Raw genomic sequence first — 144,179 nt, 5'->3', positions numbered from 1 at the left:
GTTCCCTCTCTGGCCTTCAGTATCCTTATTGGTAAAATGGACATAATCTCTCTTCTCTGATTACCTTGTGTTTATGGAGTGACATAAATGATGTGAAAAGGCTTTGGAAAATGTAGTAAGTTAAATAGATGGGGGTAATGATTTCTCCACATTTTGGCCATTCCTGTTTCAGACCTGTTCTCCTAGGTCCCAACCTCCAACTCTATCCTAACCCTTTGATCAATCTTTGCTTACCAAGGGGCAAAACTACATGTTATCCCAAGGAATAGGGACTACTATTAGACTCAATTTACTCTCTTTGCCACTTCCCCTGACTGTTCTTCAACCTAGAAACTGGGACCACTTCCATGGTTAGTGGAGCCTACTCACCGGCCCCAAAGGAAGTGGTATGTACCCTTCATAGAGGGCATTTCCATTATGAATGGGGTGATACATGCAGTAGTGTGATATAACTGCTGAAGCAGGTCTGAGCTTCCGCCAGTTACCGAATTTCACAAGATGAGTAAGCACAGAATGTCAGTTGAAAAAATGACAAGGAAGCTACCTGCAAGTTCCCCATCTCAGTCCCAGCCTCCACCTCCTCTTCCTGTTCCTTCTTGCCCTCATTGTCGAAGTCACCTTCCTCCCCTGTCTCCTCCATCTTTTAGCCCTGAGCCTACCCCCCAGCACCATCCACCTCTTTCAGCTTTGGGCCCTACCTGTTTCCCTCCTCTGACTAGTGCCATCCGTTCCTGCCACCCTACCTTAAGGATTTTTGTGCCCAGCTCTTCCCTTGGTCCCTCTGGACCATCCACTTGCCACCCTGTTCGTATTGTCCCCTTTCCCGTTACTCCTTTGTCTTTGCCCCTCCTCCTCCTCCTAGCCCTTCTTCTAGTTCCTTGGACTCTGGTTCTCACCAACACTCCAGCTACGCCCAACCTAGTAATTCACAAGTCTCATCCTGCAGAGATGGGTTCTCTACTAGTGGGACAGATCTGGTGAAGTTCAGTTCAGAATTGCCAGCATTGTGGATTTCCAGAAGCCTGACCTGATGGACATAGGGAATTCAAGATGAAGGCCAAACAACATTCAGCGTGAAAGGTAAGCTTGGTTCCTTACAGGACCTCTTTTCCATCCTGGTTATCTTACTGCTATCTCTATTTTGCCTTCATCTTCATCTTATCAATCCTCTTCGGATGCCAGAGACACCTTTAAGAAGCTCCTTTCTTCTGTTCTTTTCCTCTCCTGCCTGATCAGCCAGTCTGCATGATTCTCTACATCTGTAATTGGCTTCTCCATGAAACTTGGTCTGCGGCCACAGAGCAAATAGCAAGACCAGTGACAGAGAAGGTAGAGAAGAGTGAGGAGTAGAAAGCATCTTATCTGATCTCTAGGCAGGTAACTTCTATTGATCTACCTTGGGTTAAAGTGAGCCCAAGAATGAGTGACCCCTGAAAATTCACACACGGGGCACAAGGTCCCTACCCAAGGATATTTGGTCTGGTTCCTCCAAGATTTCAATTTTTTCTGCATCCTAGGATTCTAGAACCTTGCCAGGGACTTTCTGCCCCTGAGAAGAGGGAGGGGCCCTTCACTGTGTTCTCATCAAAGATCTAAAGGTTGAGCATTTTTCTCAGTTGGCTGCTTATACCCCAGAATGTGGAAGGTAGCAGAGTCTGGAAGGCAAGGACAGGTCCAGATCCTACCAAGATGGTAGCATCAGGTGAACAGATGATATTTTTTAAGTGTTCTCCTCAAACTGATATATAGATTCAGTGTAATCTCAATCAAAATCCTAACAGGTATTTTGGGGGAATGTGACAAGTAATTTATATGGAAAGGCAAAGAGCCAATAATAGACAAGACTCTCTTAAGAACTGGTAGGAACAATTTCCCTACCAGATATCAGGACTTATTACAAAAATTATAGTAATTAAGATACTGTAGTACTGGTGCAAGCACAGACAAATAAACAGATGGCATAGAATAGAATCCAGAAACAGATTCGCACATATGTGGATACTTGATTTAAGACAAAAGTTTCATAGGAATAGGACTATCTTTTCAATAAATTGGTTCTGGGTCAATTGCATACTCATATGGAAAAAAATTAAGCTAGATTACTACCTCACACTACACTCAAAAATCCATTTCAGGTAGAACATAGATCTAAATGTAAAAAGGTAAAAACAATAAATCTTTTAGAACTGCTCTAGTCATGCTTGGCTACTGAGCACTTGAGACGTGTTGTTAAGTGTAAAATTCACACTAGACTTTAAACACTTAGTATGAAAAAACAATAAAAATCTCAATTTCTATACTGAAATGTTGAAATGAAAATAATCCAAATATATTGGTTAAGTTAAACATTTTTTAAATTTAAAAAAAAAGCCCAAATTCAGACCTTTCAACCTCCACAATTCCACTAGATTGTCCAGACATCTATTTACGAAACTGTTATCAACAGCTACTTGGCAGAAATAAAATATTTTTCAAAATCACTCTGGGGCTTCACTGGTGGTGCAGTGGTTAGGAGTCCGCCTGCCAATGCAGGGGACACGGGTTTGATCCCTGGTCCGGGAAGATCCCACACGCTGCGGAGCAACTAAGCCCGTATGCCACAACTACTGAGCCTGCGCTCCAGAGCCTGCAAGCCACAACTACTGAAGCCTGCCTGCCACAACTATTGAAGCCTGCATGCCTAGAGCCTGTGCTCTGCAACAAGAGAAGCCACCACAATGAGAAGCCCACGCACCACGACGAAGAGTAGCCCCCACTCGCCACAACTAGAGAAAGCCTGCATGCAGCAACAAAGACGCAACAAAGCCAAAAATAAAAAATAAATAAAATAAATAAATTTATTTTTTTAAAAAATCACGCTGAAATCCACAGCAGACTTGTATTCTCCAAGCCTGGAACAGAAGAAAGGTTTCCCTGTGGTTAAAAGGATTTACCAACCATGGAATGTTTTAATCCATCTCACACAATTCACTTATAGAGCCCTGAAGCTCCTCTCAACAGCGATCCCCTAATATGTTGGTTGTTCCCTTGCCCATGCCACTTTACAGGTCATGTTACCTGGAGCAAATTACTTCACCTCTCTGAGACTCACGACCCTCATCTCTCATGGTAGTAATAATGGAACCTAAATCCTGCAGCTGTTGTGAGGATTAAGTGAGATCGTATACATGAAGAACTTAGAACATGATAAGAAGTCAATAATTCATGGTTATTAATGTGGCTGGTCTCTTTGTAGTCCCCAAATGTGGCCTGTTCTTTCCTAAATCGAAGTCTTCAGTCAAATTGTTCTCTCCTAAAAATTGTGTTCCAATCCCTCATTATTTCATCCATTCTACAAACCCCAGTGCAAACAGGGATCACAATTGTAGACTGGGAAGGAAATGTAACCCTAGTAGATTACTTGATTCTGTCAAAACCTAAAATCTACATTCTCTATGACCCATAAATTTTACTTTTATGATTACACTTCATAAAGATATACTCATATGGGTACATAAATAAATACATGCTCGAGGATACTTATAGCAGCACTGTTTTCAGTAGCTGGAAACTAGAAACAACCCAAATGTCCATAAAGAGGTAACTGGACAATCATTTATGATACTTGCATGCAGTGACTGTTCTGTGGATGTTAAATTGAGTGGGGTAACTCTTCCTCTATGGAAAGGTAACCAGCAGTCAAACATTAAGTGGGAAAAAAATAGATGATGAATAGTAAATGTAGTATAGTAACATTTGTGTTTCAAAAAGAAAAAGAAGAAGAAATCCTTCACATATACACTTGTGTTAACATAGAACACCTCTGGAAGGGCATATAAAAAACTAGCTACCTCTGGGAAAGAAAACTGGGATACTGGGGTCCAAGAAAGGAGAGAAATTTATTTTTCACTGAGTATCTGTTTGTAGTATTTAAATTTTTACCCTGTGCATGTACTAATTTTTTTTAATTGTTGAAGGTCATTAAAATTAATTGTTCAGATCAAGTCTCTCCTCCCAGATGAAGCAGTCCCAGTTTGCAGCCACTGGTGGTCTCTCCTCTGGGCTTTCAGAGCCTTGGATTCTTCCTGTTCTCCTCTCCTGCTGCCTTGACCAACTCTCTGTGGATCTCACAGTCACTCCCACTAGGAGTGACTATGAGCCTAGTACAGCTCATAAAAGCATAGCCCAAAACTACAATGCCATATGGAAACTACTGTAACAGAGGTCTGTGAATTGTGAAATGAGGTTTCTGACAAAATGAGTAGACTTTGGATTTAAATTGTTGAGCTCCCAAGCTCAAATATTTGACAGATGCTCTAAGACTTTACAAAGCACAGAATACATAGTGCTTCTCAAGATATCCAGTTCCTCTACCTTCCTCTATGGGCCACTAACCGCAAAGGCACTGGGGTGATCCCTCTCCTGCTTTACCTATTGACTCAGAATACATCCCTGAAGTGAGAAGAGAGTTACTAGTTTTACAACAGTAAGATGCACAAGAGTTCAAGCCTGAAATCTGGAAAATAAAAAACATCCCCCCTTGACAAGGTCTCTCTTGGAGGTGATCAGAATGAACAAGAATCCTTTTCCTGGATTATCAAGCTCTTTCCTGCTGCCACCATATGACAGACAACCTCCAAAGGGAGCTTTCCTGGACCATGAGAAAGTGACATCCGACCTGCCAGATTTTTTTTCTACCTAAAGAGCCTATTTGTCTCTCAAACTATTCTGAGTTTCTTTTCTTTCTTTTTTTTTTTTTTTTTTTGGCCACACATCTTGTGGGATCTTAGTTCCCCAACGAGGGATTGAATCCAGGGCCCCAGCAGTGAAAGCGCCAAGTTCTAACCACTGGACCGCCAGGGAATTCCCTCCTTTATTTTTAAAGGAGAAACTTTCATTATTCCATTTTCATAGCTTTTTACCTTAGTTTTCACCTCCATCCAAACTTTCTCTCACCACCCAGCCACACACTCTCTGGCTGATTCAGATGACCAAATTCTCCAGGCCCAGGTGTGGGGAGTACAGGAAAGTACAAGATGAAGCCCACTTCATTTAGGTCCTCTTGGCTGACATTCACCAATCAACCTACATGGGCAGATGGTTCCTCCTCCTCTGTAAAAAAAAAAAAAAAATCCCTGGGGTCCCATGGGATTTTTTTTTTTCTCCTAGAAAGCCCTTGCTGTTTAGAGCTTGATGAGAATCTTCATGTCTCAGGTAAGTTGAGGGACTCCAGGTGCTGCTGTGGGGAGAGGGGGATGCAGAGATTGTGGGGAAGGGGCAGTGGGCTGAGGAGTAAGGATCCTGTCTAATTGTCTCTCAGCTCAGGTCAGAAGAGGCCTCACGGTTGCTGTGATCTCTGCTTCTGGGAATTGAAACTGAGTCCCCCTAAAATTGAGTTACCCTGCCAAGTTTATGATTAACCTCTCTATCTAAAATTTTATTCCCTTTCTTGTCCCACCCTTGTTTCCCTCAGTATTGAGGAGTATCTAAGGAAAGGAGGGAATTGAAACCAAGCAGCGCCCTGTGAGGCTGCCCCAGCAGCAAGACCCCTCTTGTTTGTAGGAAAAAAGGCTTTAGTCTCCTAGGCCTTTCCTGAGTTCCAAAGAGCAGACTCAAGCAGTTACTAATTAGAGAAGTGATGGAATGCAGAAGTGATGATCTTAAGCAAGATACCTTGAACAATAGTACAGTGATAAAAGAGTCCTAGTTCCTCCTCAAGGGATATATATAACAATCTGATACATATCTTTGAGTTGTTCTGCAGAACTTGGGAGGACCCCTCCCCCACCCAGGTGAAAGATGGTGACAATCTCCTGACCACAAGCACATAGACCCCAGACTAGTTGGAACCAGAAGGTTGATGATTAAGAGTCCCAAAACACCACCCTGTTACCTCACCACCAGCCCTCAAAAGAAAGTCCAGGAGCTGCAACCCTCACCCCAAACGTTGCCTTTAAAAATCCTCCCCTGAAAGCCTTTGGGGAGTTGAGGTCTTTTGAGCACAAGCTGCCCGTTTGTTATCATTTCTTGGCACCCCCAAGTAAATGCTGCACTTTCCTTCCACAACCAGCTCTCAGTAGATTGGCTTTGCTGCACGGTGGGTGAGCAGACCCAAGTTTGGTCCAGTAACAGAATTGTCTCAAGAAACCAAGCCTCAGTTTCAAATCTGGGCTCCTTTAGCTAAAGTAGGATTTCCCAAGGATGTTCCAAAGAACACACATTCTACAGGATGTTAATAAACCTTATAGACAAAAGATTCTCTAGTCAAGGTCAGTGGAATTTGCTATAATAAAAAGAGACTGGCAGATTTCTTTATTATGGGACCCATCAGAGCCTTTATTGGGCAAACGGTCTGTACATCTACAAGAAGGAGATCCAATATGCAATATTTCTTGGTTATTGGACCAAGAAGTCTTTCTTTGAGCAAATCATTGCATGGTTACTATTCCTCAAAACACCCTCAGAAATGTGCAGCAACAAGAAATCCCTTTAAGGGTCTTCTTTTCAAATGTTTCTGTCCAGTTACATCAAGGGATTGGCAGAAATGTTCCCTAAAGTCCTCCCCATCCCTCTCATTCCATGGTGAGCTGAAGGCAGCAAAATAGCAGGACCCACCGTTTTGTGTTTCATTTTAACTGAGGCAGGATTTCTTTGTTCAATTCAATACAAACAAGAGGAAGAACAAAAGCAGCAACAACCAGCTATTTACTATTGTTCTGAGCAGTATCTGCCAGGTCCCCTACAATGTTTCCTAAAATCTTCCTAAGTGCCCTAGAAAGTGGGTTTCCCACTTCACAGATATGGAAAGTAGACCTTGCAGAAGTTAAGCAGCTTGCTCCAGGTCACACAACCAAAGGGTTGCAGAGCCAAGAGCTCCTGAATGGCACATTATGCAGAGCCATCACATGATCAGTGGAAGACAAGTCCCTCAAAAAAGTCCTGGGGGCAAAGGGGAGGGGATGCTCTTCATAGAAGTGGCACCAGAGACATTAGCATAATATTGTCTTCCAGAAGTCTGTCCATATTCCATGCAGTGACTAGCACAGGTCTGGGCACTCAGCAGGCTAGCAATAAAAAGCTCTGAATAGAGGATTGGTTCAAGATGGCAGAGTAGAAGGACGTGCTCTCACTCCCTCTTGTGAGAGCACCGGAATCACAACTAACTACTGAACAATCATTGACAGGAAGACACTGGAACTCACCAAAATGATACCCCACATCCAAAGACAAAGGAGAACCCACAATGAGATGGTAGGAGGGGCACAATCACAATTAAATCAAATCCCATAACTGCTGGGTGGGTGACTCACAAACTGGAGAACACTTATACCACAGAAGTCCACCCCCTGGAGTGAAGGTTCTGAGCCCCACGTCAGGCTTCCCAACCTGGGGGTCCGGCAATGGGAGGAGGAATTCCTAGAGAATCAGACTTTGAAGGCTAGCGGGATTTGATGTCAGGACTTCGACAGGACTGGGGGAAACAGAGACTCCACTCTTGGAGGGCACACACAAAGTAGTGTGCGCACTGAGACCCAGGGGAAGGAGCAGTGACCCCAGAGAAGACTGAACCAGACCTACCTGCTAGTGTTGGAGGGTCTCCAGCAGAGGCGAGGGGTGGCTGTGTCTCACCGTGAGGACAAGGACACTGGCAGCAGAAGTTCTGGGAAGTACTCCTTGGTGTGAGCCCTCCCAGAGTCCGCCATTAGCCCCACCAAAGAGCTGGGTAGTCTCCAGTGTTGGGTTGCCTCAGGCCAAACAACCAACAGAGAGGGAACCCAGCCCCACCTATCAGCAGACAAGTGGATTAAAGTTTTACTGAGCTCTACCCACCAGAACAACAGCCAGTTCTACACACCACCAGTCCCTCCCATCAGGAAACTTGCACAAGCCTCTTGGATAGCCTCATCCACCAGAGGGAAGACAGCAGAAGCAAGAAGAACTACAGTCCTGCAGCCTGTGGAACAAAAACCACATTCACAGAAAGATAGACAAGATGAAAAGGCAGAGGGTTATGTACCAGATGAAGGAACAAGGTAAAATCCCAGAAAAACAACTTAATGAAGTGGAGATAGGCAAACTTCCAGAAAAAGAATTCAGAATAATAATAGTGAAGATGATCCAGGTCCTCAGAAAAAGAATGGAGGCAAAGATAGAGAAGATGCAAGAAATGTTTAATACAGACCTAAAAGAATTAAAGAACAAACAAACAGAGATAAGCAGTACAATAACTGAAATGAAAAATACACTAGAAGGAATCAATAGCAGAATAACTGAGGTAGAAGAACAGATAAGTGACCTGGAAGACAGAATGGTGGAATTCACTGCTGCAGAAGAGAATAAAGAAAAAGGAATGAAAAGAAATGAAGACAGCCTAAGAGACCTCTGGGACAACACTAAATGCAAAAACATTCGCATTACAGGGTTCCCAGAAGGAGAAGAGAGAGAGAAAGGGCCAGAGAAAATATTTGAAGAGATTATAGTCGAAAACTTCCCTAACATGGGTAAGGAAAGAGCCACCCAAGTCCAGGAAGCCCAGAGAGTCCCATACAGGATAAACCCAAGGAGAAACACGCCGAGACACATAGTAATCAAATTGGCAAAACTTAAAGACAAAGAAAAATTATTGAAAGCAGCAAGGGAAAAATGACAAATAACATACAAGGGAACTCCCATAAGGTTAACAGCTGATTTCTCGGCAGAAACTCTACAAGCCAGAAGGGAGTAGCATCACATATTTAAAGTGATGAAAGGGAAGAACCTACAACCAGGCTTACTCTATCTGGCAAGGATCTCATTCAGATTCGATGGAGAAATCAAAAACTTTACAGACAAGCAAAAGCTAAGAGAATTCAGCAGCACCACAAAACCAGCTCTACAACAAATGCTAAAGGAACTTCTCTATGTGGGAAACACAAGAGGAGAAAAGGACCTACAAAAACAAACCCAAGGGGCTTCCCTGGTGGCGCAGTGGTTGAGAATCTGCCTGCCAATGCAGGGGACACGGGTTCGAGCCCTGGTCTGGGAAGATCTCACATGCCGCAGAGCAACTAGGCCCGTGAGCCACAACTACTGAGCCTGCACGTCTGGAGCCTGTGCTCCACAACAAGAGAAGCCGCAAAAGTGAGAGGCCCGCGCACTATGATGAAGAGTGGCCCCCGCTTGCCCCAACTAGAGAAAGCCCTAGCACAGAAACGAAGACCCAACACAGCCAAAAATAAAATTAATTAATTAATTAATTAAAAAAAATTTTTTTTAAACCAAACCCAAAACAATTAAGGAAATGGTAATAGGAACCTACATATCGATAATTACCTTAAACGTGAATGGATTAAATGCTCCAACCAAAAGACACAGGCTCGCTGAATGGATACAAAAACAAGATCCATATATATGCTATCTACAAGAGACCCACTTCAGAACTAGGGACACATACAGACTGAAAGTGAGGGGATGGAAAAAGATATTCCATGCAAATGGAAATCAAAAGAAAGCTGGAGTAGCTATACTCATATCAGATAAAATAGACTTTAAAATAAAGAATGTTACAAGAGACAGGAAGGACACTACATAATGATCAAGGGACGAATCCAAGAAGAAGATATAACAATTATAAATATATATACACCCAACATAGGAGCACCTCAAAACATAAGGCAACTGCTAACAGCTATAAAAGAGGAAATAACAGTAACACAATAATAGTGGGGGACTTTAACATCTCACTTACACCAATGGACAGATCATCCAAACAGAAAATTAATAAGGAAAAACAAGCTTTAAATGACACAATAGATCAGATAGATTTAATTGATATTTATAGGACATTCCATCCAAAAACAGCGGATTACACTTTCTTCTCAAGTGCACATGGAACATTCTCCACAATAGATCACATCTTGGGTCACAAATCAAGCCTCAGTAAATTTAAGAAAATTGAAATTATATCAAGCATCTTTTCTGACCACAATGCTGTGAGATTAGAAATCAGTTACAGGGAAAAAAACGTAAAAAACACAAACACATGGAGGTTAAACAATACCTTACTAAATAACCAAGAGATCACTGAAGAAATCAAACAGGAAATCAAAACATACCTAGTGACAAATGACATTGAAAACACGATGATCCAAAACCTATGGGATGCAGCAAAAGCAGTTCTAAGAGGGAAGTTTATAGCAATACAATCGTACCTCAAGAAACAACAAACATCTCAAATAAATGACCTAATCTTACATCTAAAGGAACTAGAGAAAGGAGAACAAACAAAACCCAAAGTTAGTAGAAGGAAAGAAATCATAAAGATCAGAGCAGAAATAAATGATATAGAAACAAAGAAGGCAATAGCAAAAATCAATAAAACTAAAACCTGGTTCTCTGAGAAGATAAACAAAATTGATAAAGCATTAGCCAGACTGATCAAGAAAAAGAGGGAGAGGACTCAAATCAATAAAATTAGAAATGAAAAATGAGAAGTTACAACAGACACTGCAGACATACAAAACATCCTAAGAGACTACTACAAGCAACTCTATGCCAGTAAAATGGACAACCTGGAAGAAGTGGACAAATTCTTAGAAAGGTATAATCTTCTAAGACTGAACCAGGAAGAAATAGAAAATATGAACAGACCAATCACAAGTAATGAAATTGAAACTGTGATTAAAAATCTTCCAACAAACAAAAGTCCAGGATCAGATGGCTTCACAGGTGAATTCTATCAAACATTTAGAGAAGAGCTAACACCCATCATTCTCAAAGTCTTCCAAAAAATTGCAGAGGAAGGAACACTCCCAAACTCATTCTATGAGGCCACCATCACCCTGATATCAAAACCAGACAAGGATAGTACAAAAAAAAGAAGATTACAGACCATTATCACTGATGAATATAGATGCAAAAATCCTCAACAAAATACTAGCAAACATAATCCAACAACACATTAAAAGGATCATACACCATGATCAAGTGGGATTTATCCCAGGGATGCAAGGATTCTTCAACATACACAAATCAATCAATGTGATACACCATGTTAACAAATCGAAGAAGAAAAACTATATGATCATCTCAATAGATGCAGAAAAAGCTTTTGACAAAATTCAACACCCATTTATGATAAAAACTCTCCAGAAAGTGGGCATACAGGGAACCTACCTCAACACAATAAAGGCCGTATATGACAAACCCACAGCAAACATCATTCTCAATGGTGAAAAACTGAAACCATTTCCTCTAAGATCAGGAACATGACAAGGATGTCCACTCTCGCCACTATCATTCAACATAGTTTTGGAAGTCCTAGCCACGGCAAACAGAGAAGAAAAAGAAATGAAAGGAATACAAATTGGAAAAGAAAAAGTAAAACTGTCACTGTTTTCAGATGACATGATACTATACATAGAGAATCCTAAAGATACCACCAGAAAACTAGTAGAGCTAATCAATGAATTTGGTAAAGTTGCAGGGTACAAAATTAATGCACAGAATCTTTTGCATTCCTATACACTAACAAAGAAAGATCAGAAAGAGAAATTAAGGAAACACTCCCATTCACCATTGCAACAAAAAGAATAAAATACCTAGGAATAAACCTACATAAGGAGGTAAAATACCTGCACTCAGAAAACTATAAGACACTGATGAAAGAAATCAAAGATGACACAAACAGATGGAGACATATACCATGTTCTTATATTGGAAGAATCAATATTGTGAAAATGACTATACTAACCAAAGCAAGCTACAGATTCAATGCAATCCTTATCAAATTACCAATGGCATTATTTTACAGAACTAGAAGAAAAAATCTTAAAATTTGTATGGAGACACAAAAGACCCCGAATAGCCAAAGCAATCTTGAGGGGAAAAAACGGAGCTGGAGGAATCAGACTCCCTGACTTCAAACTATACCACAAAGCTACAGTAATCAAGACAATATGGTACTGGCACAAAAACAGAAATATAGATCAATGGAACAGGATAGAAAGCCCAGAGGTAAACCCATGCACCTATGGTCAACTAATCTATGACAAAGGAGGCAAGGATATACAATGGAGAAAAGACAGTCTCTTCAATAAGTGATGCTGGGAAAACTGGACAGCTACATGTAAAAGAATAAAATTAGAACACTCCCTAACGCCATACACAAAAATAAACTCAAAATGGATTAGAGACCTAAATGTAAGACTGGACACTATAAAACTCTTAGAGGAAAACATAGGAAGAACACTCTTTGACATAAATCACTGCAAGATCTTTTTTGATCCACCTTCTAGAGTAATGGAAATAAAAACAAAAATAAACAAATGGGATCTAATGAAACTTAAAAGCTTTTGCAAAGCAAAGGAAACTACAAACAAGACGAAAAGACAACCCTCAGAATGGGAGAAAATATTTGCAAATGAATCAACGGACAAAGGATTAATCTCCAAAATATATACACAGCTCATGCAGCTCAATATTAAAAAAACAAACACCCCAATCCAAAAATGGGCAGAAGACCTAAATAGACATTTCTCCAAAGAAGACATACAGATGGCCAAGAAGAACATGAAAAGCTGCTCAACATCACTAATTATTAGAGAAATGCAAATCAAAACTACAATGAGATATCACCTCACACCAGTTAGAATGGGCATCATCAGAGAATCTACAAACAACAAATGCTGGAGAGGGTGTGGAGAAAAGGGAACACTCTTGCACTGTTGGTGGGAATGTAAATTGATACAGCCCCTATGGAGAACAGTATGGAGGTTCCTTTAAAAACTAAAAATAGAACTACCATATGACCTAGCAATCCCTTTACTGAGCATATGCCCAGAGAAAACCGTAATTCAAAAAGACACATGCACCCCAATGTTCATTGCAGCACTATTTACAATAGCCAGGACATGGAAGCAACCTAAATGCCCATCGACAGACAAATGGATAAAGAAGATATGATACATATATACTATGGAATATTAGCCATAAAAAAGGGATGAAACTGAGTCATTTGTAGAGATATGGATGGATCTAGAGACTCTCATACAGAATGAAGTAAGTCAGAAAGAGAAAAACAAATATCGTATATTAACGCATACATGTGGAACCTAGAAAAATTGTACAGATGAACCGGTTTGCAGGGCAGAAATTGAGACACAGATGTAGAGAACAAACGTATGGACACCAAGGGGGGAAAGTGGTGGGGGGGGGGGGGGGTGTGATGAATTGGAAGATTGGGATTGACATGTATACACTAATATGGATAACTAATAAGAACCAGCTGTTTAAAAAAATAAATAAAATTAAAAAAAAAAAAAAAAGCTCTGAATAATGTCACCCTCTGCTTAAAAATATTCAGCCCTCAGAACAGAGCACACACAGAAGAGGAGAAAGCCATGGAAAACAGACAGAGGCGGCAGGAGACCAGAGCCCATGGAGATGCATAGCCAGTGAGAAAATTCCCAGGGCAGGGAAAAACTGATACATTTCGTGAGCCACATTTGCCCTCTTTTTCTAGATTTGGGGGTAGCCAAAGCTTACAAAATACCTAGGAGCCATCTTCTCTTTCCCTCGCTCCACCCTCGCCCACATCCAATCCATTGGTAGATTCTCTCAGTACACAGGAATTAGCACCGAATTCCAAAGCTTCCAGAATAGCTCCTGAGCCCTGCCATTTATTTACATCTTTCCACTGATACTACCCTAGTCCTAGTCATCATCAGCTTGGACTTAACAACCGCAGAACCTCTAACTGCTCTTCCCACTCCCATTCCTCCCCCCACCACCTATTCTATCCAAGACAGCTAAAGCGATCTCCCCACCTGAACCACGAATCAAAAAGTGTCATGCATCTGCTGAAAATCGTCCAGTTGTACAAGAATACAATCCAGATTCCTTATTATGGCCTCTCAAATTCTGCCTATCCCTTTGATCATCTCAGACCACACTTTCCTGTCATGTTGTTCTCCTTTCTGCTACTAAAATGACCTCATCTCCGCCCATATCAGACTCGAACTTGCAGCTCCCTTTGCCTGGAACACTCTTTCTTGAGGTCTTCACATAACTGGTCCCCTCCTACACTTCAGGTGATGGCTTCATTGTCATCTCTTGAAAATGCCTTCCCTGACCTCAAACTCTGCATTGCATCACCCGGTATTATCACCTTCAAAGCACCCGTTACCACCTGAATTGGCTGGTGCACCTGCTGTGGACTCATTTTTGGTCATTCAGACTGGAATATAGGCTCCTAGAGAGGGGGACCTTTCATCTTGTTCAAAACTGCTGTTCCATAGCACATAGTAGGAGCTCAAGAGGCAGTTACCACGTGAATGGATAGATAGATGGTCCCTGTATTGGTGTTTCTTTGACGGAATGAAATAAGAGTCACATTTAGTTGTGAAAAGGAGGCTGGGGAGGGAGAATAGTGTCTGCAGGACCAGCCGTCCACGAGAAGACGTCACAACACTGAAGACACCTAAGCTTCACCATGGGAACCTTCAGAGACTCTGAAGAACAACTTGGTGGCCCTCCCACAAAGTGTGGTATAAAGTAATAGCAGCTCCATAAGGTTGGGGGACTCAGAATTATGTGATTTAGGTTACCTAATTTAATCCTCACAACCACCCACTGGAATTGGCAGGATCCCTAAACTCACAGGATGAGGAAATGCAGGTTTAGAAAGGTTGAGTCATTGCCTGGTGGCAGAGTTCTTACACTCCCACTCTCTCTCTGTCAACAACTCTGTATGCTGGGTTGAGTTATATTTACATTGTGGCATTTTCCATCTTCTCAGACACTCATTTTTGGTATCATCTAGCCCTGCAGAAAATGCTTCCATGAGTCAACTGAGAGAAAATTGTATTTTTTAGACAGCCAACTGGAGGTGATGTCAGAATTCAAAGGAGACTTAGGAGCATTGTGTTTACAGATTTATCAGCTCTTTTTCACTTCTGGATAGCTTGATTCTCTGCTTGGTGGAAGGAAAGACAGGAGAGAAAACATTTCTAAAAGAAGGTCTGAGACTCCTGCATTCCAACGAGACCACAAAGGAGCTGGCACTGAATTCCAGAGCTGCCAGTGACTATGCCGGGGTTAGAATTTATAACCTCTAGTTTCCCTGGCTCCTTTTAATGTGATTTTTTCCCCTGCAATGATATCTCTGAGTGATGAATAATTGACATAATATTCAACACGTATGAAGATCAATGTGATCCCAAGGCTATCAATCTATCCATATTAATGCTCCCTTTGCCCACATCCCTGATGGGCCCAGAAATGAATGGGGGTGGGGGTCCTGCAGAGCCTGAGGGTGAAGGTGATAGAACAGCCTCAAATTATAGTGTCCCTGGGATTCTGTGGGCATGGGGAGAAGAATTTGGACTCAGCAGTACCTTGTTAAGACTCCCTGGGGAGCTACTAGTCAGGCTGAGAGGCAGACCCCAGTGATGAACAGTCTTCTCATACCTTTATTTCTCAGTGTTTTTTCTCTTCTCAGTCATAAGATGACTGGGAAACAATATAGATGCAGAAACATACACATACACAGATACATACATACATACAGAGAGATACACAGATACGTACATACACACAGATACACACATACACACTGGATACATGTACACAGAAATACATATACACACACACACAGAGACACACACAACCTGAGTTTGGCAAAAACTTGCTTAGTTTTCAGATGCCCTGCTAGGATGCTCCCTGCTTAGGTTTAAAAAAAATAAGTAAATAATTGACTGCAGGGTGAGTTTTGTCTTTGGAATTAAGAAAGATAGGGAGAATCTCCCAAATTTGGGAAACCTGGTATTTTCAATAAACCTTCTGTGAATATGAATAAATTCCTTCAAACTAGGTTTTGAGAAATATTCGTAAGCCTCCTTTTAATTCTCAAGAATCATGGGACCAATTCAAGGACAAACATATGTTGTAATTTTAAGAAGTTTCTCAGCTTGCTTTTTTGAATGGGATCCCATTTAACCTACTTGTTTAACAGTGATGATAATAAAAGTCTTCCTAGCAGTGAGAAGACCAATATGTATGAATACAAGATATTGAAGTTACTGTTACAATAATTATTCTGTTCCTAAAATTTTATTTAACATTTCTAGCATCCCTATAAAACCCATTTCTCCAAGAGCCCAAAAGTACTCCAACCATATGTTTTAACTACAATTTTGCCACTTGGCAATCCATGGTCTTGAACTTCTCAACTAGTCTCAAGGTGATTAGATAACTTAAAATAATGATGAAGATGATATAGATCCATCTGATACAATTCCAAAATATTAAGAATCTCAAACATCAGGGAAGAATTGACAGATATTATTAACTGAATTCTTATTCATGCCAGACACTACAGTAAGTTCCCTACATATGAATGAGTTCCTTTCTGAGAGTGTGTTCATAAGTCCAATTTGTTCGTAAGTCCAACAAAGTTAGCCTAGGTACCCAAATAACACCATCGGCTATATAGTACTGTAATACGTTTATAATACTTTTCACACAAGTAATACATAAAAAGCAAACAAACACAAAAAATAAAATATTTTTAATCTACAGTACAGTACCTTGAAAAGTACAGTAGCACATACAGTACAAGAGCTGGCATACAGGGGCTGGCATCAAGTGAACAGGCAAGAGGAGTTACTGACTGCAGGAGGGAGAGGAGGTGGGAAATGGTAGAACTGAAGGATCGTCAGCAATAGGAGATGGAGGGCAAGCTGCAATTTCACTCACACCTGATGTTGATGGCACAGGTTGTGGTTCCTTGCTGGAACCAGATGCACGTTCGCATCTTTGAAAGTTCGCAGCTTGAAGGTTTGTATGTAGGGGACTTACTGTATACATATAGCTTTTCATTCATTATCTCATGTAATCCTCACCCCACGCCATAAAATTCACTGTTAACCCTACTTTACAGATGAAAGAAAGTGAGGCTAGGAAAGATTCAACTGTCCTGTGCTAGGTAAGTGGCAGAACAAAGTTTGGATCTTGCTCCCCATCCTCAAGATCTGACTTATACAAAGCCCACTCTCTTAACAACTACGTTATTGTATGTATACTATTTCTAAGTGGCCAAATTCAAACACATTATTTTGGGGGGAAATGGTGGAAGGAAATCATTTGGAAGAATACACATGGGCCCCTCAAAAAGTTGCAATCATCTTTTTTATTTACTACAGTTCCTGAAATCATAAAAATGATAGGTTCCATGCTAATAATCCCAAGATACCATCAACCAACAGACCACAAACTACATTTGTTTGTGTACCTATTCCCCAGGCAGATCAGAACTGACTTTTGCTTAAAGGTATTTGCCACCAATGTCTTCAGGTAATCTGTGAACCCTCTAAAGTTAAAGTTAAATTTATCTGTATCTACATGGATTTTTCTGGGATGAAATTTCACAGCTTTGACCAGTTTTTCAAAGGGCTACAGGACCACTACACTAGAGACAGACAATATTTAGATACCACACCAAAAGAAAAATTCCTAGAAATTTCATTTTCCTCGAAATGATGGAGGTGCCCACCAACAAAATACCAACATTTCAAGGAATTAAAAAATAAATTCTATTAAAGATACATGATTTTTAACTTCACTAATAACTGTATACCCTTACGCATATAACAACATAACTCTTTCTTCCTGAGTCCTCTCAAGCAGTATCTGAGACAGCCTTCAGAATGCAAAGATTCTTCTGAATTGCTTTTGGCCTTGGGCAGTCTTGTTGGCATTGTAGCAATGCTTAGCTTTCCCTAACTCACATTTGTGATCTTGACCTTTATGACACTACTTCAGGAGTAGGAGTAAAATTTCGAAGTAAATCAAAGCATATTGTTAAATGAAAAAAGCTGAGTATTGAACAGCATGCTTTGTATGTGTCTCTTTGTTTTGTTTGTTTTGCTTTGGAAGTTTTTTGTTTGGTTTTTTAAAAAGAGGAAGAGGATGAGGTAGCAGCAAGATAAGATAATCATATTTGCTTACTTTCATATAAATTTCACACAAGAAACTAACACTGGCTGCTTCCAGGGAGGAGAACAGGGTAAGAGGGAGACACTTAACTGTTTACTTTTATAACCCTTGAATTTGCAATCATGTAAAGGTATAACTTTTTAAATACTTTCAAGACAACTCAAAGTATAACAAGGCTTCACCTTCATTTCCTGTTTGGTTAAACTCATCATTTCTGTTTTCCTTAACTGAAATATATGCAACTGGAAGTTAAATAGCTTCTTTCTAAAGTCAATCATAGGAAGTTCAAGCACATGAATTGTCATACCAGCCTCTTAGAGCTTAGAAAACTCTATCAACCATTCTAAGACATTTAGAAAACATTACTGCATTTAGTTGCAATTGTGGCAATGTATATTTACAATAATTTTGTTTCTATGTTGCATGACAGTATGATCTTTTTGAAGACACTTTAACCAGCAATGAGATATCCACATTTAATTTTAGATTTACTTTGAAAGGTGCTACCAAAAAAATCTCTCAGGCAAGGTGATAATCAGTGGACAGAGTCCTTCTATGAACTCTAAGTTTGAATTTGAACAGTCAAAGACAACCTCTGACCTGTCACTACTTATTCCTCTGCCTGGTAAATTTCTTTTGATATTAACTCAAAAAACGTCTTAACTTCAAAAGTGTTAAAAAATTTTTTTTGATGTTAAAATGAAGAGCAGGGAGGAGAAGAACACATCCACTAGCATGGCTAAATTTTAAAAGACAATACTAAGTGTGGACAAGGATACAGAGCACTTGGAACAGTCACATAGTTCTGACAGAAATGAAAAAGGGTACAATGACTTTCAAAAACCATTTGGCACTTTTCTACCATATGACCCATAAATTTCACTCCTATATTCCTAAGAGAAGTGAGTGCATATGTCCACAAAAATGCATCTACGTCAATGTCCATAACATCATTATTTATACTAGCATAAGACAGAAATGATCTAAATATTCATTATCAGGAGAATGGATGAACTGTGGTATATCCATACCATTAAATACTTCTCAGCAGTTAGAATGGACTACTACAAGCAACAACTTGGATGAATGTCAAAAACATTATGCTGAATGAAAGAAATCAGTCACCAAAAAAAAGAATGAACACCAAATGATTCCATTTACATGAAATTCAAAACTAGTCCAAATAACCTCCAGTGGTAGAAATTGTAATAGTGATTGCCTCTGGTGGCAAGGAAGGGTTGACTGCAACAGGGAGCAAAGGAAGATTCAGAGGTGGTGGAAAACTTCCGTATCCTAATCTGGGTGATGGCTACACACATGTATGTGTTTGTCAAAACTCATCAAGTTGCGTGTTTAAAATCTGTGCATTTTACTCTATGTAAACTACTCCTTAAGAAAGTATTGTTAGCATTTAAAAATGTGAAAAATCTACCTTACAATTGAGGGTATGCGTTATACAGTTTTGTTTGTGAATACCTAATTCCCCAAAATGAGACTGAAACAGAAATCTCTGCAATCCTAAAAGCAATGAATAGGAACTCAGTAAATGCAAATCCCATCTCAGTACTGAATTTACTGCCTTCACCCTGGCAATTTGCTCTCTCTTCCGTCTTGTGGACCAGCTGGACTAGATTAGTGTGTTTGTCTTTAGATTTTAATCTTTGAGAATCTGATTCAAGCAATGAACCAAACCTACAGAAAAATGACTATAAATACACCATTTTGCATAGGATTCCATGGGGATGAAAATGATCTGAAGACCATCCATAGGAGCCAGGGTAGGTAGCCCTGGAGAGATGTTTACTGAGACTCTTTGTTCAAAGCTCAGAGGTTTTTTATTTTCTAAACCAAACCAAAGGCCTGTAAAATGCAAATTGGTCCACTAAAGTATGGAAATATTTATTGTTTTAATCAAAAAAAAAGCATTTATACTTTACTAATATTTAACCTATGTTGAATCAATAACAGACATAATGTATAAATAAATATATATAAGCTAAGATTTCCTGCTCAAAATTTTGTATAAAAAGAGATATATAACTTAAAAAATGCAGAGCCCCCTCTCCTATTTTAGACCTTCAAATTTCATGAAATTTACCCACCTACCCCCAAAATGGAGACACACATTTTGGGGGTTTTGGTTTTTTGCCTTTTTGCCTTAAAAGAAGAAAGTATTGTTCCCTACCTTTACTATAGTATATGAAAGAAAGATAAAAGGCAGGAAGAACATAGTCTCAGGATTTTTTTTTAAAATCCTTTAAAACACACACACACAAAAATCCTTTAAAACAATAAATTCAGCTTTATGAATAACTCAAGATAGTATCTTGATTTTTTCAAACTTTACTAGAAAAGGAAAAACATTGCAAAGCAGTTCTAGTGCATAGTCTTAAATGCTGGTATCCTTGAAATCTCAACCCTATTTTACTTTGCCTCCACCAAGCTCACATATGAGGAAGAGAAAGAGCTCAGATGTTTTTTTAATGTAAAAGACTGATGGCCCCTTGCAGAAAAAGAAAAGGAGAAGGAGGATGGGATACAGTCCCATTCTCACCTGCATTCCTGGCAGCACCCAGCCTCACAGCATTAACATGAGGGCTCTATGTCAATGCTCACGCATTGGGATGACAGAAGAATTTAGAGCCAGGAAGAGGAAGCCCAGAGGGAAATAAATACAAAGAATGTATAGCCCTCAGAGGCAAAATAAGTTAAAAAGTAAGAAGAAGAGCAATATCAACGACCATCAATTGTCAAACGTGTCCTACACTAACTATGTCATATATTGGTGCGATCTTATGTCTTTTGATAACTAACTAATAAAACTCCATGTAACAAACAGAGAAACGGACGCTCAGAGAGGTTATTTGTCAGATGTCATACAGGTAGTTAGAGAAAGAGGTTTGAAACCAGGTCGGCCCAATATCAAAGACCATCCTTTGACTATTGGAGATCCTCTACCTCAGAAACAGGTCCTGTGAGATAAACCAACTGCCAAGGTCATAAGATAGAGCTCTGGAGTAAAAATTGGGTCCAAGTCCTACTTATTCTTCCCTATGTGACCTTCAGCAACTGACCTTTCTGAATCCCCAATTTCTTCCCCTTTTAAATGGGGTTAATGTTGCCTGTACCCCAAAGTTACCTTGAGGATTAAATGACGAAAATAAATAAATAATTAAAGCTCCTAGTATAGTAATTGACACATCCCAAGAGCTTGACAAGTGCTGGTCTGAGGTTCCCCTGCCTTGGCTGGCTCAGCGTGGTTGTGTTTTCCTGGAAGTCTCCACTCAATCCCAGCCCCTTCACAACTATAGCTCTGCAGAATTCATCCCAAAGGTAAATGCACAAGCCCAGCTGCTCTTGTGGGACTTGCAACAGGCACTAACCACTGCAAGCCTTATCCTTCACTGGCTCCTGGTAATGAATTGTGCTTTTAACTAGTCTGATGCAGCCAGGCCTCCAGTCCCCAAGCCGAAACCCATCAGCATACACAACCCCACTGACCGGACCGATAAATGCATGTAATTTGTTTCCAGCGTGTCACTGTTTTATGGCTGTTTCCTGTCTTGGGGCTCAAGTGATAAAGTTTTATGCAGTTGTGGGGTTTTGTTTTGTTTTTTTTCTTTTAATTGGAGCTTTAGATTTCAGGAAACAAAAAAATAGTGTTTAATTTAAAATCACTCATGGGTTTGCGATCCTTTGGTGCATTAAAAGGGAGAAAAGAGGGGTGAACAAATTGGTTGGGGGGGTTGGGAATTGAAGACATCAACTGGGTAACGAAAATCAAGGCGGCTCTTATCTTGTCAAAGGGAGGAAATACCTAGTCATGTGTCTTTTCTGAAGAATAGGTCATTCTGTTGTTTTTCTCAGATGCTGCAACCCCATCTAACGGACCAGGCAAGCAGAGGTAAGGGTCCCTTTAATCAGCCAATGGAAGGAACGATTCTAGTATCTGATGTCTGTGAGATTGAGTCCCAGCCCTGCAACATGCTCACACATGACCTTGGTCAAGTTATTTATCTTATATGAGTTTCAGTCTCCTCTCCCGGAAAGTAGGAAGAATAACAGCACTCGATTCGTAGATGTGACAGGGTACTTGGTTGCAAGCAAGAAGAATGTATTAGAATCCACAGAAGTAAAGACGTGCACATGTGCAGAAACAGCAGCAGCCCTGAACGCTCTGGCCGCTGGGCAGTGCATCGTCCAGAACACTGCTACAGCAGCACAGATTCTGCCATCCTGTCTCTGCCCTCACGCCTCTTGGCTCAGGCTCACATTCAAAGAATTCAACATGAGTGTCTGCTGGCTGACCTGTCGGCTGGCGGCAGGGAGAGGAAAGATGAGGAGACATCCATGGAGGTAGAGCCCTGCCTGGATTCCCCCACACAAGGGAGAGTCACATAAAGACATGCACAAGGGCAACTCTCCCCCAGAAGAAATGCCTACGACCATAGGATGGCTGTGGAGAATAAACAAGATAATGCACAGAAAGCCCTTAGCAACTTACTAGAACCTAGCAGATGGCCAATAAATGGCAGCTATTATTATTAGTGCTATAATTAGCATTATTTTCAGCAACTACTGCTCTGGCCACTGGGGGTGATCCAGGCAGATGATAGAAATAAACCCATTTTAGATGAATTCATGATGAGAGTCATGGGGAAAGGGTAGAACTATAGACATTCAACATATAGATAGGCCAGTGCCTCTGACACCTGAGAACATCAAGGCCACTTGTGTACTACCCTTGATATCACTGTCAGCCTGGCCACCCAGGGACCATCGTCTGCCCTGCAGCTAAACTGGCGCTGTGATGCCAGGGCCTCCCTTGCATTTTCCAGATTCCACCGTGCCACAAGCCGGCTCCTCAGCTTGGCACATGAGGGTTCTTCCATTTTAATGACTTGCCTCAAGTCCCGTGTGTAGGAAAGAGAAATCTGAGGTCCTCGTGGGGTTCACAAGTAGGCTCCAACCTTGCCATTTAAAAAGGACACGGGTATGCTTGCACACTTGGCTGAAGTCTAAAGATTAGCCCAGTGTAACTATGCAGAAAATGAAGCCTGATGTGGCAATTAATTCTTTGCATCCCTCTGCTGTCTACAATGGGGATTTTTTTTTCCTAAGGGCAGAGTTCTCACCATAGATTCAAGTCCTATTTGTCAATGGCTTAGAGCTAAAATTCAAAGTGAAGTGCTACCTCGGAAACCATGGTCCTGAAGTCATTCTGATACTGCAGAAGAAGAGAATTGTTCTCTTAAATATGTGTGGTTTGAGTTACCTCTGACAGTCTTAAGCTGACCCTGTATTTCTTGGTCCTTCCTCACAGCCAAGGTATATGATGGTATGTACATGATGAATCTGAGTCCTTGAAAGGCTCAGAAGGGCCATCACAGTTTTTAAAAAGAAGAAAAAAGAATATGTATATGTATAACTGATTCACTTTGCTGTACACCTGAAACTAACACAACATTGTAAATCAACTATACTCCAATAAAAATTAAAAAAAAAAAAAAAAGGAAGAGAAAAGAAAAAAAGCAAGAAACCATGTTCAGTATCGGGTAAAATTTAGTGAAGTTAAAGGAAAATTTAGTATTGGGTGTAAGGTTACTGTAATCTAGAATGTGTAATTATTTAGAGAAACCGTACTCCACCTCCCCACCATGCCAAATCTTTCACCCATCCTAATATATTAAAGTTGTAATTCAAGTTGTGATAGTGATAATGCTAAATGATGGTAATTAATCAAAATTCAATTAAAAGTTAACTTACTGGGTAGTCATTCCTTCATCCAAACAATCTCGACACAACGTCTGCTATCTTCCAGGAATCATACAGAGTTTGGGACCACAATGAAGAGCAAAGGTAGTCAGGGACCTCAGGGAGTTCCCAGGCTAGTGGACAAAAAAGCTAGTGATTGTATAAAGATGCAGATGTAGAGAATGGACTTGAGGACACGGGGAAGGGGAAGGGTAAGCTGGGACGAAGTGAGAGAGTGGCATGGAGATATATACACTACCAAATGTAAAATAGATAGCTAGTGGGAAGCAGCTGCATAGCACAGGGAGATCAGCTTGGTGCTCTGTGACCACCTAGAGGGGTGGGATAGGGAGGTTGGGAGGGAGACGCAAGAGGGAGGGGATATAGGGATATATGTATACGTATAGCTGACTCGCTTTGTTATACAGCAGAAACTAACACACCATTGTAAAGCAATTATAGCGTCCAATAAAGATGTTATAATTATAACATCCAATAAAGATGTAAAAAAAAAAAAGCTAGTGATTGTATAAAGAAACACAAAGCAGTAAAAGTTGCCAATACTATCAGAGGGATAAGCTACCCAGATAAGACAAGGACTTCTCTGAGGGAGCGTGGCCAGTAAGTTGATACCCAAAGGATATGAGCTGGTACCAAGGTAAAGAGTGGATAGGGGTAGGTGGAGAGGAGGATATTTGGTCAGGTAGTCATCCACCTTGCCTTATCCTCACCCCTCTCTTGGAAATTCAAAGGTCCCTGAACATCATCATTTACAGGCTGGAAAGTATATGCCCCTAGACCCAGCCGTGGAATGCCAACAACCTGAAGGACAAAACTCTCAAATCAAACACTATTGTTTAAGTCTCTATGAACAGGTCAATGAAGATTACACAAATGAGAATAAGGTCTGGTTCATTCCTGCCCCCCATAGTACCCATTCTAGTTTTGAAGCCAATAGAAATTCACAAATAGTTAAGAAAAAACGTGTAGGTTGTTCAATGCAACAACAGAAGGTGTAGTCTTTTATTCATTCAGCAAGTATTTATTCAGCAACTATTATGGACTCAACATTGTGTAGAAAACAAAAAATGACTGAGACTCATTATCTGGGTCAAGAAAGATAGGATTCACCACATACCTATCAAAATAGCCAACATCCAGAACACCGACAACACCAAATGCTGATGAGGATGTGGAGCAACAGGAACTCTCATACATTGTTGGAGAGAATGCAAAATAGTACAGCTACCGTGGAAGACAGTTTCCAAAGAAAACAGTTTCTTACAAAACTAAACATACTCTTACCATATGACCCAGTTATCATGCAACTTGGTATTTACCCAAAGAAGTTGAAAACTTATATCCACACAAAATCTGCACATGGATATTTACAGCAGCTTTATTCATAATTGCCAACACTTGGAAGCAACCAAGATATCCTTCAGCAGGTGAATGGATAAATAAACTGTGGGTTATCCACACAATGAAATATTATTTGGCACTAAAAGGAATGAGTCACCAGGCCATGAAAAGATGTGGAGAAATCTTAAATGCATATTGCTAAATGAAAGAAGCCAATCTGAAAAGGCTACTTCTTTGAAAATCAGACTATATAATTCTAACTACATAAAAAAGGCAAAGCTCTGAAAAAAAAGCAAAACTATGGAGACAATAAAAATAACAGTGGTTGTGGGGAAGGCGGGGTGTGTGAATAGGCAGAGCACAGAGGATTTTTAGTGCAGTGAAAATACTCTGCATGATATAATGACAGATACATGGCATTATACATTTGTACATTTGTAAACCTAAAACAGCTCTAAAAAACAGTCTTTATGGAAGAAAGAAAATAGGGTTTTCACTGCATCTTCAAAGAGAGGACAAATTGGATTGGTGGGAAAATGAAGAAATATAGCCCAGGGAGAACCCTCTTGCACTATTGGTGGGAATGTAAATTGATACAGTCACTATGGAGAACAGTATGGAGGTTCCTCAAAAAACTAAAAATAGGGCTTCCCTGGTGGCGCAGTGGTTGAGAATCTGCCTGCCAATACAGGGGACACGGGTTCGAGCCCTGGTCTGGGAATATCCCACATGCCGCGGAGCAACTGGGCCCGTGAGCCACAATTGCTGAGCCTGCACGTCTGTAGCCTGTGCTCCGCAACAAGAGAGGCCGCGATGGTGAGAGGCCTGCGCACCGCGATGAAGAGTGGTCCCCACTTGCCGCAACTAGAGAAAGCCCTCGCACAGAAACGAAGACTCAACACAGTCATAAATAAATAAATAAAAGAACGTGAATTTCTTTTAAAAAAAAAAAAAAATCCTGCTCCCCCACTGCAGACCAGTTGAAATCAGATCACTGGGGTAGGGCCCAGGCATCAGGGATTTAAAAAAAAAAAAAAAAAAAAAAAAAAACTAAAAATAGAACTACCATACGACCCAGCAATCCCACTACTGGGCATATACCCTGAGAAAACCATAATTCAAAAAGAGTCATGTACCACAATGTTCATTGCAGCACTATTTACTAATAGCCAGGACATGGAAGCAACCTAAGTGTCCATCAACAGATGAATGGATAAAGAAGATGTGGCACATATATACAATGGAATATTACTCAGCCATAAAAAGAAACGAAATTGAGTTATTTGTAGTGAGGTGGATGGACCTAGAGTCTGTCATACAGAGTGAAGTAAGTCAGAAAGAGAAAAACAAATACTGTATGCTAACACATATATATGGAATCTTAAAAAAAATGGTTCTGAAGAACCTAGGGACAGGACAGGAATAAAGATGCAGACATAGGGCTTCCCTGGTGGCGCAGTGGTTGGGAGTCTGCCTGCCAATGCAGGGGACACGGGTTCGAGCCCTGGTCGGGGAAAATCCCACATGCCGTGGAGCAACTGGGCCCGTGGGCCACGGCTGCTGAGCCTGTGTGTCTGGAGCCTGTGCTCCGCAGCAAGAGAGGCCGCGATGGTGAGAGGCCCGCGCACCGCGATGAAGAGTGGCCCCCGCTTGCCGCAACTGGAGAAAGCCCTCACACAGAAATGAAGACCCAACACAGCCATAAATAAATAAATAAATAAATAAAAATTTAAAAAAGAACAGCCTTTGTTTAAAAAAAAAAAAAAAAGATGCAGACATAGAGAATGGACTTGAGGACACGGGGAGGGGGAGGGGTAAGCTGGGACGAAGTGAGAGAGTGGCATGGACATATATACACTACCAAATGTAAAATAGATAGCTAGTGGGAAGCAGCCGCATAGCACAGGGAGATCAGCTTGGTGCTTTGTGACCACCTAGAGGGGTGGGGTAGAGAGGGTGGGAGGGAGATGCAAGAGGGAGGGGATATGGGGATGTATGTATATGTATAGCTGATCCACTTTGTTATACAGCAGAAACTAACACACCATTGTAAAGCAGTTATACTCCAATAAAGATGTTAAAAAAAAAAAGAAATATAGCCCAGGGAGATGTAACGGAGGAAATAAAGTCAGAGAAAAGGGACAAAATGCGCAGTTTAGTTGTAGCTGAGTAGTTGATCAAGTTGGCCAACTCTGCCCACTCTGTACCCAAGGCAGAAAATAATAACTGATGTCCATTCCACTCTTCTTTGATTTCAGGAATCTTTCTTTCCAGGCAGCCACTCCTGGTAAGTTGAAATATGAAACTTATCCAGCAAAATGGTGGCACCATTAACAGAAACAGGGGAGAGAGGAAAGAGAGCTGAGTTTGGAGGGAAATGCAAAGGGCTAATTTAATTTGTTGGTAAGGCTGTGTCTAGGAGCAAACTAGTAAAATTCAGCAAGACCTATTAACCTGGGAATCAGCCTCAGAAAGATGCTTCTTGATCAATATTCACTCTCTTGAGCCCTTTTTGCTAGAGAAAACCACAGTCAGGCTACTTTGGATAGGTATGAGTAAGCTCTGCATTTAAGAGGCTACATAATCATGGAAACCGTGTAGCGAAATGAGTGAATGCAGAAGTCTGCTAATGGACTGGATCAGGGTTTTTCAAACTTCATTCATTTATATCATTCCTGTTAGTGAGTGTAAAAGAGGTGGTAATAGACATACTAGCAACTAACCAAGAAGTTGTCCTTGAAAGATGAAAGAAGAATTCAAAGAGAGGGACTTCCCTGGTGGTCCAGTTACCTTCCAATGCAGGGGGTGCGGGTTCAATCCCTGGTCGGGGAGCTATGATCCCACATGCCCCAAGGCCAAAAAACCAAAACATAAAACAGGAGCAGTATTGTGACAAATTCAAAAAAGACTTTAAAAATGGTCCACATCAAAAAAGTCTTTAAAAAAGAATTGAAAGAACGTATACCTGTGTGAGTTAAACGTTACCTATGTTAGGTCTGTGTGCCCCCCAAAACCCATCTATCAGACCATGTAAGTTTCAAGTCTTTGAAACACTGGACAATGCATAATTGGCTAAATTTTACTGAACCTGGACCGGTCACCATATTAAAAGCTTTATATTCCAAACAACTCCAGTTTATATATGAGGGAAAAAATGGGATGTGAGGTTAAGAAATTTTCCTGGGTCATACTACCAGGAAATGGTTGAGCTGGGATTCAAACCCAGTCAGCCTAGCTCCAGAGGCCATCCTCTAACTAGAATACTATGCTGGCTGGTCAGAGACTGAAGCATCTCTGTAGAGTGATGGGGGAAGGTTGACCTCACAGTTGCTGAAGGTGTCAGGGACAGAGAGGAGGGCCTCTGGAAATGCAGAGTTTTGATGTATTGCATATACCCCACAGCTGTAAGAACACAGAGAATAGCATTTAACTAATAGAGAAAGTTAAGGTAGGGCCTCCATGGGTAAGAACACCATACGAATAGACACTTTCAAAGAACATAATTTAATATAGTGTATTAAATACAAATTCAAGATTGTGTGATTGACTATATATATATCACACATACATACATACATACACACAGGGTGGGGAAGGAGGGAGAACGTCTAAGGTAATATCTATTTACTGGTCGGAGTTTAGTGCAGGAAGCAAAAACCACTCTAGATATCTTGAGAAGAATGAGATTTAAATCAGGAATTAGATGCTTGCAAAATTGGCGGAAGAGTTAGCTGAATGGAATTCAAAAGGTTGCCTCTAGGTTCCTGTAGGAGTATAAGAACTGTTCACCAAGTCTTTCCAGCTTTCCACCTTCTGGGAACACTTCCTAGCCCCTCTGTGGTTAGGTGGGACTTGTGACTAGTTATGACCATTGGATTTTGAGAGTAAGTGACATGTACTGCTTCTAGGTCAGAGCATTTAATTGCCAGCAGAATATCCCTACACCTCACCACCCCTCTGCCACGGTACCCAGCAAAGATGGAGCTGATGGTTGCTGCGTCAGTGTGGATCCTAGCGTGAGGAGACACGAAGCACAGCCCCTCAGCAATCCACAGCCAGCACATAGCAGAAACAAGAAATAAAGCTTGACTGTAAGAAAAAAAAAAAAAACCCACAAGATTTCGAGGTTGTTTGTTACCACAGCAGCACCACACCTGCGCTGACTGAAACGGGTTCTGACTTCAAATTATAACTCCCATAGCCATGATCCAGAGGGCAGGGACTATTACTGCCGGTGAGGTGTCAGGCTATTGCCGTTTCCACGGCTATCACCACTGCTGAAGCCACAGCTTCTCTAGACGGTGAAGCTAAGTAAACAGTGACTGTGAAGTCCAGCTACTGCCAACATTCACATATATCAGCAGCACAAAATCTCAAGGGGAAAGAAAAAAAAGGAAAAGGACGGTCTTTGCCTCTCTTCTACCTTCAAGATCTCAAGGGCATCTCCTTACCAAAATCTAAACTGCATCCAGAATCCTAGTGGCCAAAGAGTCAGGAGAATGTGGTTCTTAGCCTTCTAGCCCTTGTGATGAGGGGTATGGGGACACAGAAGGTGATGGAAACAGATGCTGAGTGCCAAGACACAATATCTAGCACAAATTCTCAAAGTGTGCTCCAGGGAGCCTCTGCCTCAGAACTGTTGGGGGTGCCTATGCCTACCACCAGATGCCAAACATATACAGTCAGAATCTCTGGGCATCTGCATTTTGACAAGGGCCTCAAGAATCCTTCAACACACACTAAAGATTGAGATCCTCTGGATTATAGCAAAAGGAATTTACCTATAAAAGTGATGGGAGAGGTGGGAAGAAAAAGATTCAAAGCAAAATGGCTCCTATGTGAAAATTGTTTTAATATTTTAATGCCCTCTATAAGGCTCGTGTTTCTTGCATAGTTTTAAATCACATTAAAGTTGCAAATCATAAAAGTTAGATTTAGACTTCACAGAAAATAAAACCCAACACCTTCATTTTAAAAACTAGGAAAATGAAGCACAGACAGGTTAAGAATTTTCCTTAAAATACTTTTAGTGAGAGAGAATTTTGTGGACCAAAGAAATGATTGAAAACCAAATAAATTAGATTTAACCTCAGAAGGCAAGTCTATTCACCAGCCACCTGAGTATTACCCACAGATCCCAGGAAACCCTTAATGCAGAAGTTACAAATGGGTAGCTCTCAAGCCACAGCGGTATTCTTTTATTGATATTATACACTGTGTATTCTTTTAACATTTGAGCTAACATCTAAAATTTGGGAGATTTCATGTAAAAATCTATCTATCTGGTTTCTTTTGAAAAAGTAGAAGAACTAACCATTTGGGGACCACATCCCCAACTGACAGCTTGCTCCTCTGGGAAGCAGATGTCAACCCCTCTACTTTACTACAATCTCCACCCTTCCTTACTGTCTCCTGGAATTTCAGGCTGAGGGTCAATGGCCCTTATCACCATGCTTGAAATAGTCTTTCTTACCATAAAGAAAGATTTCTTGAGCAGAACCAGACTCACAGACATAGAGAACAGACTTGTGGTTGCCAAGGGAGAGGGGGCTGGGCGAGGGATAGACTGGGAGTTTGGGGTCAGCAGATGCAAACTATCACATAGAGAATGGATGCACAACAAGGTCCTGCTGTATAGCACGGGGAACTATATTCAGTGTCCTGGGATAAACCATAATGGAAAAGAATATGAAGAAGAATATATCTAGATAGAGAGAGAGAGAAGAAAAAAGAAAGTTTTCTAGTAGCTCTACGTTGATCAAAAGCACAGAAACAAATATAGACCAGTGAGGCTGTGTGAGGTCTTAGACCTTCCCATTTCATCATTTTTATGGGCAACCTCCCACCGCCCCTCCCCACCCCCCAATAATTTGCTTCTCTGGCCTTAGACCAGGCGGTAGCATTTAGGCCCTGAGGACAGCACTGCGGCATAAGCTCTGAACTCCAATTGAGGAGAGCCCTCACCTGGCCACCTGAAGAACAACACCCTGGAGAGCTCGCTATTTTTATATTCTGGCGCGCAGGGCAGTTAGAGCACGTCTCCATACAGGATACCACAGCGCTGTGTGTTTGAGGTAATTATCTCGGCTCTAAAATTAGCAGTTAAATAAATGTTAATGAACAGCTGTTCCCAATAAACAGGATAAATTGAAATTAATAATTGCTGTATTCATTTAACAAATGAATTACCCACTTTTTAAATACAACGACATCACATGTGTGATCTCCCGCCAACCCAGCCTAGGAAAATTTATTTAGTGGTGAAATGGGACAGACTGGAAGCTGAGCAGGGCAGATGCTGTGCCGCCCAGTCTGACAATACCAAGAAAACATGTGACTGCTTTGCTTGCTTTGACTTTAAAAGGTAAAAATAGCTGAGAGACTTAATTGCTTATGGATCTTTAAAGAACCCAACTGTGTTATGTCCCAGGAGAAAAAAAACACAAACCTGCTAGCAACATTGAGTTCTTGGGCAGTGAGAAGGGCATGAGCTTTGGAGGGACAGATCTAGATCATGTAAGTCAAATAGTTAGCACGATGTGTGCCACATAACATTTGCTTATTACATATTCATTTCCCTCTACATGGTAAAGGAAAAGGCAGATTCCAAAAAGGAACCAACTTACAGGTAAACTAAACATTGATCTGCCGGAGCCCCAGCTTTCATCGTTCACGAAATGGCCATCTATTGTGCCAGATGCTGTTCCAGGCGGGGATGCAGTGTGACAAGGGCTTTGCCAGGTGGAGGTCCCACCCGGGCTCCTCGTGAGGCATGAGAACTTTCCAGGAAGTGCCCTTAGAGACTAGAGGACAGCGGGGGAGGGACTGAGTGGCTCCCGCCGGGACCACAGAGCAAGTGAGGGAGAGCTTCCCTGAGAGGACATTTAAGCCAACACCTGCAGGAGAACCGAAGCCTGCCAGGAGAAGATCTCCAGGAAAAGCATTCCAGAGAAAAAGCAAAGTGTCAAGATGTTAAAGTGGGAAAATGTTCTGGCATATTCCAGCAGGAAGATCAGTGTGGTTAGAGCACAGTGATACTATCTGATTTTCGTTTCTAAAAGATCACTCTGCGTGCCATGTGGGACAAAGGCAGAAGCGGGGAGATGAGAAGAAAGGTCTGGAAGACAGTGGCTTCAACTAGGGTTTGCCATAGATTGCCCAACCTACCTCTTCCTATGCAAAGGCATCTTCCCCACCCCAGAAACTCACATAGCACATAGTGTTCATCACAAAATACAAGGTCATGACTGACAGAAGGGTTACAGCAACAACTAATGGAGTCCTACACGCTTTCCCTCTGGCTTGGAGCTGGGCCTTGAAGGTGATGATGGGGCTGTACGTAAGATCTTCTCAAGCTTTCTCCATTCACTCTCCTGTCCCTCTCCCTACTCCCAACATCCACACTGCTCGTTATCAGAATGCTTTGCATGTGGAGCGACTCAATAACAATCATGTGTTTAAAATATTAATCTACCACGGGCATGTGCAATATTTCAGAATGATTAAGAGATCTTAGCCTGGTCTGAATCCCAACTCTACCACCTTCTGTGTGTACAATCCTGGACAATTTACTTAACCTTCTTCATGTGTCAGGAGAAGATCAATAATGGGAAGATCTTTGGACATAAGTGTGTCAAGCAAGTCAGTCAGTGCTCAGTCAATGTCAGTTCTTAGTAATAGGCCCCTAATACACAAAGGTCTTCTCTCTGATTGACACAAATCCTGTTCCACTGATGGCCAACATGTGGCTGTAAAATAGTTCCATTCAAAATGAGAAACAAAGTTGGTGGTAAAATTACTTAATAGACAGGATATTTGAAGTTTTAGATAAAAACTAATTTATGAATCAAATTAGTGGCAAACTCATTAGTCTCAGCAGGCATCTCTTTGGATCCAATAGAAGGTGCTCAAAACTTTACAGTAATAGAACGTCAATATGGGCAAAGTTAGGTGAGACAGAACCCTCATCCACAGATGGAAAGGGTATAAAATCATAGAGCCAGTTTAGAGGCAAATTTGGCCGTATCTGAAACATTTTGAATGAGCATAAACTTCAACCCACCAGTTTCACTTCTCGAATATCTCTTCTGGAATATGACACCTGCTATGGTCTGAAGGTTTAAGTACTCCCCCAAAAAATTCACGTTGGAATCCTAACATTCCATGTGATGGTATTAACTGGTGGGGCCTTTGGGGTGACTAGGTCATGAGGGTGGAGTCCTCATGAATGGGATTAGTGGTCTTATAATATAGACCCATGGAGCTCCCTAGCCCCCTTCCAGCCTGTGAGGACACAGCAAGAAGTTATCAGTCTGCAAACCTGGAAGAGAGCCCTCACATGGCCATGCTGGCACCAAGATCTTGGACTTCCAGAATCCAGAACTGTGAGAGATACATTTCTGTTGTTTATAAGCCACCCAGTCTGTGGTATTTTATTACAGTAGCCTGAACAGACTAAGATAGCAGCAAAGTGTGCACAAGAAACACTGTCCAAGGGTATCCATCACGGTACTGTTTGTAATAGTGAAAAGCTGGAAGTAACTTAAATGATTACCCGTGGAGAAGTAGCTGAACAAATTACAATATTTTCACAATATGGAATACTATGCAGCAGTGAGTGAAATGCAGTAGATATGTACTAACATGCTAAGATCTCTAAAACATATTATACTGGGGAAAAAAACAAGTTGAAATATTATATGTGGGGAAGATGTAAAAATAATGCTATGTAATTTTATATACACATTTGCACGACAGAGATTGCTAGTTGCCCAGTCTACTTGTTATTTAATAATAGAACCATGATTTTATTGGTTTGTAGCAATTAATTCAGCCAAAAGACTACAGTTCCCAGGATCTCTTGCAGCTAAGCATAGCATTATGACTAAATTCTGGTCAATGAGATGTACTCAGAAGTGAAAGACCTCCTTCCTTCTATGTCTGGCCTGGGATGTGGATAGAATGGTTAGTGCTTTGCCACCAACATGGACCAGGAGGTGACCTTGAGGATGGAGACAATGGAAAGAGGATGGCGGACTGGCGCCTGGATCCCTGACAACATCCTGGAGCCACCATGCCAACCCTGGCATGTGAAAAAGAAACTTCTGTTTTATTTTAAGCTATTCTTATTTGAGGTTTCCCTATCATACACAGCCAAATCTAATCCTAAGTAAGAGAGTAGGCAAATCCAACTGTCTGCAAAGATACGCACTAAACTAATTTCAGTTATCATCTCTGGGGAGAGGAGGAAAGGAGTGCAGTTACAGAGAGAAGTCCAAGGAAAATAGGGCTCTTTCATACTTGATTCTTTAGAATTCATTCATGTGTTTGTACATCTAAAAACTGATTTTAAAATAAAGGGGAAACATCCATGTTAAATTAAAAAGAGAAAGAGTCTGAGGAAGCAACAGCTGGCAGAGCCCAGGGCCTCAGCAGCTCCAGAGCTGCTTTTTACCAAGCTCGCCTGCTGCAGCCCCAGAAGGGCTGGGCCATCATAGCAACCACCCCTCCAGAGGACTCTTACCTGGGCACCCCCATCAGAGACATTTCACCTGTGGAATGACCGCTTAAAACCATCCAGCAGGCAATAAGCCTGGTTCCCTCCCAATAAAAACAAATACCAGATGAGATATTTGTGGGGCTCTGTAGTCACTGAATCATCAGACTCCAGAGGCAAGAGTTAGGTTCAATGACTTTCCCTGTCGGAGAATTGTTTTTTCTTTCGAGATCAGTATTTATAAGGTGGGAGGGAGCTGTACGGAAGTGACAGAGATGATGCTGTTTCGGCATTCTTCCGTGTGATAAGACTGACGCCATACAACTCCATCCTGTGTCAGCAAAGAGCCCAGGATAAAAGCCTGACTTACAAGTTCTGCTGGTCTCCAAATAACAGAGTGACAGGAAGCTAATTAGTCAGGTGTAGGAGGACATGGGACATGTCACTAAGATTTTAAGTCCATATTCAACTCACATTCACCAGCTTCACATTTTTTAGCAAGATCAGCAAGAACTCCCAGATGTATCACAATGGGGCACAAATGGAGAGAGAGCAACCCTTCCTGATTTCGACAGATCTGTCCTCATTTACCTGCAGACTTGGCCAAAGCACAACCCTGAATAGCCCAACCATCAGCTTCCTCTATGCCCACACCTGTGAAGCCTGGCCTGGGTAGGTGGGTATCATTATAAATCAGCATCCTTAATTTCAAATAAGCCTTCGGCCAGACCCACCAATTCTGCTCTTTCCAGAGTAACAGGTCTTAATTTGTCCTAATTCTCAAACCTCCCACACTCTGTCCCCTGTTACTTACTGGCTGCTATCAAGCAAACAGGAGTGGCCACCTCCAAACAGCAAACGCTCCCTGTGTCTGCACCCATCTGCCACCTGCCCTCTTCCACAGCAGAGAACTAACTGCCCTCCTCCTATTTAAGGCCAGTCCCCAACATGGGATCTGGATCCCCTGCCTCCCGACTTCCCAAAGCAGTTGCCACTCCTTAGGCTGTTTCTGTGTGTCTGGAGTGATCAGCCTCTCTTTCACCTCTGCATCATTCTCTCCAACACACACGTTGGCTCTAGTGAAGAAGAGGGACCAGTGCTGTTAAAAGGAGACATAAGAAATATCAGGAAGGTTTCCCAGAGGAAGCAGTTGTTGAACAAGATCTGAAGAATGAGAAGGAGTTAACTGGGAAAAAAGGGAAAAAATAATATCCCAGGCAGTGGGACCCTGCTTGTTCATAGATCCTATGAAAAAACAGAGTTCACATGGTACTTTGAAATTCAACTGTTAGAATCACCTATGTATTTTTATTTGCAAACACAAATTCTGAAGGAGGATAGTCTTCCAGATACATAACAACCAAGTAATCTATATCTGTTAGCTGTCTTGATCCATTCCGGCTGCTATAACAAAATCCCACAGACTGGGTGGCTTAAAAAAAACAGAAATGTGCTTCTCACTGTTCTGGAGGCTAGAAGTCCAAGATCAGGGTGCCAGCATTGTCAAGTGAGAGCCCTCTTCCTGGTCACAAACTTCTCATTCAATTCCCACATGGTAGATGGGGCTAGGGAGCTCCGTGGGGTCTCCTTGAGAAGGGTGCTAATTCCATGCATGAGGGCTCTGCCCTCATGACCTAATCACCTCCCAAATGCTCCACTTCCTAACACTGTCACCTTGGGGGTTAGGATTTCAACATATGAATTTTGGAGGGACACGAACACTCAGACCATAGCAGTAGCCAATATCCACATGTGGCAATTTTAACTAAAATTAAATAAAATGAACTATCCAGTTCCTCAGTTGCACCAGCCACATTTCGTATTGGACAGTACAAACAGAGAACATTTCTATCATCATACAAAGGGCTATTGGACCTTGCTGATCTAAACCACTGGAAGCAGGGAGGTGAATATGAGTTTGGGGTTCTGTTTGATTTCATTTGTAAATACGTTTTTTGGATTAATTATAGAAGATCAGTAAACTAATGATCTGTGGTTAATATTACAATTTTGGTGAACAATATTCTTCAACAAACATGTCAACAAATGCTGTTTTACTTATAAGCAGCTTCAAAGTTACAGGTCTACAATTCTTGGAAGATAACTATTCAACCCAACCACTGAATATTACTAGAAGGTTCTTTGCTCTTTTTAAGTAAACACTTAGAAACGCAACTTTTTACTGATAAGATAATCAGTACATATTTAACTCAAATTTTATGGTTCCCAGTTTGTCAATATTCCCTATCCTTTTCCCTTATGTCTCTAAATAAAAGATAAAGAATAACCCTAACTCGAAACCCTTGTGTCTACACCACCTTTACTCAGTGCTTCTCATCCGGTTCCACAAAACTTGTTGCCTGTGTTACCACAGGCAAAGCTCTCTTGGGAGGTTTAAAATAGTTTTGTTCCAAAGCTGTGAGGTGAAGGAACATGGTAATTGCAAGGCCAGGGTGGCTGGAGTGCAAAGAAGAGGAGATGCTTGAGATAAATCAGGAGAAACAGGCATGGAAGGGTCTATCTTTAACCTAAGGAACACTAAGAGGCCCCTGGAGGATTATAAGAGTACAAAGAAGACCTCCTAGAGAAATGGAAATAAAAACAAAAATAAACAAATGGGACCTAACGAAACTTAAAAGCTTTTGCACAGCAAAGGAAAACAAAAGCAAGATGAAAAGACAACCCTCAGGATGGGAGAAAATATCTGCAAATGAAGCAACTGACAAAGGATTAATCTCCAAAATTTACAAGCTGCTCATGCAGCTCAATATCAAAAAAACAAACAACCCAATCCAAAAATGGACAGAAGACCTAAATAGACATTTCTCCAAAGAAGATATGCAGATAGCCAACAAACACATGAAAGGATGCTCAACATCACTAATCATTAGGGAAATGCAAATCAAAACTACAGTGAGGTATCACCTCATACCAGTCAGAATGGCCATCATCAAAAATTCTACAAACAATAAATGCTGGAGAGGGTGTGGAGAAAAGGGAACCCTCTTGCACTGTTGGTGGGAATGTAAATTGATACAGCTACTATGGAGAACAGTATGGAGGTTCCTTAAAAAACTAAAACTAGAACTACCATACGACCCAGCAATCCCAAAACAGTACGGAGATTCCTCAACAAACTAAAAATAGGGCCTCCCTGGTGGCACAGTGGTTGAGAATCTGCCTGCCAATGCAGGGGACACGGGTTCGAGCCCTGGTCTGGGAAGATCCCACATGCCGTGGAGCAACTAGGCCCGTGAGCCACAATTACTGAGCCTGCGCGTCTGAAGCCTGTGCTCCGCAACAAGAGAGGCCATGATAATGAGAGGCCCGCACACCGCGATGAAGAGTGGCCCCCGCCTTGCTGCAACTAGAGAAAGCCCTCGCACAGAAACGAAGACCTGGGCATATACCCTGAGAAAACCATAACTCAAAAAGAGTCAGGTACCACAATGTTCATTGCAGCTCTAGTTACAATAGCCAGGACATGGAAGCAACCTAAGTGTCCATCGACAGATGAATGGATAAAGAAGATGTGGCGACTGCTGGATAGGAGCTAATCAGAGAGAAAGAGGAAGAAGATGGAGAAGGAGGGCGTCCAGGGCTTTCCGGATCACAAATCTCACCTCCACTCCAACTCTCTTTATACTTTTCTTGCAAAAATACTAATAGAAATGAGGACGTGGTAGGGTTTCCAAAAACAAAACTCGTAACCTTCAACCATCTGGGGAAGGCAAAAATCCCATCCACCGCACCTCTCAGTTCGAAAGTAAAGATTTCTCAACAGTGATGTCACAAGATTGACCATATTGATCACAAGCCATGTGGATGACAGGCTCTTGGTGCTCCAGCCAGGCATCAGGGCTGTGCCTCTGAGGTGGGAGAGCCAACTTCAGGACACTGGTCCACAAGAGACCTCCCAGCTCCACGTAATATCAAACGGCAAAAATCTCCCAGAGATCTCCATCTCAACGCCAACACCCAGCTCCACTCAATGACCAGCAAGCTACAGTGCTGAACACCCTATGCCAAACAACCAGCAACACAGGAACACAACCTCATCCATTAGCAGAGAGGCTGCCTAAAATCATAATAAGGCCACAGACACCTCAAAACACACCACAAGAAGTGGACCTGCCCACCAGAAACAAAACATCCAGCCTCATCCAACAGAACACAGGCACTAGTCTCCTCCACCAGGAAGCCTACACAACCCACTGAATCAACCTTAGCCACTGGGGGCAGACACCAAAAACAATGGGAACTACAAACCTGCAGCCTGAGAAAAGGAGACCCCAAACACAGTAAGTTAAGCAAAATGAGAAGACAGAGAAACACACAGCAGATGAAGGAGCAAGGCAAAAACCCACCACACCTAACAAATGAAGAGGAAATAGGCAGTCTACCTGAAAAATAATTCAGAATAATGATAGTAAAGATGATCCAAAATCTTCGAAATAGAATGGAGAAAATACAAGAAACGTTTAACAAGGACCTAGAACGAAAGAGCAAACAAACAGTGATGAACAACACAATGAATGAAATTAAAAATTCTCTAGAAAGGATCAATAGCAGAATAACTGAGGCAGAAGAATGGGTAAGTGACCTGGAAGATAAAATAGTGGCAATAACTACTGCAGAGCAGAATAAAGAAAAAATAATGAAAAGAACTGAAGACAGTCTCAGAGACCTCTGGGACAACATTAAATGCACCAACATTCGAATTATAGGGGTCCCAGAAGAGGAAGAGAAAAAGAAAGGGACTGAGAAAATATTTGAAGAGATTATAGTTGAAAACTTCCCTAATATGGGAAAGGAAATAGTTAATCAAGTCCAGGAAGCACAGAGAGTCCTATACAGGATAAATTCAAGGAGAAACATGCCAAGACACATATTAATCAAACTATCAAAAACTAAATACAAAGAAAAAATGTTAAGAGCAGCAAGGGAGAAACAACAAATAAAACACAAGGGAATCCCCATAAGGTTAACAGCTGATCTTTCAGCAGAAACTCTGCAAGTCAGAAGGGAGTGGCAGGACATATTTAAAGTGATGAAGGAGAAAAACCTACAACCAAGATTACTCTACCCAGCAAGGATCTCATTCAGATGTGATGGAGAAATTAAAACCTTTACAGACAAGCAAAAGCTAAGAGAATTCAGCACCACCAAGCCAGCTTTACAGCAAATGCTAAAGGAACTTCCCTATGCAGGAAACACAAGAGAAGGAAAAGACCTACAATAACAAATCCAAAACAATTAAGAAAATGCTAATAGGAACATACATATCAATAATTACCTTAAATGTAAATGGATTAAATGCTCCAACCAAAAGACATAGATTAGTTGAATGGATACAAAAACAAGACCCAGTTATATGCTGTCTACAAGAGACCCACTTCAGACCTAGGGACACATACAGACTGAAAGTGAGGGGATGGAAAAAGATAGTCCATGCAAATGGAAATCAAAAGAAAGCTGGAGTAGCAATTCTCATATCAGACAAAATAGACTTTAAAACAAAGACTATGACAAGAGACTAAGGACACTACATAATGATCCAGGGATTGATCCAACAAGAAGATATAACAATTGTAAATATTTACGCGCCCAACAGGGGAGCACCTCAATACATAAGGCAAATGCTAACAGCCATAAAAGGGGAAATAAACAGTAACACAATCGTAGTATGGGACTTTAACACCCCACTTTCACCAATGGACAGATCATCCAAAATGAAAATAAATAAGGAAACACAAGCTTTAAATGACACATTAAACAAGATGGATTTAATTGATATTTATAGGACATTCCAACCAAAAACAACAGAATACACTTTCTTCTCAAGTGCTCATGGAACATTCTGTAGGATAGATCATACCTTGGGTGACAAATCAAGCCTTGGTACATTTAAGAAAATTGAAATCATATCAAGTATCTTTTACAACCACAACATTATGAGACTAGATATCAATTACAGGAAAAGATCTGTAAAATAATACAAACAGGGGGCTTCCCTGGTGGCGCAGTGGTTGAGAGTCTGCCTGCCAATGCACGGGACACGGGTTCGAGCCCTGGTCTGGGAAGATCCCACATGCCACAGAGCAACTGAGCCCGTGAGCCACAATTACTGAGCCTGCGCGTCTGGAGCCTGTGCTCCGCAACAAGAGAGGCCGCGATGGTGAGAGGCCCGCGCACCGTGATGAAGAGTGGTCCCCACTTGCCGCAACTAGAGAAAGCCCTCGCACAGAAACGAAGACTCAACACAGTCATAAATAAATAAATAAATAAATAAATAAATAAATAAATAAATAAATAAAAGAACGTGAATTTCTTAAAAAAAAAAAAATACAAACACATGGAGGCTAAACAACACACTACTTAATAACCAAGAGATCACTGAAGAAATCAAAGAGGAAATCAAAAAATACCTAGAAACAAATGACACTGAAAACACGACAACCCAAAACCTATGGGATGCAGCAAAAGCAGTTCTACGAGGGAAGTTTATAGAAATACAATCCTACCTTAAGAAACAAGAAACATCTCAAATAAACAACCTAACCTTACACCTAAAGCAATTAGAGAAAGAAGAACAAAAAAACCCCAAAGTTAGCAGAAGGAAAGAAATCATAAAGATCAGATCAGAAATAAATGAAAAAGAAATGAGGAAATGATAGCAAAGATCAATAAAACTAAAAACAGGTTCTTTGAGAAGATAAACAAAATTGACAAACCATTAGCCAGACTCATCAAGAAAAAAAGGGAGAAGACTCAAATCAATAGAATTAGAAATGAAAAAGGAGAAGTAACAACTGACACTGCAGAAATACAAAGGATCATGAGAGATTACTACAAGCAACTATATGCCAATAAAATGGACAACCTGGAAGAAATGGACAAATTCTTAGAAAAGCACAACTTTCTGAGACTGAACCAGGAAGAAATAAAAAATATGAACAGACCAATCACAAGCACTGAAATTGAAACTGTGATTAAAAATCTTCCAACAAACAAAAGCCCAGGACCAGATGGCTTCACAGGCGAATTCTATCAAACACTTAGAGAAGAGCTAACACCTATCCTTCTCAAACTCTTCCAAAATATAGCAGAGGAAGGAACACTCCCAAACTCATTCTACGAGGCCACCATCACCCTGATACCAAAACCAGACAAAGATGTCACAAAGAAAGAAAACTACAGGCAAATATCACTGATGAACATAGATGCAAAAATCCTCAACAAAATACTAGCAAACAGAATCCAACAACACATTAAAAGGATCATACACCATGATCAAGTGGGGTTTATCCCAGGAATGCAAGGATTCTTCAATATAAGCAAATCAATCAATGTGATACACCATATTAACAAATAGAAGGAGAAAAACCATATGATCATCTCAATAGATGCAGAGAAAGCTTTCAACAAAATTCAACACCCATTTATGATAAAAACCCTCCAGAAGTAGGCATAGAGGGAACTTTCCTCAATATAATAAAGGCCATATATGACAAACCCACAGCCAACATCGTCCTGAATGGTGAAAAACTGAAACCATTTCCACTAAGATCAGGAACAAGACAAGGTTGCCCACTCTCACCACTATTATTCAACATAGTTTTGGAAGTTCTAGCCACAACAATCAGAGAAGAAAAAGAAATAAAAGGAATCCAAATCAGAAAAGAAGAAGTAAAGCTGTTCACTCTTTGCAGATGACATGATACTATACATAGAGAATCCTAAAGATGCTACCAGAAAACTACTAGAGCTAATCAATGAATTTGGTAAAGTAGCAGGATACAAAATTAATGCACAGGAATCTCTTGCATTCCTATACACTAATGATGAAAAATCTGAAAGTGAAATTAAGAAAACACTCCCATTTACCATTGCAACAAAAAGAATAAAATATCTAGGAATAAACCTACCTAAGGAGACAAAAGACCTATATGCAGAAAATTATAAGACACTGATGAAAGAAATTAAAGATGATACAAATAGATGGAGAGATATACCATGTTCTTGGATTGGAAGAATCAACATTGTGAAAATGACTCTACTACCCAAAGCAATCTACAGATTCAATGCAATCTCTATCAAACTACCACTGGCATTTTTCACAGAACTAGAACAAAAAATTGCACAATTTGTATGGAAACACAAAAAACCCCAAATAGCCAAAGCAATCTTGAAAAAGAAAAACGGAGCTGGAGGAATCAGGCTCCTGGACTTCAGACTATACTACAAAGCTACAGTAATCAAGAGAGTATGGTACTGGCACAAAGACAGAAATATAGATCAATGGAATAGGATAGAAAACCCAGAGATAAACCCACACACATCTGGTCACCTTATCTTTGATAAAGGAGGCAAGAATATACAGTGGAGAAAAGACAGCCTCTTCAATAAGTGGTGCTGGGAAAACTGGACAGCTACATGTAAAAGAATGAAATTAGAACACTCCATAACACCATACACAAAAATAAACTCAAAATGGATTAAAGACCTAAATGTAAGGCCAGACACTATAAAACTCTTAGAGGAAAACATAGGCAGAACACTCTATGACATAAATCACAGCAAGATCCTTTTTGACCCAGCTCCTAGAGAAATGGAAATAAAAACAAAAATTAACAAATGGCACCTAATGAAACTTAAAAGCTTTTGCACAGCAAAGGAAACCAGAAACAAGATGAAAAGACAACCCTCAGAATGGGAGAAAATATTTGCAAATGAAGCAACTGATAAAGGATTAATCTCCAAGATTTACAAGCAGCTCATGCAGCTCAATAACAAAAAAACAAACAACCCAATCCAAAAATGGGCAGAAGACCCTAAATAGACATTTCTCCAAAGAAGATATACAGATTGCCAACAAACACATGAAAGAATGCTCAACATCATTAATCACTAGAGAAATGCAAATCAAAACTACAATGAGATATCATCTCACACCGGTCAGAATGGCCATCATCAAAAAATCTAGAAACAATAAATGCTGGAGAGGGTGTGGAGAAAAGGGAACCCTCTTGCACTGTTGGTGGGAATGTAAATTGATACAGCCACTATGGAGAACAGTATGGAGGTTCCTTAAAAAACTAAAAATAGAATTACCATGTGATCCAGCAATCCCATTACTGGGGATATACCCTGAGAAAACCATAATTCAAAAAGAGTCATGTACCAAAATGTTCACTGCAGCTCTATTTACAATAGCCAGGACATGGAAGCAACCTAAGTGTCCATCATCGGATGAATGGATAAAGAAGATGTGGCACATGTATATACAATGGAATATTACTCAGCTATAAAAAGAAACGAAATGGAGTTATTTGTAGTGAGGTGGATGGAGTTAGAGTCTGTCATACAGAGTGAAGTAAGTCAGAAAGAGAAAAACAAATTCAGTATGCTAACACATATATATGGAATCTAAGGAAAAAAAAAAAAAAGGTCATGAAGAACCTAGTGGCAAGACGGGAATAAAGTCACAGACCTACTAGAGAATGGACTTGAGGATATGGGGAGGGGGAAGGGTAAGCTGTGACAAAGTGAGAGAGTGGCATGGACATATACACACTGCCAAACGTAAGACAGATAGCTAGTGGGAAGCAGCCACACAGCACAGGGAGGTCAGCTCTGTGCTTTGTGACCACCTAGAGGGGTGGGATAGGGAGGGTGGGAGGGAGGGAGACGCAAGAGGGAAGAGATATGGAGATATATGTATATGTATAACGGATTCACCTTGTTATACAGCAGAAACTAACACAACATTTTAAAGCAATTATACTCCAATAAAGATGTTAAAAAAAAAAATAAAGAGTACAAGGAAGAATGCGGAAGCAGGAAAAACTTAATCAAATTGGAGTTTTCAAAAGATGACTCTGGTTGCTGTGCCGAGAAAAATTACGAGAAGAACCTGGATGAAGACCAGAAAAATTCAGACAGACCTCTTAGGAGCCTATCTCTCAGAGTAGAACTTGAGGGCGGGCTGTGGGTCACCAGCCAGAGGGTCACTCCGTCTCCCAAATTAAAAGTAGACACCATCCTCACAAGTGTGGAAATAGTTATAGGGAATCAAGGCAGAATATTTAGAAGTCCAACAATCCCACAAAACCTGGAGTGTGTGGTCATTCCTACAGCAGTAGGCTTACTGTAAATACTTATTAAAAATATTTTTATTATAGATACTCAGAGTAATTTATTACTTGAAGGAGAATTCTTGTCTAACAAGCAGGTCAACTCCTATCAGGATTCCAAAACAAAAGCTTCTTGTCATCTTGAAATTTTTTTTTTTTTTAGAGATTTATTGATTGATTGATTGCTATGTTGGGTCTTCGTTTCTGTGCGAGGGCTTTCTCTAGTTGCGGCAAGCGGGGGCCACTCTTCATTGCGGTGCGCGGGCCTCTCACTATCGCGGCCTCTCTTGTTGCAGAGCACAGGCTGCAGATGCGCAGGCTCAGTAGTTGTGGCTCACGGGCCCAGTTGCTCCGTGGCATGTGGGATCTTCCGAGACCAGGGCTCGAACCCATGTCCCCTGCATTAGCAGGCAGATTCTCAACCACTGTGCCACCAGGGAAGCCCTCATCTTGAAATTTTAATCCAGTGGAGACTGCACAACTTCCCCCTGAAATATTAAAGCCACTCTACCTTTGTTGTCTAGACTTCACTCTCCCCCCTTTTAAAGAAATACTATGGAAATGTCCTTTTAGAAAAAGAGACAAATAAGACTGGGCCATTTATAATCCTGGGATCCTACAGATTTTTTTTTTTTTTTTTTTTTTGCCCTGAATGATGCTTTAAAAGAAATTAAGCAATCTTTTTAAATCAGAAAATTTCGGAGAAATCTGGAATGTTTTCTCTCCTGAAAAATCAGACCTGGCAACACGAGGGCTTTCTTTCACAAGACAACCATCAGAGAACTGAGTGCAAGTTTGTGCTTTCAGACCTGGAACCCCTCTCCAGCTCACTAACGTCTCCACCACCCGTACCATCTAGGCGTCTGAATTCATACACGCTACACCTCCTTGGTTTTAGCATCAGCAAGGTATGTTAGTCTCTCGCCCTCTGCTGACAATTCCATGCAACTGCACAAAACTACCAAATTATTCCAGCCTGTTGATTGGAATAATTTGGTAGGTCAGCCGCCCAAAAAAACAAAATTCTTTACCAAAACCAAAACAAAAATTCCTGACCTCCTCCCAACATCAGATGATATGTATTCAAAAAATGCAAACTGGGCTTCCCTGGTGGCGCAGTGGTTGAGAATCTGCCTGCTAATGCAGGGGACAGGGGTTTGAGCCCTGGTCTGGGAAGATCCCACATGCCACGGAGCAACTAGGCCCGTGAGCCACAACTACTGAGCCTGCGCGTCTGGAGCCTGTGCTCCGTAACAAAAGAGGCCACGATAGTGAGAGGCCCGCGCACCACGATGAAGAGCGGCCCCCACTTGCCGCAACTGGAGAAAGCCCTCGCACAGAAACGAAGACCCAACACAGCCAAAAAATAAATTTAAAAAAAAATTAAAAAAAAAAAAAAATGCAAACTGAATTTGGTTTTCACAGAGCACCATTTGAAAGGTGCACAGGAATGCCAAACATCAAATACAAATCGTTTATTTCAGTTTAGATTTATTTGTGAAGAGAATTCAGAATTACTTCATTTACATAACAAAGCTTTAATTTTTTCCAAAAATAGCGTATGCAATCATTTCCCACCATATTCCTGAATATGATTAAGGCACATTAATTTCATCCCGAAGTTTCCGTGAGCTACACTGCACTTAATCATCCCAAAGATTGTGATGCTAAACTAATGTCACAACTCAGTGCTCACAGTAGCCATCACAGGGGTCAAAACAAAACAAGAGGCTCTTTGTCACTGAGTTGCTGCCAAATGCAACCCTCCAAGCAGGGGAAATCACCGCCTCACAGGGCATCCCCAATCTACGTGCAGAGATTTTATAGCCCATTGCAACTTGATGTACTTCAACAGCTCTATTTGGAAAGTCATATATTCAATTAAAGAGATCCCTACTCTATTTTTTTCCACCATTCTCTTCTCTCTAAAAGATAAAATATGACAAGAAAGCAATGCTTTTTTTGATCATACCCTGTAAGTTAATCACCAATTCCCAACTAGCAGCAGGAACAGCCAAAGAATACAAAATGTTACAATTTTTGCAGCTGAATTGGAAGTCTAGGGGTAATTGCCAAGGACACCTAATCAAAGACTCCCATGGAAATATGATAAAACCCACAGGTGTGTATGACCAATCCGAATTAGCAAAAACGGAGAATTATCAAACGGAGAATTATCATTCTTACAGAAATTCTGTTTCATGCATTTCAAGTACAGTGTGGGATCCCAGCAGAGCTTTGCCCTATTAAGCAATTAATTAATGTAGAAAATAAATACTTCAACTACATATATTTGCTTGCAATGAATGTACTTTCATCTTTTAAATCCCCAGTTTCCTGGGAGTCCCTGAGACATTTTCAGGGGGTCTACAAGATCAAACCCAATTCTTAGTAATACTAAAATATTATGTGCCTTTTTCACTCTCATTTGCTCCTGAGTATACAGTGGACTTTTCTAGAGGCCACATGATGAGTGATACGTCCACAGACTGAATGCAGAAGCAGACCAAGAGAATCCAGCTCTATTCTATGAAGCCAGGCTTTAAGGAGATTTGCAAAAACGTGGAAAAATACCACTCTTCTCACTAATTTTTTTTTTCTCTTTTTGGCCACGCCACGCGGCTTGCAGGATCTCAGTTCCCATTGAACCCAGGCCCAGGCAGTGAAAGCCCAGAATCCTAACAACTACTCCATCAGGGAACTACATTTTTTTTGTTTTAGAAAGTATAGTTATTTCTTATAAAAGTATTGCTTAACATTAACATGTAGTGGGTTATTATTTCTTTTAAATTAATTAATATTTTTAAATGTTCTCAGCTTTAGTTTCGAATAAGGTCAATTTCCATAGATATAACCACATAAACAAAAAGCTCTGTGGGGTCCTCAATAATGGTAAAGGGGTCCCCTCAGACCAGAAAGTTTGAGAACCACTGTTTTAAAGTTTTCCTGCTGCTTCCTAGATTAAGCAAACTCTCAGAAAACTGGTTTTACCTTAAATAATCCTTCTTGCATCACTGATGAAAAGTGTGGGTCAAGTGTTCAGAGTTCAGCGCTCAAGGCTCCAGCCGGCCCAGGATCCACCTCCACTCACCAAACCTACAGTCTTCACTTCTTTAGCTGAGAAATTCCATTCCATCCCACTTGCTAAAGGCCATGCTTTAGAGTGATTATAATAATCACAGCTCATCATTTTTTAAGATTTGATGAGACTTACCATTTGCCAGGCATGTACCTTCCCCATCCCATTCATGAATTCTTAAAAAATTGCTTAGAACAGTGCCTGGAGTGTGGTGAGCCCTCATTAAACATTAGCGATGATGGTGGTGATGGTGGTGATGTTGGTGGTGACAGCTGCCTAACAATAATCCTGTGAGGGATGTACTGGTATTATTCCTCATTTACAGATGAGGAAACTGAGGCACAGAAATGTTACCTGCTCAAGTTCACCCAGGTAGTAAGTGGCAGAATTGGGATTCCAACCCAATTCTACCTAAGTCTTAAGTCCACGGGCCAAACACTTCTGCCATGCTGTACACCAGCGTTTCTCACACTTTACCATGCAGATGAATCATCTGCAGTCCTTGTTAAACGCAGATTCCGATTCGAGGGTCTGGAGTGGGACCTGGGATTCTGCATTTCTAACAAGCTCCCAAACAGTACACACACTGTTGGTCCTCCAACCACAGTTTAGAAGAAGATTGTACAGCTCCTCTCATGGGCATCTTTAACCATTTCTTATTTCCGTGTTCATTTTCCTCTGTCTATACTCAAACATGCTTATCCTAAAAGTATTTTTCATCCACGTCCCATTCAACAATCGTCCCTGACCTTCATTCAACTTTTATTTTGTATGTTAGTCACTGATGCCCACAAACTAACTTTTTTGTTGTTGTTGTTGAAGTATAGTTGATTTACAATGTTGTGTTAGTTTCAGCAAAGTGATTCAGATATATATCTATTCTTTTTCAGATTCTTTTCCCTTATAGGTTTTTACAAAATGTTGAGTAGAGTTCCCTGTGCTATACAGTAGGTCCTTGTTGGTTATCTATTTTATATATATATAGTGGTGTGTATATGTTAATCCCAAACTCCTCATTTATCCCTCCCCTCCTTTCCCCTTTGGTAATCGTGTTTGTATTCTATGTCTGTGGGTCTATTTCTGTTTTGTAAATAAGTTCATTTGTATCTTTTTTTTTTTTTTTTTTAGATTCCACATATAAGCGATATCATATGATATTTGTCTTTGGCCTACTTCAGTTAGTATGATAATCTCTAGGTCCATCCATGTTGCTGCAAGTGGGAAAAAACAAAAACAAAAAAACCCAAAACACTACCTTTAGAACAAACACCACAATCATTCTTTTCTCCATCAGCTGAACTAGTGTTTTGAGCTGTCCACAAGGGGCACTGCCTGCGCATCAGTAGTTCAGGTTAGGCAGCAGGCTTGGTAGAGTTGTGGAACTGCATGATTACATGAACATATTATTAAAAATGGATGGGAATTGGAAAAATTAAATTGCAGGTGGTGACCAGAAGCATAAGTCTCAAACAGAGCACAACTGATACAGCAATAGCCTTGATTAAGTAGGCCAAAATGAAATTAAAATGAAAACTCTTTGGCCTTAGTAGAGGCTTCATGACAATCAGCTGTGTTTGTTTATGAAAAACAAAAAAATTAAGACCTTGTCTGATTCCAAGAAACAGATTGAATATTAATTCTAGAGCCAAGTTATTATTGGGTAATTTATAATATTTATTAATTGCACCTTGAACAGAGCTCTGTCTCATCGTCCCCATAGGTCATCTCCACACACACCTCTGGCAAAAAAAGTCTCTTAAGCAATGGTATTGTACATAGCACACAGTAAGAAAGAGTGAATTCCTGTATGATGGAATCTAGTAGGATCCCATTTTAAATCACATACATGTATATAATTTATTTGTAAATTTGGATAAAGACATATATGGAAGGGTGTTCACCAAACCACTGAGTTATTTTTACAGTAAAGCAGGGCTGCTGTTGAGAGGGGACCCCAAGGAGGAGATATCTAGGTTCTGGTCAATATGATGGGAGAAATAACCACTTCAAATGAGAAAGAGAGACAGTGTTTATTACATTTGTCCTATTCACCAGGGGCCTCCCTTTGATAACTCATTACCTACTGTTACCATTATTGGAAAGAAAGCCTATTTTGGAGATAGGTTAATGAGTTGGAGTTCAAATGCCAAAGCCAGAGTACCTGGGTTCAAATTTTAGGCCTATCACTCACTAGCCATGTAAACTTGAATCCATTACTTCATGCAGTGGAATGCTCAAGATTGGGTGGGACAAGACCTTGAAATAGAAGACATGAAGAACTCAAAGCCTCAACGTGATTCAATTATTCATGTAATTCCTGTGCCCACATAACACAGGTAATGCAAACGACAGTAGCAAGATTTAAAGCCAATTCACTGATCTCCAGTGTCATTTGGCATTTATGCACAGGAATAGTTCTTTCTAAAAAATAATTGGCTGGTTCTGAGTAAAGAATATACCCAAGGATGTTGGGAAGGGCCTGGCTTAGATCAGTGACATGAGATTCTAAGGATGCCCCTTTCTCCCCAACCTATGCCCTGTCCCATACAACAATAAAAGAGAACACTCAAGCACCATTTTAAAGATGCAGATCAGGTGATAACACAGAGAGTTACTTATGACATAATAGAAAAAGAAAAAGCAAATTTACAATGGCATCTAGTGGTATCCTTTCAAAATTATATATGTGTATAAAATGTATTTGAAAGTATGCATATAGAGATATCTGGGAAGTATCATGTCTCTCCTTTCCATGCAGCCTTCCCTCAGAAACCCAGGAACACTCCTGCCTCTTAGCTTTTAAACCCTTTTCTGGACCTTGTCAGTGACTTATACCCCCTAGAGTTTCAGGGAGGTACCTCAACGGCCACAGCAGTAAAAGAGGGGGCCTCGGAAAATAGGACCATGATTCCACCCAACACTTGCTTCACACAGGACAGCTCCCCTTTTATCTGTCCAGTTATTGGACTTCTACCTACGATTTCATCTGAAAAAATATTTTCAACAGCTAAAGTAAGTGTGAACAACATTGGCCGTAACATTAACGTGGTACTTTCTTTACAACGTTTCCGATGATATAGTCTTATATAACATTACAGATGATCTTTTCACCAAAGTGCATGCTGTTTCCCCAGAGTTTCTTCAAAGACTTGACAGGCCCTTCCTACTTCCTTGATTCTCCCACAATTTCTAGACTATCTTCATACCTTGTGTTGAATGATTGAAGAGTTCTTTCACTAGGACATCCATCTTTAGGGGAGACTGTCAACTAACCAACACCCCACAAAATTCCATCAAAGACTAGGACTCAGTGGTCTACAAATCTCCATTGGCTCTGCCCATGACACCTGAAATCCTGTCTTACTATTATCTCCCACCCCAAAGACACCTCCTTTTCAGAAGCATTTCTTGAAGCTATCAACAACCATTCTTCAAATGACATTTGATACCAAGGAATTACCAAATACAATATTATGCTCAAAAGTAAAGTAACTACATGGGCCTGGGCTAAACTTAAACATCAGATACAGAAGAATAAAGAACTGGGCTGTCCAATTTGGAAACCATTAGCCACATGTGATTATTTCTACTTAAATAATTTAAATCAAATAAAATTTAAAATTCAGTCCCTAAGTTGTCCTAACCGCATTTCAAGTGTTGAATAGCCACATGTGGCTAGCGGCTCCCATATTGGACAACGCGGATACAGAACATTTCCATCGTCATACAAAGTTCTATACGACAACATTGATATAAAGGTCACCAAGTTTAACGTTTCATAAAGTGTTCTGAAGAACACTAGCCTGGTAAGATGCCATGGCTCTGGGTAAATTAATCTGGAAATTTCTGCATCCTAAACCCCCTGCTTTCCATATTACAATATTAATATTATAAAACTCCAAGACTGGGGTGCTCCAGGATTGTGACGAGTTACAGCGGGGATAAGGGAGGATGGGGGCGTCGGCTGCTTCTTCTAGATGCTAGGGAAGGCAGCTGAACCTGGATCCAAAACAGGTTCTTCATATCGACCAGGCGCAGAGGACAACGTCCGGCTGGAGGACTGCTCAGAGCACAGAAGGCCGGCCACCCTGTGCCTTTGGATTGCAGAATTTAACCCATTTACATGTAAGCTGTGTGGCTGACAGGGTCTTGGTGCTCTGGCCGGGTGTCAGGCCTGAGCCTCTGAGGTGGGAGAGCCGAGTTCAGGACACTGGAGCACCAGAGACTTCCCAGCCCCACATAATATCAATCGGTGAGAGCTCTCCCAGAGAACTCTGTCTCAGCACTAAGACCCAGCTCCACTCAACGACCAGCAACGTCCAGTGCTGGACACCCCATGCCAAACAACTAGCAAGACAGGAACACAACCCCACTCATTAGCAGAGAGGCTGCCTAAGATCATAATAAGTTCACAGACAACCCAAAACACACCACCAGACGCAGTCCTACCACTAGAAACACAAGATCCAGCCTCATCCACCAGAACACAGACACCAGTCCCCTCCACCAGGAAGCCTACACAACCCACTGAACCAACCTTACCCACTGGGGGCAGACACCAAAAACAACGGGAACTACAAACCTGCAGCCTGCGAAAAGGAGACCCCCAAAACAGTAAGTTAAGCAAAATGAGAAGACAGAGAAAAACACAGCAGATGAAGGAGCAAAGTAAAAACCCACCACACCAAACAAATGAAGAGGAAATAGGCAGTCTACCTGAAAAAGAATTCAGAGTAATGATAGTAAAGATGATCCAAAATCTTCAAAATAGAATGGAGAAAATACAAGAAATGTTTAACAAGGACCTAGAAGAACTAAAGAGCAAACAAACAATGATGAACAACACAACAAACGAAATTAAAAATTCTCTAGAAGGAATCAATAGCAGAATAACTGAGGCAGAAGAATGGATAAGTGATCTGGAAGATAAAATACTGGAAATAACTACCACAGAGCAGAATAAAGAAAAAAGAATGAAAAGAATTGAGGACAGCCTCAGAGACCTCTGGGACAACATTAAACACACCAACGTTCAAATTATAGAGGTCCCAGAAGAAGAGAAAAAGAAAGGAACTGAGAAAATATTTGAAGAGATTATAGTTGAAAACTTCCCTAATATGGGAAAGGAAATAGTCAGTCAAATCCAGGAAGCACAGAGAGTACCATACAGGATAAAACTAAGGAGAAACATGCCAAGACACATATTAATCAAACTATCAAAAATTAGATACAAAGAAAAAATATTAAAAGCAACAAGGGAAAAGCAACAAATAACATACAAGGAAATCCCCATAAGGTTAACAGCTGATCTTGCGGCAGAAATTGTGCAAGCCAAAAGGCAGTGGCAGGACTTATTTAAAGTGATGAAAGGGAAAAACCTACAACCAAGATTACTCTACCCAGCAAGGATCTCATTCAGATTCGACAGAGAAATTAATATCTTTAAAGAGAAGCAAAAGCTAAGAGAAGTTAACACCACCAAACCAGCTTTACAACAAATGCTAAAGGAACTTCTCTAGGCAGGAAACACAAGAGAAGGGAAAGACCTACAATAACAAACCCAAAACAATTAAGAAAATGGTAATAGGGCATACATATTAATAATTACCTTATATGTAAATGGATTAAATGCTCCAACCAGAAGACATAGACTGGCTGAATGGATACAAAAACAAGACCCTTATATATGTTGTCCACAAGACACCCACTTCAGACCTAGGGACACATACAGACTGAAAGTGAGGGGATGGAAAAAGATATTCCATGCAAATGGAAATCAAAAGAAAGCTGGAGTAGCAATTCTTATATCAAACAAAATAGGCTTTCAAATAAAGACTATTACAAGAGACAAAGAAGGACACTACATAATGATCCAGGGATCAATCCAAGAAGAAGATATAACAATTGTAAATGTTTGTATTTATAAATATTTATAAACATAAGGCAAATGCTAACAGCCATAGAAGGGGAAATAGACAGTAACACAATCATAGTAGGGGACTTTACCACCCCACTTTCACCAATGGACAGATCACCCAAAATGAAAATAAATAAAGAAACACAAACTTTAAATGACACACATTAAACAAGATGGATTTAATTGATATTTATAGGACATTCCAACCAAAAACAACAGAATACACTTTATTCGCAAGTGCTCGTGGAACCTTCTCCAGGATAGATCATATCTTGGGTCACAAATCAAGCCTTGGTACATTTAAGAAAATTGAAATCATATCAAGTATCTTTTACGACCACAACATTATGAGACTAGATATCAATTACAGGAAAAGATCTGTAAAAAATACAAACACATGGAGGCTAAACAACACACTACTTAATAACCAAGAGGTCACTGAAGAAATCAAAGAGGAAATCAAAAAATACCTAGAAACAAATGACATTGAAAACACGACAACCCAAAACCTATGGGATGCAGCAAAAGCAGTTCTAAGAGGGAAGTTTATAGAAATACAATCCTACCTTAAGAAACAAGAAACATCTCAAATAAACAACCTAACCTTACACCTAAAGCAATTAGAGAAAGAAGAACAAAAACACCCCAAAGGTAGCAGAAGGAAAGAAATCATAAAGATCAGATCAGAAATAAATGAAAAAGAAATGAAGGAAACGATAGCAAAGATCAATAAAACTAAAAGCTGGTTCGTTGAGAAGATAAACAAAATTGATAAAACATTAGCCAGACTCATCAAGAAAAAAAGGGAGAAGACTCAAATCAATAGAATTAGAAATGAAAAGGGAGAAGTGACAACTGACACTGCAGAAATACAGAGGATCATGAGAGATTACTACAAGCAACTATATGTCAATAAAATGGACAACCTGGAAGAAATGGACAAATTCTTAGAAAAGCACAACCTTCCAAGACTGAGCCAGGAAGAAATAGAAAATATGAACATACCAATCACAAGCATTGAAATTGAAACTGTGATTAAAAATCTTCCAACAAACAAAAGCCCAGGACCAGATGGCTTCACAGGCAAATTCTATCAAACATGTAGAGAAGAGCTTAACACCTATCCTTCTCAAACTCTTCCAAAATATAGCAGAGGGAAGAACACTCCCAAACTCATTCTACGAGGCCACCATAACCCTGATACCAAAACCAGACAAAGATGTCACAAAGAAAGAAAACTACAGGCCAATATCACTGATGAAGATAAATGCAAAAATCCTCAACAAAATACTAGCAAACAGAATCCAACAGCACATTAAAAGGCTCATACACCATGATCAAGTGGGGTTTATGCCAGGAATGCAAGGATTCTTCAATATACACAAATCAATCAATGTGATACACCATATTAACAAATAGAAGGAGAAAAACCATATGATCATCTCAATAGATGCATAAAAATCTTTTGACAAAATTCAACACCCATGTATGATAAAAACCCCCCAGAAAGTAGGCATACAGGGAATTTACCTCAACATAATAAAGGCCATATATGACAAATCCATAGCCAACATCGTTCTCAAGGGTGAAAAACTGAAACCATTTCCACTAAGATCAGGAACAAGACAAGGTTGCCCACTCTCACCACTATTATTCAACATAGTTTTGGAAGTTTTAGCCACAGCAAACAGAGAAGAAAAAAAAGGAATCCAAATCGGAAAAGAAGTAAAGCTGTCACTGTTTGCAGATGACATGATACTATACATAGGGAATCGTAAAGATGCTACCAGAAAACTACTAGAGCTAATCAATGAATTTGGTAAAGTAGCAGGATACAAAATTAATACACAGAAATCTCTTGCATTGCTATACACTAATGTTGAAAAATCTGAAAGAGAAATTAAGGAAACACTTTCGTTTACCACTGCAACAAAAAGAATAAAATACCTAGGAATAAACCTACCTAAGAAGAGAAAAGACCTATATGCAGAAAACTATAAGACACTGATGAAAGAAAGTAAAGATGATACAAATAGATGGAGAGATATACCATGTTCTTGGATTGGAAGAATCAACACCGTGAAAATGACTAAACTACCCAAAGCTATCTCTACAGATCCAGTGCAATCCTTATCAAACTACCAGTGGCATTTTTCACAAAACTAGAACAAAAAATTTCACAGTTTGTGTGGAAACACAACAGACCCTGAATAGCCAAAGCAATCTTGAGAAAGAAAAATGGAACTGGAGGAGTCTGGCCCCCTGACTTCAGACTACACTACAAAGCTACAGTAAGCAAGACAGTATAGTACTGTCACCAAAACAGAAATATAGATCAATGGAACAGGATAGAAAGCCCAGAGATAAACCCACAAACATATGGTCACCTTATCTTGATAAAGGAGGCAAGAATATACAGTGGAGAAAAGATAGCCCCTTCAATAAGTGGTGCTGGGAAAACTGGACAGCTACATGTAAAAGAATGCAATTAGAACACTCCCTAACACCATACACAAAAACAAACTAAAAATGGATTAAAGACCTAAATGTAAGGCCAGGCACTATAAAACTCTTAGAGGAAAACATAGGCACGACACTCTATGACATAAATCACAGCAAGATCTTTTTTGACCCACCTCCTAGAGAAATGGAAATAAAAACAAAAATAAACAAATGGAACCTAATGAAACTTAAAAGCTTTTGCACAGCAAAGGAAAACATAAACAAGACGAAAAGACAACCTTCAGAATAGGAGAAAATATTTGCAAATGAAGCAACTGACAAAGGATTAATCTCCAAAATTTACAAGCAGCTCATGCAGCTCAACATCAAAATAACAAACCCAATCCAAAAAATGGGCAGAAGACCTAAACTGTCATTTCTCCAGAGAAGATATGCAGATTGCCAACAAACACCTGAAAGGATGCTCAACATCACTAGTCATAAGAGAAATGCAAATCACAACTACAATGGGGAATCACCTCACACCAGTCAGAATGGCCATTGTCAAAAAATCTACAAACAATAAATGCTGGAGAGGGTGTGGAGAAAAGGGAACCCTCTTGCACTGTTGGTGGGAATGTAAGTTGATACAGCCACTATGGAGAACAGTATGGAGGTTCCCTAAAAAACTAAAAGTAGAATGGCCATACGACCCAGCAATCCCACTACTGGGCATATACCCTGAGAAAACCATAATTCAAAAAGAGTCATGTACCAAAATGTTCACTGCAGCACTGTTTACTAATAGCCAGGACATGGAAGCAACCTAAGTGTTGATCAACAGATGAATGGATAAAGAAGATGTGGCACATATATACAATGGAATATTACTCAGCCATAAAAAGAAAGGAAATTGAGTTATTTGTAGTGAGGTGGATGGACCTAGAGTCTGTCATACAGAGTGAAGTAAGTCAGAAAGAGAAAAACAAATACTGTATGCTAACACATATATATGGAATCTAAAAAAAAAAAAAGTTCTGAAGAACCTAGGGGCAGGACAGGAATAAAGACACAGACATAGAGAATGGACTTGAGGACACGGGAGGGGGAAGGATAAGCTGCGACAAAGTGAGAGAGTGGCATGGACATATATATACTACCAAATGTAAAATAGAGAGCTAGTGGGAAGCAGCTGCATAGCACAGGGTGATCAGCTCCGTGCTTTGTGACCACCTAGAGGGGTGGGATAGGGAGGGTGGGAGGGAGACGCAAGAGGGAGGAGATATAGGGATATATGTATATGTACAGCTGATTCACTTTGTTGTAAAGCAGAAACTAACACACCATTGTAAAGAAATTATACTGCAATAAAGATGTTAAAAAAAAAAAAAGCTAGAAACAGTAAATGCTGGAAAGGGTGTGGTGAAAAGGGAACCCTCTTGCACTGTTGGTGGGAATGTAAATTGATACAGCCACTATGGAGAACAGTAAGGAAGTTCCTTAAAAAACTAAAAATAGAACTACCATACGACCCAGCAATCCCACTACTGGGCATATACCCTGAGAAAACCATAATTCAAAAAGAGTCATGTGCCACAATGTTCATTGCAACACTATTTACTAATAGCCAGGACATGGAAGCAACCTAAGTGTCGATCAACAGATGAATGGATAAAGAAGATGTGGCACATATATACAATGGAATATTACTCAGCCATAAAAAGAAAGGAAATTGAGTTATTTGTAGTGAGGTGGATAGACCTAGAGTCTGTCATACAGAGTGAAGCAAGTCAGAAAGAGAAAAACAAATACTGTATGCTAACGCATATATATGGAATCTAAAGGAAAAAAAAGGTTCTGAAGATCCTAGGGCCGGGACAGGAATAAAGACACAGATGTAGAGAATGGACTTGAGGACACGGGGAGGGGGAAATGTAAGCTGGGACAAAGTGAGAGAGTGGCATGGACATATATACACTACCAAATGTAAAATAGATAGCTAGTGGGAAGCAGCTGCATAACACAGGGAGATCAGCTCCGTGCTTTGTGACCACCTAGAGGGGTGGGATAGGGAAGGTGGGAGGGAGACACAAGAGGGAGAGGATATGGGATATATGTATACGTATAGCTGAAACCGTTGTTATACCGCAGAAACTAACACACCATTGTAAAGCAATTATACTCCAATAAAGATGTTAAAAAAAAAAAAACAAAACTCCAAGACTCATGCTCTAGCATGAAACAGATCTGAGTTTGAATCCCAGCTCTGCCACTGATTTAACAATGTGAACTTGAGCAAGTTCCTTCACTTTGTTTGTTTGTTTGTTTGTTTGTTTTATTGGAGTATATCTGCTTTATAATGCTGTGTTAATATCTGCTGTACAACGAAGTGAATCAGCTATATGTATACATATATCTCCTCCCCCTTGAACCTCCCTCCCATCCCCCCATCCCACCCATCTAGGTCATCACAGAGCACCCAGCTGAGCTCCCTGTGCTATACAGCAGGTTCCCACTAGCTATCTATTTTGCACAGGGTAGTGTATATGTGTCAATCCTAATCTCCCAATTCATCCCACCCTAGTTTCTTCATTTGATAAATGGGAACAGAACTCCTTAGTATTGTCATGAGAATGAAATGAGATAATACATGTAAAACTTAACAAAGTGCTTCACAAATAGTAAAGTCTCAACAAATGTAAGCTTTGGTTATTATTTTTTATTTGATTATATATTTTTTAAAGTGCGAGAAGTCCTATTTAACACAGCATATACCAAATTTACTACCACCAAACTTTTTTAGACTACATGGAGGAGAGAATAATAACTTCCCCAAAGACGTCTATTCCTAATCCCAGGAACCTGTGAATATTTACCTTACATGACCAAAGGAACTTTGCAGATATGATTAAGGTAAGGATTTGGAGATGGAGAAATTATCCTGGATTATTCGGTGGGCCCAGTGTGATCACAAAGGTCCTTTATATAAGGAGGAAGTGGTAGGGTCACAAGCCAGAGGCAGAGAAGGATATGCGATGAAAACAGAAGTTAGAGAAAGAGAGAGAGAAAGATGAAGATGATATGCTGCTGGCTTTGCAGATGAAGGAAAGGGGCCAGGAGCCAAGAACTGTGGGTGGCCTCTAGAAGCTGGAAAAGACAAGGAAATGGAGTCTCCCCTAAAGCCTCCAGAAAGAATGCAGCCCAGCTGTGACCTTTATTTGAGGACTCTCAATCTCCAGGACTATTGCATGTGTTGTTTCAAGCTGGTAAATTCATGATAATTTCAATAGCAGCAACAAGAAACTAAAACAGAATACCTGAAAACATCTTTCAATATACTGATGTCCCACTGGGAGCCTGATCTGGTGGGAAGAAATGGAACCAGCATCAGGAATCCAGGGTCTCTCTCAGTTCAGTAACTAACAAGTTTTGTAACTACCAGAAAGTCAAAACCTCTGGGGTGCTTCAGTTTCTTCTACAAAATGATGACATTATCACCTCTTTTACCTAATATTAAAATTTTTTATGAAGGTAAACATTATAGACATTACAAGAATAAATCAAACTTCCATATTTCAACTTCTCAATTACAACTACTGAATAAGGGGTAAAATAATGCATACAGTGGAAAGTTTTAAACTTTTAGAAGAATTTCCTGAACTTTCAACAAGGATTTGTGAGGGATCGAAAAGTGTGAAAAGGTTTTGTTTTAATGTACTCGGCAGAAAAGCTGATTGACAATGTTTTGTACCCAGGTTGAAACATTTGCAATCAAATTCAACCCCTCCTTCCCCTCCATCCAAACATCTTTTCTTTCCAGGATTTGGAATATGATATTATTGAGGATTTAAAACAATTTTTTTTAAACTTTTTTCCCTCCCAAGAGTAAACATGAAGGGCAAGACCTACAGACACAAGAGCTGCCTCTCCCATTTTAAAAAGGAGGGCAAAGTCGGGGACTTGGGGATGGTGGTGTACTCTCGTTTCTAATAGGCCCCCGGGAAACTGCGTTAGCGTGAGATCTCCGAACACAGCGCATTCCCTCCCCAGCCCGTCTAGTCCTGGGATGTCTGAGACATGTGCAATGATGCCACACCACCTGCTGGATTCAGTAGTCATGGAAACAACTCTAGGCAGTGCTGAAGAGAGCATCACATCTACAGTAGCTACTTAGGATGGGCAAGAATGTGAAAAGAGTAAAATACCAAAAACCACTGAATTGTACATTCAGTGGGTGAAGCGTATGGTATGTGAATTATATCTCAATAAAGCTCTTTTTTAAAAAAAAAAAAGTGTGAAAAAAATTCACTGTACAAGGTGGATATAGCAATAAATTTTTGATTTTTTTTTAACAACTAGATTTTCCTCTAAATGATGGGACATATCATTCAGTAAGAACCCACAGCAAACTGTACCCTGCAAAAACATGCATCCAAAGCATGATTTTAACCATTCTGGGCCCATATATATATGTTAGTCCTTTACTTGCTGTTCTCCTAGGACTATGGCCTCTACAAAAAGCAGACTGTCATCTTCACTGTGGTGAAATCAACCCTGAGACAGTTCTCTCTAGGGTCATTTTGGACAATCAGCGCCTCTCATTACATTACAACAAAAATCAGAGCTTCAATTACAATTTGCATTCTAACAATGTAAAAAGCAAACAAACTCTTGCAATGAAAAAAACAACAGAAAAGAAAATACATCATCATATTAACCACAGCTGTGTTTTGATTGGACAAGAAATTTGTTTTTTTCAAGAAAAGAAAGTTTAAGTTCTACATAAGCTGGTGCAATGCAGCTACCTTATGTTCTCACCAACCTCTTGCTTTCCAAAGAGGCTTCGCATCTACATCCAAATTTTATCCTCCATAAAGTCAAAACACAAGTTATTAACAAAGGCAAAAAACCCAGCAGGAAAAAGTCCAAAACAGTATGAAGAACAAAAAGCATCCACCTAGCAGCTGAGATTCCTGGATCCCATCTGGTGCCCAGCTACCGAGGAACCAAGTGACCTAGAACAGGTCACTTACACTTTCTGAGCATCTGTCTCCCAATCTGGAAAATGAAGTTGTGACACAGACAATCCAAAAGGGTCCCTTGCAGATCTAACGGTCTCATTTTGTAAGGAAGGGTTCAGATCTCCTGACTCCCAGTCTGTGGAATGTGAAATAGACAGGATGGCCATCCAGTGTGGAAACGTGTGCTAACACATAATAAATGGTTATTGATGTTAAATAACACGGCAAGATAATGATCTATGTTTCCAGACCTGATGCCCGCTTTGTAACTAACAGCACAATCCATCTACTTCCATCATCTTCCCCACGGTGGACTTAAGAGCTACCTAACCAACAGCAGAAGCAGGAGGGAGAGGGAAGGGGCTGTCTTGTAGGAGCGGCCACTCAGACCCAGCCAGACCTACCCAACACTTTCCTTAGAGATGGAGCTTCACTCAGCTTTGCACCCGCAGCCTGGAACGACACTCCAAGACACCGGACACGAAATACTGGGACAGGTCTCTCAGGAAGGCCGCACAGCAAAAGATGCTCCACAAAAACAAGGAACTGTGGTCCAAAAAGCAGCACCGTCAGAGGACTGGAGAAAGGAAGCTTCAGCAAAGCAAGACGGTTGTCAAAGAAGGAACCGCCAACTGTGTATTACTGACCTTGGGAGTGGGAGCGCAGGGTGGTAAAGCGCGTGCACATCTGAGAGCTGCGTTCTCTACTGCCCTCAGAGACGGAACTGAGCATGCTCTATAAGCCAACAAAGTGCAGCTGGTCAAGAAGCCCCACCTGACCCACTCTGCTCCTCCTTGAGCTTCGCCTGCAACCTTCAGAACCTGAACACCCACAGGTGGAAGGAGGTTACTCTCAGAACCCGAAAGCCAGCCATGCTAACTTCTCTGATGAGAAGCAGCTGTTTACTGGTGTGTTCGCTCCAGGCGCCCCTCGTGCAGGCATCATTAGCTGATATCTTGCAGCACAGTCATTGCAACTTCTTGTTTGTTCACCTCTCCAACTACATGGTAACTCCTCTAGAAAAGGGGCCCTTCTACCACAGTGGGTTCCCAGGGGTTGGCATTGTGTTTGGCCCAGGGGAAGTGGCTCAGCAAATATTCACTGAAAGAAAAATACACGAGATCTGGGTTAGTGCCCCGGGAGCCTGGGTGGGTGAGCCAGGCACATGCCTGTTTGAGGCGTTGGAGACAGGTACTTCCAGGGGTGGGGTGGCCCGAGAGCGAGAGGAAACCGAGGGATCCCCTTCTTCTCTCTCCACTGACGGATTTAGAGCCCCTACTTCTCTTCCAGGACTCATGGAACATCTCCCCTCCAGAAATCAAGGGTCTAGGGCCTTTGGTTGCCTCCTAGGACCAAGGAATCCCAGACTCTAATTCCACACCCCACACCTGCTTCACATAAGGTCCAAGCTCTGATCTTAGGCCCTCAGCTTCTCTCCTGGACCCAGGCATCATCCAGGCTTCCAATTCCCATTCAGGACTGGGGGACCCAAGGTACCCATTTCACCTCCAGGACTGAGGGATCCCAGACAGCCAGCTCACACTCTAGACCCAGGAATCCCATATACCTATATAGCTGGGATCCTCTCTTGGACTCAGGTGTCAGAAGCACCCAGCTCCTCTTAGACCCAGGGTGTTCCAGGTTCCCAACTTACCGCCTAGACCAAGGTATATCAGATCCCCAGCTCCTGTCCTACACTCACAATGCCAGGTCCCCAGAAAAGAAGAAAAGAAAAAAGAAAAATACACGGGCTTTATATTCCCAGTGCCAAAGGGCTCAATACATGCTTGTTGAAGTGACCAATTTCATAATCACAATGCTTAGAGAACAGTGAGTATCCCACAACGTCCTTAATGGGGCAGGACAGCACACAGCTTATGAACACCAGCTCTGGAACCCCGACTTGGGGCTCAGACCCATGGGGGTCTCTATACCAACTCTCTCATCTACTAGCTGTGTGATCTACATTCTCTCATCTACTAGCTGTGTGATCTATAGCACAGAAGTTGGCACTGAGGACTCACTCAATAAATGATTGTTTTCATTATCTCCCCTTCCCTGTAACTGAGCTATAGGATAAACTTTACCTAGTTAACTCTAGTTTAAGAGCTCACACCTAGTTCCGCTTTTATCAGAAGCCACTTAACAATCTTGGCCACTAATTTGCTTTGCCTGGGTTCTTTTGAGGATTAAGTTGTCTGAGGTCCCTTGTAAATTAAAAAAAAAAAAAAAAAAGGAGGTCTATGGCTCAGATTTTCCATTGTTTTGTTACTGTTTGTCAGTTTCCGAGGGTTACCTCTTGGCATCATCACTGTGGGTGGCGTCCCTGTCAGGGAAAGGAAAAGTAGCCTGGAACCCAGCTGAGGTATTTGGGTGTGACGGCTGCCCTGTTGCTAGTGTCTTAGCAGGAGTGTGGAAGCAGAGGGGGAAGGCTCTGATGAAAGCCCATTTCCAAGCTGGGGAAGCCAGGCAACAGGGGCAGCAAGTTCTGAACCCCAGCATTCTGGGTCTCCCTTCTCCCCACTGCCCTTTCCCACCTAGTTCTGTCCTTTGGCTTCATCCTTCTAGGTCACAATCTCTCCCTGGTTCCATATACATATTTTAATCACAGTTTCAGAATGGAATATCCCCTCATACTGGAGGTTACTCAGCATTCTAAGAGCAAAAACATCTGCGCTTTACCTTTTCTCCATCCCAAATAACTCTTAAAAAAAAAACAAAACAGTTTTATTGAGGTATGATTTACGTACCATAAAAATCACTCGTTTTCAGTGTACAATTCAAGGTTTTCAGTACATTTACAGAGCTCTATAACCATCCCCACGATCCCAATTGAGAACATTTTCCTCACCCCAAAAAAGGTCCTTTGTGCCCATTTGCAGTCACTCCCATTTCCCACCCCTAGCTCCAGGGAACCACTATTCTACTTTCCATCTCTATAGATTTGCCTTTTCTGGACGTTTCATATAAATGGAATCTCACAATACATCATCTTTGCGTCTGGCTTCTTTCAACTGGCATAGTATTTGTGAGGTTCCTCCATGTTGTAGTATTTATTCCTTTATATTGCTAAATAGTAGTCCATTGTATGAATACATCCGTTTCTTTATCCATTCACCAACTGGTGGATAGTTGAGTTCTTTCCAGCATTTTGGGGTGAGGGTAAGGGGTTGTTTCCAGTTTTCATCCCAAACACTCTCAGTCTTTTTTCTGTATTGTCCTTCTCCATCCACCTCACCTGTATCATCTTCCCCCAGGATCCCTTCTATCAAGTAAGAAAGGGGGGGCTTCCTTGGTGGCACAGTGGTTGAGAATCTGCCTGCCAGTGCAGGGGACACGGGTTCGAGCCCTGGTCTGGGAAGATCCCACATGCCGCGGAGCAACTAGGCCCGTGAGCCACAACTACTGAGCCTGCGCGTCTGGAGCCTGTGCTCCGCAACAAGAGAGGCCGTGACAGTGAGAGGCCCGCGCACCGCAATGAAGAGTGGCCCCCGCTTGCCGCAACTAGAGAAAGCCCTCGCACAGAAACGAAGACCCAACACAGCCAAAAATAAAAAATATAAAAATAAATAAATAAATAAAAGATTACTATAAAAAAAAAAAATCTCAGTGTGTAGACACTTACTACATACAAGTTCATTTCATCTGATGCAATATTGTGGGAATTTATAGAAAAAAATAAAAAATAAAAAATAAGAAAGGGTCAACTCCCCAAAATAAATAAAAATAAGGAAACCTAACAAATGTCCACCGCGCATATAATTTAATCCTGTATTTTAAATGAATATGCTATCAAGAAAGATCAAAATAACTTGAATTCATAATGTAAATAAGAAAAATTCATATGATGTAATTCTTCTTTTAGGTTGGCTAAGTTACACTTATCCTTTAAATGGAAATGATGTTAAAACAAAGAGCAGATACAAGCTACATATTACATTTGTCAAATACCTAGATGCACAAGGGCTGATATATCAAAAGATAAACGGAAACTTGGATTGGGTAATGAGGGTTGCCAAAGGAGAGAATTCCTTTTTGCTACAAGCACATAGTCTCATTTTGATTTTTATATCTAATGATAATCCAGGAAGAAAACTCAAAAATTCATTTCCAATTCTCAAATCGTTCAGAAAACAATACGTATGTTTATGTGTGTATATATATACAAGTAAGTGTGTGTGTGTGTAGAGAGAGTGTGCGCACAAACTGTTAATAATTAGAAAATCAGAATGAAGTGTATAGGATAATTCTTTGTACTATTCTTGCTTTTTTTTTTCCTATAAGTTTGCAATTATTTCAAAACAAAAAGTTAGAATCAAACTTTCATGCTGTTAAAACCTCCTTGAATCATTTAGCTTTTTGTCTTCTGTATCTTCAGGAGCTTTGAGCATGCCAAGTTTATAAGCCCTAATGTAAAGTAGCATTTGTTTTCTGGTCCTGAACTCATCTCTTCCACATACATCAGGTAGGACTGGCTCTGCTGTAGCCTATAATTCACAAAACATTCATTTGCTCTAAGTAGCACTTAACGTGTTTCTCTGCATACTGCCCCCCACCACTGTTTGCCTTCCTAGAAGATGGTGTGGGCCTCTTCACCCTCAAAAGTGGTTCTATTGAGGCTTAAGGATATTTCATTGTCCACAGCACTAACTCGGGGTTACTGTGAATTGCTGGGACAAGACATTACCCCCGTTTACTGTTTCATAGATACAGCTACTTCCTGCAGGGAAAGGGAAAGAAAACAGAAAAGGTAACCCAGCACCACAGACAGCTTTCCTAATATTCACTACGTTTTTATTGAGTCAATACTTATTTGTTGAGTTCTGGGTCTTTGGGGAGATTTTAAATGTCATCCTTAGTTTCCAGAGAAAAACTGGTGAAAGCAGAGTTAGAACCAGAACCCAGTCGTCGGACTCTGAGCTCAGCACACTTTCCATTATATGACACTACGCATTTCTGATTCAGCACAGAGTAGGACACAAAATCCTTTCAATTCCACAAACCCTTTTCCCTGAACAATTCCAGCTCCTCTGACCTCCTCCAGAGTATCCTTCCACTGCCCATTATAAAATTTCAAGACTGGTTCTAGAATCATTTTATCCAAGAATTTTCTCTTTTCCCAACTTTAAAATGTCATTTTCTTTAAAATCTCGTAAATGTCTTCTGCATAGAAATTATTTTCCTTTTATTTCACTTGTCAGTAAATCCTTTAGGAATTCTCTCTGAAAAGAAGCCTAATTCATCATTTGGTTGCTTTAATCACCATCACTTGTTTAAAAGTCTTATTAGTATGTAAACTCGTTCTAATGCAGTGCTCCAAAATACGTCTAAAAAATTCGCAATAGACTAAACTTAGAGTAACCCATAATTAGATTTTTTTAATAGGACTTCTTACCAGCAGCTTTTTTTCATTATCTAGCTCTGTGTGATTGACCTCAGCCAGCCGTTGATGGGGCTGAAGTGGTGGTGAGGGTTTAGTAAAAGAAGAGGAAGCTCATCCCTGCAGAGGGGAGGGGAGAGCAGTGTTGGTTCTTCCTTTAAAACAGTGTGGTTCCCCCAACCCACATCATCATCATCCCCTGGGAACTTGTTAGAAATGCAAATTTTAGGGCCCTACCCCAGACCTGCTGGATCAAGCCATGCAGGTGATTCTGACATGTGCCTAAGTGCAAAGGACTCGGTTATTCAGATGTGGTGTTTGCTGTATTACAGACGGAGGTCTAGCTTTAGAAACAGCTAGTTGAAAGTAATTGCCTTGACTGGCTCTAGTGACCCCCCCCCCCGCAGGAACATCACTCACGTACATGTACGTTCTCCTCATTTATCACTGATGGGTATATTGGGGAGTTTTTTACTCCAAAGAGCTGACAATCTGATTAGACTTGCTGATGAGCAGCAGCTATACTCTCCTGCTGCTTGTCACTCAGTGCAGGCAAGAAACAGCACACGCAGCAGACAAGAGCTTAGCAGTCAAACTTCTTCCACAGTCTGCAAGGGGAGGGTCCAGAGGTGTCATTTGACACTGACGATGACGTATTTACCTCTTACACAAAAGAGCCAAGGCAGAAAGACAAATAGAAGCTAACTTCTGCAAGTAGAAGCTGGATGGAAAGGGGAATGCTGACAGCTGCCTTGGCAGACTCCAACTCCAGCACCATGAACGGGTCCTTTGCTCACCTCCACTTTGCCGGCGGGTACCTGCCCTCTGACTCCAAGGACTGGAGGACCATAGTCCCAGCTCTCTTGGTGGCTGTCTGCCTGGTGGGCTTCGTGGGGAATCTGTGTGTGATTGGCATCCTCCTCCACAGTGCTTGGAAAGGAAAGCCATCCATGATCCACTCCCTGATTCTGAATCTCAGCCTGGCTGATCTCTCTCTCCTGATGTTTTCTGCACCTGTCCGAGCTACAGCATACTCCAGAGGTGTTTGGGATCTAGGCTGGTTTGTCTGCAAATCCTCTGACTGGTTCATCCACACGTGCATGGCAGCCAAGAGCCTGACGATCATTGCAGTGGCCAAAGTATGCTTCATGTACGCATGTGACCCAGCCAAGCAAGAAAATATCCACAACTGCACCATCTGGTCGGTGCTGGCAGCCATCTGGGCTGTGGCTAGCCTGCTACCCCTGCCAGAATGGTTCTTTAGCACCACCAGGCATCACGCAGGTGTGGAAATGTGCCTCATGGATGTACCCGCTATGGCCGAAGAGTTCATGTCCATGTTTGGTAAGCTCTACCCTCTCCTGGTATTTTGCCTTCCGTTATTCTTTGCCGGCTTTTATTTCTGGAGAGCTTATGGGCGATGTCAGAAACGAGGAACTAAGACTCAAAATCTCAGGAGCCAGATGCGCTCAAAGCAACTCACAGTGATGTTGCTGAGCATTGCCATCACCTCCGCTATTCTGTGGCTCCCTGAATGGATAGCGTGGCTGTGGATGTGGCACCTGAAGGCTGGAGGCCCGGCCCCACCGCAAGGTTTTATAGCCCTGTCTCAAGTCCTAATGTTTTCCATCTCTTCAGCAAATCCTCTCATTTTTCTAGTGATGTCAGAGGAGTTCAAGGAAGGCTTAAAAGGCTTATGGAAATGGATGATAACCAAAAAACATCCAACTGCTTCAGAGTCTCAGGAAACACCCGCTGGTAACTCACAGGTCCTTCGTGACAATGTTCCATCTCCAGAATCCCCATCATCCATCCCAGAGAAAGAGAAAACTGGCTCTCCCTCATCCAGCAAAGAGAAAACCGAGCAGGCAGAGATTCCCATCCTCCCTGATGTAGAGCAGTTTTGGCATGAGAGAGACACAGTCCCTTGTGTACAGGACAATGACCCTATCCCCTGGGAACACGAAGATCAAGAGACAGGAGGTGGTGATAAATAGTTTCAAAGCAAAACAAATTGCGATTACTGTTATTTATTTGTAATGCTGCTTATCAATATTGTTGACTTTGCCATATGAAACGTAATAAAATTACCATTAGGAATTACAAAAATGCTTCGCAGTCTGCATTTCCAAAATGTGCAATTTGGTAAGTAGGACACCATATTAGAAGTAATAACTATGTTATAACCTGGTTATCCAGAGAATTAACTGTGTTGTTTGAAGATGTTTCTGTCACAAGTGATTAGAAAGGCCAGCTGTTTTGTCACATGTCCACAATGGCTGTTTTACTGGGTAGTCCTTAGGACCAGCCGTGTACTGGCTGGAGTGGAGCTTATCTGTCAAAGGTTCAATCTCTTTACATTTAGTTTCTTCCTGAACCTGCTAACTCTAACTTCACTTATCAAACCTTATTGCACATAACCAGAGCTCAAAATCTACTTCTACTTGAGATTTTTAACACATAAATTTTAATGAGTTATCTTCATTTGCTTAAGAAATGTTCATTTACTTGATGAAAATCCATACAGAATTTCCATGACTGAAGGTTGAAGAATAAGGAACATCACCTTATTCCAACTCTGGGCTAATTTCAAACCATGGCTTATTTTGGCTAAGTTTAAGTAAATTCAGACTTTGCCTTATACTAAAATCTGCTTCACTGATCTCTTTAAAGCACCTCTGTGAGTCTTCAGTTTCTAAGTCTGGGGATTTTAGCAGCCTATCATGATATTCTATATTCTGATTTTGAGAAAGAACTTAAAAACCACCCTTAATTCTCTTCCAATTAACTCCTCTTCCAAAGAGTAGCAGGAGACAATCTTCTACAAGCTGAAATCAATGTTTCTCCCAACATCTTCTTTCTCTCAAGATAAACTATAAGCTATGTTAACCATATCATTATGGTTAATGATAAAGGTATTAACTGGTGAATGTAACCCTCAAATATTAAGATGGTGATCTTTCTTGTTAAATGAGCATTAAACATAGCCCTAACAATGAACCCTGCCCAACTTTTAAAATACCTCAGGGTTTTTAAGTTACAAAGACTATCAAGAGTAACTAAAGGGGGGGGGGAGTGGGGAAAAAGAGAGAGAGGAAGAAAGGGAGGGAGGAAGAGAGAAAGAGAGAGAGAGTTAGCATGGAAAAGAGAAAATTCAATGGACACAAGACAGAGAATCTGGCTAATAGAAGACAAGGCAATGCAGAAAAAGCAATAAAGTTAAATTTTGTGTTCCCAAACATATTACCAGTATAATTTGAATAACAAGCAATAACTTCAATTTACAGCATGGTAAAGCATACCCAATAAAACAATGATGATGATAACATTTCTTCCCCTATTAAATATAATAAAGACAATTATCCATGATTCTTGGTTACTCTAATGGAATTCTGGGATATTTTCACTGAGGGGTTCTCTCTGAAAACACAAACAAACAAAAAACTGCATTTAGGGCAAGCAGTGGAGAAAATATAAAAATATGCTGTGGATGGAATTTTTTTTTAATGTATAGTCTGTGGGTTTTTTGGTTTGTCCTTTATAAATGGTCATAATTTGCTTTTTTAACACAGAAGGTAAGGCTTTTTGCCTTGGTTCATAACATATTTCATTTTAAGGCTCACAAGAGCACATAAAGTACAGTTAACCCAAGTACCTAAAATACTGTCTTGTGAGACAATAGCTATATAATTGGATTACCTTTAAAACTGTGATGAACTATTTGAATTAAAGATTTTTATGTTCATTATCTATAGTAAATGTAGGATGTAAGCTTTCACTGTGTGACATTTTAACTTGTAATCAAATAAAAACAATTGTTTTACTTCAGATAGTTTTGGAGACTTAAAGCTTTGTCTTGAATGCTGCTTTCGAAATCATCATTGCACAAGGGGGCTTTACAGGGAGGTCAGACCTTAACACTTGCACAGGTATCAGAGCACAACGAACCATGTATTTTTAAAGAGCTTGCTGATAAGCTCCATATCAAAATGAAAATATTGAAACACAATGTAATTAAAATGACCCTGTCATTAAGAACCTCATGGGGGGTAGGGGGGTAAATTAGGAGTTTGGGATTAATATACACACACTACTATATATAAAACAGATAAACAACAAGGGCCTACTGTATAGCACAGGAAACTATACTCAATATCTTGTAATAACCTATAAGGGAAAAGAACCTGAAAAAGTATATACATATGTATAACTGAATCACTCTGCTGTAACCTGAAACTAACATGACACTGTAAATCAACTATACTTCAATTAAAAAAAAAAAGAACCTAATATACAAAGTCCTCGCTCCCTTAAAGAAATCTGCATAGAAAAGTTTGATTTACACCTTACGTGAAAAATCAATCCCAAATACTTTACAGCAAAAGTAGGAAACTAAAATAGGTATCACCAAACCATTTTCTTCACACTTTTCTATGGTGAGAAACGGAACATAGTGAGTAGGCAAACAATACTATGTGGAATTCAGAATAACAAAATAAAGCATTCTAGAAACTTCACCTTTGTAGGACAGTCCTATTCTATAATAATTGTGTTCCTTTGGGCATGCATTTTGTTTCACTTCTGACAAGCTTCAAAATCACTCAATGGATTTATTAAAGAAAAAAATCCTGTTAATTACCAATTTTATAGGTTAGACTTTAGTCAGATAACCCACTCCAGGTTGCTATATAAAGAACTCACATCATTTCTGTGGCGCTTCATGTATTTAAGCTAAGCACTAAGTCACAGAGATGTGACTGTAGTTTTGTATGTGTGTGATGCGTGTCTGGGTCTGTATGCATACAACAAATACAAATACCGTAGTCCCTTTTTTTAGGTTTTGTTGCAATCACAGCAGGTGTGAGTTAACAGGGAAAACAATTTATCCTGTTAACATATATTTTTCTTAAACATTTTATTTATGTGGTAACTCAAACTAGCAATCTATGAAGTAATGAAATAGAGGGATCTTTTTAAACTGGGGAGGTAAAGCTAGAAAGAGCAATTGGGAATCAAAGGTAAGTTTCACAGTATGATGTGTATGACACATTGAAAGGAGTCCAAAAAGGCATTCATCATCAATATGTTAATATAAAAGACAAAAACAAGAAAACAGACAAAAATCAGCATCTTCTTGCTATGAAGCACTAAGGCACCGCTAAGAGACTGAGCACCAAAATGGTTCTTCACAAATTCCTTCCCTTTTATGATGCAAGTGATTTATTATATTCAAGCCTTTTAAAATGATGCGATATTCAAAATTTAAACTTTCTTTGTGCCAAATTACATTTGCTGCTGCTTTTAAGAACAGGTTTAAAAGAAGTATTTATAAATTATATAACAATAATCATATACAATCCATGTATATAAAAAGGGTTGGTTTATTGTAGTTCAAATACATAAACTGAACATTCAAACATCTTAAAATTAAACTTTAGAAACAAAAATTTAACATTCAAATAGGAGTACAGTTTACAGGGAACACCCAAGAAAGGTAATTTGTTGTCTAATCCAGAATATTGATAAAGATCGCTTAATGGTGAATAAAATGTGTTTAACAGCAGTCCTAGTCTGGTCAACATGTTAGTTATGACCGTGGTTCCATACCTGAGAAGAAATTACTAAATAAATCTTCTCTTAGGCTAAACAACAAGACTTGGCCTATAATTCAAAGGGGATAATCAAAGCACATAAGTGAACAAATAAAACTAAAGTGTTCTTTAGAGACAAAGGTAAAAGTATGTCCATTATAATAATCTTAGCCTCTGGAAGATAAGAATTCAATTTTCAGTGTTTTGTCTTTTACCCGCTTTAAAAAACAAAATCAAAACAAAACAAACCCCAACTTAGGTTTTTCTGGAGTCTGTGGTATCTGCATCTTGCAAGTTCAAACCACAAATGCTCTTACGTCTTGCATGTATTATAACACTGCTAGAAAGAACGTCACCAAAAGTCACTGACTTCCACACCTCATAAAAGGATAATTTTTTAGCTTCAAGATTTTAGATTTACTAGAGACAGCCTATATTTGAGTATGCAAGTCAGTCATGCCACACAAAGAAAAGCATAAATATTTCCAAAGTGTCCTCTGTTCAGAAACTGTTCACGGATGCTTCTCCTTCTGTTCATCAGATGGTTTTGCAATAGTTTGACTAACGCACATACATGTAAAAACCTGAAAATTGGCTCATGCAAGCGTTTTGAATTAACAGACACCCCTGTGGAAGAGTATTCAGAATTATTTTGTTGATCGTCTTGTGGGCTCTGATGCTGTGGGAGGTGGGGGTGGACCCCGGCGATCCAGGTCATCCACATATGCCACAATCAGTTTGCGCCTCTCCTCTGGCACACAGTCTAGTACTAGATACCGTTTGTCATTCTGCAAAATTTTTTCTACATCTTTCAGGTGCTGATCAGATTCCTGGATTAGCTTTTTGGATCTGAAATAAGAAAAGAAGTCCAAGAATTACTGACTGCTGTTCATAGGTCTTTCAGAAATGAGCTGGAAATGTCCATCTAGTTCCTAATTGTGTTTCCATTTTTTTTTTTTTTTTTTTTAAGAAAAATTTCACTGCAGTGGTCACCTTTGTAAGTCGCCTCAGCAAAGACTCCAAGGAGTGAAAGGGCCTCAGAAGCTGAATTACCCTCCCACCCCTACTGGTGGTCCCTCCAGATCAGGGCTGAGGGTGGGTGGGTAAATCTTGCCCGTGCTGTACCTGTTCTGTGGATGAACAGAGGACTTCAGTCTGCGGGGCTGCCAATCCCAGCATCTTTCACAAGCTTTCACTTTCACATCTTTCACTAAATTAACTATAAAAATGTAGAAAGAAGTCTTACTTCACATCTAATTTAAATGCCCAAGCTGATGCAAAACATTAAGGATCCTGACCAAAAAATCCAATCACAAAATACCTAAAAACCACACCCTCAGCACTATCTATCCTCCCGTGCACATACCCTTCATTAAGATGTTTCAAATTTTTCTCTTAAAAGAAGAAAAGCTGGAGCATGAAACAAAAATGGTTTCCTGCATACTGATTGCTAAGCAATGTAAAATTGTTCTCCCGATGACAACTTGCTGGGGTTGGGGAACTACTGGGTATGTTACAGAGAAAATTTGTTTTAAAGCTCTGATTTTATAATTTAAAGTTTTAATTTAAAAGTATCCAGCAAACTGCTTTCCTCTGAGAAAAAATGTTTCTGCTGAGCTCAAATAAGATGATTTCAAGCTTTAGAATGAACACTGAATAGTCTTCAGAGGAGGCAAAGATAACTGATAGTGAAAGTTTTTTTTTTTTAAGTCTCTTCATGAAATACAATTCTTATATATTTGGAAATACTTCTAAAAAAGCAGTGAAGTGAAAACAAAAGTATGTTTAAAAACTGGATGGGTGGGTAACACAAAATAAGAATTAACATCTGGGCCCTTTCTTTGAAAAAAAAAAGAGAAAAAAGAAAGAAAAAAGGTAAGGGTAGATATGGGCTGTATTCAATCTTTGATAAAGTTGCCTTCTTCTTACTCCTAAAAATTAATAATGTCAACATGTGTGTGAATGCAAAGTATGCTTTGGCCATCAGAGTAAGGACTAGTAAAGACAATGACTGCTGATATGAAACATTTCATTGCACACACCTATATGTTATAAATTTGGTCTCTTTCAAAAGCGTCCTGAAGTCAGCTTTGGCTGTGATGTATTTGTCTCTGATGTATTCTTCAAACTCTCTTTGTTTTTTCTGCAAAAGGACAATAAGATTAGGGGGGAAAATTCTACTAATTCCAAAATTAGTTTCAATTATTTATTAAACAAGTAACCTGTAAGTCACGACATAAAAAAATTCAAAAGAAAAAGGCAATAAGGTATGTTTTGTCCATGTAACATTCATTAAAAAGGAAAATCTGCAGTGTACATTTTTAAGGGAAAAAGCAAGAATGAGGAACCATATATTAGTAGTAGCTAAAACTTCAGGGCTTGCTATGTGCTACATTGTGCTGAGGGTTTTATAAGATATCTCCTTTACCCTTCATAACAACCTCAAGAGGTAGACACTCTTAAAAATAAGGAAATTAAGGGTTAAATGTGCATTCCTAAAGACTATTTATATCTTCAAGCACAAAAATAATGTGGTATAATTTATAAGATAATGCTCAGAACTTTAATAAGTTCAACTGAGCGTTTAGCTCAGTAAGGGAGCTTGGTAAGGGAATAGCAAAAATAAGTATAAACTCTGAGCTTTAAAAAAAAAAAAAAAAAAAAAAAAAAAAGACCTTATTATCAATTCTAAAAATCAGAAAAGTTAGAGACTGAGACTGGATCTCTCAGCTATCTGTCTACCACTCTTTTCCAACCACGTATATTTTGTGGTCCACACATCTAAAATTCCACCTAATGGAGTAAGAGGGGGAAGAATATTAGATCATGGGCTTTCTGGACTCTAGACCTAGAGAAACCAACCAGGACAGAATGATGGGAAGAAGGAACATATGAAGGCTGAGGGACAAAATGGACTGGAATGAGCTACACTTTCCTTGACATCATTCACTATTTCAGACCCTTGGTGAGTTCTTCTCCTACACAGGAGCCAGAGTGCACCAGAAGAGAGCTCAGCTTCTACAAACCTCACACATCTGAGGTTCCCCTACTCCAAAGTCTCTGGAGCATATAAGAACTAGAGATCATGTTATGTTTTTCTGCTAGCGTGGCTGTAAGAGTCAAGCACTTTGATAGCCTGGTACCAACTGCCAGGCTGAATATATCTATCTAGTGGGACCTGACTATACAATAAATAAAAACTATAGCTTCATTAGTCTCTTAGAAGATCCCAAAACACAGGCTTAACCCCAAGGATTAAATTTTTAAAGTTCCTCTTGTGCTGTCTTGTTAATATACTGTACAAGAAAGAAAATATAAACTTGAAATTCAGATTTATTTCTCATACACTTAAAAGTTATTCACTTAAAACCATCAACTTCATTTCAGTCAAGATACTAGTGCTGCTGATTAAGCACCCAATTAATATTTATAAACTGAAAGTAAATCTCAGACAAAATTTTCTTACCCTGTCACTGGAGGAGAACTTAATGCACCGAGGATCTTCCTTAATGATTTTTTTTACTTCTTTCCACGTGGATGTTAAGGTGATCTTTGAAAGACAAGTGAATAAAAAACATAAATAGAACTCACTTTTACTGAGGGGATCAAACTGCAGCACATACGGTACATAATATTACACTGACCTGCAATCTCTTATAATGCCCAAGCATAACTGGACTAAGTTAGGGACAGGGAAGCAGCTTTAATGCAGTTTCTCTTTGTTGGCTTACCACAAGAGTTATGTTCATGGCCATACTTTCAAGGTGACCTAAGACAATCACCTGCAAACCCTGTATCTCCATGGGCAACATCATAACTTCTGAAGAAACCATCACCAAAGAGAGATCAGATAAATAGGAGCAAAACCTGAACAAAGGGTACAAACTGCCAAACAAGAGGGCCACGGTACCAAATTGAAAATGGAGCAAAAGAAGGAATCTATTAACTCTATCATCAGGAAGCATCAATGATCACACACAGCTAAGGACATATGGAATTACTAAGGGAGCAGACACGAACTTAAAAACTGCAAAAGGAAGTAACTTCTAAACAGTGAAAATACCATCAACATTTTAACTTAAGCAAACGAACAAAAAAATCGGAGAACAAAGTATCATAAAACCCATGAACTCCAGTAATGGGTCTAAAGAGAACGACATTAAAAGTCATATCAATGTTTTACTTTGGGAATTATTAACAAAGATTCATCTAGGTTAAAGTAGGAAAGTAAGAGCCGCTTACTGCAGAAGTTTCATCCAAAAGTTGCCTAAAGTGCTCCCTCTTCTTTTTGGTAAGTGCTTCAATGTGTTCATTAAAAAGCTTCTCTTTCTCTTCTCTTTCCAACAAGGATCCAGATTCCCAGCGGTGATCTTTCCGAAGAGTCCTCCGAGTATCAGACCAGGACACATCTGAAGAACGTACCTAAAAATAGAGAATGGTATCTATCACCAAACAGACTTACCTTTTCATATTTCATCAATAAAAGAATCATTTATTTGGTTTAGGAACAATACACTTAATAAAAGAAGTTTCTGATGACTCCATCTCAGTCAAGCAGTCACTGAAAATCTCACCTCCCAGAGCTCACCTAAGCTATGTAGTATGGGTTTAGAGGTGGCAAGGATGAAGACAGGATATCTCCCATCAACCATGGTCCCTAAGAACTTTAAGTACCTAGGTACTCTCCTGAACATCATACCAACTTCTGGTAGTAGCAGAAATGGATATAAATAAAAGAGGAAATATACCATCTCACAGCACAAGCAGCTCACCAGATAAAAAAATTTTTTCTTGAGCTCAATCTGGGACTTAACTACATACTGGAAGTGACACTTTCACACACAAGCAGGAATTAACTTCATTAACAAGATAACAGGTCTGGCTGGTTCAGCAACCAGCAGAAAGGTATGCTGCATGGATGGTAATGGCATTACAAGTTAAGTCACACCTCTGCCAATGCTAAGAAATATGGGATGCTGAAAAGACAGAAAAGTAAGAAAGAAGAAAAATATAAAAACATTTATTTAACCAACATTTATCAAGCACCTAAAAACATGTCAGGTGAACACTGAACTTGGCACTGGGAATACTAAATAAATAACACAGTTATGTCTTCCTTCAAAGGGCTTACTTTTTGTAGGGAAGATAGGCATATAAGCAAAGAACTGCACTAACATGTAATAAGTGCTGCAAAGGTATATGCTGAGCACAAGTTTGGTAAATGGCAACAGTGAGATCAAATCTGCCTAGATGGGTCAGGATCAGCCTTACAGAGAGATACTTGAGTGTGCTCCTCAAGAATGACAAAGTTTGCCACTGTGGTGGGAAATTTAAAAGCATTATAGGTGGAGGGATTGGCATGTGTAATGACAGCATTCATTAAACGTTAAGTATGGTTCATTAAAGGTAAGTTCAGCAAGGCTACAGCTTAGGGGGCAAGAGAGGAAACCAAAAAGGATAAGGTAATATGAAGGTAGGAAGTCAAGGAATGAACAGTTTTTTATATTATGCTAAGGAGACTGAATTTGAAATGTAGGCAACTTCCAGAAGTAGGGAGGACCTTAACCTTCTTCAAGTAACAGGGAGAGTGACAAGATCATCAGATTTGCTTTTTACAAAGACTTCTGTGATTGCAATAAAGAGGATGAATTTGGGGGAAGCAGAGGCAGAGAGAGAAAACAAGAAACAACTGTAATTGTCCAGAGAACAGAAAAAAGTCATTGAAAACAGATCAGCAGAAGCAAGGGAAGAAATCAGAAGAAGCAACAGGAGTGATGAGAAGAGCCTTGTTGAAAGAAAGAAAAGAAACAGTAGGAGAGACAATGACAAAGAGAAGAGGAAAAAACAAGTAGAACAGCAGAGTGGTCTGGGGGCATTCGGTGTAGGGACAAAAAACCCTACCTACCTCAACAACCCTGGATAATACAGAAAGATTTAAAAAAAAAATCCCAGGGGTCAGTACACCTCCAGTCCTACATTCCATACCGTCTACATGTACAATAACTGATCATCACAATGATGACCCAAATCATCAAAAGATGAACTTATGTTCAGAACACTTTATTACTATGACATGCAAGTGTGATGATTTAAGATGACTTCATCAAGGAAAATTTTTTTAAAAACTTTGAGACTAAAAGATCATGAATTTTCATACAAACATCAAACCTCTGAAAATTTTAAATAACTAGGGTTTTCCTATTCTAATGGTGTTAATACCAAGTATTCAATTTAAAAATACTTTATAGGTAACTTACTAACTTATATCTCTGAGTCAATTTAAAGAATATTAAAATGTCCACTAATGAGGTAACATAATAGATTTCTAATATCCAGTACTTCAGAGAAAAAAGCAAAATAGTAATACCATATCAGACAGAAGAGCCTTGAAATTCTGGATAGCTTCTTCTCGTTTGTGCTGTTCTCTCTCTCGATCTATTTCTTTTGTTTGCTCTGAACGAGCCTTCTGCACCTCTCTTTCTCGTTCTCGAAGGCTTGCCTCAATGCGGGCTTGCCTTTCAAGCTCCTTTTCTTTTTCTGAGTCTAAATTCTGTAAAAGTGAAATTACATTAACCTTCTTACTAACTCCATCAAAATATGCCTCCACAGAATAACTAGTTTGCCAAATACAAAATTTCAAACCTAGTTTTTAACCAATATACCTAAACACTCATTTCAAAGTCAACTACTAGAGAGTCTATTAGGAATACCAACAAGAAAAATTCTAAACCCAAAACAGTAGCAAATGCCTTTATACTGCAATTAAGAATTTTACTATTCCATGGTTACTGTATGAGTAAACACAATGGTTACCTTGGCTATTTTTTCAATGTACTGTTTGAAAAGGTCTTCTCTCATTGATGAACTATCCACTGCTTTGTAACGTGGATCACTTTCTACTTTGTCTTTTACTTTGCTCCATCGAGACTGACTGTCCAAGTGATGATTAGATAATAGTTCAAAGAAATCTGATTTTATCTGTATTTCAAAACAGGTGTGAGGTGGGAGGAAAACAATATGCTATAAGAAATTCCTCATACATAAATGTTTACAACTAGAAAAAAAGTTCACTTACCTTAAAGATGAGAATAACTTTTTTAATGCAGTTAGAGCAGAATTTTAGTAAAAAAGAAGATCAGAATTGCTCTTTTACGAGAAATATAAAAATCAATACACATACAGGCTCTCATTTAAAATCTACCAAATTCAAAATAAATCATATTCTTCAATGAAATTATTCAAATATAGAAACAACTTTTTTAGGTTGTTTATAACTTTTGATCTCAGAACTGCCATGTTTTTATGAAGAATATGAATTTGCCATTTGCCATAAGATTCAGGCTTATGAACTAATGGCAAAAATACTTTAACATCAAGATAGCAAGAATATTTTAAAAAGTAGATGAATAAAACTGTTTGTTAAAATTAACAGGGGAATTTAGAACCAGTTGAGCACAAAGAGCAAGTCTTATTCATTACAAATCTGAAATGATACTGTCAAATGTGTAAAAACAAACAATAAACTTTTACATTTTGGTTTTAATAAAGAGCAATGTTTTTACCTTTATATGTAAGAAAATTATACAATTTCGATGGTCATAATTAGTCATTTCTAAAAAAACCACTACATTCAGATTTCCTGTGCTCTTTAGCCATTAAACATGTATGCCTTCACCAGAATATAAGTGTCAATGAAATTAACGTTCTTAACAAATCAAGTACCAAGTTAGTAACATTATACTAAAGGTATTAAATAATATTAACCTTTTAGTGTCAACATATACAATACTTAGAACGTCTCTTCCAAATTGTTAAAACTGGAAAAATTTGTTAGAATTGTTAAAAATTTTACCTTTTTAATAAGAGAAGAAAAGAATAAACAAGGCATTTGTTTTTATGCATTTTGAGGACCTCTTCTAAAATTCAGTCACATTTAAATTATTATGTACTGCTACCAGGGAAGACCTCCGAGGTAGCTAAAGTCATTCCAACAGAGGATTCTGACCAGGTCAAGAACCTCTCCTCCCCATAGGAATTAAACATGTTGCCTTCCTACTTGACCAAGGGAATGAGAAATTAGAAATGGAATCAGAATTTTTGTGTGGGCACAAAATAAATGAATCATTCCTTCTGCCTATTTCAACCCTCTCACTTCTCACTGTAACCTCATTTCTCCTAATAGAGGATTAAAAGGGAGGTAAATGTCCTTTCTAGAAAACACTTGTAAGGTTATAAAAAACAGAGCTTCTGCATTAGAGAACTTTTTAAAAGATGAGCTATTCAGCTGTGGATTTCTCCACTCACCTAACTTGGCTCTTGACTGTTTGGATTAATGAGAAATAACTCATAAGCCCAATATTTCTAGATGGCAATAAAGAAACTACTTGAGGTAGCGGTGTAACATTACTTTTCTGTTCATCTGTCTAACTTTGTATCTGACACAATGAACACCAAATTCCCAGATGCATGGGATAACTAGAAGGCAAAATTTACATTAAATGAAACATGTAAGCTGTATCAAATAGGAATCTTTCTAAGCCATAAGAATATACATTAACTTAAAAATATTTCAAACATTAGACATGAAGCCTATAAAGAATTATCATATAGTTAAAAAAATATATGATGTATAAACAAAGTGAACTTTAAATAAAATTTAACTTCTTTCACTGTAGATATTACCATGACAGGTTACAAATGGCTTACCGAAGCTGCTTTTTATATGAGAATTATTTAACAACTGCATAAATGTCAATTTCCATTAGCAACAGTTCAAGGTCCTACTGTCCCTATTTTCTTCTCTCCAAAAACGGAAGTACCTTACCAACTAAGCTGTTTAGTTAAAAAGGGAGAAATAGTTTCTTCAGCCTAATGTACTGCAACAAAAATTGCTCAGCAGCTAATTCAAAAGAGAGGGAAGAGAGAAAAATGCCAACTTCATAAGAGGATTAACTCCATTATATGCAACTTCAAATCTGTTGTTCCAAAAAATAAATTATTTGAAACATAATTTAATAAAAATTGGTTATAATAATAATAAATTATAATCAAATAAACAAAAACTAGAGGGTAGCTACTTTGGTAAACAAAACAGTCCAATAAAACAGCTTTGGGGGCATTTTTTATAAAACTACCAGTGAAAAGCTACATGAAAATGATGATTGCACCCTTTAGCTTGAAAATGCCTCCTAAAGGGAAAAAAAAGGATTTCACCAAAAGTCAATGCCCTTCACAGGTTTTTGACTCAGCAAGTAATTAGCTTTAAATTTTTACTATTCAGCTATTGATTCAATTGTCTCAATGTTACAAAGACCAGTTAGGAATCTTAAGAACAAAGAAACTCCAATATACCAGTTTACCATTCAATTACACATAGCTAAAATGCCATTTTTAAAAAATGTACTGCCAATGTACTTCATAAAAATAAATACACAGTGAAAGTCATGAAGTGATAAAACTTCATTAACCAGATACTTCTCAAAATTTGAGTATAAAAAGTACATTTAAACCTTTACAAAGATTTCTGCTTTCATAACCTAGTTAGCAATTGATTTTGCATTCTTTAAATTGACTGAGAAAGTTTTACTTTGGTAATTTCCTTTTTTTTCAATGTAATAGTACAAAGATAAACCTTTAATTTAGAGAATTCAAATTTTACAATCAAAAGAAAGTAAAGCTGAATATATTAAGTTTATTTAGATGTAATGTCTATTTAATTTCTTATTTTAATTAACACATCCTGGGCACAACTCTCATTACTTCATAAGGAAAAAGACTAAAAAAAATGTAATGTACCGGAACTGTGGGAGGCTAAAGTGACCACACAGAGAGATATCAATGCTTTCCTCACTAGAGAATCCCATAATACTTTGCGTAGCAGCAGTGACTGACAGCTCTCAGACCAAACTGATTGACAGGCCACACAGCACAAAACTATAAAGCCTATCCACTTGTTATAAAACAGAATACATAAAATAATTACCAAAAAAAGTGTTTAGAAAAAGAACATCAGTTACAAATGCAAAGAGAAAAACATTCAATTTGTTTAAAAGCAATCATACGATATCAATCATTTATTTACTTGGTTTTCTTTAAAAAAACAGGTTCTTACTAAAAGTCAAAAGTAGCAAACAATTCACTGACATGATTCAAATTCAACAGTCAAAATGTTTATGCAGAACTCAACCTTGCACATTTCCTCTGAGAAGCATAATCATTTACCAAAGACAGTCAACAGTGAAATAATTCTGGAAAAATCTACCTTGAAGCATAATAAATCAGATAATCAGGAAATTTCAGTTATTTCTGACAAAAGTTATTTCACCTAATACTGTTGCTATTTTCAATGAAAGAGGCTTCCTCCCAACAAAAGTGGTGTTACTTCCATAACAACATTTCTTAATAGAATCTGTAATATTTTAACTTTCTAGAATAAGAGGCAATTTTAAATGTCAAGAATGATAAAGCTTCAGAGGTTCTTTTTCTCTATTCACAAAGCAGACAGGGTCACTAAGGAGAGTGGCTGTTATGTTTTGATGGTTTACGCACCACTGGTGCCACCTCCCTACCAGTCTGCCTCCTCAGTGGTGAGCTCCTCTCCACTCCTGACACCACTATCAAATGACATTTGGAATTCATTAACCTTTAATAGCTGACCTTTAATTCTGATAAGCAATAATTCATATGTAAGATATGTTTACTAAAAGATTAGAAAGTCACTAAAGTGCTATCTTTTAGAGGGCAAAAAATATAAAGAAGCTTTTTGAAAAACTTAAATGTTACTACCTATAAAGAACCTTGAAATCTTAGGCAGGCACCAGTGAATAGATAGGCCTAATAACCAGTTCTGAGTTTACTGTGCATCCTAGTATTAATAAAATTTAAAGAAAATCTATGCAGCTTAGTGACACTACTAAAATGTATGCATTATGGAAGTAAAGTGATATTATAAACAACTGTAAAAGTTAACTTAAAAAGCTAAACAATAAATGTGGGTCCTGTTATTTATGCCCATGAATGAGATTAGCAACACAGCACCAGCTCAGTCCCTTCCCATTCACACTCCCATCAATCACACCACTGGAACTAAAACCATCTTACCTTCTCACCTCTGGTCTTCGAATCTTCTTTCTCTTTCTTCCTTGCAGCTGCCACAAATTCATTAAACAAGGCTTCTCGATCTTTCATCTTTTCAATTGCTTTGAATCTTGAATCTTTAGCATGCTTGGCTGCAAATTCACTAAAAGTAGCTCTGTAACAAAATGGCAAGTGTGCTAACTTTGGTAGAGCTATTTCTACTTGTAGAAAGGTATAGCAGACGATACCATCTTCCCAGTAAGAATATGTGCCAACAAGACAATGAGTCCCAACATCTGCCTACAGAAAGGAGTGAAAAGGGCTGAAGAGTGAAAATGTGGTTAGAGATCTGTATACTATCAGCATGATGTTAGGGGGATAGACATCTGAGAGCAAAGAATTTGTGTGCTTCAAGAGACTTGAAGAGTCCATCTATTTCCACCCTAAGATGAGGCTGAATTCTTGCTTCCAGCCATGGTGGAATAACTCTTATTGAATTAGCTCTCCTTCCATAAGCAACTATAAATCCAGACAAAATATATGAGGCAACTGATTTCAAGCAGTGGACAACAGGTAGAGTAAGACTGAGGTAAGAAGCCCCGTGGCACTGTGCCTCAGGACAATTTCCCAAAATGCAAAGAGGTAGAGTCCAAGCAGAGTACAGTGGTCCCAATGAGCTAGAAGCAGCAGAGATCAGAGTTTCGGTGCTAAAATGGCAGAGGAATAAGCTATAGAAAGAGGGTACTACCCCAGAAGAATACCATTTTGAAATCCCTCATGCATAAGTAGACAGCCAAGGCCAAGCTATAAACCAGCAGAAAGACCACTCCCGGTACCAAACTGCTACATGCTTAAGAGCAAAAAAGAGATACCAGACACTGAGTAGTGCTGGAAAAAGAACAATATTAAGACAACAAAGCCCACAAAAGATTCACAAGGGAGACAAAGTCGGAAGTTTGACAAAAACACCTTCCACTTTCTGAGATCCATACTAACAAAGCATAAAATCAAACCTAAAATTAAAGTGACTGGCCTGTAATTGGCCTGCTAAAATAAGAATACACACTCTTGAGAGAAAGGTAACAGATTCGAGTCTCTACCTATTATCCACAATTTCCAATATTCAATTAAAAATCACTAAACATAAAAAGAAACATGGGATCCATACGAAAAGAAATTTTTAAGCCAATAGAAATTATCCCAGGATGCCCAGATGTTGTTTTAGGTATAGACAAATCCTTTAAAACTATTACAATTATACTGGAAGAATTAAAAAATATGTTCAAAGAATTTAAAACATGATCTTAATGGATGAACAATTAGGGAGTTTCAGCAGAGATATGGAAAATTAAGGTCTATGAGGGCTAATGAAACTAAGTATTAAAAAGGTTTCTTCATGAATAAAAGGCATTTATAATGCTTTCATATATTTGGATATATTTCACCTTATATAATAAGAATTCACTCTTATAATAAACACTCCCATATTTAGCATGTTTTTAGAGGTGAAAAATAAAGCTTACTTTCCCCTATAAAACTACTTATCTCAATTCAAAAATAAAACATCTCCTCTTAGGTATTAAAACAAAGATTAAATTACTACTTTAATTATCAAGAAAAAACTGGCTGGTTAACTTTAGAATTTAGAGTTTAAAACATCAACTGAAGACTAGGCGTACTACTCACTGCTAACATTTGCTATTTTTAAGCTTTGCTCACCAAAGCCAGATTCTAACAATCTTTTTATATGCAACTGGTATTACTCACAATATCTAACTTCATTAATTCAACATTTTTAACAAAAGGATACATTGCAAAACTGGGTATGTAACCATACATATACATACAATGGATATGTAACCATAATAAAATTATATGGTAAAATAAAAATGCATACCCCAGAAAAGGGATCATATGTAGTCCATTAAATCTATTTTCTTTTCATGATAAATTAAGTATACCTTGCTTTATAATTTTAAGACAAAAAAGCAATTATTACTGATTAAACTTTTTAAAATGTAAAATCAATGTATAAAAGTGAGAATTCAATTATTTTATACATATTTATATTATTTAAAATAGGTTAAAAAATATGTAAAATATATCTATTTTTTACGAGAAGAGACTAAAATGAAGTTTTAGCATTAGGTTCCCATACAGATGTTTTCATATGACTCATCTTTTAATTCCAAAAATGCTACTTTGTAACAGACAAGGTATAAGAATCCTTTGCAGGAAAAAAGTGAGGTGGATAGTTGGTTGGTGGTAGGGGATGGGAAAGAGCATAGTGACTCGGAGTTGACCATAGGAGGTATACCTGAAATTTCCATTAAAAAAGAAAAAAGACATAGAAGAAATAGGCACTAAAGTTAGGTAATTCTCCCCAGTCATTCTTTCCCTTGGAATAAACTCCAGTGTTTCATATCTATGAACTCTACTGAAGAACTTTGTGCCAGTGGCCTTTTCCCAATTCAAAGTAGGTCTATGGACGGTATTTTCTCAACTTTAAGTTTTTCCTCTTCGTTTTCTACTACTTACTAAAATCGGTCCTAATCTCTATGCTAGTATTAAAATGCATCAATTTAGCAATACAGCACAATGCCCCAAGTGCTAAGACTTCCAGTTATGTGCCAGATGGCTTTACTTTCTGAAGCAACCTGCATAGTAAAGATCACTTCAACAATTCTATCTGCCCCAAAAGAATATCAGTAGGGTACTGTGATACAGCAAGACTTAATTTGTCAAATCCACAAAAGAGAAATCTCATTGGAGTCTCAATTATTCCCAGACCCATAAAGGGTTTTTATAGATGCATTTTGCTGAATCATTTCAAAATAACCTGTAGGCATCATGAGACTCCATCTATAAACATTTCAGCACCCATCTCTTGAGACTAAATCCTTTTTCTTCCATAACCACAATATCCAAGAAAATTACTAATCTCTAATATTATATAATACCAATTCATGTTCCAATTTCCTCAACTGCCTTCCAAAACGTCTTTTATAACCCAGTTGCAATTACACTGACCCATGAACTTACCCTTTTGATTAAGAAAAAGCCCAAGACCCCCTGGAGAGTCTGAAACTCTGTTAACCTCTGAAGAATATTATATTCTTTATGCTCACAAATACTCAGCTTGCTTTTATGAAATCTGTATTAATAACACCATTAAGTTTCTCATTTTTCAAATATACACTTTTGAAAAAGTGTACCAAATACACTTTTCCAAACAACAATACTCTTCCCTGTCTCCACTGACAAAAATAACTGTTTAAACAAGATAAACTTTTATAAAAAGTGCCATTTAACCCAGAGACTCCATGATTCTACCCCATAGTTTTAGAGATTCTCCATGTTCTGGTATATTCAAAGCAACTTAATATCTCTACAAGAAAGTGATTCTCCCTGTCTTGACTATTCTGTGTAATACTGGAACCTAGTTGAAATCCCACATTCACTCAGGGAAGTTACCTAATTTGCATATATCTTACTTTCCTTATCTGTAAAATAGGTAGGATATGAGCACCTAAATCACACTGGTTGTTTTGAAGACTGAATGAGATAATATACATACACATATGCATGTGCTTTAACTGCATATATGTGTAAGTTCATACATCTATCTAAAATATCCAATAACTGATGCTATTATTGTTATTATAATGCTAAGCACATAAGTTTAAAATGTCTCCTTTCCTTTAGTCCTTTACATATATTCAATATATATTAACAATTAAATGAAAATGTCAGACAAGACAATCATCTAGACACTTAGAAATTTTTGAAATGGAAGGTCCTTCACCACTTCAACTCAATCAAAATAATGTTCCCACTCTGCAATTCATTATGTGTAAAACTTTAAGAAGACAGGGACAGATATTTAATCATTTACCAGTTTCCAGAGAAGGAAACTTATTCTCAGAGGGAAGCTTTTAAAACAAAGGTACCTTTTCTTGAAAACCAATGCCTCATAGAGCACCAGGGATTCCCTCCAAAGAACGAAGATTATTAGAAAGGCAGAAACCAATAATGAAACAAGAAGTTTTTCATGTCCAGAAGTCCAAAAGATGTGTGTGTGTGTGTGTGTGTGTATGTGTGTGTGTATACACACACATATATATATTCAACTGATCTAGGAGAAAATATATACATACTTTGATATTTGATAGTAATAAACCATATACCTTGGATTAAATTTTGCTTCTTCCATCATTTTTTTGAAATCTTCCTTGGCTTGCATTATTTTGTTTTTCTTTTCCCTGCGTTCTTCCTCTGCCCTGGTCTTTACATACTGATCAAATACCTATTACAAAAATAAACCAATTTGACAAGTTAGTCTTTCATATAGGTAATCTAAATACCAAAGTGTAGAATCTATTAAAAAAAATACTAAGTCAATATCTTTGTCCAAAAATAGGAGAAGTATATTAATCATAGGTAACTCAATTATATGCAGACGATCTATAGCAAGTCTCACCTTAAAGCTTCAATTGACAGAACTACACAAGCATACACGCCCTCTGTTTAGGCTTCCAGAATAAAAGTTAAAACCCCTTTAATTTTCATTTTCTCTGATTACAAATTGAATACAGGTTTACTTTTAAAATTTCAAGCAATATAAAATGTTTAAATCAGTCTTCCCAAATCCCTTCTACAAAAAAACATTAACAATATGGAACCTATATTTTATTTCTTTGCTTATCTTTAAGACATAATTATTTTCACCTAAAATGTAATCTTGCTTTACACATATTCTATATATTTTTTCCCACTTAATAATGTATAGTCAAGATGATGAACTTTTTAAGTCACAAACCAGTAAGAACACAGAAATGTGCAAAAAAGAAACAGCAACTCTGGAAGCTGAAAAGCACATGGAGAGGTGATAAAGGATTCGGCAGACACAAGAAAGCTGACCCTAAACCAGCAGTCAAGAAAACAAAGTAACCAATTTTTTAAATTAGAGAATTCTCAAACAGCTCCAGAATTGATAGCACCAGATACCCATGAAGTGAGGATAGGGTAATGCTACAATAAAGCTTTTTAAGAAGCAGTTTAATCACTAGATCCTCCTTGCCAACTTTATGTATCTGGGGCACTGCCACTCCTGAAACTCAGTAAGGCAAGGGGTTATTCTCTAGAGCAAGGGTTAATTAGCAAATCGCGATCTGCTGGCCAAATCTGGCCTGTTGCCTGTTTCTTTACAGCGCAAGAATAGTTTTGATATTTTTATATGGTTGGGGAAAATAATAGAAAACTTCATGATACACGAAAATTAAATGAAATTTAAATTTCAGTGTCCATAAAGCTTCATTTGAACACAGTCATGCTCATTCCTTTACATAAATCTGTGGGTCTTCTCACACTACAACAGTAGAGTTACACAATCATGACGGAGACCACATGGCCCACAAAACCTAAAATATTTATTATCTAACCTTTTATGTTAAAAATTTTCTGACCCTTGCTCTAAAAGGCAAAACACTGTCTCTGGTCTGGGGGAACATAAATTAAGAATGAGGCGTACCAGATTGAGAAAACAGGGAATTAAGCAGTTACATACCACATATCAAGACCCAGTTCTTTCAGAACCAATGCAGCAAGAGCAAGGAGACTAAAAGTCCTTATCCAGGATCTAACCAGCCTAAAAATTACTTCCTCTATAGGATCTCAACAAACCACCTTACAGCAAGGGGGGGGGTGGTTCAACCTCAGCACTTTTGACATTTTGGACCAGATCATGTTCAGCAGCATCCCTGGCCAAAAGATGCCAGCAGCACTCCCTCAGTTGTGACAAACAAAAATGTCCCCTAGGGCAAAAATGCTCTGGTTGAGAACCACTGTTCTACAGTAAGGCCAACAATCATGAGAGCCCACCCAGATGCTAAGAATGCCCAAATAGCATCTTAGTGCCTTGTTCTTAATCATTAGCAGTTAGGGTCCACAAAGACATCTAAGGATACTCTCCAACATGAAAAAAAGAGACCAAGACAGAAAAAACTTAGGGGAAAGAGAGACTATACAGGAAAATGAAAAATAAGAAAAAAATCCTAAACGATCTCATAAAACTAAGACATTGCAACCATGAAACAAGAAAACTCAAAGAACAAAAAAAGAACTCCTAAAACGTGACAAAGAAAATAAAAAATCTAACTGAAGGGTTATTAGACAATAAAGTTGAGAAGATCATCCAGAAAATTTTTTAAAAAGACAGAAATAGAAAACAAGAGAGAAAAGATAAGAAACTCTGAGGACCAGCCCAGAGCACAAATGCTCTGGCCCAGAATGGAAAAATAAAGCAGCTGGAAGCAAATCACAAAAGCAATGCAAGAAAATCTACCAGAATTGAAAGATAAAAGTTTCTACATTGAAAGGGCCACCAAGTGCCTAGCACAAAGGGCCCTTCCACCAGCCATACATAATCACCATGAAATTTCATAACACTGAAGACTAAGAGAAGATCCTACATGTTACAGAAAAAATAAGAAGGTCCACATACAAGGGAACAGGTAATAAACAGAAGTTTCAAAAATAACACTGAAAACTATATGCAGAGCAATGCCTTCAAAATCCTGAAGGAACAAGATTTTCCAACTTCAAATTCCTTAGCAAGCCAAACAATTCCAAATAAGGGTACAATAAAAAGTGTTTTCAAATATATAAGGCCTCAAAAATTTATTTCCCATGCACGTTCTCTCAGGAAGCTACTACAGAGATGGAATGCATTAAAAGAGAGTAAACCAAGAAAGAAACGACATACAATGCAGGAGACAGGTAAACTCCCCCCTCCACAAAAAAAGAGAGATGAAGGAATCCCCAGGATGATGATCAAGAGCTGTCATCCTCAAAAATGACAGCTGTACATCAGGTGTAGAGGGCAACCAGTCCAGACTGAAGAAAGTCAGAAGGCTCTGAAAGAAATGTCTTCTGGAAGATAAAACACTCTAATATTTTTCCAAACATATCTTAAAGAATTCTGTGGCCCCTTAAAAATGTGCATGCACATCTTGGAAAAAGGTAAAACAGAAAAAGTTTTTATTTTTTAATACTTAAGACCTCGGGTTCGATCCCTGATCAGGGAACTAGATCCCACACGCATGCCGCAACTAAGGAGCCTCCCTGCCGTAACAAAGACCCAGCGTAACTAACTAACTAAATACTTAAGACCTCTTTCCAGGTAAGTTCATATATATCCACAAATCTTTAAAAGCTATATAGAAATATATACAATTATCTCACCAGTCCCCTGCTAGGCATGTAGGTCATTTTCAAAACCTAAATATAGCACTGTAGTAGCTCATGAAAGTATCTGCAGGCTGACAGAAGTGGGGAAGAGTGTTGTTTCCAACCCCTCTCCTATCTCAGTGTATACTTTCTTACTTGTAAAAGTACTAAATTATAAATAAAAGCCAAGTGAATTTATATTGTTTCCTTTCAGAAGCTGAAAAAAACTTCGCATCCTCTCCTCTAGGATATCCCACACCAAGGTTAGGATTCACTCTCTGAGATGAACATCTCATAGAAAATTAGAAATTCTGGTATGCTTCCAAGTTTCTCCTAATTATTTGTGCCATGCCTCCCAATATAATTGGCTTTACGTTCCCTCATTCCTTACACTTCAGTTTTAAAAAGACTTTTACTCAAAAAGTATGAGAACCTTTGAGTTTTTATTTAAAACAGAATAATGCTTGATACTTTTTCTCTTTCTAACTGTAACTCTATTAAGGAGTTAATAATACCACCAGCTTATAAAATGCCTTCAAAATTAAAAAAGAATTTTAGTTCTCAATACACACTTGTAATTTAACTCAGAAACTGCAACACTCAGTGCCATGAAGAGTAAGTCACAAAAGTTTTAAAAAGTCTTCAGGGATATTCAGGTTAAAGCACCACATACAGAACAATGAACAAAACAAAGTTCCTGCCCTCTGTGGTAGGAAAAGACAGATGGTTAAGATAATTTTAGGCAGAATTCTGAGTGCTACAAAGAAAGTAAAGAAGGCAAAGAGACAGGTTAATCAGAAGGCACCTGGTCAAGTATCGGAATGTAATGATTTAGTCAGCTATGCAAACACCTAAGGGAAGAACATTCCAGGAAAAGGGACTAATAAGTACCAGAATATGCCTGTATTGGCCAAGGCATATCAAGGCCAGCGTGGCTAGAATAAATGAACATAAGAAAAGAGGCTTGAGAAGTATGCAGACATGAGTGTATGCAGAATCTTATAGGCCATGAAAAAGAGTTTCAATTTTACTCTAAATGAAATAGTAAGCAATGAACATTTTTTAAGCAAGGGAACACTGCCTTAATTTGTCAGTCAAACTTTAAAATTAGTCTGGCTGCTGTGTGGAAAAAGAACTTGACTACAGAGGAGAGCAAGACTGGAAGGAGGCAAGGAGATCAATTAGAGGCCACACAGATGACCATGGTACCTTGAATTAGGGTATAGTGAGAGAAATGGTAAATAAGGGGTAAATAAACGGTAAATAATTTAGAAAAGGTTTTGGAGGTAGATTTTGCTGATAAGACTTGAAATGCACAGTGGGGAAAAGTAAAGAATCAAGCTAATTTAGAGGTTTTGATAGGGCCATCAACTGAGGTGAATATGAGACCATCACACACAAATAGTTTAAAATAAAAAAGACTACAGTGTATGAAACACAGATGCAAATACATATGGAAAGTCATGTCTTCCTATTATGAGTCTAAAATACATGTCTGGCACACTGTAACTTTCATCTCTTCATAAAATGTCTATGATTAGACCTACATGCATAATGGTACAAACTGTGCAGAGAATTATTACAACAATTAAATTATAAATATGGAAGATGGACACTACTTCTACCAAGTGAAATCGTGTAGCTCAACAGCACTATAGCAAGTGGTTCGACATACTCACCATTTTACAGAAATGAGTGTCAGGGTGGTCCAGGTAATTCAGGAATTATGTAAGTTGGAAGTGTGCAATGCTTTAGAGGAAGCAGTAATCACTATGAGATGGTATGTGTCACTGAATCATCGTGGAAATAAATGGCAGCTCAGTAACAAGTTAACTCTAGTTCTTATAATCCTAGTTCAGCAGAGACCTTGAAGCGTCCATTATTACTCTAAGTTTACAATGAGAAGACATTTTAACAGTTGCCACTTAATAGATGTGGACTTTGTGTGGGTAGCATGTGTGAGATAAAAACACACTGAGTCTTGTCTATCTACAATACAGACACATATATATGTATATGTATATTAGCACATAACAGTTGGGATGGGTCAAGTGTTCAACAATGGGCCTATCAGTTGGGAAGGATTGGAGGTAGATTTTATTCCTTTTTACTCATCTGTATTTTGCTATTTTTCTACTCTAAATTTGCATCATTTAACCAGTAAAAACTAAGTTAATAAATGCATGTGAAATGACCCTGAAACCTTGGTATAACATCAGTATGTATGAAGCATAAGGACAAAATGTGCATGAGGCAAAGCCATGTCCACAATGGCAAAAAAATCCAAGTATTTCTGAGGCAGAAATGTCCACACAAAGGATCACTATGTTCTAAGGTATGAAACTGTTCTTAAAGTACTATGTTAGAAAAAAAAAAAAGGATCGTACTTTATTCCTTACAATATAAAAATTATACTGGGGACTTCCCTGGTGGCACAGTGGTTAAGAATCCACCTGCCAATGCAGGGGACACGGGTTTGAGCCCTGGTCTGGGAAGATCCCACATGCCGCGGAGCAACGAGGCCCGTGCGCCACAACTACTGAGCCTGTGCTCTAGAGCTCACGAGCCACAACTACTGAGCCCGCGTGCCACAACTACTGAAGCCTGCATGCCTAGAGCCCATGCTCCGCAACAAGAGAAGCCACCACAGTGAGAAGCCCGCGCACCACAACAAAGACCCAACACAGCCATAAATAAATTTATATTAATTAATTAATTAATTAATTAATTTAAAAAATTGTGCTGGCAAGGGATATACATCACTTAAATACTGTTATTTTCCTTTTACCTGTTTTCTCTCTTTTGGATTAAGCAATAAGTACCGAGGATCAAAAACTATCTTGTGTAACTCCTTCTCCCATGTTGAAAAAGCAGACACCTTTAAAATAAAAAAATGTATTGCCTCATAATTAAGTTGGCTCTAAAAACAGAAAGGTCACATAATATTGCTTGAAATCTACAGGACATCTGCTTAAAAAGGACACATAATAAAAACCATACTGCCGTTTCCATCACTAATAAATGACAAGCAGTGGGAGGCTAGCAATAGCACACTTCCACACTAATTGGCTCTGAACATTTCTATATTATATAGAAATAACACACACTTAATTACTCATTAAAATAACCACTACTGTGTGACATTTTAAAAATCAGTACATCAGAAAAAGCCTTGAAGATTTGCATTTTGATTTCCCAAGCTTGCTCCAACCTTGTGAACAATGTTGGGATTTAAAGTTGAACAATTTTACTTACTCAAATGAATCTGTGAATATAATCAAAAGGTTGAAATCCCTTCTCAATTAAGCTTCATTAACAGTAATATCATAAAGTACCAGTTCTCCTTTAACCAAAAGCCATTCTGTAGATATTAAAAGAATCACATATACCTTACCTATTCCGCGTAGTCCGCCATTCTGTAATGTTAATATTCGTCTTATATTACTCACCAAAATTTAATGACCCAATAAATGTTAAATGTTATTTGTACTTAAAAGGACAGTAAAATGGCATCTAGTTAAACATGATATTAGCCAGGAAAAAGGCTGTTTGAAAGAGTACAGTGATTTGACAGGCTTCCCTTTTCCGCCCCCCACAACATGAGCACTAACCTTAGATTTGACCTTTTAGCAAGACATATTTATATTACTTATACAAAACAGAAATATCTCCCCCAAAGATTGTTTTCTGACCCCTCTCTCTAGCAGCATGTCCTTGAACTGCTTCATTCGGGCCTCCAGAGGGACAATGGCCCTTTCTCGGGCAGCTTTAATTTCAGCTTCCATGGCAGCTTCTTTCTCTGAATCAATGTCTTTATTATCGTCTCTCCTATAAAAAAGAAAATATAGGCATCAACTGACAAAATATTAATAAGGAATCTTATTAAAATCTTAAAATCATTGGAATATTCAAGACTCACTACTGAGCAGCATATTTGTGGCAAAAAAGAATTATATTGAGGGTTTCAAATAAACTCTAAGGGATAAGCAACTTTCACTATAATAATAATAATAAAGTTACAATGAGCTTCTAATGATGTTACAGCGGCTGCATTGTTAGGAATGAAAAATACCTTTAATGTGCTGTCTCTCCCTGACACTAGCTGATACACAAAATGAACTACCTTACTTAAAAACAGAAACAAAAACAAAAAACTTATCTAATATTGCACTAAAACTCTATGTGCTAGAATCAAAAACAGCACAGAATATAATTTTTAGTTCTTGAAATGATACAGGAAAAACAATATTTTCCAAAATGTTTTACATTATAAATGCATACAATTTTTAATCTAATAAAAATTGGTATAAGTCTTAGTAATCTCAAATATTTATTTTGAAAATAAAATGAAAATATCTGCAAACCTGGCCAAGTGGATATGTGAGATATATACCTTACCTACCTGACATTTTTTTTACTCACTTTCTGGGTGATAAGTTGAGATTTAAGTTGAAGGACAGGTCCCAGAGAGCAACATAGGCCCCGGAGTAGTTAGGTGGAATTAGAACTGCTCATCAATGACTAAACTACTTCTTGTTTCTCCAAAAATGCACCTCAGGGCTAAGGGCAACCCTGCTGCTGTACGGTACTCAAGTGAGATTGTAAACATGCAATTGAGTCACCTCTCAAACCTCTGCCCTATGAAGAAGGACCATTCATGTGAATAATCAAAAAAAGTAATTCAGTAACATTCAGGTGTGTTTAAGCAGATCTTCCTTCTTAAATTTGATCTGCTAAGTATAAAAATAAAACTGGTTCATATTTCCTGCATAAACTTAAGAGAATTAGGAAAACAGAACATCAGGAAATTCAAAAGCATGCTATATAGGAAAACGAAGGTAGCCCAGGAGATGAATGGAACTAATAAGGCCAGCCCACAAATATAGTGAGAGGTAATTGGCAATTTAGGGAATGAATCAAAAATAGAAGATATAGTCCGTGACCTGCAGGAACTTAGCGAGATAGTCTGTGACCTAAGATATGCACAAAACAAACAGGTAAAAGCAATTTGCCAAACAATATACCCTCTTACAATAATTCATTTAAGAACTATTTAAATAAAGAGTTAAAAGACATCCAAGAAATACAACTAATGAAAACAAATAACCTTTACAGAATTATACTAAATGAAAATGTCACAGTACAAACTATCACTATCTATCTCAATAAAAGAAATAAAGAAAAACTAAGCCAGGAAAAATAGGCTTTTAGCTTTGTACCTAAATAGAGAAGCTCGGGCAATCCACATAAAGGACTTCTTTGACATTCTCCTGATAAAAGCAGTTAAAAACCTTACAGAGTTGTCTATAAGAACAAACAATTAAAAACAACCTAAAAGTTTAACATTGTAGGAACATCCAAAATTATGGTACATAAACAGAATGAATACAGTCATTTATAATAATTAAGAAAACAAACGTCTTATCCTCCTTTTTTTAAAAAAAGAACACAAATTCAGTTGATTACAACCAATAAAAATACTTATACATTTGGTCAAGAACTAAAAAAGTCAACTGTAAAAATTCAAACAGCTGTTGTTACTGTGGTCAATTATGAGTGACTCTTTAATATCTTACTTTCTTTAACATTGTTGCCAATAAAGAAATTTTTTAATAAAAGAACCACCCTTGACAGGGGTTGTCTTACTGATTTCTTTGCCATAATTTGGCTGCATTCAATCTGTCCTTTTCAGATAAGGACTACGATAAACCAGTCCATAGTAACATCTTCAAACTTTCCTTTTTGCTGCTAAATAATGGTCCCATGCCTCCCCGGCCCATACACAAACACCCTCTACCCCACCCTTTCACCCCCCATAGTTAGTAACATTCATATTTTACCAAGCATTGGTCAAGCTAATACTTCCACTTATACCACTCTCTTTCTCTCAGAGCACTTTCTAATAAGCTGATGGGTTCCTTCCAAGTAATGACCACGGACACAAGGACTAGTGAAGTGACCAGTATATAAAAAGAGAGAGAAATCTGGGTCTACATTTATCACATTTTTGGAATGGTGTCTGTTGGGGTCTACATTAGGGAGGAAACATTTTTATAAAATTCAGGCATAATGAATGTCTGAAAATAATTTATCAACTAACTCCTAGAATGTCATTTGACTTTATAATACATATTTAAATAACCAAATCTTTTGCACATCTAGCAACAGAAGGGACACCATTTCTACATCCTGAAGCAAAGCTTTTTAATAACAGGCCTAAAGAGAGCAATCATGACTTCTGTCTCCTAACACACACATTACCTGTCCCAATCATGAACTGACTGCGCCTAAACACAGCTTCCAAAAGGTAAAAATCTACCTAAATTACATAAACTGTTAAGTATTACTTACTTCCGTTTTTTGGCTTTAACAGGTTCATCTTCATTCATTTCTTCCATTAATTCTTGTTCTTCTTTAACTATAAGAAAATTTAATTAAACTATCAGAATAAAAATAAGCAAGCCAAAATTTAAATAGTTAGGTATGAATCCTTCCACTAACCACTACTGGAACACTGGTGTTTAGCAGCATTTGTTTAAAGCTGCAACTTATAGTTCACTCACTTGCGCTCATAGAGAACTGCCACTTTTGGATGGACAGCATTGTTGGGGTTGGGTGCCCTGGCAAAAAAAAATTTCAAATATTATGAATAGTTATATGCACATGTACACAATCTTTTCTTTTAAAAAATTACTGTTTATATATCTATCTCATAACACTTCTTTATAAAACATTAAACAAAGCATGATAATTCTACACCTCCTCTATTCATCTTCCCTTTACATTAAATCTTTGATTCATTTTGAAATGTTTATTAATACATGTATTTATCAAATAAATGAATCAAACCCTTATATCTTCTGCACCGGGTAGATGAAGTTTCACTAATTTGGAAATCACTAGTAAGCAGAAAATGTTAGTACCACGTATATATAATCTACGAAGATTTCTCAATTATTATAAATGACATACCAGGATTTGTTTCAATTGAAGTATTAAATGATTCATTTATCATGCTTCTATACTACACAAGGGGGTTCTTTAAAAACACAATCATAATCTGCCTGCCAATGCAGGGGACACGGGCTCGAGCCCTGGTCTGGGAAGATCCCACATGCCGCAGAGCAGCTGGGCCCGTGAGCCACAACTACTGAGCCTGCACGTCTGGAGCCTGTGCTCCACGACAAGAGAGGCCGCGACAGTGAGAGGCCCGCGCACCGCGATGAAGAGTGGCCCCCGCTCGCCGCAACTAGAGAAAGCCCTCGCACAGAAACGAAGACCCAACACAGCCAAAAATAAATAAATAAATAAATAGTTATTTTTTAAAAAAAACACACAATCATATCAATACAATGGCAAATTACCAATAAAACACATGCAATAAAAATATGTACAAATATTTCTACTTATTATATATCATATATACTGAAATGCTATCTGAGCATAAAGTAGATTAAAAGATTATCTCTTAATAAGGTGCAGGAGTCTCCCTAGTCTCAGGAATAAGGCTTATCTTCTCTAAATTTCATCAAGTTTAAAAGACCTTTGCATTTTTATTTTACAAAACTTTAGTAAACTTTATTTTAAAAATACTCTGTACAGTTTATTTCAAAATATATATTACTAATCACAAAAGGTGCTAAAAGGCTCACTGAGGAGCATTTTAATAAGCATGGAGCAAGCATGAGCAGTACCTACATATCTTGGACTGACAACCTTGAAAAGGACAAGAAGTTAAAAATATATATATATATGATATTTTACAAAACATAATTTTACCCAAATTCTCTACTTTTTAAATTACTGAACTCAACCTAGAAGAGCAGTCTATTTTCCATTTCTCAAATATTCCTTGAAAACAGAGAGGATTTCTAAATTGCCTCACATTTTCCATAAAAATATTAAAAGAGTATTAAAATTAGAGGGTAACTCCTAATTTAAAACTTACTCAGTTTCTTCACTTCTTCCATTCCTTTTTTATGAGGGGGCTCCTGAATAATTTTGTCAACATCCGCCCTTCCAATCAGATCATCAGGTCGGTCCCACATAGAAAGACGGGTGGTAGGATTATAAAAGAAGACCCTCTCATCACCAGTCCAAACAACACACCTATGAATTGATTCAAACATTATTTTCTTATGTAATGGAACATTATTTTATAGTTAGGTCTTTTACTACCATCCAACCAAAAGGGGAAGTGGTGGTGGGGAAGGACACACTCATATTATTATTACTTACAGAGAGCAAAATATGATTTTTAGAACAGAAGAGAGCTGACTGGCTGAGGGTAAAATAGCAGCTCAACATACTAATGGAGAAAACCAGGAAAAGCAAAGCAATTTGTGATCAGAATTTAGAGTGCTCAGGAACTGAAGTTTGGCACACTCAATTTTAACCTATCACAAAAGATGAACTTACTAGCAAAAAATAATGCTATTAAGCAGTTCTGAAGCTAAAGAACAGACCATGGCACCCTACATATTACATAATACTTCTTAATATTTCTTACCAAACCAGATTACAAACTCAAATGCAATCATTTATGAAGGCTTTAATATTTGACTATATCAAATATTAAAAAATAAAGAGAAGTCCCCATCGTGCTATGGCACTGTAGCCCACTACAGCCCACTGTTCCTATTAATTACAACTAGAAACTCAGCAACAATATAGAAAAAAACAAGTACGTAAGAACTCTGTAAGGTTTTTTTAAAAAAATAAACAGACGTATGGAGTCAAAATTTAGAGAAGCAAGGGTATAAATTTCCCCTCCTCCCTCAAACCTCTGCCCTGAGGTGGCCCCTGGTTGCACAGTGATAGTAGCACAGGCAGCTAAAACTCTAAGAGAAACCAGGTCTTTATGACCAGATAATCAAAAGTTAATCCACAGCTGCCATCAAGGTGACCTAGATGCTGAAATTATCAAACAAAGCCTCTATTGTTGAAATAATCAAAGACTTTACAGCAGCAGTTATAATTACGTCTCATGAGATAAGAAAAACAAAAACAAAGATAAGCAAAAACTTGAAATGAATGAAGACAAAAGTTCTAAGTAGAGAAACTGTGAAAAAAAAGAATGAATAGTGTCTCAGAAACCTATGGGACTATATCAAAATGCCTAACAGACACGTCATTGGGATCCCAGAAGGAGAAGAGAATATTGGGGCAGAAAAAATTTGAAGACAAAATGGCTCCCAAAAATCTCCAAATTTGGTAAAAGACATAAATACTAAGGAAGCTCAGTGAACCCCAAACAGGATAAATTTCCAGAAAATCATTTTTAGACACACATAATCAAACAGGTGAAAATCAAATATAAAGAAAAATCCTTGACAGCAGCTAAGAAAAATATGGCACAAAACAAACAGGGAAACAAGTCCAATGATCGTGGATTAATTACCAGAAATCAGAGGCAAAAATACAGTAAAACAACATCCTTAAAAGTTCTGGAAAAAGGAAATGCAAACCTAGAACTCCATATACAGCAAAAATATCCTTCAGGAACAAGGGAAAAGAAGACAATCCCCAATGAAGGGAAACTAAGAGATTTCATCTCCATCAGAATTGCCCTATAAGAAAGTTTTTCTGAAAGGAAATGATTCTTCAAAAAAAAAAAAAAAAACAAAACGCTGGATCTTTAGTAATGAAGGGAAAACAACAGAAATGGTAAATATCAAAGATATTTTCTCCTCTTAAGTTCTTCAAAATATGTACGAAAAATTATTCAAAATGAACCTATATGGTAGCAAGGTTTCCATATTTTATGTGAAGTGGTACAATAATAACTCTAAGTAGGCTATAATGGTTAGGTATGTACACTGTAATCCCTAGAACAACAAAAATTAATGCAAAGAGATATCACCAGAGAGCCAACAGATAAATTATTAAATGGAATATTAGAAAATGTTCAAATAATTCAAATGCAAGTAGTAAAGGGGGAACAGAGGAACAAAAATAGAAAAGACAGAAAAAATAATAGATCTAAATCCAACCAAAAGTTACATTCATGTGGTTGTTCTTTCTGTTTATTTTTCTCAGCCTTCTCAAATGTTTCTTCTTGTTCTTGACTATGTACCAAGCAGAACCTGTTCACCTTTCTACTATTTCCAATGTGGCTTTAATTTCTGTTATTATATTCTGTTATTTCTGATTTCATATTTCTCTTCCATTTATTTCATGAATTGCATCAGAATTGACAGAGTGAATAAAAACACAAGACACTACTATAAGCTGTCTTAAGAGACAAACTTTAAACATAAAGTCATAGAAAGGGTGAAAGTAAATGGATGGGAAAAGATATACCATGCACACAACATTAAGGCAGGCATGGCTATTTTAATAACAGATGAAGACAAAGGGTATTATGAGATAAATAGGGTCATTTCATAATGATAAAAAAAGACAATCAGGAACACATAACAAGTGTAAAGTGTATATAAGCCTATTTACAGAGCTTAAAAATAGATGAAGAATGGACCAATTAGAGAGGAATACGCAATCCCATTATAAAAGATTAATAGAACTCTCTCTCAACAACTGACAGACCAACCAAACCCCAAAACTAACAGTACTAAAGGCCATCTGCTGAACAACAACAAAAAGACAGTGACTTTGAAAGTATCAAAACCCAAGAAAGTGCATGCTTTGACCACAATTAAATCAGTAACAGTGAAATACCTAGAAAAACCCCAAATTAAGGAAATGAAATGACAGACTTCTAAATAATACATGAGTCAAAGAAAAAATCAAAAAGTAAATTTCATAATAGTAAGAACTGAATGGTAATGAAAATACAACATACCAAAATCTGTAGGTTGGTGCTAAAGTAGTGCTTAAAAGGAAACTATGTTAAGCTTTAAATGATTATATTAGAAAAGAACTAATACTAATGATGTAAGAGGACATCATAAGAAGCTAGAAAAAGCATAAAGTAAACCCAAAGTAATTAGAAAAAAGAAAAAATAAGAGCGGGAAAAGGGGGGAGGGGCCTAACCACCCCAAAGCTGGTGGTCTTTACGAAAGACCACAAAATTGGCAAACCTCTGGTTTGACTGATCCAAAAAAAGAACACATCACCACTATGTGGAAAGAAAAAGGGGTTATCACCACAGATCACAGACATTAAAGGATATTAAGAGAATAATTAAGAACAAAGAAATCTAAAGGATATTAAGAGGAGACTTCCCTGATGGTCCAGTGGTAAAGAATCTGCCTTCCAATGCAGGGGACACAAGTTGGATCCCTGGTCGGGGAACTAAGATCCCACATGCCGTGGGGCAACTGAGCCCGCACGGTGCAACTAGAGAGAGAAAACCTGCTAGCCACAACTAGAGAGAAGTCCATGCACCGCAAGGAAGACCCAACATAGCCAAAAGAAAAAATAAAGAAAATATTTAAAAAAATAAAAATATAAAAAATAAAGGACATTAAGAGAATAATTAGAACAAATTCAACCTAGATAAAATAAGCAAGTTTCTTGAAAAACTTACCAAAGCTGACAGAAGAAACTACAACAAAAATAACTGAATAGTCCTATAATTATTAAAGAAGTTTAATTTGTTATCAAAAACCTTCCCAGGGCTTCCCTGGTGGCGCAGTGGTTGGGAATCTGCCTGCCAATGCAGGGGACACGGGTTCGAGCCCTGGTCTGGGAAGATCCCACATGCTGCGGAGCAACTAAGCCCATGAGCCACAACTACTGAGCCTGTGCTCCGCAACGGGAGAGGCCGCAACAGTGAGAGGCCTGCGCACCACGATGAAGAGTGGCCCCCCACTCGCCGCAACTGGAGAAAGCCCTCGCACAGAAACGAAGACCCAACACAGCCAAAAAAAAAAAAAAAAACCTTCCCAAAAAGAAAACTCTGATCCCAGATGGTTTACTTGTTAATTCTATAAAACCTTCAGGAAAAAGTACTATCATCTTACAAACTTTCAGTAAACAGAGGAATGGAAATCTCCAATCACCACCCAACTCATTTTTATGAAACCAGCATAAGCCTAATACCAAAACCTAACAAAAAACATTACAAAAGAAACTTACAGATCCATATCCCACAGGAGTATAGATGCAAAAATACTTAATCAAACATTAGCAAATCAAATCCAACAATATATTAAAAAGATTAATCTACCATGACAAGGCTTATTCCAGAAATGCAAAGCTAGTTTAACATTCAAAACTCAGTGTAATTCACCATATTAAAAGAATGAAGGAGAAAAACTCATTTCGAAAGGTGCAGATTTATGATAAAAACACTAGCAAATTAAAAAAAAAAAAAACCTATAGCTAGTATTATATCTGATGTAAAAGACTGAATTTTCGGAATTCCCTGGTGGCACAGTGGTTAAGAATCCCGCCTGCCAATATGCAGGGGACAGGGTTTGAACCCTGGTCCGGGAAGATCCCACGTGCCACGGAGCAACTAAGCCCGTGTGCCGCGACTACTGAGCCTGCGCTCTGGAGCCCGCGAGCCACAACTTCTGAGCCCGTGTGCCACAACTACTGAAGCCCGCGAGCCTAGAGCCATGCTCTGCAGCAAGAGAAGCCCACCATAATGAGAAGCACGCGCACCACAACGAAAAGTAGCCCCCGCTCACCACAACTAGAGAAAGCTCACATGCAGCAACAAAGACCCAACACAGCCAAAATAAATAATAAATTTATATTAAAAAAAAAAAGACTGAATTTTCTCATTCTACATGGCGAATAAGGGAGGGATGTTCACCTCTTCTATTTAGCATTGCTCTGATATGATAGTCCTAGCAATAAGAAGAGAAAAATAAGTGGCATTAAAGACCAGAGAATAAGAAATAAATGTGCTCCCATCTGCAGGTGATAGAATTATTTACGTAGAAAATCCCAGAGAATCTACAAAACAGTAATAAATGCATTTAGCAAGAGTCTAGTCTACAAAATTAATATATGAAACCTTATCACATATAAATTTTATATTTTTATGAGGTCAAATTTAATTTATCTTTTATTTACTGTTTCTAGGTTTTGTGTGTCTTTCTTAGGAAGCACCCCATTCCTTCTCCAAAAATGCAACTATATGGTCCTAGTGTTTTTACAGTCCATCTGAATACACGGAAGATAACCACTTGTCCAAATTATCTTCCAAGTTCTGTTGATGAAGGAATGTACTATCAGCGTAACCTTAATTCCCTAATTTATTATTTTCTATTTCTTATAAGATGGGTAAGTGCTAACTCTAAGTTAAACAAATTGTTCAGCTAAGCAAGTATGCTACTTCATTTGGATAATCAAATTTTATTAGTTTATTTTTTTGATATCTTTAGATGTTGCTCTTCAAATTATTATTTCTTTAGAGATAAGCTAGATGTAAAACGTGAAGTTCCATGTTTTCCTTAACTATACTAGAATTCTTTTCCTGGTATCTCAGAGCATCAATCTGACTTTTTGTTGTTGTTGTTTTAAGAATAAAGAGAGGTCAAAATTAGAAGCGTTTTATATTTCCTAGATCAGCAAGCTTTAGTTTCTGGTTCTAAGAGAGTTTTTAATGTTTTGACAAAAATTTTTAAGGTCATTGAGAACTGTAACTTTTTCCATTGCTTACTAAGATTGCATCACAAAGATTTAGCCTGCCATAAATTTTTTACAGTCCCGTACAAAGTGCAAATTGAGGGCTGCCTGTATTTGCCATGTTTTATTTGTCTGTAATCTGTGTTGGGTTTTAACTTATGAAAAATTTATCTTTGAACTTATAGTATTTAAACTTTTGTATTTAACTATAGTGGCACAGGGACTTTATTTTTATTTATATATATATTTATATCAATTGACTGCTGCTTTTCTAGGGTTTTTTTTTGTTTCCATAGTTTTTTACCCCCAATATTATGAAAAAAATTGAAACATACAAAAATATCGAAAGAATGTTTCTAGAACAATGAACACTATATACTGACCACCTAGATTTTACAGTTAACATTTTATCATATATGCTTTATCACTTATCTATCCTTCCATCAATGCATCTGCCAGTCTTATTTTTCTTGATACATTAAAAAATGCAGATTATCAGTACACTTCACCCCTAATCACTTTATCATGCATATTATTAGCACAGGGTAGTTTTGTGACACAGGAATTCTTTGTCCATAGTTTTTCTATTAATGCTGAAATGTCCTGACAGTCTCTCACTCCACATTTATCACTAATACCATTGGAGCTGTATTAGCACACCTAGGTATTCTGAAGCCAACATGAGTTAGTAGAATATCACCTCCATCTCCAAGTAGTTATTGCTATTAATATGGATCAAACAGTGTTTCAGAAATTGGAATCGAAAATTTAGGCTTAGTTTTTTCCCAATAAAGTTAAACATCTAACAAGATCGCTTAAGTGTCTCAGGATGGTTCTAATGGAAATTCTTGAAGAGAACTCTGCACTGAATAATTGGATGAAAATGTATTACAGTCACCACCCCCCAACTCCTGCCTTTAAATTAATTATAAAGAGAGATCAAAACTAGAAGTATTTTGTATTCCCTAGGATCAGTAAGCCCTAGTTTTTGGTTGGATTCCATGACAAAAAAGACTTCCACAAAAGATTTCACCTAGCAAAAATGACTTTGAGATTCATCTGTGTTGTTGAGTGTATCTATAGTTTGTTCCTTTTTATTGCTGAATAGCATGCCACAATTTGTTTATCCATATACCTGTTGATGCACATTTGGGGTGTTTCTAGTTTTCTGTTTTTCCACTCCTAGATACCTGCTTATTTGTAATAGCCAAAAACTGGAAACAGCCCAAATAAATTACAAATAAAACTGTTACGAACATTCTTGTAAAAGTATAGACATATGTTTTTGTTTCTCTCGAATAAATAGTGGAATGGCTGAATTATTTATTATATATTCTTCCTAGGAAACTGTCCAACTGCTTTGCAAAGTGGTCCTACCATTTTGAAATTCCCATCAGCAGTGTATGAGAGTTTCAGCTGCTCACCATCCTCTAAAACATTTGGCATGCTCAGTTTTCAAAACTTTTAGCCATTCTAATAGGTGTGGTTTTAATTTACATTTCTCTGAGTACTAATGACAAGGAGCTTCCTTCACATGTGCTGCTTGTAAAGTACATGTTCATGTCTTTTGACTACTTTTTTGTTGGATTGTTTTCCGTATTATCGAGGTGTGCGAGTTCTTTATGTCAGAGTTAACAGCAGTATACATAAAAAGCTCCCACATACCAATAAGAAAAAGACAAGTCCATAAAAAGATGAGCAAAAAACTGTAAAGAGGCAATGCACAGCCAATAGACATAAAATAGGTTCAATTATACCAACATTCTGGAAACATACAAGATTTCTTTTCTTATCAGAATACTAAAGATTTAAAAGGAATATCCCTACACTGGTGAGAGTGAGAGAAAACTGGTACGCTCAGGCTGTTGCTGGGGAATATTAACTGGTACACCCCCTTCTTCCCACAAAAAAAAACCCTTTCTGAGGTCTATTTAGCAATATTCACCAAAATTTTAAATAGCTGTATCACTTGATTCAACAATTTCACTTCTAGAAATAAATCCTACAGAAATACTTGGCATGTGTTCCCAAAGAAATATGTATGTATAAAGGATGCCCTAAACAGCAACTTTTGTAATGCCAGGGCAAAAAAACCAAAAAAAAAAAAAACAAACAAAAAAAACCCCACAAACAATACAAAAACAGAAGACCACCTAATCACCCATTTGTAGGAAAATTACCTATTTTCATACAACAGAAAACTGCTATCACAAATAGATTTACATGTACTAAAATTGCAAAATGTCTAGGACATATTTACTAAAAAATTCAGAAATAATATACTTTCTAAAGACACTGTAATGTGCATGTATAACACACACACATCTCTACACACATGTGCATAAAACACAATATAGCAAAAGGTGCAGAAAGCATATGTACCAAACTTTTACTAATGAGGAAGGGCTTGGTGACAGTGGAATTCTTCTATGAAGTAATTTTTTACTTCATATAATTCCTTTATATTGTATGCTTTTTTTTTGTATGCATTCATCTAATATCATATCAGGTCAATGAGAAAATAAGCAAAGCACAGGAATTATAAATATAAAGCATAAGAGAAAAAGTAAGGGATTTAGAATAAATACAAGATACTCAACAAGCAAGTTACAAATGTTCCAGAAAGGGGGAAAGAAACAGATGAAGAAAAGCATTAATTAAACAAATCCCAAAAGAAAATTTTACTAATCTGAGGAAAGACCCAAGTCTGAAAACTGATAACGGCCACAAAACTCCAGACTGGTAGGGTTTGGAGTTGGTTACCGGCTTTTCATGTACAATACTCAGAGAAACCACAATCTAGAAGTACATTCTTTTAAACAAATTGTTTTCATAACTTTGATTCTAGAACTGGGTAAATATTTTGCACAATTATTTTTAAAAGGGAGCCTGTGTACCAAGTTGGTAGAATAACTACATAAAAAACAACTGTTCCAAAATGCTTTTAAAACACAATGATTTGACTATACATCCCTAGAGTAATATACCCTAAACATAAAAATAACTGGAAAAAAAAAGCTTAAACTGTATTCAGTAATCACACTGTCGGTGATAGTACTGGTCTTGCCTGTGAGAAAAGCAAATGAGTAATTATGTTGCTATCACTCAAAGATGGTTTCCAGAAGAAAAGGAGATACTGAATTAAGATAGATGATGAGAGTCAGTAAAAATCTTGTAGTAGACTTGAACTGCAAGTAATGGTGTGAACTTAAGATGTATCTTTAAATGTATGTATCTTCCACCTCTGTCTACCAAAGAGGTCTAAAAATAATGACTAATTCAGTAGTAACAACTATCCCTAGATCCCACATGGCCTATAAATGCCCCTTCTCACAAAAAGAAACCAGGGCTCCTTGGAAAATGGTTGAATCTAGGTCTGAAATAGGAAATGTATGAGATAAAGATCAAACATGAATCCAATCACATCTCTGTAACTGCCTGCTAACTTGCAGGAAATTCAGGAATGGAGGATTCTATTAAAGAGTACCATGAGAATGCAATAATAAAATCCAGACTGTGGGACTCTATAGAACAAACACATTTATTTTTTCAATATAAAAGCAAGGAGGAAAAAGCAAGGAAAACAAGTTGGAGGGGAATCTGTAGATTATAAGACTTAAGAAACAAGCCAACTCATTGCCATGTGTAGACTGTACACGGATTAAATAAGTTAGAAAAGGAACAGGAGAGAAAGCCCTGATGTGGGGAGAGGAAGAAAAGGGAAAACCAAACATAAGAAGGAAAGAAAAAATAGACTATTCAATGCTAAGATAAAAAGACATAATTTTACAAAGTTCTATAAACATAATCACATATGAGAATATATACACAAAAGCAATTTTAAAACATTTTAAACAATAAAAAAGTAGATTCAGAATCTTAGTGGTTCAAATCTATAATTTTAAACAATAAATATTAATGGCGAGTTCCATGAAGGGAGGAAGACACTGCAGCAGTTGAATTTTGAGCACCCAAAATACAATGAACAAGAACCAAAAAATATTCAGTAGATAAAAACAGGTATTTGAGGACTTCCCTGGTGGCTCAGTGGTTAAGAATCCGCCTGCCAATGCAAGGGGCACGGGTTCGAGCCCTGGTCCGGGAAGATCCCACATGCCGCGGAGCAACTAAGCCCATGCGTCACAACTACTGAGCCTGCGCTCTAGAGTCCGCAAGCCACAACTGCTGAGCCCACGTGCCACAACTACTGAAGCCCGCACGCCTAGAGCCTGTGCTCAGCAACAAGAGAAGCCACCGCAATGAGAGGGCCCGCGCACCGCAGCGAAGAGTGGCCCCCGCTCACCACAACTAGAGAGAAAGCCCATGCACAGCAAAGAAGACCCAATGCAACCAAAATAAATAATAAATAAACAAACAGGTATTTGACACATGCTTTTTTTAAAGTACTTTTTCTTCCTATTGGATAATAATAATCAAGCATGGCAATCAATCAATCAAACAGCTTAAGTCAAGTACATACCATGGAGTACCAGGAATAGGAGTAGTAGCCACTGGTTTTGCCTTCTGGGCAGCCTTTTCTTCTTCAGTCATCTCTTCTTCTTTGGGCTCCTATGGGAAATGATATTACTCCCATTAAATTAATATCACAAAACTATACCTGAATATCCCACAAATATAAGGAAGATTGCAAATACCTTAAAGTACAACCAACATAAGGTCTGTTGCTAGCATACAGAGGAGAGACTCAGAGTCAGAATTTCTAAATAAGTTCTAAATCCTTGCCCCCTAGACAGAGCCGAATTGCATAACAGTAGACCCCATCAGCAGCAGGTCCTATCTTACAGACTCACTAACCATCTGTTTAAGAGTAGAAAGAAGGAAAAGGGTATAGAAGATTAGAGGAGACCTCTTCATTTAAGGTCGTTTCTTTTTTCTGCTAAATTCCTTACTGATAAGACAAGACTACCATTGGTCCCTCATTGAATAAAAAAAGCTTCCAAAAAGCAGAGCTCTTTTAGTGCTGTAGAGAGATTATTCCATGCCACGAGAGGACAAATAAAATGCAACGATCATTCCCCAATATGAAGTTGTACTTCTAATTATAACATGTACCAGTCTGTAAGTCAGGAGGGGACATCAGCTCTGGTCCAAGGTCCTTTCTTTCTAGGGGGGTCTTGGTTTAGTATAAGAAGTAATTTAATGAAACTTTCAAAGGAAAAACTGAATTAGAAATTTCAAAGAACCCTAAAATTTCAGGTCAGATTTACAGCAATTATCTAAAACTAGAGCAAATGGGTTTCCCTGGTGGCACAGTAGTTAAGAATCCGCCTGCCACTGCAGGGGACTCGGGTTCAAGCCCTGGTCCGGGAAGGTCTCACATGCCGCAGAGCAACTAAGCCCATGCGCCACAACTACTGAGCCTGCGCTCTAGAGCCCGCGAGCCACAACTACTGATCCCACATGCCGCAACTACTGAAGCCCACGCGCCTAGGGCCTGTGCTCTGCAACAACAGAAGCCACCGCAATGAGAAGCCCACGCACTGCAACAAAGAGTAGCCGCCGCTCGCCGCAACTAGAGAAAGCCCGCGCACAGCAACGAAGACCCAACACAGCCAAAAATAAAATACATTTATAAAAAATAAAAATGAAACTACAGCAAATGGATTTTCAGTTACAAGTAAACTGCACCCAACAATCAATGCTGGCTCCCAGGGAAACAGGTAATGGCCCTTTACCTCTTTTATCTCCTTTATTGGCTCTTCTTTAGGATCCTCCTCCTCCGTCTCCATTGGCAGAGGTTCTTCAGAAGGTTCTTTAATTGGCTCTTTAATCTTCTCCTCTAATTTTTCTATTAAAAATTGAGATAACATCACACAGTGGTTCTGATGTAACTTCTGATGAACTTTCAGAGACTAAGCAGTTAAGATATTCCATTTCTAGTTATTAACCACAAAAATAAAATGTTCTTCCTTGTAATATCATTGATTTGAATCTAATGTAATGTTCAACTTCAAATACCTTGCTATACCAATCAGGAAACTGTCAGCAGAAAAGAACTACTAGGATTTCAGAGGGACATAAAGTCTTTCAGGTCATTCACATATCATTTGTAGCAATCATTCATTCTGCTGAAAGGGATAACATACTAAAAAACAGAAACAGGGACTTGTGAAATAGAAAATTATGAGTCCTCTTCCCCCAAGATTCCAACAGCCTAAAGTTTTTCTTCAGAACACATACAATAAACACATTCCTTCCTGATCATTACTATCAATCTCAATAATGATAACGATAATTATTCAGTAGAATAATTATGCAATTCCTGACAAGAGTAAAATATATATATTAGTGTGTACATATAATTTAACTTCTCCAGATGATAAAGTGATGGACAAACACGTAAGTAGAAGAACTGGCTTTTTAAATAAATACATATTTATCAATTCAGAGGAAATAAATAATCCAACACTATGTAACTAGAAAATCCCTCAAACGTTTTAAAAAAGGAATTAACTCAGAATTTCAAATAGCATTTCTATTTATACTATGTCCCACCAAGTCATTAAAACTATACCTTTTTCCTTTAGCTCTTGGGGTTTTTCCCAGGTTGATTCTAATGTTCTATTATTATAATAGTATGTCTTCCCATCTGCTGTTTTATATTCAGTCCACTCAGAAACTGCTGTTGCTCCAGCTAAGGTAGCAGGTGAAGCTGCAATAGCAACCTGGGGGTGTATCATGGGTACAATAGGAGGGGCCATTCCTGGCAATACACCTAGAAGAAGAATAATAAAAAAATTAGATCCAAGTATCAAATTGTGATACAAAATAAAGCTTTAAAATATGAGCTAAATCTTTCTATTAAACATTAATAATGAATGAGCCAGTTGAAACAAAAAAAAATCATATAAATTATGATTTAATTACTTAAATCTATATCCCTGGCTTACTTCTAATGCCTAAATTCAATTAGGTTCAGAAATTGAACCCAAGAAGTACCTTAAGAACAGTCAGAAATTTGGGTCACAACTATAAGTGAAATCTTAATAAATTATAACATAATAAATTATAAAAATAATGGTATATTCTCTACTTATTAATAGAAATATATTTTTATAAAGAATTTCCTCAAATTCTAATGAAATCAAGGCAACAAGCACATTTACTAAGCATATTTCCTGAGGCAAAATTGTTTTCTTGTTCTAAGGTACCTACCTAAAAAGGATATGAATTCTACTTTAAAGTAAATGACTGAAAAAATAAATAAGTAAAAATAAAGTAAATGACTGAGTTTATTATCAAATCAACTTTAATATACTAAGTGATTAAGTGAGATATGCCTGTAAACTCTTTGACAGTTTATTCTTTTCCGGAAAGAGAGCAATGTTTCTTTTTTTTTTTTAAAAGATAAGCCAAGATTTATATTTTTCACCAGACAGCTAAACAAGCTGGTATTATAAATAAAATAATCAAAAACGTGAATCAAAATTGAAAAAAAAACCCCTCAAATCCTATATTAGAATTTAAGTTTCAGGTAATTAACTTCAGTAACTTTAAATTGCAAATTTATACTATACACACAAATATTCACACACATATACTCACTAGCATGCAAGCATAATCACATCACTTTACACATGGAAATGATTTTTTTATATTTAACTTAAAAACACACGTCAAAAAATAAAATTAAATGTTATGAATATGAGAATGAAGTTGTTTACACTTATTACAAAAATTAAGATATAAAGTGATTTGACCTTATTTGCTTTTGTGAACCAACAAAGCTAATACTACAGGCAATCGGGAAAATTAAGTGTTGGCCAAATATGACAACTGCATTTATACTGCTCATTAAAAAGAAAAATATAAAAAAATCCACTCACTTGGGCAAAATAAATAAATAAAAGGATAAACAACAACATTCACTACCATGCCAACTTACAGACAAAACAAACTAAGATGGTTTTAAAAATTACCGGTCTTGGTGGTAGCGACTGTCTTTACATACGGGCAGCTGACTATTTGCATCATTGCTACACCTGTAAAATGGATAAGCAAGCATACGTTGGAAAGCTGCCATTGTATGTCGGCTACCACTGGGATTCAGGGGAATAATTTACCACTACAATTTAGAATGTTATTTCCAATGAAAAAGACCAAGGATGGAGTAGAATTTCTTTTTGTTTGACATTTTGTGGGAAGTGGTGCCAAATCCAATGATAACTAATTCTAAATTATAGCATCAATTACCTTTTTATCAAACCAGCTGATAATATCTGAAGGAGTCTCAAGAGTTTAAATTCAACAAAGGAAAGCCCCTTCATTACGTATGCATAACAAGTTTTCATGTTTTCATGTGGGACATTTTCCCACAGGACATCAAACCCATGCTGCTTAAGACACCAGTGAAAGGCAGACGCAGCATGACACTAACAAGACACTTTCTCTGTGCTGCTGCTAAGTGGGAACTACATGCAAAAGCAGAGGCATGGAGCATAACCATGCAGAAGTAGAAGAAGAGTAAGATAGGACAAAGAGGGGCGGGAGGAAAAGGAAGAAAATAAAGTATGAGACAGATCCAAATATACCACTGCAAATAATACTTTAAATAAAAGGGCAAAGATGAAGAGGAGGGTAGCATTCAACTAATGACAAAATATCCGTGTGTAGTGCCTGCTGTATGGAACGCCACGGGCTTGGAACACTGTGGGGGCAGGCTAACAAATTAAGAAGAAGACAGCCCCTTTAGTATCATTTATGACTACATGGGCTGATTACTTTAGAAACCTCAATCGTTTAAGCCAGCTAAAGGAGTAGCACTTGTATTAAAGAATGGAAATTACGTACAGTTCTTAGAAGAATGAAGACTCATCATGATGCATTACAATGGTGATAAAAAGGGAATGAAAGGAAAAGCTGGAAAACTAAGACTGATTAATTGAGGAAAATCAAAATTAAGAGTGAATTTTTTAAAACTTTTAAAGGAAAAGGCTGAAGGCAAAGGGTTGGGAAGTTAAATTTTATTTTCTATTTGTTTTGGCTAAAAAAAAAACTAAACCTATTTTGGTACTGATAAAAATTTAAAGTAATAAATTCTTTTCCCCACTAAAGTACATAAAAATAAATTTTTCCTAATTCAGAGACTAAAATTAAATTAAACCCCTGCATTTGTAAATAACATACCTATGTTCACGCGCACACACACACAAAATACTGCCAATTTTTGAAAAGTGCCTTAATTTCTTAATTACTATTTTAAGTAAAAATATTAAAGCTAAACTTTCTATTAACAATGAAACTAAAACAAACGCACTGGATCAAAAAAGTATGCTGAGTAAAGTTATATGTATAGTTTTATTTTCCATAATGTTTAAAGAAAGCAATGGAAAAATTCGTTTGATTAAGGAAGTTACAGCATATATTAGGTTTAAATTAGTATAAATACTGCTATCTGCAGGATCACTGAGCCTACTAAGTCAGCACTAGAAATTCAATTCTTAGACTATATGAACTTTACTCTCAAAGAGTAAAGTTACTCTCAACTCTCAAAGTGTTCTCCAAAACCATCCCCTAATAAGTAATTTCAACTATATAACTTAAACAGAAGAAAGTCAAATATATTCATATTTAGGCCTAACTGCCATTGTTAAATATCAGCTGCGCCAACACAGAACTCTTGTATTTGACTATCAACATTATAGGCCATAATAAAAGGACACGTCTGTTTCTTCTCGTGTTAAAAAGACCAACTTAAGGTTTTCTAAGGGTGACTATATGCATATCATGAAGACTCACAAAATAACCAAACATCTAAATTTTTAACCTTCTTTAAAAAGGAGCATTTGTTCAATTTTCCTACAACTCTGCCCTCAAATTATATTCTACCAGGAAATTAGAAAATTCCATTTAGAATTCTGGATAATCCTGATGTCACTGACCATAAGCTTCTTAAAATTCCAAATAAGATTTTACAGACTAAGAAGTAGAAATCCTGTAATCCTAATCCAATTCACTATCCCCAACTCCACCTCTTACTCCTATATTTTACCTAACTCTTCCACTCCTTTTCTTCATCTTGTTTGACTATCCCTTCTTTAATCATCCTCATTAGCACCATACATTGCTATTTCAAATAGAATATAAGGCTCCAAGATAAATTACATCCAAATTCCTCCTGTTTACCTTACTGTTGAATTGATATAAAAAAGGAAAAACAGAGATAGATGGCATTATACATAAAATGAAAGATTTGGGGAGGAGAAAAACAGGTCTTCTTCTCCATTCGTTTTTTTACTAAAGTACCTTAGATGACTGAATTAAAAGGGGAAATGAGAAAATGAACGAATTCTAATATCTAAGATGCCTCACTATATAAAACAAATATTACTTTCTATAAAACATTAGTTCCCTCTCCAAAGAATCTCTGGTATCTTGCATAAAATTTTACAGATTATCTAACTCAGGTTCTCTTCCAACTGACCTACAAAATATCATTAGTGGCTGCCATTTATTAAATGCCTTTTACTGCCAAACTTCATAGGTACTACCTCATCTGGTAACACAAACGGTTACCATCTGTTCTAAAATTTAACGGTGGGGTGAGGACCAGAGAAGACCAAGACATCCAAAGACAGCTATAACTGAAGGGATTTTACTGTGACAAAATTCCACTTTCTACAGACATAAATTTTGCTACTCTTTCACCCACTGGTCCTATTAAGAATCTCTAAAGCAAAACCAAAGTCCTTTTAGACAACAGCCTTTCCAATACCTCATATATGTTATTATGCTACCTCTCAATCTTCTCTCTACAGAATTAACAACCTCAGCTCCTTATGATCACTCAGAATCCAGGATCTGGTCTTAACACTGTCCCTGACCCTAAAGCAGACCAAGATTGCAAGAGGTTATGACAAATGTCAAGCTTTTATCCATTCATCACTTAATTTTCTACTAAGAGTATATCCAAAGAGGAAAGTATCAGTTGCTTAATCTTAAATTTAATTTTGAAAAAGGGTAATCCCTAGTATTAGAGAAAACATTTTTTATTTTCTTCTTACTTTTAAATGATTTCGGTTTCTTAAACATCACATACTGGTCATTTAATTACCTAACACTGTATCGACAATATGTAAAAAGGTTTTCCAAAAAACCCACTAATTCTTAAATTTTTGGTTTCTTTCTTGTTAAGGTGTAATATAGGAAAGTGTTCTTTTCGAAGTAGTTACGAGGAAACAGACAATGTGATAATTAAAATGTGTGCAAATCTAAGAAATAGCTGTATCACAACCCTATTCTTACACAAAAACTAGTACAATAAAGCAGCAATCATAGTGGAAGGAGTGTGAAATTAGGAGATAAGAGGCCTAGGTTCTATTCATCTTTGCTGCAAACTAGCCTTGTGAGCTTGACGTCTCTAAGGCGTCAACATTTTCAACTGTAATTCTAGGAGAACGGACCATGGATTAAGGAGTAAGTATGTTTGACAACAGCAAACACACTCAAATTACGATGCCAAACACTACCACTGTTTAATCCCTATGGGAAAAATTCTACTCCACAATCTTTTAATTCCTTCTCTAGTTGAAATGATTTCCCCTAAAAAAATAAAACACATGAACTCACCATAATTATTTAAACGTTAAAATGGTGCCTGTTATACTTCACAATTGTTACAAGGGAAACTTATGCTTTGTTTTAGATGATTTTTTTAAAGTTAAGTGACTCACATTTTCTTCTCAGTAAAACGTAATTATTACGAGCATGATTTTTGGATCTGGAGTGCCCAGACTCAAACCCCAACACCATCACTTATTAGCTACGTGACCACGGGCAGGTAACTTAACCTGTGTGTGTATCTACCTCATAAGATGGTTGTGAAAATTAAACGAATTGTTCCATGTAAAGTGCTTAGGCCAATGTATGATACAGAAATCACTTAACTTGTGTTACTTATTGTGACCTGTGATTTCTCAACTTCATACACTCAATCTCTTAAAATATTGCATTTAGAACATATTTACACAAAAAGATGATCATTTTTAATTCATTGGGGCCATTATCCAAAATGAGTGTTGCTTTAAATGTGGCTCTAATTTTAAGACATGTAAACAACAACAACAGAAAAGGACATTTACCAAAACTGAAGAGAAAAATATTGCAGTTAGCCATGAATCTTTCAAAATGTTTCAAACAAGTGAGATTCAAGGCAAATTTCAAATGCAACAGACACATGAGAACAAACTAACTGACAATATGAAAACATAGCTGGAAAAACTATTATAATCTATTGGTTTACCTGGAAGTGGAATTGGCATGCCAGGAAGGGGAACACGAAATGGAGGTACCATTACAGGTGGAAAAGCAGGTATTGCTGCTGCTGGCTGAGGTACTGAATGAGGAACGGCAGGAGGTAACGCCTGGGGGTGCGGCTGAGGAACGGTTTGCACAGGTGTGGCTGTAGGAGCAGGAGTTGAAACACTAACTGTAGGCGTGGCAACTGAAACAGCAGAACTTGGGGTCTGATCTTGTGTTGTGGGTGCTGATAAAAGATAAAACAGAAATATGTATCACTCCTTCTTAAACCATTTTACTATATTCATTCATCATTCACTCATTCAGTATGTAAGTATTTAGGGCCCATTCCATGCACTGCAAGGAATTTATAACAAGGTCTCTGTCTTCAAGAAGCTTGAAAATAGTTAAATGAAACATAAACAATAACTAAAACACAAAGTGAAATGGGATAAATGTATAGGAGTGTAACTCAAGACCCAAAGACCATTTCTTACTGTGAGACGGTACAGAAAATTTTATACTGTGGTGATAGGCCTTGAAAGATTAGGATTTCAACAAGGAAAATGACAAAATGAAAGGAGAAAATAAGCAAGTGGTGAGAAAAGTGAGTAAAAGCAAAGAGTAGGGGACAACAAGGTATTGTTTAGAAAACAGAAGACAAGCAGTCAACTAGTAAAACACTAGGCATACCAACAGAACCAGTGAGTTACAGCTGGAAAGGCAGGCCAGAGGCATAAAGTGGGAGGCCTTGAACAGATGACTAAGGAGTCTGCACTTGACTGGGTAGGGAAAGGGAAGAACTTATGTAAACGTAGAGAAATGATCTAAAAGAATGAACACCAAAACGTATCTGTGTACACCTTTTACTTTTTACTACACATGCTTCGTTAGAGTTTGATTTTTTTTTTATAAGAATGCATTCACGTGTTATTTATGTGACTTCATGAATGTAAAAGGGATGTGGGGGAGGTAGAATGAAGGTTTCTTTATGGAAGAGTAACAATCACTGTTCATTTGATGAATTAACCTGGCGGATGCATAGGAAGAAAAGGAAGAACAGAGGTGGGAAAATCAATTTCAACATATCTGGAGTTGTCCAAGCAAGGAAGAACAGAGAGAAAAAGGTATGCAATAACTAATGACTGACTGGATATGAACAAATGGAGTCAAAAACGACTTGGGTTTCTCTATAATTATTTCAAAAGAAAAAGGTAAAAAAAGAAAAAAAAACCCTCAGGTTTCCAGTGTGAGAGACCAGCAAAATGTGAAATTCAGGATAATTTGGTTCTGCTAATATGTTATTTTTAAATATCAAAAATAAAACATCTCATCCCTAGTCATCACACTTTGTGACCCCCGAAATATTTAAAATTCGTATTTCCTTTTTTTTAAGTTTCAGTTCTCAAATATTACAAAACATTTTTTGTTATTTATTCACAACCCATCCAGTTCCAAAACAAAATTCATTTTCATAATTCATTGGTAACTAATACTTTATCTTGATATAAAGAAAAATGCCAAACTTTACCTATATTGGAATAAGAATGAATTTATCAAATTAAGTAAAACAGTGCTTTCCCAATCTTTATGCCAATTTTATTCTAAGGAAAAGCACACTGTTTAATGCAAACCACCCAATAATCCAACTGAAAAAATTTCTCACTGTCTTTCCTTCAGCTCCTAACAATGAAAAACTCACTTAGGCTGGGAAGATGTCAGCAATTTCATACTTGTTAATGAGGGACTCACCTTGGCTAAATAGACAGCAGGGCCAAACAAGTATCTTCAGGGGCCCAGGAATGAATTGGTGGTCTAGCATAGACCTAGCCTTAGGGTACAGTATCATATTAATATAATTTTATAACAGTATGAAAAATACAAATTACATGCAACATTTGCCCAGTCCCATACATATACCATTTAGCATTTGTAATCTACTGCAGTGGCTGAAAATATATCAAGTTATTCTTCCCAACTTCCCTGAGGAGGATTTCATCAGCATTTTTCACAAACTTGCACAGGATAAAATGAGTTTATGCTCAACTGAGGTTAAAATATAAATTCCTTAATTTTTAGTTCAATTTACCCACAGGTTTACACTGCAGTTCACAGAATTACATTTTTTAAAAAATCATGGTAATAGTATTTAGTAATATTTGCTAAACTCACAATACAAAGTACTGAGTCAGGAAAATAAAATGAGTTACAAAGGCATCAAATTTCAGGGGGAAAGGAACACCAAATGGAGATGGCAAAAAGTATGCACTCAACCTATTCCTCTTGCTGACACAGGATTTTCTGAATCTGATTAGTTGCCATGCATCATGAGAGAAAAGGGACAAAGGCAACAAAAGAACTACCTGGGAGGCTGGGAGAATGGTAGCTAGGACTTTATAGTAGGTAAATTCCTACTAACTCCATTTGCTAAAATGACTAGTGTAACACTAGACCTCAAAATATACTACTAATCCAGCCTCAGATCTTAACTAAAAAAGACAAGTGACTACCTCTAACAGATGGAGAAACATTAAGACTGATAACACTTCTTGACACTGAATCAAGCGAAATTAAAAACAGCTATCAGGAATACTCAGAAAGACAACATCAAAACTGATGTTTAAACGCAGTAAAAAGAACAAGATTTTGCTATTCTGTTCTTAGAATAAAGGCCTCCCTATCACTGAAGGGTAGTACAAAAAATGAAAAACAGGAATTCTGAATAGAACGGTTGGTAATGACAAGATACCTATGGGCCTACTGATAGACCACTCCGATATGGAAATGGAATACAAAGAGAACAGTTAAAAGTTTTTGGCTACCCACCTCCCTTAAAACAAAGTACTACTATTTTTCCTTCCGAAGAGGCAGGGAACAAAACAGAAGCAACACAGAGCCTCCACGTAGAACCACACTGCTTTTAATTAATCTCCTTTTCCCATCACCACCACAAGTACCCCATAAAAACTGACTGTTTTCTGCCTTGCCCCACAGGTTTTAGAAGCATTTGCCTATAAAAAGGCAAAGATCCTCAACCAACTAGCTAGTATCACTGTTAATCTGTATTTTCAGAATTCAACTTAGCTACAAGAGTCCTATAAAGCATTATTTACATCTTCCTATTAAGTACATTTTCTCCCAAGCCCTCTAAAAAATATCAAATAGGGCCTTTAAAAAAACTGTCTCCGTATCACATGTACCTTACTTCTTCGGTTACTACTCACGTCAATAAAATAAAATCAAATTTGAATTTAAATTTAGTAGTATGACTAAATTTCTCTCATGTACTTATTTCTTACAAGGTAATATACACTAATAATTCCCTTATCCCTGAAGCTACTGGGGGAGGGAAGAGAGACAGCTTTTTTTTTTTTATTCTCACCCATTATCCAGGTAGCAAAATAATCTAAATTATAATCGCCTTGTAGGGATAACTATGTATCTTCATGCCAGTATCATAATAAATAATCAAATCAATAAAATTATTTAAATATTTGGGGGCTCAATCTCAGCCTGTAGAAAAAGTAGCAGCATACTTATATCAAAAAACAAAAACAAAAACAAAATAAAACCCAGAACTAGTAGCATAAATATTAATGACAATCTTTTAAGCAAATTAATATTCTTCTCTCCTCATCCCTGAAATCTATTAATTGTCTCTCATCTTTATAAAAAAGATGTAACCTTTGGGCCTCTGTGTCTTCATACCTGAAAATTCTCTTATCTTTCGAACTGCTTCTAACACAACTCCACATTTCATCTGCCTGCATCCCATTCTGGGACCCATCTACCTCTAAACAAGATTACTGAAAAGTTCCTAAGTTTTCCTGATTTCAACACTACCCAAAAAACGAGTGCCATAAAAATCTTCCAGAATCCTGCATTCATATAGACCGCCTAGTGCCTGCCTACCTCACCCATTTGCCTGGTTCTTAAAACTCTTCATAACCTGGTCTCTTATTCAATACATTAACCAATATAAATCCTCCCACCTAACAATTCATAAACTATATTTATCCTCATTTCCTGATCTACGTTTCCCACCACCTGAAACACCTCTCCGAAACTTTGAACCTATTCAAATCCTATCACACATCCTTTATGATAAACCTCAATACCCATGTAGTCCACTCACTTGTCTCTCCGTTTTCTTGAATTCTTATATCTTCTATTTTCGCTGCATAACTTTGCATGCTATTCTCTAATTGTTTCACATGCATTATTCTTGCCTCCTCAATTAGAAAAACTGGAAACTCTGCAAGATAGGGGCAGGGGCCAAGACTTACACTTATTCTGCAAACCCCACATCACCCAGCATTACTGTTGGCCAAGTTGAATAGCTAACTCTATACTTCTCCAGTTTAGCTTCATGAATTTCAACTGAGCAAATAATTTCTTCTACTAATGTAAATTTCTGTTCTTTTTAGCCAGAAGTCTTAATGTCAAAAACATATTTTAAATAACATCAAGGATAATACCTAAAACACTAGGATCATTTTAGAATGCATTCCCACTTGTCCATTTCTCTAGCCCCTAAATGAAAACACATGCTGACTAGTACTCACTTGATACTGTCTGCGAAACTGAAGAGGCAGTTGTTGTGGTAGAAGTGGTAGAGGATGGGGTTGATGATGACGTTGAAGTGGATACTGCAGGTGCTGGGCTACTGGTCGTAGGGGTGGAAGCTCCCACTGCTTGTGCTTGCACTTGCGCCTGCACTTGCGCCTGCGCCTGGGCCTGGGCCTGGGCCTGGGCCTGGGCCTGGGCCTGGGCCTGAGCCTGTGCCTGTGCCTGCGCCTGCGCCTGGGCCTGCGCTTGAGCTTGAGCTTGAGCTTGAGCTTGAGCTTGAGCTTGTGCCTGTGCCTGTGCCTGTGCCTGTGCCTGGGCTTGGGCCTGAACCTGGGCCTGGGCTGCAAGCATAGGTGTCAGTTCTGACTGCTGAATAACCTTAACTCCGTCTGGCTTGGTCCATGCAGATTCACGTGTCCGAGCATTGTAATAATAAACCTGCAGAGAAAGCAAAATCATCAGTATCAAAGAATCTGCCAACTATCATTTATAAACAATAATACAACTATATTTTGTCTTAAACAGTATTAAAAAAACCTTAGAAAACAGAAAGTACATCAAAGTTGGCTGTTTGTATATGATGAGACTAAAGGTAATTTTTCAGTCCTTTTTTCCTTCCCCCCAGTTTTCTATAATGAGCACACTATATTTTTAACACACACCAAAAAAGGAGAACCAAGGTTATATTTTGTGCACAAAGTTAACATAGCGGGCCTGAGACTGCTATCCTTAGAAAGCCCTGCCCACAATGTTGGTCCTTGGCTGGCATCTGGAAACTTAGATTTCAGGAGGGTTCCCATCATTCCCTAACCGATAAGAATGGCTCATTATGTTTAAACTGCTTATGCAAACAATGCAGTTTATGCTGAATACATGCCTTCCTTCTGGGAGTCTGGAATTTGGTATGTGCCGGGCAGATGGTGCCAGATATGGGACCAGTCCCCAATGAAAACCCTTGACTCCTCAGCTCAGGAGAGCTTTCCCAGCAGACAACACTTCACCTGTGTGTTCACAATGCCATGTCACAGGAATTAAACACATTCTATATGATTCCACTGAAAGGACTCCAGAAAGCTTGTGCTTGGTTACTCCAGACTGCAGCCCATGCACCTCTTTCTCTTTGCTGGTTTTGCTTTGTATCTTTTCTCTGTAATTAGTCTTAGCTGCAAATACAACTACATGCTGAGTCCTGTGAGTTCTCCTAGCAAACACTAAACCTGAGGGCTGTTTTGGGGACCCAAAGCACATATTTAAAATACAGGCTTCCAGAATCATAGGCAAACCTATGTAAGTGCTCCAGGCCACCTTATGTCTGTGCATAAGTCCAATCCAGTGAGCCTTTCCAGGAGTCCTGCCCCACCCTGGCTTACCCAAGTCTCATTCTTAATTGGCAAAGATACAGTCACTGATCTCAATCTGCCAGAACTCCTGTTTTACTCTTCTGTTACTAAGAAGTTAACAACCTAAATACATTTTATAATTTACCTTCCCATCTGGAGTTTTATTTTCAACCCATATCTCCTCAGTAGGAGGCAGTGCTGGAGTACCAGGAGCAGTCACAGGAGGCATTCCTGGTGGAAACATCATACCCGGTGGAGGAGGCATGGTTCCCATGGGTGGAGGCATGAAAGGTGGTCTCTGTTAATTCACAAGAAGTAATGTCACTTGTGTTTATCTTTTTTCCTTCAAATTATTACTAAATTCTACCCAAAAGTAAAGCACTGTAAGAGAAACTAGTTTTATAGTCAATTCAGATACATTTATCTAGGTTGTGTAAGAGAAGTTTCTCTGTAATAAAAATGATTACTAAACAGACTAGAAAGAAGTACATCAAAATACTAACAATAGTCATCTCTGGGTTATAGCATTATGGGTGAGTTTTGCTTTGTTCTTTATACCTTAACTGCCTATTTCATACATTGGGCACTAGATTACTTTCAAAAGAAAAAAACTGATTCTTATTTACAAATAACATAGCAATAACTAAAAAGGAAACACCAGATATACCTAACCTTTTGTTCTCTTTTCCTACAAGAAAAAAAAGAATATTAGCTAGGAAAATATTCATCATTTCCTATTTTTCAAATAATAATAATGTAGCTCACCAAAGATGTTAACATCAGTAAGTTTAAAAGATACAATAAAAAAAATTATCCCTTTTACTTATCGGGAAAATGAGAATTTAAATGGTATATATTATAGTTAAAAAAAAAAACAACTCCTGGAACCATTCATTACTGATTCAACACTATCTCTGATAATTCCTTCGACGACTGCTGACCCAAGCCAAGGTCCTGAACCAAACAATTTAACTGTAACCGCTATATCTTACTCACTAAAGCAGAAAAGAGGTCTGCCATTTTGAAAACAGATTTTGAACAGGGATTAAAAGATTTCCTCTATAATCTACAAGTAACATTAGAATTCAATTATCCAAAGCATCTTAATCTGGATAATGGAATTGACATTATGCTAATAATGTGCAACTGTATTTCATTTTCCTAAAAATGTTTTCTTTTCCATACTCCAGTTTTTCTGGATTCAGCTCGCTGTCTTTCAAGCATCAGCACACAGGCCCATGTTCTATAAAATATCCACCCCAAATATATCTCATGCACCAGGAGCTGGAAATCACTTGGATTTACTATAAAACCACACAATCATCCATCAAGACCAAGAAAAGCATCACAACGTTAGAAAGTATCCCATTATAACATCTGATATACTTCCATTAGAGGGTTACATTAATCCATTACATTTTATAATATTCTGCAAGGACTTTAACTATTAAAGGCACAAATTAGAATAAATTCACATGTAACAAGTTATACCACAGTCAGCAGGTCAAAAAGTTACTTCCTATTCTAATCCTGAAGAAAAATATAAAACCATTTAACAATTTGTTTAAGGGGGGTGGGGGAAGGGGGGGCTGCTCATTACTAGGAAGGCAACAAAATTACTAAGCAAAGTATTAAAACCTGGTGTTTCTTCCATAAATATAACCCTATTGAAACAGAGTTAACATCACTTAAACAGTAGCTCATTATCTCTTTCTATTTTTAGTAAGTTCATTCTTGATTATCCAAGCTAACAGAAAGGAGATGATACTACTGTATTTATTTCGTTTCAGAATGGTACAGGCTGAATAAACTAAGAAAACACAGAAACATACTCAGTCAAAAAGAATATAATCTCAAAAATAGGTATTTTTGAGAGTTGATACCTTCATAACCTCATTTCAGACAATAACTGGGTCTATTTACACTTAAGAGGGATATATGCCTCAGGTTAAAACACCAGAAAAGTTTTTATTTAAAGAAATCCCACAACAATTCTATTTCTAAAATTGTAAGATAAGATACTTTTTTTTCTGGGGAAGGAAAAAAATCCAAATATTGTGCTTAAAAAATGTGTTTGTTGTCACTTTCTAGATTCTATACTAGGCATCATTTCTGGGGAGAACTGCTCAGGAATATACATACATATATATTTAAATTTACTTGCAATATGTATCACTGAAAACAAATTTCCCCTACTCTATACATAAGATTTCAAACTTCATTTCCCATAAAGAAGATGGATTACTAAAGACAATTCTCAGAGACGAAGGCAGGTTAGAACTACCTTATTCAATCCTAACTTAACACATACATTTTTCTATCACCATATACATTTCCAGTCTGAATTTCCATACTAATTATTGTTACCAGTGCTTTTAGAGCAACACATTAATATAAGGATGTTCTCTTTAGTTCCCATTTTCCTAAAAAACCAAGAACGCAGGTTTTAAAGGCAAAACTCATATATAATATTGACACTAATGCCAACAAAGAAAGAGCTACCTCTATATTCTTTACCTGGAGGTGTGGAGGGCCCATAGGTGGAGGAATCCCTCCTGGAGGAGGCATTGGTGGCATATTAGGATCAAAAGGAGGACGTCCAAATGGGGGCCGAGGTGGTGGAGGAGGGCCTCGCATCATACCAAAAGGTGGAGGAGGTCGCATGAGAGGTGGTGGGCCTCGCATCACTGCATTTGGTGGGGGAGCTGGGCCTCGGAACCTCAAGGCCTGCTGTTGAGCCATCCTGTGTGGGAAAGCCATGAATAAATTTTTCTTTCTCAATGTAACAAAAATGTAACTACTAATCTCTAATTACATCAAATTTTAAAAGCCCTTAAGAGCAAGTAGAGTTGGAAAGTCATGTTGTACCACTGCAATAGAGTGCATCAGTAAGAATGATCAATGGACACCAAATCTAGGAGGAAATTTAGATGAGGGAGGTTATTTGGATGGTCTTAAAGTATCTTCCCACAAGTTTCTTACAGTTGCAAAGAAGGATGAACAAAACACCTATGCAATAGAGAAACTGACCTAATGTGACTGAGAGGGACACAACATTACCTATTCCAGGCAAGAATGCATAACCTCAATCTAATAAGGAGCTATTCGACAAACACAAAATGAAGAATGTTCTATTAGAAAGGGGGCAGCAGGGAGTATGTTCTTCAGAAATATTGATGTTATACAAAAAAGACAAAGGAAGGCTGTGGAAATGTTCTAGATTAAAGAGGCCAAAGAGACATGACAACACAATACCAACTCTAGACAGGATCCTAAACTAGAGGGAAGAAATGCTATAAAGGACATACTGGATTAATAGACAACACTGGAATACGGACAACAGATTAAAGTATTTTATCAATGCAAATTTACATTGATAACTGTGCTGTAGTTAAGTAAGAGAAGATCTCTATCCTTAGAAAATAAACACTCAAGTATTTAGGGGTAAAGGGCCATGGTGTGTGTGTGTGTGTGTGTGTGTGTGTGTGTGTGTGTGTGTGTGTGTGTGTGTGTGTGTGTGTTACCCTCAAATGGTGTGTGTGTGTGTGTGTGTGTCTTACCCTCAAATGGTGTGTGTGTGTGTCTTACCCTCCAATGGTGTGTGTGTGTGTGTGTGTGTGTCTTACCCTCAAATGGCTCAGAGAAAGAGAGAGCATGTATGTGACCAAGCAATAAAGCAGAAAAGGTAAAATATTAACACTAAGCGTACTATTTTTGTTTTTGCAACTTTTTGGAAGTTTGAAATTACTTCCAAATACAAGGTTTTTATAGCAGGGGAGGGTAGCAGCTTAAGAGATCATTAGTATTCTCTAATTAAAGGGAAAGCCCTTCTGTACACTGCACCCCACCCCACCCTTCAATCTCTAGCTAAACACCCTACTGTATTTTCTCCATGGCATTCAAGCAGATAAGCAATATCACATAAGATGGCATTATCTATCTCCTAAGTGCTTTTTTAAAAAAAATTATTAACTCTAACAAGTGCTTAGTATGTGCCAGGCAGTAACCATAAGCTCTTTTTAAGTTATTTAATCATCATAGCAACCCTGAGATCGATTTTATCAACCTCATTTTACAGATTAAGGCGCACAAAAGTAAAATAACTTGCCCAAGGCCACACAGCTGGTTCAGTGGTAAAGCCAGAATCCAAACACAGGTGAATGGCTCTTAAACGCTATACCATGCTTTCTATCTAAGCCCCTTTTGAGCAAGAATTGTCTGTCCTGTTCACCTTTATATCCCCAGCACATAGTTATGCCTGCCCATAGTAAGGCTCAATAAATATTTGCTGAATGTACCATTGAACACCTAGGTAATACTGTATCTTACAAATAGAGTATATAGAATCTTAATAAAATCTTTACTATAATTTGCCAGTCAATTTACTGAGCACCTATCACAGTCTTCCAAGTAGCTACGATAATCTCTCCATTATACATGAAATTTACATTTCAGTGCTCAAGAGATGATTAACAATTATATTCCTCATGTACATTTGATGGTAATCATTCTTATACTCTCTCCTCACCAGGCTCTCCAACTTTCCTACATTTTTCAATCCTGTACTTAAGACTACCCCTCTAAATTTTCCACATCGTAATTCAATTCTGACACAAAAAATCCTAATAAAGAACCAATTTGCCTTCTAGGAGAGCACTAAGATTGTAAACACATCCAGAACTACTATACCAAATATATTTCGCCAAATCTGCAAATGATCCTACACTCAATGTTAGAAGGTATGAGTTTAAAAGTGATTGCAAAAAGAATAATCAGTCTTTTTCAAATTATATGCACTCCCAAAAGACAGATGGTCACTGTTATTGAAGCAATGTCTTAACCTTTGGGGCAGGAAAAAACTTAACCACCAAGGAAAGATATTCCATTTCAGCCTTCAGTTAATAATGTATCTTAATCTTAGATTTCCTGAATCTGCTTCTTCCTTTTCAAAAAATCTACACTATTTCTCTTTAGAATTTCACACTTCCTAGTTATAACTTGAAGTTAAGCATTTTAGGTTCTAAAACCATGAAGAGTCAAATCAGGGCTCTGCCTTTTGTTGTCAGGCTGTTCACATGTTTTCTGAGCCTGAATATACTCAGATGTAAATGAGCGGGGGGGAATAGAAATAAAACCTCTCTCTGTTCAATGAGATGATCCCCATGAAACATTTAGGATAGTACCTGGTACACAGTAAACTATTTTAACTATCATTACTTTCATTCCCCCACAAAATCTAGCATAGTGCTGTACCTGAAAAGCACTTGGTGGCCAATCTGACTAGATGGCTTTCAAAGTCTGCCATGAAAATGGCGGCAAAATTCACATAATTTCCTCTATCGACAGCCTCAAGTTGCCATTTTCTGATGTCAGATATGTATAGCACATGTGCTGAGCTCTTTATATACACTGCTTCATCACTACAACCTCACCAGACCTGCACTGAGGATTAAATGAGCTAATAAAGAACTTGGAACAGCACCCAGCACATAAGTATTAGCTACTATTGCTGTTGCTGTAACATCAGTATAGTATTAGTAAAATACTAATAATTTAGTAAAACACTAAAATTACTGTTAAATGGTATTAATATTAGTAGTGTTAACTATTACTATTACTATAATTATTATTAGCAGGCTCTATATAACCTGGCCCTTGCTGACCTCTCTACAGACTCTAGTCTTTCTGATCAACTACTTGATTACCCTGAAGCCTCTGCAGTTGTTCCCTCTGCCTGGCATGCTTTTCCCCAGATCTTTATATAACTGACTCACTCTTCAGTCTCAGCTCAAAGTTCACCTTAAACTCCTTTCTCACCCTAGTCTCTCCCAGCCCCTCTCTATTTCATTACCCAATTTGAGTTTACAATTATGATAAATGCTATGAAAAAAAATCTCACTTATCTGTTTACTTTTGTATTATCTCTACCCACTAGTACATAGTTTCTCCTTATTATAGTGATGCATCCCAGTGTCCAGGATGGTAGTGTTCAATTACTGTTTTAATAATGATAGTGAACCCTGGGTACTTCCTATATACCTGGTACGGTTTTAGGGACATTATTTGTACTAAGTCTTTCAATCCTAACAACAACCCAATGAGATAAGTTTGGCACCATTTTTACAGAGGAAACTATGGCACAGAAAAAGAACTTGTTTATGGTAGTTAGTCAGTGGTAACACCAACATATTCTTATCCCCATTATACAGCTGAGGAAATTTAGACTGCAAGTACCTTGTCATAAGTCATAAAGCATTAATAAGTAAATAAAGGCCCTGGGTAAAGGATCTATACAAATATAACTCTAAATCTTAATGGCCCTCAACCATAAAGGAATAGAAAGGCATTTGGAACGCCAAATAAATTCTGTCTATTGTAGGTTATTTGCATTCCTACCACTTTCAATCTTTAGGAAAACAGAAGCCTACTTGCATGAACAGAAACACAAAAAAATTTTTTTTACAAAAACAAATGTATTTCCTTAGAAGTACTAAATCCAGATATGCAATCTTCCCAATGGTGAAGACAAGTCTGCAAATACTTTAATATAACAGGAAGAGCAAAAATTTTTTTAAATGCTGATATATGGCAGGCAAATTAAAAGGAAGACTAAGTGAGGAGACGTAGGTTCTAATCCAGACCCTGCCAATACCTCGGTGACCCTGTGTAAGTCTCTTCACACTTGCAGGCTGATTTCCTCATTTGATGTGGTTAGTTTGGAATTTAGATCAATCTTAATTAGCATGGAAGGTCCCTGAGGAAAAACGTTTTTAGTCTGGTTCCAGACTCTACTGCCAGCACCTAGGTCAGTGACTCTCACACTGCACACACTTAATAAATGTGGGTCCACTAAACGGATCATCTCTAAATCTCCTCTATTCATTTATTTACAATATATATACACTGAACACCTTATTCTTCAGGCCTTATGATAGTGACACACCATGACATGCATTCAGAATACAAATACAAAAATTAAGCCCCAATTTCTGCCATCAGAGGCCACAAGAACAACTAATTTCTCTTAAACCATGACAAATGTTAAAATAAAAGTCTACAATATGCTCTGGAAGGAACTTCCAACCCAACAGGCTAAGGTATAAAACATTTCCAACAGAACACACCTAATTTAAAGCCCTATTCAAATCAGTTTTGCAACAATGTCTAGACTACTACTAACGAAGCCTAAAAGGCTACTCATTGTAAAACTGAAGAAAAATACTCTCTAAAATGCAAAGTAATGTTCCCAAATAAACCTGTAAGACTAGTAACCTTCTCTTAAGATCAGAATCAGGAATGAACCTTTCATCACTAACACTGAACGACCCTGGCAATGCACTTTGATCACTCATTACTGAAGTGTACACGTGGGGTTTAAAGGATTTGAGATACATCCCTGAAATAAGACTTTATTCCTGCCAAAGTAAGAATTTTTGTGACCATTCAGAATCTAAAAGACATGACTTTTTCTTTTTCCCTGAAAACCTGAGTAACAATACCCGTTTTCCTTATACAATTTCATCTGGTGCTCTAGACAATACCAGAGTCCTCATAACTTATTCTGCGCTTTTTCATTCTCAAAGACTGACACTGGCACAATTCAGAATGGGAGCTGAACATCTGACATGACATTTTTCCCACCCAGAAACATTAAAAAAGAAAAAAAAAAAGTATCAAATACACGTAAAGCTCAGTACTTCGTTTTCCTTAAAAACCACTGACTAAAGATTTTTCTCTCCAAGACACTTAATTACAAATTCCAGAGGCAGGGAAAAACCAGGGCAAGAAAGGTCACTGCCATCCTTAGGGCGATGGCGTGAGCAGACAAACAGAAGGGAGAGGAATGGAAGACTGCACCGAGCCTGGCTGCCTGGGTTCAAGCCACTTCCTGGAGCCACGATTCCACCAAACCGAGCCGGTTCTACTTCCCCAACCTCTACGAGGCTCAGTTTCCTCACCTGTAAGATGGGCAAATCACTTAACTGAAGATGGCTCTTGCACTGGGGCCTGCAAAATAAGAACAGCAACTACTCCAAAGGATAGGTGTGAGGATCACAAGAGACAAGTCGAAGGAAAGCGTCCTCTGGCCCCTGGAAGCACCTAACAAACGGCTGCTGCTATTGTTACTACTCACAAATACGGGTTAAGAAACCAAAGGATAAGAGAAAGGAAGGCCGCACGAACTTAATGAAAAGCAAGCACTGTGGGGAAGAAGGAACAGGGCAGACGTGGGGACCCCAAAGGTCGGCGGAAGGCGTGGAGAAGGCCGAGCCGGGGAGTTGCCTGCGGCGTGGAAGGCTTCCGGGAGGAAAACTGGGCCCGCGCCGGCGTCGCGCCGGGAGCAAGGCTGAGGCGGCCCGCGCCTGAGGCGGGGCCCCAAAGCGGGAACGCCGGGTCCGGCCCAAGGGCCGCAGGCCGCGAAGGGCGCCGGGGCCCCGCGAAAACCGCAGGAAGCGCCCCGAGAACGTGCAGGAGGCCGCGACCCAGCCCCGGCCCGGCTCCCTCATTCAAGCCGCCTTCCCTTCCCCCTTCTCCAATCCCATGCGGTCCTGTCCCCCAGTCGCCGCGCGTCTTCGGCCCACCCTCCACCCCGGCCCTCCGCGCGGCGGGCCGAGCCCCTGAGACGCCGGAGCGCCAAGATGTAAGGTAGAGCAGCGCCCTTACCTGAGCTCCCCCGGGTTGAATCGCTCACCGTCCCCCCCGTCCCCGCCACGCTCCGCCATTACAGAGGGCCGCGTTCTTCCACCCGCCGCCTCAGCGTCCCCTATTGGCCGGGCGGATCGTCAATCTCGCGCGAGAGAGGCGGAGATAGCAGAGATCTGTGAAATGACTGGTCAGACTTTCCATCAATCCTCGAGCTGAGGATGGTATCTGCCTTATTATTGGTGAAAGGGCCCGCCGACTTTGAAAGCGGTATGGAGACAGCCAGTTGATTGGTCGCTCGGAGGCTTTATGGGAAACGAGACTTCAGCAACGGGGAACTGCCGGCGCCCTCTCGCGGTAAGTGAAACTGGGTCCTCCCACGTACTGCTCGGCCTGCGGTAGCCACGTGTCTGCCGGCTTCCAGAAAAGTCAGTTGTGGAGCCATATTGGCCTCATACTGGACATATTGGCTCGGGCGGAGACCATGTCCATTGCGTGAGCCAATCAAAAATCGACCTGGGTCGCCGGTAAGCCAGTCACAGAGTTGCTGTGGAAATGAGCCGTTTCCCCGCTTTTCAGAATCAGGAGTCTTAAGGCACCACCGGATTATACACGTGTTATTAAATAATATATTACTAACTACAAGAATACCTCAAATTGTATTAAATAATTAGTCGCAGGCTAAGAAGTCTTGTAAGTTGCTGTATTAAGTAAGTTGTGGGAGGCAAGCCTCGGCAATTTACAGTTTAAACCATCTGTCCTTCAATTTCAAAATACACTTGTCTGAAATTAGCATACCCTGATACCCAGAAGGAATTATGAATATTCATTTATCTTTTTATTAAAAAAAAAAAAAAAAACTTTAGGCACTGGAGTTTCAAAGTCACGATAAAGATGATTTCTACCATTAAGGAACTCAAAATATTAAACTAATAATAGATATATTTTACTCAGACTGAAGCATATATACCAAGCACTGTCCTAATTACTTTCCATGTATTATCTGTTTTAGGCCTCATAAAAAGGCCTTATAAGAGGTGAGTACTTTGAATAGCCACAGTTCATAGATGAGACCGAGGCAGAGAGAAGTTAAGTAACTTGTCCAAGTTTACACAGCTAATAAATGGCAGAGCCTGGCTTTAAACCTGAGACAGTATGTCAGCAAAGACCCATTGCTAAACACCGTGATCCAAGAAAAACTGAAAATATACATGTACACAAAAACTTGTACAAAAATATTCATAGCAGCATTATTCACAATAGCCAAAATGTCCAAACAACTGGTGAATCGATTTAAAAATATGGTATATTTATACAAAGGGATATTATTCAGCCATAAAAAATAATTAAGTACTGATACATGCTGCAACATGAATGAACCTTGAAAACGTTATGCTAGGTGAAAAAAGCCAGACACCAAAGGCTACATATCATATTGAGGCAGGAGATAGATGGGCCCCCCCGCAGGGTAAGCAATTGAAGTTTCTGTCCACAGGGAACGAACTCCAGTTGCTTACCCTGGGCAGGGTGGGTGGCCAACTATGTCCTGCCTCAATCTTGGCTGATAGAGTCGTGCCCTCGTGGTAGTTTACAATCACTTACGTGGGGTATTTCTTATGGGTTTTCTTTGGCCAATCATTTTGATTTGCCTGGTTCAGAGTCCGTATTTGGTATATCTCAGGATCCTCCCATGTGTGTGCACGCATCTCTCAGTCAAGATGGATTCCAGCGAAGAGGCCTATGGGTAGACTTGACATCATTCCCCTTTTGACCTCCAAGGAGCTTTCTAGTGGGGAAGGTCTCCTTGACTTCAAGAATGAGAAATATGTGGTCTCTTATCTTTTATCTGGGCAGGGCCCAGCCTCCTCTCTCAATTGTCCTGCTGTTGATATTTTGGAGTTTCTGTTCACAGGGAATGAACTCCAATTGCTAACCCTGGGGGGGGGCCCATCTACCTCCTGCCTCAATATGATTCCATTTAATGAAATATCCAGAATAGGCAAATCCATAGAGATGGAAAGTAGATTTCCAGGATGGGGGTGGGGAGTGACTGCTAATGGGTATGGGATTTCTTTTTCGATGATAAAAATATTCTAAAATTAGATAGTGGTGATGATTGCACAATTTGGTGAATATACTAAAACCTGTTGAGGGCTTCCCTGGTAGCGCAGTGGTTGAGAATCTGCCTGCCAATGCAGGGGACACGGGTTCGAGCCCTGGTCTGGGAAGATCCCACATGCCGCGGAGCAGCTGGGCCCGTGAGCCACAATTACTGAGCCTGCGTGTCTGGAGCCTGTGCTCCGCAACGAGAGAGGCCGCGATAGTGAGAGGCCCGCGCACAGAAACAAAGACCCAACACAGCCAAAAATAAAATTAATTAATTAATTAAAAAAAAAAAAACCTGTTGAATTGTACACTTTAAAGAGTGAATTTTATTGTATGTGAATTACAGTATTTCAATAAGTACCATGCTATACTGAATGCCAATTAAATATTCAAAATCAACTAAGTATGATAAAATGTGATAAAGGCTGAACACAGTTCTGACCATGATCGTCTGGAAAAAGGAAGTATGGCTAAAATTTCACTAAATACGTAACATTTGAACAAACTGGAGCTTGAATGAGAGTGAATGGTTAGATCCCTTTTTCAACATCAGCATGCATCTCCAAGTCCTGGCAAACTATTCCAAAAATAATACTTATATAGATGGCTCAAGGCAGACTAATCCCCACTGCTGGAAAACAAAACAAAACAAAGAACAAAAAAAAACCCACCTCAAAATGGATACCTTACAGAAAGATAGTCACTGGCATATAATAAAAGATGGCAACAAACTGTCAGTTTGAATGGATGGAAGAATGCCTTGTGGGGCAGACATATATACATATGTAGACGTATCACACATATTAGATATAGATATAGAGATAGATAGATAGATAGATAGATATAAAATCATTTCATTGCTTCACTACTATAGTTTACTCACATAAACATGTCCTTGAAATTCAGGTATTTTGCACTCAATAGTTATTAAAAACATAATGCAAATATGAGCTGTGTCTTCAGTGAACCATTTTATTAAATCAATGTAAAAAAAGAATTAAAGAAATTCAGTGACTCTTTTAAGAAACCAAATAGACTTCCTGTAGTCAAAGCCTGATAACTCTTCAGATACTACAGATGGGCATAGCTGTACAGAACAAAAAAACAAGTACCATCTTTGCCCAATTGGCAGTAACTGAGTTATAGATCCTAACATTTAGTATATCAAAGTGAACTGAAGAGGCAGTGTTGGCTCAAAACTGATTAATACCATCAGGGCTCTAAGTCTTTGTTATGAAGTCACTCTTCAGAAGTGACTCTTGAGAAGTGTTTCCAATGCTGAGTCAGTTTTTTTTTTTCTTAATAACTACCATTTTTGAACACTTATCTTAAGCCCATGGTAGGTACTTTGCATACACTATTTTTAATCCCCTGCAGGGCAGGCATATTGTCCCCATTTTACATATGGGGACACTGAGGCTCAGGGGTAAGACTCACCCAAGGTTGTATTGATAGAATCTGCTTCTGAGTTCACTCACATGATTGTTGGCATGTGTCACTTCCTTGTGGGTTGTTAGACTGAGGACATACCACATGGGTCTCTTCACGGGGCTGATGACAACATGGCAGTTTGCTTCTCCCAGCATGAGCAATCTAAGAAAGAGAGGAAGAGAGAGAGAGAGAATACCCAAGATGGAAGCCACAGACATTTTGTAACCTAATATTAGCAGTGAAATTCCATCACTTCTGCCCATACTCTATTCATTAAAGCAAGTCAATACATCCAGCCCACAATCAAGGGGAGCGGATTGCACAAGAGCTGAATACCAGGAGGTGGTATCACTGGGGGCCATCTCACCTACCACACTTCCTTTCAGGTCTCAACTTACACAATTACTTCCTCCAGGAAGCATTCTTCAGAGAGAAAATCTGACCGCTAGCCACCCCCATCTAGGTAATTTCCCCTATCATATATATATCATATATATATCCTATAGCACACAAGATGCCTTTGTAACATTCCAAGCACTTGTTACTACCTATTGTAACATGGAGCATTATGTGTATAATGTGTTTTACATATTTTACCTTATTTCTTTTCCTGTCAACTCACTTTATTCTTTTTAATTCTGAAGTATTTTAAAGTAAATTATAAACATCATGACATTCCATCCCTCACTACATCAGTATTTATCTCTTTTAAAAAATTCCAGTTTTCTATATATCAAAAATAACATTTTCACTTCTAACAAAATTAGCAGTAATACCAAATCCATATTCAAATTTCCCCAACTGTCCCTAAAATGTCCTTTTCAACTGGTTGGTTCTGATCAAACCAGGATCCAATTCAGAACCATGTAATGCATCTGGTTGCTATGTCACTTAAGACCCTTTTAACCTAGAACAGTCCGTTTTTTCATGACACTGACTTGCTGAAGATCCCAGGCCAGTTCCACCTTTTGGATCTGTCTGATTGATTCCTCTAACCCTTGTATTTTTTATAAGTTGGAAGTTAGATCTGAAGTCTTGATCAGATATAAATTGAACATTTTTATCAAGAGGACTTCATAAGTAGTACTGTGTATTTCAGTTACATCATACCAGGAGACACATGAATATCTAAATTTCCCACCCTTAATCACTGACATTGGGTTAAGGTTATGACAGCTCAATCCTTACATTGTAATCAGAATGTTATCTGCTCTATTAATAATTCCTTTTGGACAACAGTAATAAACCAAGACCATCTCCAGCAAAATTGAACAAATGGTCACCCTACCTATCCACCATGAACCTAATGGTTTAATGATTTTATCTTTTCCTGAATCAATACTTTCCTTAGGGCTAGCAAAATAATGATTTTCTAATTACATGTTACTTTCTACATTTACTAGCTAACAATTCTTCTGTAAATTAGAGATTTCCTTCAACAACAGGGGCTATTGCCCCCAAATACAGTTTCTATGCTAAAAGTGGATAAATGCTTAGTTCTTTCCCTTTATTTATCAACTTTCAAAATAAAATGATGGTTTGATAGTCATCTCAACTGGGGACAGATTCTTTTTTCTGACTTCTTTAAGTATTATTACAGACTCACGGGTTTTCAGTTATTCAATCCGTTTCAATTAGCTACAATCAATAATCATTTTTGATGCTAGAATTTTCATACATTATCCATTTTCTTTTCACAACAATCATCTAAGTAAGGTAACATCACTGTCTCTTTTACATATCAAGAAACTGAGACAAAGAGAAGTTAGGTAACTAAGAAATTTACTAAGGTGGCTCAGATAGTAACTTCAATGTGCAGTTGAATACAGACTCCAAGAGAGTAGGAATGCATTCATGTTTTTTAATCAGGTTCTCCTGAATATACCTCAGTGCCAGTTAATAAATAAGTCAATGCGCAAATTAGTTAATGATTATCATTTCTAGTTGACACCAAAAAAAAAATTCTAATACCTACTGAAGACTTTCAGATAAAATAATATCTGGGATTAGCTTCAAAATAAACAAGAATGGGGAGCAGCAAGGTCAGGGAGAGAATGTGAGGGGAGGGCAGCAGGTTATAGATGAAACAAGGTTGACTATACCTTGATAACTGTTGAAGCTGGATGATGGGGAGATGAGGGTTTATGATACTATCCTCTCTACTTTTTAAATATTGAAATCGTCCATTCATAGAGAAAATATTCTAAGCCCTTGAAACATTCAACTATAGGAAGCTGCCTAAAAATATTTAAACTGATACACAGCAAAATGTGTCTTCTTACATTGTTAGTTTTTAGTTGGACAATCGATGAGAAAGTAAAGGAGATGATATGATATACCCCAACACACGTAAAGAGTAAAAACATCTTCATAAGGGAGATTAAGGTGACAAAAATCTCATGTTTGACTTCTTAAAAATTGAGATATAATTAACTCATGTTTGACCTTTTGTTGGAAAGCTAACAATGCTGTATGCTTTTTTTTTTTAATGCCAAAACTTATAGAAAATCTGATGACTACAAAAGGAAGGGGAAAAGAAACTTGTGAATCTGTCTTCTAGAAGAAAAGATATCCTCAAGAGAAGAACTTATCCAAGTTGACCAAATTGAGGAGCCAGATAAAAAGACACCAGGTCACAAAACACACTGCGGTACAAATAGATATCCATTTAAAACCTTGTTTTTAAATAAACATGAAAGGAATGAGGAAAACAGAAAATTACCATTAGGACACCACGGTAATCATTGCTGCAGGCAAGGTCTACTGATGAGTGCTAAAATTAGTGGGTGAAACTTTAAGGAGAAACAGGATATTGCATTACTCCAACTATCTCCACCCCAAATTTATAAAACACTGTGGCGGTTTTAACATATGTCCACAAGTTCTTTGACAGTCCTCCCTTCAGAAGGTGGAGTTAAGTCCCCTCTCCTTGAGTGTAAGTTAGACTTAGTGACCACCAGATACAGCTTACATTTGCAGTGGAGAAACCCAACAGACATCATCTTAACCAAGTGATGGAGATTAACATCTTCAGTGACAGCATGCACCCCTAATATGACATGATGAGAAGGGCTCTTCACCTCTGTGCTATTCTAACGCAAAATCTGTAACCTCCATCTAAACTCGAGGAAACATTAAACAAGCTCAAATTGAAGAACATTTTACAAAACACCTGATCACTACTCTTCAAAAGTGGCTAAGTCATGAAAGACAGGTAAAGACAGAGAAACTGTTTAAGGCAACAAAGGAAACATGACAACTAACTGCGATGTGGGATCTTGGCCTGCATCCTGGAACCGAAAAAGGACACTAGCGGGAAAAGCCATGGAAATCTGAATACAGAGTGTAGTTTAGTTACTATTGTACCTCTTAGGTTTGTTTGTTTGTTTTATTTTTGCCTGTGCTGGGTCTTCATTGCTGCGTGTGGGCTTTCTCTAGTTGCTGCGAGCAGGGGCTACTCTTCATTGCGGTGCGCAGGCTTCTCATTGCGGTGGCTTCTCTTGTTGTGGAGCACAGGCTCTAGGTTCATGGGCTTCAGTAGTTGTGGTATGCGGGCTCAGTAGTTGTGGCACGTGGGCTCAGTAGTTGTGGCTCACGGGCTCTAGAGTGCAGGCTCAGTAGTTGTGGCGCATGGGCTTAGCTGCTCCGCAGCTTGTGGGATCTTTGTGGACCAGGGCTCAAACCTGCGTCCCCTGCATTGGCAGGCAGATTCTTAACCACTGTGCCACCAGGGAAGTCCCCTGTACCTCTTAGTTTTGATAAATGTGCCATGGTTATGTTGACACCAAGGGAAGCTGGGTGCAGAGGATTTTGGTATTAACTTTGCAACTCTTCTGTAAATCCAAAATTATTTCAAAATAAAAAGTTTTTAAAATACGTTTTCAGCTTCCAGATAGCTAACTCTCAATGATGCCAATTGCAGAGGGTGGAAACCACAGCCATATTGTGATATATGCCTTATTATCCATCTATAAAATGAGAGGGTTGGACAAGATGCTGATCCAATGATCAGGGCAAGCAGTGCACAGAAATGTCCCTAGAAAAGGCTCAGTTACCTGAGTGCCAAGAGAGCACCCAAGGTACCCTTGACCTTGGGAAATACGTGTGGTTAAGGATTGTACTCCTAGCTTTACAGTTCTCCAAATCGATTTTCTTGGCAAAATAAGACTAGAACCAGGGACTTCCCTGGTGGCACAGTGGTTAAGAATCCACCTGCCAATGCAGGAGACACGGGTTCAATCCCTCATCCGGGAAGATCCCACATGCTGCGAAGCAACTAAGCCCGTGCACCACAACTACTGAGCCTGCACTCTACAGCCCGCAAGCCACAACTACTGAGCCCATGTACCACAACTACTGAAGCCTGCACACCTAGAGCCCGTGCTCCGCAACAAGAGAAGCCACCACAATGAGAAGCCCGCACACCGCAACGAAGAATAGCCCGTGCTCGCCACAACTAGAGAAAGCCAGCACGCAGCGACGAAGACCCAACACAGCCAATAATAAATAAATAAATATATTTTTTAAAAAACACAAAACACTAGAACCAAGGATCCATTTCAATAAACCAGAATGCCAATTTATTTACAGAGAATTACACCTGTCAGGTGAGCCAGACGTTCCTATCCTCTCTGTGGGCAGATTTACAGAGCAAGCAAAATTATCAGAAAGCAGCTCAATGTGATTGGACCAGAACAAGGGCAGTAAGTTATTTGATTTGAATCTTTAATGGGATTGGGTCATGATAGTCTGAAAATTCACTGTTCCAAATAGAGATATACTTTCCACTTAGAGCATCTTTGCCTACTCTTGCATTGGGGAACTCCCCGTCCCACCCAAGAGCCTCTTCCTTGTATATATAGCTAAGCTTACTTCTCTAGCTAATAGGAAATTTAAAAAGAGGTGTGTTCTTTTCTGTTCCGCTCTATAGGAAGCAAACAGAAAGGAAGTCATTTTTATTATTAACATCATTGGCTGATTCAGTCAACAAACAATAAATAATTAGTGAGCTCATGAACTTGCAGTCCTTTAAGATAATTTCATGGGCCTCCTGGGATCTGCAAGCCACAGAGTAGAGTACAGTACTCTGCGATGACCATCTATGTTTTGTTTCCACAATTTTTTCCCAATAGAATACCATATAATTATTTAGGCTTCCACTTATTAAATGATAATCACATTCCCTAGGATTACCCTCATTTGGATTTGTCCTAGAATAATCAACCACTCATTTGCAATCTCTTGGTTTATTAACATAAATGACTATACCTAAGCCCATTGTATTATATATGCATTTTACTGGTTTAACTCAAAGAAACTCTGGATTTGTTCCAAAATACTCAATGACACATTTCTAATCTCTTGGTTCATTAATATAAACTGTTAATCAAACGCATTGTTTAAAGTAACTGCTATTTATCTTACTAAATTGGTGAGGCATTTCTCTTTCCTTCTTCTAGCAACAACAATTACGTCTTTTGGGGTTCATTCCAGCTCTAAAATCATACTATTAAAATTTTTCTGTTTTTCAAAATTAAAACAACATCATCTCAGGAATCCTCACATAATGGTTATTTTTTTAATTAGGAAGTTAAGGATTTTGTTTATTTTAAGAGGTGTTATGATTGAAAGCTGTGAAAGGACAGCTCTAAAAGATAACATTATTTTTAAAAGACTTTAATTAGCTAGCTAAAACAACAAGTACTTTCCCTACACATAGTAAAATGAATGGGTGTACTGTCTTAGACAGTGTGTCCTTAAAGCAATCCTGGGACCCAGGGGAAAGTGTTCAAGTTGGCTAAAGAACATTCTTAGTCTTTATTTTTTTTCATAAAAGTAATATTTAAGACTCTATTATAATGCAATTGTTTTAAATACTGTCATACACAATTTCCCCAAATTGCCACCTTGCGAAGTTGCAAAAGCAGTTAATTGGAAAGCTAAAAAGAATCTTTGAGATCATCTAGTCCAACATTCTTTGCACAAATTTGATGAGGAAGCAGAGACCCTGAGAGTCTGATTATTAACTTTCTTACAGTCACATATCCAGTTAGTGGCAAAAACAGGACTAGAACCCAAGTCTTGACAACACTGTGCTTCCTCAGTTCAATTTGAAAGCTCTGTCTCTTAAAATTTACAAAACTCAACATCTGTAGTGTATCATTAAGCACCACACCAGTCTCAGGACAAAGTAAAGTAATAATTTGTTATTGCTGTAGCAATAACTCCATCTTAGAAGTTACATGAACTCCTCTCCATTACAAAAACATATCAGACCAAGTGTTCTAATTTTGAATTCAGAAGATAATTCATTTGTCCATTTGGCAAACATTTGATGAACACTTACTGTGCACCAGGAACTATCACAGTTGCTAAAGAAACGGGTCGCTGTCCATGGAGTACACAGCCTAGAAGAGGAAGTAGATAAACCAAATCATAGCCATGGCAAATGACTAGTGTTGACTAAGTGATTACCACATGCAAGCATTTTACATGGAACTTCCCAGTTAAGTCCTCATGACAATCATATGTGGCAACAATTTATCCCCACTTCACGGATGAGGTAACTGAGAATTAGAAAGGTTCATTGAGGGCTTCCCTGGTGAGGCAGTGGTTAAGAATCCGCCTGCCAATGCAGGGGACATGGGTTCGAGCCCTGGTCCGGGAAGATCCCACATGCCGTGGAGCAACTAAGCCCGTGCACCACAACTACTGAGCCTGCGCGCCACAACTACTGAAGCCTGCAAGCCTAGAGCCCGCGCTCCGCAACAAGAGAAGCCACGGCAATGAGAAGCCCGTGCACTGCAACAAAGAGTAGCCCCTGCTCTCCACAACTAGAGAAAGCTCGCACTCAGCAACGAAGACCCAATGCAGCCAAAAATAAATAGATAGATAAATAAAATTTTTTAAAAAAAGAAAGGTTCATTGAGTTGCCCAAACTCATACAGTTTAAGTGGTGTAGTCAGGCAATTCCACACTATTGCATTTGCCCTGAATCTTTATGCCATACTGCTGGGAATTCAGGCAGAAACACAGAAGCAGGGGCTCTGATTGGAGGGAAAGTCCACTGTGAAGACGGAAACTGAGGAAGCAAACAAGGACCAGGAAAGGATGCATTAAGGGATAGCATTTTGGGAGCAATTTTAGGAACTAAAGCACTGATGTACAGGGGAGTGGCAGGAGATGAACTAGAAAGGTGGGTGAGGTTATATTTATTCCATAGGTAATACGTTTTTATTCAGGGGTTTCAAGTAGGGAAGTGACAGGATCAGATTTGCTGACTACAGTCAGTATGATGAGTTAGAATAGAGCAAGTTTGCAACAGTAGAAATTGTTGTGATTGACCGTAATGAGACTTTGAGCTAAGACAATGACAGCAAGACTGGAGAAGAGGGGACAGGTTCAGGAGCTTTTTTTTTTTTCCCAATTAGAAGTTATTTGATTTGAGTTGGTCAAAGACCAGAGATATGAAATGTTGCAAATACATCATCAAAGATAAGCTCTAAACAAACAGTTAAGTGTAACTGTGAATTTGTAATCTTTTATAGATTCGTCCTTATTACATGTAAGTGTGTGTGTGTATGTATATATACATATATATATGTATATAACTTTTCAGAAATATATTTTGTAAAACAGGATGGAATCACCTGTAATTAAACAAGGAGGTTGCAGGTGTAATATCAAAAAAGAAGACTTTAGAAACTTTTAGCGATTTGTCCATTTTTCTGCAAACTTTTTTGTGGGTAGCCCTTGCTTGAAATATCGGCGTATTCCATTTGGAACATACTTCTATTCTCTTTCTTCCACTCAGGTGGAAGCAAAGCGAGGGGGTTTTTTTGTTTTTTCCTTTTTCTTTTTTTTTTTTTTTTGCCGCAACCTGTGCGTCTTGAGGGATCTCAGTTCCCGGACCAGGGATTGAACCCTGGCCACCGCGGTGAAAGTGCCGAATCCTAACCACTAAACCACCAGGGAACTCCCAAGGGTTCTTAAATCTCAATGAGATTATGATGATTGTTGAAATGCAAAATGGTCAGTTATACAAGCCTCAGCCCCCAAAGATCTGCGTTGCTGAAGCTAATGGCTAAGTGAAGACAATTTAAGAGAAGGGAAGGCAGCAAAGTGACACATGTTGAAGGAAAATGACTAGCTTTCATACCTAATCTGTTACTTCACCCCTTATGTCAAAGGCCATGCCGACAGTCTCCCTTCGCCGGCACTGTTTTCCGCCAGCCCTCTTTCATGCCTGACCTCGCGAGATGCACGTGTGCTCTACCTCCTCCGGGGCACCTCACCTGACAGATTGCTGGTTCCCGCACTGCCCCAGAGCAGGAGCTTTTTAAAAGGTAGAATCAACAAAACTAGGTGAGTGATTGGATTTGAGTGTGGGACAGGTGGGGAATTTTAGGCCACATTAAGATTTCTAACTGGGGCAGCCTGGGTTACATAGGGATAACTTATCCAACCTTCAAGATCAAGTATACAGTTATAGTCACAGACATAAATTCTAAATAGACTTGCTATTGGACTCTCTTTATCATATTCAAATTTCCTTGTTAACCAGATACTGTAGGATTTTTAGAACGAAACAGAACGGAGGAATGTGGAAATTAAATAGTTTACCCACAGCCCAGTCACTTGCATCAGAACATCAAAACTTCATGAGATATGAATTAGGAAGTTTCCAGAACTAACATGAAAGGTCACAGGTCCCTTTATGCAGAAGAACTTGTTAGGCCAAAGTAATCATACTAAAAAGTAAATAATAAAGCAAATCACTTTTAGTGGAATTCACTATTAGTGAAATGACACATTCATTCATAGCCTTTCTAACTTGTACAGTTCTACACTTGTAAATGGAAACAGTATAATGAGACCCAGCTCCTGCCCTCAAGGAGCTTATGGTCTAGTTGAGGAAGACTAAGAAGCAAAAACTGCAGCACAGATGATAAAATTTCCAACAGGGATTAGCTCAGATGCTGGGAAGCCCAGCAGAGGGTAAGGAGACCCAGCCCTGCGGGCAGTGGCCCCTCCTCCCTGAGGTCAGGCCAGCTCCCCTGTAGGAAGCACGTGATTGTATTAGGCACAGACAATGTGGTGGGCATTTCAGGTAGCAGCAAAGCATGGGATGGAAGAAGGACATTTTGACTCACCCCACCATTTTGTTCCAGGGGATGTTTCAATGCTGCAATACCAAGAAGTAAGCAAGCAATATCCAAGGACTGCTGCAGCTTCTCTGTCACAGGTTGCCTGGGTTTGAATCCTGGATCTGCCTTTTACCTGCTGCATAATTTGGGACAATTTATTTCCACTCTTTGTGCCAAAATTTCCCCATCTTAAAATGGAAATAATAATAATAATTGTATCTCCGCAGTTTCTGTGGGGGTTAAATGAATGTAAGCCCATTTAAAGTGTTTAGAACAGGGCTCATAGTAAGTGCTCAATAAACATTAGCTATTACCATTTCTATAAGTATAATATTTTTTCTTATTATTTGACCTCCTCTTGCTGTCTTTATCTCTCATGTCTGAATCTTTCTCTCTGTTTTACCTGGCTCTCTCTGTTGCATAAACTGCTCTCAATTTTCTCACAGGTTAGCTAAGTAATAAATACAAACTATTAGTCTGGTGTCCAATTCATAATGGATATTTCTGGTAAAAATAACCAATACAAATTGAAACTGAAAGTAGCTATCATTGCATTGTAGTAAAATGTGATATTGACTAAAAATTGACTGAAGATCAAATCTTAAAGTGCAAATCTGCAAAATTTGAGCCAGGAAAGTTGAGCCTGGTAGAAATAACAGTCATTGAAGAAACTTCACACAACTGTATAACAATTGGTAAAATTTGATGCA

General features: G+C 38.5%; 2 protein-coding genes across 11 annotated transcripts; one reads left to right on the top strand and one right to left on the bottom strand.

The window, feature by feature from the left end:
• The first annotated feature begins 67,276 nt into the window (after positions 1–67,276).
• On the top strand, positions 67,277–68,536 carry GPR151 (G protein-coupled receptor 151). Its single transcript, XM_036845833.1, has one exon. It carries the CDS (start codon positions 67,277–67,279, stop codon positions 68,534–68,536), a length of 1,260 nt encoding a protein of 419 aa, XP_036701728.1.
• Positions 68,537–71,902: 3,366 nt separating this feature from the next.
• TCERG1 (transcription elongation regulator 1) lies at positions 71,903–130,907 on the bottom strand. Of its 10 annotated transcripts, XR_005019196.1 has the most exons (25): positions 130,808–130,907; positions 124,661–124,886; positions 122,289–122,441; positions 120,800–121,241; positions 120,370–120,489; positions 116,239–116,481; positions 111,917–111,979; positions 110,512–110,712; positions 109,673–109,785; positions 108,457–108,545; positions 98,382–98,542; positions 96,997–97,053; positions 96,785–96,851; positions 95,653–95,703; positions 94,126–94,261; positions 93,222–93,311; positions 87,394–87,512; positions 83,231–83,381; positions 78,944–79,108; positions 78,498–78,680; positions 76,373–76,552; positions 75,597–75,680; positions 74,173–74,273; positions 73,256–73,349; positions 72,839–72,979 (listed from the first exon to the last, which is right to left on the bottom strand). XR_005019196.1 is itself a non-coding variant. In XM_036845681.1 (24 exons), exons 1-24 carry the CDS (start codon positions 130,864–130,866, stop codon positions 72,778–72,780), a joined length of 3,456 nt encoding a protein of 1,151 aa, XP_036701576.1. In that variant the 5' UTR covers positions 130,867–130,907; the 3' UTR covers positions 71,903–72,777. The 10 variants fall into 10 exon arrangements, 9 of the variants coding, with proteins under 9 accessions (XP_036701576.1, XP_036701577.1, XP_036701584.1 ...); XM_036845681.1 differs by lacking the exon at positions 73,256–73,349 and having other exon boundaries at positions 71,903–72,979; XM_036845682.1 differs by lacking the exons at positions 73,256–73,349; positions 95,653–95,703 and adding an exon at positions 95,377–95,406 and having other exon boundaries at positions 71,903–72,979.
• Positions 130,908–144,179: the final 13,272 nt, after the last annotated feature.

This window comes from Balaenoptera musculus, chromosome 3, assembly GCF_009873245.2.
Source record: "Balaenoptera musculus isolate JJ_BM4_2016_0621 chromosome 3, mBalMus1.pri.v3, whole genome shotgun sequence".
Classification (NCBI taxonomy): Eukaryota; Metazoa; Chordata; class Mammalia; order Artiodactyla; family Balaenopteridae; genus Balaenoptera; species Balaenoptera musculus.
This window is presented reverse-complemented; position numbering and strand designations above follow the sequence as displayed.

Excerpts from the sequence above, each read along its gene's own strand:
- TCERG1 (XM_036845681.1), bottom strand. The coding sequence starts at position 130,866 with ATGGCGGAGCGTGGCGGGGACGGGGGGGACGGTGAGCGATTCAACCCG. Across the intron at positions 111,980-116,238 it reads CATGCCAATTCCACTTCCAG|GTGTAGCAATGATGCAAATA; the intron begins GTAAACCAATAG and ends TCCATTTTACAG. Across the intron at positions 98,543-108,456 it reads CCTATTCCTGGTACTCCATG|GTGTGTTGTTTGGACTGGTG; the intron begins GTATGTACTTGA and ends ATCAATTCATAG.
- GPR151 (XM_036845833.1), top strand. The coding sequence starts at position 67,277 with ATGCTGACAGCTGCCTTGGCAGACTCCAACTCCAGCACCATGAACGGG.